We start from the raw sequence: 144,179 nt of genomic DNA, 5'->3' as shown, positions 1-144,179 counted from the left end.
CAAAATAGAAAATTAAATACATCAATAACAGCATGGTTATCAACCTTCCTCTTTTACTCCCCAACTCGTCAATGAATTGAAGCCCTGTTGATTTTACAGGTGAACTCAAACACATTTCCAAGAAACAGAAAATCTCCATATTCTATAGTTTTTTCCAGAGAGAAAAAGATAAGAAACAGTTGACCAACTTCTTTCATTCAGAAAGTAGGTAGAATAAGTATTAAAAATAATAGGCTTCATGTTTAAAACATAGGTTCAAAAACCCAAAAGGTATACTTAAAAAAAAAAAAATCCAGCAATGTAAAGAGGACATTAATACATCTTGATCAAGTTCAATCTATTTCAGAATATAAACATGCTTTAACTTTGGAGAAGTCTGTTAATAAAATTCACAGCAAAAGATTAGCAAAGAAAAAAGATTTTACCATCTCAGTGTGTGTAGCAAAAGCATTTGATAAAATTCAGTTTCTATTCATATGCTGTTTTATTTTTATTTTTTAAAGTAGTATCTGTGCTCAACGTGGGGCTCCAACTCGTGATCCTGAGACCAAGAGTCACGTGCTCTGTAGACAAGCCAGCCAGGGCCCCCCTCAGTGTCTGTCCATTGAGGAGAAAAACCTTATATGAAACTAGGAATAAAGGGAATTTCTATAACCTGAGCCAAGGTATCTCCCTAAACCTTACAGCAAACCATGCTTAATGGTACACCTTTAACACATGATCGTTCAGGTATTTGTTAATGCCACGAACAAAACAAAACTAACAAGAAGAAGAATGGTGGGGACGCCTGGGTGGCTTCGTTGGTTAAGCGGCTGCCTTCGGCTCAGGTCGTGATCCCAGCGTCCTGGGATTGAGTCCCACATCGGGCTCCTTGCTCAGCGGGAGCCTGCTTCTCCGTCTGCCTCGGCCTGCCACTCTGTCTGCCTGTGCTCACTCTGACAAATAAATAAATAAAATATTAAAAAAAAAAAAAAGAAGAAGAAGAAGAAGAAGAAGAATGGTGTAAAAATTACAGAGAGGACCTTAGAGTTACGTGGAATTTATATGATTATTTATGTAGGATACCTACATATATTACTAAAATAGACAAAAAAAGTTTAGATATATTGTTTATAAAATTTAATGTAAAAAACCTATTGTATTTCTATGCAATAATAACAAAAACTCAGAAAATAGTTGAAATAGGGGCCCCTGGGTGGCTCAGTCAGTTCAGTGTCTGATTCTTGGTTTTAGCAGGGGTCATGATCTTAGGGCCCTGCATGGAGTTAGCTTGTCCCTCTACCTCCCCCTACTCCTGCTTTCTCTTGCTCTCAAATAAATAAATAAATAAATAAATAAAATCTTTTTTTTTAAAGTAGTTGAAATAAAAAGGCACAATTCTATTTATAGTAGAAATTTTTTAAAAATTTTCAGCATAACAGTATTCATTATTTTTTCACCAGACCCAGTGCTCCATGCAATCCGTGCCCTCTGTAATACCCACCACCTCCCAAACTCCCACCCCACCGCCACTTCAAACCCCTCAGATTGTTTTTCAGAGTCCATAGTCTCTCATGGTTCACCTCCCCTTCCAATTTCCCCCAACTCCCTTCTCCTCTCTAACTCCCCTTGTCCTCCATGCTATTTGTTATGCTCCACAAATAAGTGAAACCATATGATTATTGACTCTCTCTGCTTGACTTATTTCACTCAGCATAATCTCTTCCAGTCCTGTCCATGTTGCTACAAAAGTTGGGTTTATGCACATACATGCACACATACATAAACACCTGGAATAATCTTAAAAAACTTTATGAAGAAAGTTATAAAATTTATTAGCAGGTATTACAAATACCATAATTAGTAGTAGATAATAAGTAGACTATCTTGAATGTCGACTCAAATGGAACAACATATTCGGCGGTATTAAAACAAAAATCTTAAAATGATTTGTGCTGTCTTTGAAAAGCTTGCCACAAAAAAGCTTCAAAGCTGGTTTTAAAATTTATATGCATCACTGAAGGCCTGAGAATGGCCAGAATAGTCCTGAAAAAGAAGAAACAAATCTTATTATAATGGTATATTTAATAAGAAGTGGGTGATTGGTACAAGAACTAAGGGATCGAGGTGCCTGGGTGGCTCAGGGGGTTAAGCCTCTGCCTTCGGCTCAGGTCATGGTCTCAGGGTCCTGGGATCGAGCCCCTCATCAGGCTCTCTGCTCAGTAGGGAGTCTGCTTCCCCCTATCTGTCTTTGCCTGCCTCTGTGCCTACTTGTGATCTCTGTCAAATAAATAAATAAAATCTTAAAAAAAAAAAAAAGAACTAAGAGACCAAGGGATCAATGGAAGATTAAAATATGATATATCCGAAACTTGTGGAAAATGGAATGGTCAACAAATGGGTTGAAATTATTGGAAAAAATGGAATTGGAACTGTACTTCACAGTGAACATAATATCGATTCCATATCTAGTAAAAATATAAACGTGGAAAGCAAAGGTAGACAAAACCTTTAGAAGAAAGTATAAGAAAAAAATCTGTGACTTGGGGTAGGAAAATATTATTTGAACAAAATCTAAAGAGCACAAACCACAAAGATTGATGAATGTAATTGCATTAATAAAGAACTTTCGTTCATGAGGAGATACCATAGAGACAGTGGGAAGGATAAGATGTGGAGAAGGTTATATATATATATAAATTGTGTGTGTGTATCTGGCAAATAATTACATAATTAGTATTCAGAAAATACAGCATTTGTACAAATCTGTAAGAGAAAGACAAAACAATGAAAATACACTCAGGTGTATTTTGTATTTCTCTTACAAATCTGTAAGAGAAAGACAAAACCATGAAAATATACTCTGACTCAATAACAGTCTTAGAAATGCAAATTAAAAACACAATGAGACACCATTTCAGACAGAAGCCCGGTATTAAAGTTGCTGGCAGAGAGAACATACTAGAAGTAGAGCTATAGTCAATAGTTAGGAATACTTGGGTTTATACTCTTGATTTAAAACTACTTGGGCTGAATTTCCAGCCCTGTCATCCCCTGTTTAACTTTGAACAATTTGCTTAACCCCTCTAAGTCTTCATTTTCTTATCTATTCAACACGGAGAGTAGTAAGAAAACACATGTAAGTAAAGCCAGCAGCTCATTGCCTGGCACATGAAAGGATACTCGCCGCATGTTCATTGTTCTGTAAATATTCTAGCCAGTGTATGTTGAGTGCTCACTGTGGGCCAGGCACTGCACTGGGCTAAGTCCATCGTGTGGACAGTGATCTCTTTTCATCATATGCATTGTGATTATACGTGTCTTACAGATGAGGAAACAAGCATGAGTACAGATAAGGGAGTTGGGGCTCAAACCCACATCTTGTGGGCTCTGAAGTCTGCATGTAAAATTCAGCTTCATTGTCTCCCACTGTAACCACAGAAAGCCTATGTTAGGCAGATACAGATAATCTTCAAGGTCACTCATGTAAATCCTTTATTGCCATCACATGTAGACACACACAGAGGCTAGTCTATTTATTTCCCTTTCTGGTTAGAACTTGTGTCATTTTTCAGTATCGTTCTAAAAACAGATTCGTAACAATAGCTCCTATAGTGCTCCTATTATCAATTTGTACAATCAGCCTGCAACATTACTTATAAAAATGTTCTTTTGGAGCCGCTATGGGTCTCTGAACATTTCTGCAATGCCGTTTGTACAGAGTGTGCATCTGAGAAGAATGAGGGTAGAGAATAACGTAATAGAAGCCTTTTGGGAAGCCCTCTCTCCGAGCTAAGCTGGAGGTCCAGATGTAGTTTTATGTTTCTGAACTCTGTTCTCTGCAGCTCCATTTTGGAGTCTTAGACGTAGAAGGGACTTTAGCCAATACCTCAGTTCCACCCTTTCTCGTCTGCCAGAATCACTGGCAATATTCCTGATAGTTCTCCTACTTGCCATCGTTCCGGCAGGGAGATGTAATTCCCTGGGAGTTTTTATTTCTAGACCCCACCATTGGTTAGAGAGCATGTTCTATCTCCGGTTCTGTAACCTTCATTCTCTGATGAGTTCTGCCTTTGGAACAGCATAGAATAAGTGTATATTTTATACATGACAAGTTGTTAAATTTCAACGATCGCAATCAGGTTTCTTTTGTGTGGCAGGTTTCCTATGTGAGAAAATTGGGTCTCATTTTGTGCTCCACGACAACCACAGCATCTAGAACAGTGTGGGAAATAAAGTAGGTAGTTATGACATGTCCTGATGATGACTAAATGACTTTTCTCTTTTCTACACTAGCAACTTCAGAGTCTTGAACAATTCTTCATGAGACACGGCTAACGAATTTCTCATAGACTTAGTGATCCATCCATGAGCATGGTCTAGTTCCTTAATATCTTTCATAAAATGACTGTTACAAACTATTCTATTTCTTTCAATGTGAAACATGAAATGTGACCATTAACTTCTCAAATGTGAGCTCCATGTGGTCTGGAACTGTATCTTGTAATGTAAACAGGTAAATGAGTGGTTGAATGAATAAATGTTTTTAAAGGGGGCTCTAGTTGGTTATCATGTTACATTTGACCCCGCCATACTTGGCCACAACTGGTTGGAATAAAAGTAAATATTGGATTATAATTGGGCCAATTAGATACCTTTCTTGGGAATGTGGAAGCCTTGTCCCCAGAAAGAGGAGCTGGAAGGCACAGCATTGACGCTGAAGGTAGAGACGTGTCTAGTCACAGCTTTGTGGAGTGGAAGGAAGCGAAATAGTGCAAGTCCACAGAGGAGTGACAGTCCATGACGGCCAGTGAACCACAGGGCTTCCCAGCACCTGGCTTCAGTTTCCACTAGGGTCAGCTGCCTTCATTTTGTGAGGCCTCAGAATCCTTTTGATCATCCCTGTCCCACTCTGAGAGATGGACAGACACTCACAACGCGCATACACATTGCATGGAACAGTTTATTCAGCCGAGTAGAACACTAATTCTTGACTCGTATTCTGTACTCAGATTGCTAGCATGCCCAGGTCTTCTCCTGTGAACGGCTGTCAAACTGATTGCATAATTTAGGTTCTTGGGAAGGTTCATTCATTCACCCATTCATTCTACAGGAACACATTAAGCAACAACTGCATGTGAATATACTTTCTATCCTTCAGTTATTTGCCTGTCAGTTGTTACTTTCTGCTGCCTCTAATAATCCTCCCTCTCTATTTACCTCTGATCGGGGGTGGAATGAAAAGCGAGCACGTTACCAAATACCAAGCTGTGAGCAGTAACAGCAGAATGAAAGTTCTTACACTCCTCGTGTGGGCATGTGCAGGGAGGAAAGCACGTGATGTTTACTCTGTGCTGCCTGCAAAGAGAACATTTTGCCTACTTTCTGTTTTCCTCTTAGATTCTGCATTGTGGAAGGTGTAGTAAACAAATACTGGGTAACTGGGGTGTTATGTGTGTTCATACATAGTTCACATAAGTTGCTGTCCAAATAGATATACATAGCTAGGGAAAAACTGAATAAAGTTTCTACCAGAATCCAACAGTGAAGAAGATTCAGTGACATTTAAATAAATGAAATTGGTTACATTTATAGACCAGCAGATGCACTAGGGACTTTTTCTCTGTAATTATGCATCCTGAATAAAACCAGAGATTAAACTTGGCCATTCAGTGTGCTCTTAATTCATCTCTTCCATTCCACTCTTACTCAGTCAAATTAACCAACCATTAAACACCCATTTCTAAGCTGATTTTCTTTTTTTTTTATAAAAATTTTTTATTTCTTTATTTAACAGACAAAGATCACAAGAAGGCAGAGAGGCAGGCAGAGAGAGAGGGGGAAGCAGGCTCCCTGCCAAGCAGAGGGCCTGATGTGGGGCTCGATCCCAGGACCCTGGGATCATGAACTGAGCCGAAGGCAGAGGCTTTATTTATTTAACCCACTGAGCCACCCAAGTGCCCCAAAAGCTGATTTTCTGCAGTTCCAATTTGTATGCCTTACACCAGCCCTCCTCACTTGTGGGTTCAGTTTTAGGGGTGAGAAGGAACATGAGGGGGGCGCCTGGGTGACTCGGTGGGTTAAAGCCTCTGCCTTTGGCTCAGGTCATGATCCCAGGGTCCTGGGATTGAGCCCCACTTCAGGCTCTCTGCTCAGCAGGGAGCCTGCTTCCTCCTCTCTCTCTGCCTGCCTCTCTGCCTACTTGTGATCTCTGTCTGTCAAATAAATAAATAAATAAAATCTTTAAAAGAAAAAAAAAGGAAGGGACATGAGGAAGAAGACATTTTTTTTTTCTATAGTCCAAATGCCCATGCAGTAGCGAAATTTATACCTGGTCCATCCTCCATTTTCTTCCTTTTTTTTTTTTTTTAAATTTTTAAAGATTTTTATTTATCTGAGAGTGAGAGCACGCACAAGGGGTCAGGAAGAGACAGAGGGAGAGGGAAAAGCAGACTCCCCCACGAACAAGGAGCTCAGCATGGGGCTCGATCCCAGGACCCCAAGATCATGACCTGAGCTGAAGGCATACACTTAATGGGCTGAGCCACCCAGGCACCCCTATTCTCCGTTTTTAGCAATAAAATAATTAGCAATAAAAACAAAAAAAGCAATAAAAAATTAAAAAATAAAAATAAATGGCACGAAACTAAGGAATTTGAATCCTGCCTTCACTGACTCTCAGCCATATAAATTTTTTGCAGTTCTCTTAATTTCTTCATACCTCAGTTTGTTAATTTCTAAAACGAGGTTAATACTACAACTCGTAGGAATCGCTGTGAGGGTTAAAGTTCTCAAATGTCTATCAAATACTTAGCATAGTGCCTGGCACGTGTGTTCGACAGCTGGTGGCTTTTACTGTTGTTTGTGTGACCGTGAGACTCTGCTGTCCGTGGCCACAGAGAGAGGAGAGAAAAAACAATGTGCAAGGCAGAGGACTGAGAGAAACATTTCTTAAGAGCATAATATGTTTTCTGAGAATTCAGATGTTAGCTTGAAAAATCTTAAAAATCTGTCAGTGGTAACACAATTTACTTCTGTAAATATCCCCTGTCCTGGGGAGAATACGAATGTTCCCATGAGTACTCTCCCAGATTTCTTTTTCTGTGAGAATGAACTCCCTTGTGCTTCTTAAATTTCTGTTTTCTTGGTGGAGAGTTTCTGTTTTCCCTAATGCACCACGGGTTTTCTCAACTTTGAGTCGTAGGAATTTCAATCTGGGATGTGGCAAGAATGGTTTCGAGGAAGGAGACATGAGAAATGGCAGTTCTTCCCAGTGAACACTGTTTCAAGACCCCAGAATAATTTTCCAGTGCTTCTTAGACATTTTGTGGAAAATGGCCTGTCCTGTGTATGTTTAATGCTTAAATCTAAGAACAAGTTCTTACTGGCCAACTGCCGTGCCTTTACCGGCCCAAGTGTTTGTATTTCGATCTCAGCCCTCTTGGCTGCCTTGTAGAAGAACGTTCCAACCTCCTTCCTGAGTGAGTGTCCTCAGACTTAAACTAAAGAAATAAAAAGGACTGCCAGCGGAGAGTTGATTCCAAAAGTGTAAATAACTGATTAAGTTCGCGGAATGCTGGGCCAAGCTCGCAGGGGGTGCTGAGGCATCCAGTGCCTGTTGATTTTTAATAATAGGGAGAATACTATTTAATAATAGGTAGAACACTTTAATAATAGGTAGAACACTATGCCTATTTATTATTTATTTTATATTTATATTTATATTTATATAATATATTTATTATTTAATAATAGGTAGAACACTATTAAGCAGGGGGTTGGGTTAGATAGTCTAGGCGATAGCAAAGTTACGACTCTAAGATGGAAAGTATTGGCTGAGCAACTTAAAATTGTACACATGGTTGTATAATGTGCTTCCACATCCTTAGCTAAATAAGTGCTTGTTGCTGGCAGATTAGCCTGGCCTTGGAAATTTGCTGCTGCTAATCAGATGTGAAGTGGTTGATGTTTGTGATATACTTAAAACCTCTTTATGGTGAACAGTACAGGCAATTATTTTCCTAGGTATTCAGACTATGTCACGTGAGTCAAAGAAGTCTTAAGAAGAGGCTCCGTTTCTAGCTAACAGGTTTGTGTCTAATTGTTCATTGATTGTAAAACTAAAGAAAAATCTCAAAAGTTCATGTTACTCTGAAGTGAGAAATGAAATTTCTTAGTGACTATCCCACTAAGTAACTGACTATTAAGTAACCAAACATTATCTTTACCTATGCTCTAGTTTAAAATTGCAAAAAGAAATGTCAGGTTTATCAATGTGATTCACTCTCTGACATCATCTCTGAGGAGAGAACCACTTTCTCCTGGGACTGACTGCCCAGGGGAGCCTCAGGATATCTCTAGTGTAAAAAGCAAACATCCTTTTTAGCGAATAGTTGGATATTATGGTAGGAAGTATGTAGATCATCTTGCTTATTTTACCATCCATCTGGGCAGAGATGGAAACATCGTGAGCCGGGAACATTGAGTTTCGTTTAACCTGTATCCTTGCCTTTTAGAAGATTACCTGTTAGGAGTAGTTAAGGTAAATGAATTGTTTCTAAAATTGTGAGATGAGCTATAGGGCAGCATTTCTATTTAATTAGATTTTTTCTTTTTGTGTTTTCTGTTGAGAAATACGGAGTAGGACCTAAGCTATTCATTCACTGAAGCATACAGTTTGCTTACAATCCTTTTTAGCTTAGCTAAGAATACTATTTATGGCTGTTTCAAAAAGTATAGCTAGATAATTTGTAAACTCAGTTTCATGTCAATTGTAATCTATTTATTGTGCTCCTTTCTGTACTGTGTTTACCAAGGTCAACCATGGTTCATACTTCTTTTTTTTTTTTTTTTTAAAGATTTTATTTATTTATTTGACAGACAGATTACAAGTAGGCAGAGAGGCAGGCAGAGAGAGAGGAGGAAGCAGGCTCCCTGCTGAGCAGGGAGCCCAATGCGAGGCTCGATCCCAGGATCCCGGGGTCATGACCTGTGCTGAAGGCAGAGGCTTTAACCCACTGAGACACCCAGGCACCCCATGGTTCATACTTCTAATGAGAAAGATTTGCATTATAGTATCTTTTCTATGCATAGGTGGGAGTAGAAGACTCCTTATCTTCTTCCTCCACTCCCAAAGCACCTAAGCTCCAAACTTCAAGATCATATATTCTTTTCCTACTTCTAATCTAATATTAAGCTGTATTGATTTTATCATAATTTTTTCCCCATTTTCCATTACCGTTGTCATTATCTTAGCTCAGGCCCTCTGATTTCATCCCTTAAATGTTCCTTTCCTCCTTCCTTCCTTTCTTTCCTTCTTTCTTTCTCTCTCTTTCTTTCTTTTTAATATTTTGTTTATAGAGGGAGTTGTTTAGAGAGGGAGAGAGTACAGGCGTGAGTACAGGAGCTGTGGGAAGAGCAGAGGACAGTGAGTGAGGAGGAAAGAACCTCAAGCAGACTCTGTGCTGAGTGTAGAGCCCATCTCGGGGCTGGATCCCAGGACCCTGAGATCATGACCTGAGCCCAAAGCAGGAGACAGACACTTAACCAACTTAGCCACCCAGGTGCCCCACTTAAATATTTCTTTATTATGCATGATGTATTTATTCAGCATATGTTTACTATTCACCTACTGTGTACTAAGGGTTCACTGCTGGGAATACCAACCATAATTAAGATGAACCCTCATGTTGGGTACAATCTTCTTACCTGAGTCACTGCCAAAGCCTTAAATAGGTCTTTTATATATTCTCTCTCCCTGCATTATATTAAAAACGCTATTGCCAGTTTAATTTCATTTATTGCTTCATTCTGGTCTGCAAGACCCTAATAGTGTGGGCCTGTCTTTTTTCCAAGGTTATCTCACATTATTCTCTTTATTTCCTTCCTTCCTTCCTTCCTTCCTTCCTTCCTTCCTTCCTTCCTTCCTTCCTTTCTGTAAACTCTACCTCCAATGTGGGGCTCAACCTCACAACCCCAAGATCCAGAATCATACGCTTCACTGACAGACAAGCAGCCAATGTCCGCCCCTCTCTTTTAATTCTCTTAGTTCTCTACATTTTAGATACATTTATTTACTAGATATGTGACCACAGTCCCTGGCCTTTCCTAGTTTCAGTGGTTTTTTTGTTCTTTTCTTATGGAAGTGCTTTTCCCCCATCATCCCATATGACAAAATCAAATCCATCTTAAAAAGCTCACTCGAATGGTCATTTTCTCCAGGAAGCTTTTCCTCATCTCCCTCCTCCTTCCTGTTTGGCAGATTCTTGGAACTTGTTTTGTTCTCCAGCATTCATTAGCCCTTACTATCGAGCTATCTGGGCTCTGCCCCTACACATTCCAAATTGCTTGCCTAACAACTTAGAAAGGGAGCCAGCGATGCCCGTAGCAGCCACCAGCAATTGTGCCAGCCTTTTCTTTTTCCCTGGCACACTCTGGTACCTGTTCCTGGACCCTGTGAGTTCTTTTTTCTTTTGTTAAGATTTTTCTGTATTTATTTGTCAGAGAGAATGTGCACAAGCAGGGGGAGCAGCAGGCAGAGGGAAAAGCAGGCTCCCACTGAGCAAGGAGTGTGATGCAGGACTCCATTCTGGAACCCTGGGATCATGGCCTGACTCCAAGGCAGATTCTTAACTGACTGAGCCACCCAGGTGTCCCAAGGACCCTGTGGGTTCTTTGCCTATCTCTGTCCTCTTTTCTGTGCATCTCCACATCAATTCTGGCTCTTTGGTATTTCTGCTTCTTCCTTAGTTTTTGATGATTGATTCTCTATCATGGATTTTGAACTGAATTGTGTGCCTACCCCTCCCCCGCAAAGTGGATTTTCTTGGGCAGAATCCGATGTTGCCTGGTGCCAAACCAGGGGGAGGTGGTCAATCAACTATCTTTATTTACACTTTTTTTCCCTTTTTCAAATGAAAACAATTTTCAATTGCAGGAAGACCTATACATAACATAAAATTTACCATCTTAACCATTTTTTTAAAAGATTTTATTCATTTATTTGACAGAGAGCGAGAGATCACAAGTAGGCAGAGAGGCAGGCAGAGAGAGAGGGCCGTAAGCAGGCTCCCTGCTGAGCAGAGAGCCCAACTCGGGGCTGGGGCCCAGGACCCTGGGATCATGACCTGAGCCGAAAGCAGAGGCTTTAACCCACTGAGCCACCCAGATGCCCCCCATATTAACCATTTTTAAGTATATAATTAAGTAGTGCTGAGTTTATTCACATTGTTACGCAACCAATCTTCAGGACTCTTTTCATCTTGAAATCTTTCTTTATATTTTTAGATAGCCATTTATTTGCTTGCTTTATTTACCTTGCCTATTAGACTGGAAGTTTCTTGAGGACAAGGCCATGTTCCTGATTTTTCTATCCCTTATAATCAATTTGTAATTACTTCATGAAGTTGAATTGACTGGTTTCCCCTCTCTGCTCATCTAACCTGCTTTCCGCAGGAACCCTCCTCTGCTCACAGACTTGGATCCTCCTAGCGATGAAACAGACCGTTTGCAAACATATCCACTTACATGAGCAAGGGAGGTAAGTGTCCACAGAGTCAGAAGTTGGCCTAAAAGGTTGATGTGCTTTGGAGGTTTTGCTTCAACTGCCACTTGGTGCTGTTGTTTTTGTTCTGAGAGGTGGGAATACAGTGGTTTTATTTATTTTAAAAAGGCAGGAAGCCAGGAACACATAATTGAAAGGAAGTTTCTGTGCTGGCATATTATTATTCTAACTAAGATGGTAACAAATAAATTGGGACTTCCTTTTGTTTGAAGTGGTGGATGTGAACTGAGGTGAACATTTTACACTCATGAAATTGCCAAGTGGCAAATACTTTCATGGTTCCTATTATTTAAAAAGTCCTATAAATTTACACTCTGCTAGGAATGTGTTTTTTTACATAATTGCCTCGCAGAATTGTCCCATACGTGCTCCTCGTGTCTTCAGACTGAGGGGAGACCCAGTGTCTCCCTATTTCTTTCATACCTCAAAAGACTCTCAGAAGGCTTATGTCTCTTAGAGTCACCTCTCCTGGTTTTCTGCTTCTGGAATTCTTCTTCGTTGCCTGCATTTTGTTTCTTGTGGCTGTTCTCTCTCCTCTAGCCTACATATACCCTGAAGCATTCTGTTTGCCTGGGTTTTGCAAAAATACCACGTGTGTTGTCCAGAAGAAATATTTAAGTGGATACAGGAGGTAGCACGAAGATGGAGGTTACTTACATCAGAATGATGCAGAAAGATGTAAATGAGATATGAGGCACACTGTTCTTAAATTTCATTGTCCATTCCTACCCTTGGAAATATTTGGGAACTGACTTCATTCTTCAGTCTCTGTGGTCTCCTGCTAGGTCACTGATTTTGTCCCATTTCCTTTACTGTTTGGCTCTGGGACCCTAATCTCCTTCTGTTAGTCAGTTCTTGGAATATCACAATTTGTCCAAATTTAGTCCACTAATTTTCTTGCCCAAATTTCTATCATGCCCTGGACATGACAAACATTTTTTTCTTTGTTTTTACTATAAAGATAATTTTACTAGAAAGATAATTATCTCCATAAAAGTGATTTAGTTTTTTCTTTAAAAAAAAAAACCAAAAAACCTCTAATTTTAGAACAGTTTTAGATCTAAAGAAAAATTGCAAAAATAGTACAGAAAGTTTCCATGTACCTTGCACCCAGTTTTCCTTATCATTAATATCTTACATCAGTAGTTAATTTGTCACGATCTATAACCAATATTGATACATGATTATTAACTCAAGTCTGTATTTTATTCACATTTCCTTAATAATTTCCTAATGTCTTTTTTTAAAATGCCAGGATGCCATTCAGGATACCACATTGTATTTGTTATGTCTCCTTAGACTCTTCATAGCTGTGACCATTTCTAAGACTTTCTTAGTTTTTGATGATCTTGACTGGTTAAGTATTTTGTAGAATGTCCCTCAGTTGAGATTAATCTGATGTTTTTCTCATCATTAGAGTAGATTTATGTGTTTTTTATAAGTGTGATTTTTATCAACATGACTTATCAGTGTTAATGTTGACTTTGATCACTATTTATCACTAGTAAATATACAAGTGAAGTAAGCCACAGGCTGAGGAGAACAGCATGGTAATCAGGAGCTTCTACCTTTCAAGAATGTGAATCTGGGTCACCCACCAGCTAAGCTACCCAGACTAGCAGAGATATTAGCTGAGTAAAGGGGATTAAGAATAGGAAGTAGATTTTTTCACAGAACTAGAACAAATAATCCTAAAATTTATATGGAAACACAAAAGACCCCCGAAAGCCAAAGCAATCTTGAAAAGAAAAAAGGGGGCACCTGGGTGGCTCAGTTGGTTAAAGCCTCTGCCTTCGGCTCAGGTCATGATCCCAGGGTCCTGGGATCAAGCCCCGCATCGGGCAGTCTGCTCCGCGGAGAGCCTGCTTCCTCCTCTCTCTCTCTCTGCCTGCCTCTCTGCCTACTTATGATCTCTGTCTGTCAAATAAAGAAATAAAAAAAAAAAAAATGGAGGTGTCACAAAGTTATACTACAAGGCTGTAGTAATCAAAATAGTATGGCATTGGCACAAAAGTAGAGACATAGGTCAATGGACCAGAATAGAGAGCTCAGAAATAAATGCATGATCATATGGTCAACTAATCTTTGACAAAGGAGGTAAGAATATGCAGTGGGAAAAAGACTGTCTCTTCACCAAATGGTGTTGGGAAAACTTGACAGCTACATGCAAAAGAATGAAACTGGGCCACCTTCTAGCACTATACAAAAAAATAAACTCAAAATGGATTAAGGACCTAATGTGAGACTTAAAACCATAAAAAACCTAGAAGAGAGCACAGGCAATAATTTCTCTGATATTGACCAAAGGAGCATTTTTCTAGATATGTCTCCTAAGGCAAGGGAAACAGAAACAAAAATAAACTATTAGAACTATATCAAAATAAAAAGCTTCTGCACAGCAAAGGAGACAACAAACTGAAGACAACCCATTGAATGGAGGAAGATATTTGCAAATGACATATTTGTTAAAGGTTCGTATCCAAAATATATACAGAACTTATACAACTCAACACCCCCAAATAAATAATCTAATTAAAAAATGGACAGGAACCATGAACAGACATTTCTCAAAAGTTAACATACAGATGGCCAACAGATGCATGAAAAAGATGTTCATCATCACTCGACATCGTGAAATGCAAATCACAACCACAATGAAATATCACCTCACACCTGTCAGAATGGCTAAAATTAAAAAAACAAAAACAAGAACAAAAAACCCACAAGAAACAAGTGTTGGCAGGAATGTGTACTATTGGTTGGAATGCAAACTGGTGCAACCACTGTGGAAAACATATGGAAGTTCCTCAAAAAGTAAAAAATACAATTACCATAGGACCTATTAATTCCACTACTGGGTATTTACCCAAAGAATACAAGAACACTAATTCAAAAGGATGTATGCATCCTATGTTCATAGCAGCATTATTTACAGTAGTTGAGATATGGAAGCAGCCTAAGTGTCCATCAATAGATGAATGGATAACAAAGATGTGTGTATATAGATGTATAGTGAAATATTACTCAGCCACAAAAAAGAATGAAATATTGCCATTTGCAACAGCATGGACCTAGAAAGTATAATGGTAAGCAAAATAAGTCAGAAAAAAACAAATACCACACCATCTCACTCATATATGGAATTTAAGAAACAAAACAAATGAACAAAGGAAAAAAGAGACTAACCAAAGAACAGACTCTTAACTATAGGGAATAAGCAGATGGTTACAAAAGTGGACGTGGGTTGGGCGATGAGTGAACTAGGTGAACATATTAAGAGCACACTTACTTTTTTTTTTTTTTTTAAGATTTTATTTATTTATTTGCCAGAGAGAAAAAGAGTGCAAGCGAGCACAAGCAGGGGGAGTGGCAGGCAGAGGGAGAGGCAGGCCCTCCGCTGAGCAGGGAGCCCAATGCAAACTCGATCTTAGGACCTTGGGATCATGACCTGAGCCAGAGCAGATGCTTAACTGACTGAGCCACTCAGGTGCCCCAAGAGAACACTTACCTTGATGAGCACCAAGTAATGTACAGAATTGTTGAATCACTACATTGTATACCTGAAACTAGTATAATACTATGTTAACTGCCCTGGAATTGAAATATAAATAAATAGGAAGTAAAGGAAGGTGATAAGAATCAACTATGTTTCAGGGATCAGCTGCAGTGCCAGAAGCTATAGTTTGTCCCACCATCCTTCTTCAGCTTGTAAGTTTTTCCCAGGGAAAAGACTGACTAGAATTCTGCACGAGTTCTTCCCACATAAGGTAAATTTATTATATGAAGCAAATGTATTCCAGCAGCGCAAGAGATGGATTGTAGTGGCTGCTGTGTTTTCCTCTCCAGACTGTTCTTGAGAACCAGGAGCACCAACCTCTTCCATCTGAGTCCAACCCTAGGACCAGCTATTGGAGAAAGAAAACCAACTCACCTGACTACACTTCTACCATGGAAGAGACCTACATCCCATGACCAATCAATGTAGGTGATACAAAGCCCTCTCCCCTTGCCTCAGTTAGGGATATCTCAAAAGGGTCAACCCAGCTTCAGAGTTCCTTGTGAAATTTTCTTAGGCATCTTGGGCACCTGTATTGCCTTTCTTCTCTCCCAGTTGTCCAGTCCTGCTTCTTTCACTCCCTTGGAGTTGGTCTTCTGTGGAGCACTTCCAAATAAGCCATTGGGATGCAGATCTCCATCTGGAAATCTGTTTCCTGGGAAGCCCAACCTTTGACACACAATGAAGAGACCTGAGGCTACATAAATGTACTTTGGCTTATCTCAGTCTTCTCTCTGACGCATGAGTTTAAATCAAATGGCAGGAATGGTACGTTGAAGAAAAGAAACTAGAGATAGCATAGGGAAAAGATGAGAGGATTAGAACCTTGTAGTAAGAGCAAAACACAGGTCAGCGGACATAATCCATAATGGGCCAAGCAGTACTCTGAGCCTTATAAAGAGAGAAAGATGGAGGTCATCCAGGAAATTATTGAGGGGACTGGAAGAGAGTAACAGTGAGCCGCTCTATGGACCAGCTTGTGGAAGAAGGAAATTCCTAGGTTAACTTCACACCAAAACTGAATGCACAGTTGCTAATCAGCCTCTAGGGTCTCAGTGGGTTTTTATTTCCTGCGAGTCTGCCTATTTTTGCAGTGTGAAGGATTCTGGATTATCTTGGTGGGAGGATTTTGGGTCCATCCTACAAAGGTAAGTGTAGGGAGGAAAGGCAGCTGGTGGGGAAGTGAGTAGATGGAATTTTTAGTTTCTGTTTTGTTTGTACAAGTTAGGATGACTTAACCCTTCCTAATATCATACATTCTTGGGTTCATTGTATTCAGAGTGAATTTTGAACAAATCACTTAATGTCTAAGATCTTTTGTTTCTATGTCTGTTGAAGTGGTAAGAAACATCTCTTAGTTTACTTTCTTCATTATCTATGTTCAAGTGTTTAATAGTTAAAGGAAGCCATCACATGTAAAACTAACTGCTTTATAAATAAAGCCCTGAATCAAACGATTTAGGTTTGGAAGGGAACATCTAGCCCACTCTCTCATGCAGTGGAGATATCCTTTCTGTGGCCTGCCTGACAAAGATTTATTTGGCTTCCCCTTTAATAGTCTGAGCGCTGACAACCCAGTACATCCTAGACAGACTTGTTGTCATATGACTCTAGAGCAATGATACGTGAGCGTTAATCCTAGGACCACTGGCACTAGGCCGAACTGGGCTCTTGTTAGAAAAGAAGGGCCATCTGTACCCCAATGTTCATAGCAGCAATGGGGTCAGTCGCCAAACTGTGAAAAGAACCAAGATGCCCTTCAATGGACGAATGGATAAGGAAGATGTGGTCCATATACACTATGGAGTATTATGCCTCCATCAGAAAGGATGAATACCCAACTTTTGTAGCAACATGGATGGGACTGGAAGAGATTATGCTGAGTGAAATCAGTCAAGCAGACAGAGTCAGTTATCATATGGTTTCACTTACTTGTGGAGCATAAGGAATAACACAGAGGACATGGGGAGATGGAGAGAAGGGAGTTGGGGGAAATTGGAGGGGGAGACGAACCATGAGAGACTGTGGACTCTGAGAAACAAACTGAGGGTTTTGGAGGGAAGGGGGGTGGGAGGTTGGGTGAGCCTGGTCGTGGGTATTATGGAGGGCACATATTGCATGGAGCACTGGGTGTGGTGCATAAACAATGAATTCTGGAACACTGAAAAGAAATGAAAAAATAATAAAAAATGGGAAAAAAATAAAAGTAAAACTAACCCCCACCCCCACCCCCCACAAAAGAAATGAAAAATCTCTGGCCCTATGCCAAGCCTGAATCAGAATCTACCTTTAACAGGCTCTCCCAGTAATTCGCATGCATATTACAATTTGAGAAGTATGCTTCTATACCTTTTTTTCAAAAAATTATTATTCTTATAGTATTGATCTGAAAGCTTACTTTTATAGTAGCTACTCATTAGTCTCCATTTAGTTTCTTGCAATTTTATAGAAGTCTAGGATCTTACTTACTGCACATGAGAACTGTTCAAATCTTTGAAGGCAGAATCCAGGTTTGTTGGCTGGACTCTTTCTGAACTGTTTGAGGCTGGAAACTTTCCTGTCCTGAGCTTTCCCGTGGTCCCTTTGTTCTGTCGGATTGTTTTTTGTTTTTTATTTTTAAAGATTTATTTATTTATTTGAGAGAGAGAGAGAGAGAGAGAGAGAGCGCGCGCATGAGTGGGAGAGGCAGAAGGAGAGGGAGAAAGAACCTGTAGCTAAACGAGGAGCCAGACATGGGGCTCAGTCTCACAACCCAGAGATCAAGACCCTGAACCTAACCCGAGAATTGGGCCCTTAACCTACTGTGCCATCCAGGTGTCTCTCCATAGGATTGTTTTAATAAGAATATCAGGGTCTGCCAACTGAGGGATTTATGAAAGGAAAGACAGGCTGCCTCATCCTTTTGCCTGTGGAATGGAAATGAACAAGATAGAACATTTGAGCTGATTGTTTATACACTCAAGCCTTAGGGCATATAAACAGGATGCAACCACTTATCTCCCCTTTATTGATTGTTTCCTACAGATTGTGGCATTCTCCTAAATTTGCTATCTTCTCAGGGATAGTTCTTTAAACTCAGTCTTCTCTTTTCTAAACTAAAAATACCCTCTTCGTTCAACTGCCTCTTGCATGGTTGGATTGGAATGTAAATGTTTTGAGAGAAGGGGATGAAGTCTTAGTAGAATATTTTGTTTTTAATGTCAGGTTAGGTTAGTGCTTAGTGCATAATATGCTTTTAATAAGTAATTTTTGAATACACAAATGATTTAATGGGGGACATGGTTGTAAGATCTTGGTTGTCATCTTTTGAAAATTTATTAGTGTGTCACTATCTCGGACAAAATGTGACATCATGGATTAGACAGAATATTCCATGTGTCATATGACTATTGTAGAGCAGTGGTAGGATTAATTTCCCTAATTTAGACTTTGTGCTTAGATGAACTCAGCCTGATCACGACAAAAGAGACCAACGACCCCCAGCACGATGGTTGTTTGGGAGTTTTGGAAAGTCAAAGTCAATTCAGTTGATCAGCAAGGTGGAATTTGCTTTAAATGACATTTTTAGAGTTTTTTTTCCTTTTGGATCTGAGGGGCTTTCCAAGGTTAGGGAGGCCCTTATGGCTAAAGAACTGTGGTCTTTCCTCATCCCTCCCTTCCATCATTCTTTGCTTCTTGATGCCTCTAGCTGCATCTGAAGCCACTTTCCTCGCCTGAAATCACTTTTTGTCTAAGCTTCACTATGAAAAAGACTGTGGCTGGAGTATTTAATGCAGAGTAGATGGATAAGCATAATGATCCAAGAAAGATGGTAGTGAAATATGACATTTTCTGGTGTTGGATATAATAATAATGGGTAGAAACAGAGGAATGAGAAAAACAGGCTGGCTCCTTTGCCATGGCAACAATGAGTGCATTTATTATATAAACAGAAGGAGGAAAGGCAATTATTCGGTCCCTGTGCTTTTCTTTTCTAATCCTCCAGTTCTCCTGTTTCTAGTTCAGATTCTCAAAAGATGGCAGCCAGTTATCTTGCCATGATGTTGAGCATTTCCTTAAATGCCTGCGATGTACGGGAATACACTTGACTTCCCAATATTTTATTATTAAAAGTAAATCAAAGATTTCTTTCTAAGCTCATCAAAGGGTAGCTTGTGTTCTATTTCATCAAGCCTAGAAGAATGCCCTTTTAAAAAGTTTGTATGTATTTTGATACAATAAACTTACAAACGGGAATCAAGGTACCATTTTCTTTCCAATTCAGTATCATTAGAAAATTGTCTGATTCATTCATGTGTGTCTCAAGGATAAGTGGTCGTCAGTGAGTGTCTGACAGAGAAACACTAAGTGATTCTAGTTTAAAAGGAAAATCAATGTGCACTGAGTAGCAGTGCTTCAAAGGTAGTTCAAAAAGCTACTTTTCTTCCCTATGTCAAAATGCACCTGATGTCCTCAGGTACCAGGGGGAAAAGAAAAGCTACCAAGTGCTTATGATAGTGAAACAGTGTGTTTTAGGGACCAGAAAAGATGGGAAAATAGATGGCTAATGAACTGCAGTCCATGCAGTGGATTTCCCAAAGAGCATTGCTGTGTTTTCACAATATTCTTCCCTTTTTGGAGGAAGTTGTGCAAAATTGCAAAGAGCGCAGTCTCATTTCATACATTTTCCTAATAATGTCTGGAATTTACAACATGAGCTATAGGGTAGATAAGTTAATGAGACAAGAGAGATAAGAACCTAAAATATACCAAATTTCTGGATACAAATATCAGCCCCACCATTTATTAGCTTTGTGTGACTTGGGGTGAGATACCTAGTGTCTCTGAGTCAGAGTTTCCACAGGTATACAATTAGAACTGTAAGTTTTACCAGAGAGAGGAATTGTCAGAATTCATGCAATTGACCCATATAATGCAGCCACCAGAGGACCTGGTACGTGACAGGGCTTCAAAAATAGGAGCCGTATTTCCATTCTTGTTGTCATTTTAGTTCAGATCCTCAGAATGTCTCCTCTGGGCATTCTAGTAGCTTCCAGTTTTCCTTGTCTATCGTCTTCCCGTTTATGCATTTTGCTTACTCACTAGTATTTATATAACATTTTCCACACAACCTTCTTAACTTATACTTAATGTTGTGCCATATCCCACTTCCTAGAGAAAAGCTCAAACTTCTTATCATAGCATTCAAGGACATTTGTGATAGGACTCCAGATAGAATCTCCTCTATAAAGACCTTGTGTTCTCTTGGCCATGTCCTCTACATGTCCTGAATCTTTTTCTCTCCATAATTTCACTCACTTCTCCCCCTTTAACTGCAATACCTTCCATTTCTGCATATTAAAAACCCTATTTGGGCTTTAAATTTCACCATCAATGCCATGTCCTTCATGAACTGTTCCTTAATCCTTTAGACAGAAGTGATCTCTACTGACACTGCTTAACAATTCCTTAGAACGTTAATAGTAAATGCCTATGCACCTGTGTAATGCTGAACTCAGTGGATACTTACAATCTGGATATTATCTAACCTGTCTAGAGTAGTTGACAATACTAACGACTCTCCATCCATTGCCTTCCTTTGATGTCGAAAGGGTGAATTTCTTACTTCCTCTCTGACTTTGCCTTCTTAGTCTCCTCGGTGGATGTATTAGTTTCCTAGAGTTGCCTGGAAAATGTACCACAAACTGGATGACTTAAAACAACTTAAATTTATTATTTCTGGAAGCTAGAAGTCAAAATCAAGATGTTGGCAGGTCTGTGCTCCATTTGCAGCTTCTAGGGAAGGGTCCTTTCCTGCTTTGCCCAGCTTCTGGTAGCCTCAGTCATTCCTTGGCCTATGGCGACGTAACTCCAATGTTGGCCTCAGACTTCACATGGACATCTTCTCTGTCTGTGATACTCTCTTCCTGGTGCCTCTGCTTTCTCTTCTTAAAATGACCCCAATCATGGTGGATTAAGCCCCATCCTAATTGACAATGACCACATATTTATTTGATTTTATCTGCAAAGACCCTATTTTCAAATAAGGTTACAGGTATCAGGTTTTAGGAAACAGCTTTCTAGGGAAAACTATTTAACCCATAACACTGGAGCTCCCACCTTTTGCCTCTTTTTTAAATATTATGTTTCTTCAGAGTAATTTCCCAGGTTTTCTTCTCTCAGAAGTCACTTAAATAATGTCCAAAATTAAAGAAGTTGGTAGTAATGAATATGGTGACTCACAAAACACAAGAATCCAAGTAGGATGCTCGAGCTATAGTCTTCGGATATATTTTCCTAGACTATAGCTTTCCTAGACTTAGATTTTCCTTCTGAATCAGAACTGAGATGTAGTCTTTAAAAAAATTCAATGGATGTTATTTTTTATTTTTATTTTATTATTAAAAAAAAATTTTTTTAAAGATTTTATTTGTTTATTTGACAGACAGAGATCACAAGTAGGCAGAGAGGCAGGCAGAGAGAGAGGGAGGAAGCAGGCTCCCTGCCGAGCAGAGAGCCCTATGCGGGGGCTCGATCCCAGGACCCTGAGACCATGACCTGAGCCGAAGGCAGAGGCTTTAACCCACTGAGCCACCCAGGTGCCCCTGGATGTTATTTTTTTTTAAAAAGAAGAGATTTTAATAAGGCAACATTAAAAATGTGGAAGTTCTATGAGATAGATATGCAGTGTTCCTCGTCTTTTTCTCCTTCATATATAAAACAAGAAATGATTGCCCACTGGAAGCATAATTGATGTGGACTGAATTTTGTCCCCTCCAACATTGGTATGTTGAAGACCTAACTCCCAGTACCGCAGAACGTGATTATGTTTGGATATTGCCTTCAAAGAGGTGATCAAGTTAAAATGAAACCATCCAGGTGGGCCCTAATCTAATTTAACTGGTGTCCTTATAAGAAGAAATATTTATACATACAGAGCCACCACCCAGCATGAAGTGAATACAGAGAAGATTGGAGAGATGGAGATGGGGTTGGATAAAGAGGAGAGGGAGGGGGAGAGAGAGGAGAAGAAAAAGATTGGAGGAGCAGAGGGAAGAAAGACAATTTGTTGATATCATTTGTGCAGCTGAGACTCAACTACCCTTGCACACTTCAACTACATAAGCCAGTAAATACCACCCCTCCTTTCCTGCTCCCACCCTTTTTTCCCTTAAGCTGATTTGGAATTCTGTTAACTTGCAGCAAAGCATCTGACTAACCCATCCTTCTTACCCACTTTGGGTTTTTTTGTTTATATCTCCCATTTAGGTGCCATTTCAGAGAACATCTTTAACAGTATGAACATGTATCTGACCTCTCACAAAGGTAAGTAGGGGAAATAGTGAAGTTCCAAGATTTGTCACCAGATTTATCTCTGATTTATTTATCCACAAGAATTCCCGACTGCTGTTTATATGATCAGTGTCTTGAACTATGAGTAGTCTTGAGATGGAGAACACACTGAAGTCTCTTTTTGCAGCCCTCATGATAGACATTCATCTTATCCCTAACTGACTCTCCTCAAACCATTAAGAGTAGAGCATCAAGTCCCTAAACTTTATTGTACATTGGAATCATCTGGGAAGCTCTTAAAAAAAATCCCTAAGTCATACACCTACTTTGCAAGACAGTTTGGTGGTTTCTTATAAAGCTAAATATAATCTATTGTATGATCCAGAAATTCCTAGTTGATTTGAAAACTTATGTCCACCCAAAACCCTCCATGTGAAAATTCGTAGCAGCTTTCCTCATAATCAGCAAAATCTGGAAACAACCATATGTCCTCCAATAGATGAATAGATAAACAAATCATGGTTACATACATAGAGTGAAATGCTATTTAGCAGTAAAAAAGAATGAGGTATCAAACAAGATACAGATGAATGATAATTGATATTTCTAGGTGGAAGTAGCCAGTCTGAAAGGCTATCTCCTGGGGCGCCTGGGTGGCTCAGTGGGTTAAGCTGCTGCCTTCGGCTCAGGTCATGATCTCAGGGTCCTGGGATGGAGTCCCACATCGGGCTCTCTTGCTCAGCAGGGAGCCTGCTTTCCTCCCTCTCTCTCTGCCTGCCTCTCTGTCTACTCGTGATCTCTTCAAATAAATAAATACAAATCTTAAAAAAAAAAAAAAGGAAGGCTATCTCCTATATGCCTTTATAGGACACTCTCGAAAGACAAAACTATAAAGACAATAAATAAATTAGTCATTATCGAAGTTTCAGGGGCAGAAAGTTGAATAAATGAAGTATCAAGAGCATAATGGTGGTGAAAACTTCAGTATGATTCTGTAATGTTGTAACAATGCATTCGTCAAAACCCACAGAACTCTACAACATGAAGAGTGGGCTATAATGCAAATTAAAAGAAATCATTTAGGAGGTCAAGGGTTCCCAGGATGGAATACAGAATACAACAAAACAATCTAACTATGTTACAAATGTATGAAAAAACCTCACTGCCAGAACTAGGGGAAAAGTTGGCTGACCTAATGAGCCGTGACTAGAAGACCAAAGGAAAAAGGGATTGTACATAAGCACTCTATTCTATAAAGTTTCCTATGGGGGCATGGGTTAACTGTTCTGAAATAAGTATACATGTATACCAGAATTAATAATTAAGTAAATGGCTTTTAGGAGCCTACAGGTAAGCAAGTGCAGAGGCAGGAATGATCCCTATGGTAATGGATAAGAGAGATATTATTATGAACCCTATTATATATATCTTTACCTGTAGAAATATTTATAGGTATGGGTCTATTCAGGGATTAGCTATATGCACACTTTTTTTTTTTTTTTTTTTGCTCTGGCAACCCAAAGGACCTAGAAAGAAGGATACATGCAAACACCCATTTATTTGTTTCTAATACTATTGTCCAATAAAAGGAATCAGGAATCCTTCAAGAAATAGCTGACTGTATAGGAAATATAAAAGACGTGCCTGGAGCATTTTATAGTGCCAAAGAATATGGAAGTGCCAAAAACAAACAAGGAACACTTTGCAATGACGGAGCAATGTGAACAACAAAATGAAGTAGCATTGGATCATAGCCCAGGATATAAATCTCTATGAATCCCCATTGATATAAATAAATGATTGAATTAATAAATAATTGTGGGAGAAACAAATTTCCCATGCAGAACTCCAAATAATTTTTGTAGATCCTTTGTCTTCAAGGAGGAGGAGCACACCTTCCTTAAGTGAGGCCTGCATATGTGACTTCCTCCCAGAGTACAGAGTGGAAAGGGGGGAAAAAAAAATAAAGCAACCTTACAGTGAAGAAACCTGGTAAACACTGTGTCTTCCTGGTGATCAAGGTCAACATTAACAGTGATAAATCTATTGATAGTATATACTCTTGACATGGTGTGATGAGAGTAGCACTTTCCTTCTGTGGTCCTCCTCCCCACAGAACGTAGAACCAGAGTTTCATCATTAGAAAAATATTTGACAGATCTAAATTGAGAGATGCTGTATGAGACACCTGACCACTATTCTTCATTACCACCAAGGCCATCCAAAACAAGAAGATTCTGAGAAATTATTGCAGCTAAGAGAAGCCATGCTGACTGAAATGTAATATGGTATCCTGGGTGGGATTCAGGAATAGAAAAGGGACAGAAGTTAAAGACTAATGAAATCTGAATAAAGCATAGACTTTAGTTTAAAATTATGTAGCAGTATTTCAAGATTGGTTCATTGGTGGTGACCAATGCACCATACTAAAGTAAGATGTTAATAATAGGGGAGATCCAGAAGATATATGGGAACTCTATTATCTTTATGGCTTTTCTTTAAATCTAAAACTTCTAAAATAAAAAGTTATTAGAAAATTCCTTTGTCAAGTTGCACCTCTACCAATGAAATCAGTATTTCTGGGGTATAAGCCAGGCACATCATGGTTTTTTTCCTAGAGATCCCAGATGATATCAATATACAGCAGAAGTCTGGGGACCTCTGGCGTTGGAGAAGTCTCTGAGGCTGGAGGCTGTTATGTTTTGGCCTTAGTTCACTCAAAATGTTCTGAACTAAATAAAAATGTTGAATGTTGCTTCCATTTTATACCTATGTGAAGTTGAATTTTTAATAACGAGTGTGATAAAAATAAAGTACTGGAACGAGTTGCCCATTGGAACACCACTTGATGTTACACTATTAGATACTGAGGCACTAAATGACCAATGTATCAAGCATGTAATCACAAGGCCTATCATATCTTAAAATAAAATTTCCCTTGTAATTTTCCCGCAATTGAAGTGAAAAATGACACTCACATGTACACCCTTTCCCCTCTCTCGGCCCTGGCCCCCTCACCAGAGTATGTCACTATGCTCTACTGGACCCACAGCCCAATCCATCTTTTACCCTTTTTGACCCGTTCTGTGCCCCGAAGGCTGTCTGTGGACTGCGACGCCTGGGCCCTCTTGCCCTTCTTTCCCGCTGAGTTCAGGCAGCACGGAGAAGATAGATGTCCTTTTAGCTCCACTCTCTCCGTTCCTCATTGTGGCGGGCCGTGGCTGCCTTTGTCCCAGATCCAGCTCCTGTTGTCTCCTGTTCTCGCTTGGCTCTGGAAACTGTGCCCTTTCCTCACCCCTTCAGCCCCCAGAGAAGTAATTGCTTCCTGCTGTGGCTATTTCTGGGTAACTCATATCCCCTGTTGGAGTTTTAAAAATTCTGCCCACACCTCTGTAAATAGTCACTTCACTGAAATCTTTTTTTTTTTTTTTTTGTGGAAATATTTTTGATTTAACCCTTTTGAGGGTGCCGTCTGCTTCTTGTCAAGAGTTCTGACTGATAGATTCAGCGTATAGTGGCCAACCCTCTCTCTTCTTGAGAGCGATGACCAGCCACCACCCTCTCCAGCCACCTTTTTTTTTTTTTAACTTGTCATAATGTACGACTTACTTCCTTGGCCTTAAAAACCTCCTTTGTGAAGTGTGTAAACCTGGCAATTCACAGACCTGTACCCCTGGGGATAAAAATACAGTATATGTTTTAAAAAACGAAAAACAAACAAACAAACAAAAAACAAAAACAAAAAAACCCCTTTGTTTTGTAAAATGATGCTGATGGTGGAGAGCACTATTTTCCCCAAATCCTTTCTTGGCAAAAGAAAAAGTTGGCAGACCTGTGCTGGTTCACCACACATTTTTGAAATTTCATTTTTGAAATCCAGAGTCTGGGAATCATTGATCTCAGTGAGTATTTGACTTTGAAACATTAAGGGAATTCAGCTGTAATTCTTCTTGCCACAAGAATCTTACAAATCTGGGGAAAGCGGCCAACGTGGACGCTGTCACGGCAGGCACTCAACTTACTGGGCTTCATTGTTTACATAACAGGGTCTCTCTCCTGGTAAAGAGGGAAATAATATCAGGGGAAAATCGAAGGAACTATAAAAATGAAATGGTTATTTTCTGCATCGTTCACTATTGCATTTCCCTGCAGATCTGCTGGGGGGAAGAGAGAGAGGAAGAGGTTAAGAATGCATCTGGAAGTTTAAGCGAAAAGTTTACAGGATTCCACCATGAAGTTTGAGTGAGAGTGACTAAGAACGCTCATGTTCTCAGATCCGGGAACGTTTGTATTTGCACTAATCCATGTCCTTTTTGTTATAAATAATTGCAGAAGTTCATTTATAGATGAGCTCCATCACTAAGCAACACGCATTGTACATTTGTGTTTGTTGGTGTTTTAAATTCACCGTGTTTTATAATGTCAAGTACAGTCAATTTATAATTGAAACAAAATTTTTGAAGTACCCTGTACTTGGGCAGGGTAGAAAAACACAGGGTACTATTTATCATAGTTATGTCTCCTTGACTTTAAAATTTTTCTTTGTTAGGAATGTAATATCCTCCTATGTTGTATCATATCACATTTAATTTTGACTGCAAAGACACTAAGGCATGATTTTTTTTAATCTTTCATCTATTTAAAAATATATGCTTGTTAATGTTCTCATTATTTTCTTTTTCTGTGGTTAGCTTGAGAAAAGACACATAGCCATCTTTTAAAATTCATTCTTTCCTTTATACACTTTAAAAAAGGAATTTACAAGGGTCAAATAGCTTAGTCATAGGGAGGAACATTTTTTTACACAGTTATAATGCAAACAAAACCTATTGTCCTTATTGCATGGAAGAAGAACCTGTGAACTCAGTAATTTTCTTTCTCTTTACATTTCCACTACTGAAAGACATGAATGGAAACATTAAACCCTGACTTATGTTTTCCTTTATCTGATGGTGGAACCCCGGGATGGAAAACCTGGGAATGGTCAGTCGCCATGTTTCCTACCATGTGGAAAGGTGTAGTAAGAAGGAATGAGACCCACTCATACTGAGAAGCAGAGATAAGAGATGGAGAAGGTTAATGGTGGTTTTAGGGTTCCTGAAGACCAGTTACATGTCTACTCCTTTCGTTATTTAGTTGCTCAAATCTTCCTGATTTCATGAAATAAAAATACCCATTTTTTGCTAAATTATTATATCAGCCATACATAGCTTGAGTTAGCTTAAGTACAAAGAGGGAATTAAGGAAAGATCCTGAGGCAGCTGACAGTACAAAAGGGAGAGCTGATCAATTAATCTTCATGAAGGTAGGAGCAGACTCTCTAGGAGGGACTCGGAGTGGGCCAGGAGGTGGGTACCATTAGGACTCAGTTTTCCCTCATGTGACCCCTGAACCTCCTCTGCCTGGGCATCATGCCCTCTGTGGAGGAATATTTTGATATATTACTTGCTGTGTTTTCCCCAGTACTTTTCATTTATTTATACTCTAACAACTCTTCCATTCGTGGGCATTTTTGTGTCCCTTGTCACAGGAGATGTGATAACAGACTGTGTTCTAAGTCTCAGATGCAGGCTCAATTCAGGCTCTGAAAACTAACAGAGGTGTCTTAAATTAGGAGAAAAGAAGAAAGCCCAGAGGGAAACAAAGAGAGCTAAGTTGAGGCACCAATGAGAAAGAGGCCCCGTCCCTTGTAGATGATTCCATCACTAAGCAACACTGGGCGTCGTTTACCGGTGTTTTAAACTGAATGTGTTTCATAGTTTCAGTTACCAACCTATAGTTGAAAAATGTTTAGAAGTGCCTTATGAAGTTTATATCTGAGGACTGAACCGGATAGGGGAACAGCAGCAGACACTCCCAATGAGTTTGGAGGAAATCTAAGAACGTAGAGGATCAGAGTAGAAAGAGCAGTTGCCCCTATCCTGGACAGAAGGTAGGGATGGAGAGAAGACCGTTGGAGCTCAGCAACTTGGGATAGCCTGAGGCAGCAGGTAGGAATGTCTGTGTGATGAAGGTAGTCACATCTGAAGTAGCTTTGAAGAGTTCCAACTTGACTCATTGAGGGGTGGGAGCAGCAGCATAATTCCCAAGGGTAAAATAGATGTGGTTTTGGGTTGGAAAGCCTCATCAATGTGGCCACAGCCCAGGGCAGTATTTGGAGAATACTCAGTTCACTTCGGAAAGGCACCAGGGTCAAGCCGGGAGAGTCATTGATCCTGAAGTGACCCCTGGCATGGATTCCTGTAGATCAACATCTGAAAAACAGACAGGATGAGGAGTCAGATGTGAAATTCAACAGATGACCAACGATCAGAACCAAGGATCAGCCTACCTTTCTCTCCCACTGTCTACTGCTTAGAAGATAGAAGAAAAGTTAGGGAAAGGAAAGGGGAACCTGAATTCATTGACATTTCTATCAGTTCGTATAACAGGATAGCACAGAAGAAATCAAGTAGAGTTGCATACAAGAAAAATGGCCACACTTTCTGAATACCTGCTTTCGTGGCCTGAAATTCAAATTCTGGCTTCTCCTACAGGCTGTGTTCTTCCCTGTGGCAGAGAACTTGGCTGCTAGTAGCTGCAGTTTGCAATCTCATGGATTCATCCTCGAGGGGAAAAGGCTCTTGGCCCCTTTGACGCCCATCCTTTGGTCCTCTCCTCCCAGCTTCCACTGGAAAAGTCTCAGAGATCCATCTTCACTCTCCTTCTCGTCATGCTCCTACCCCACTGACCAATTACAGAGCCAGGACTGTAAGTTGCTATGATCAATCTAGCTTGGCCACGTGCTAGGTGGCCCCCAGAGCCAAGATGTTGGAACACATCCGAGCTTGGAGTCCGTGGAGCAGTAGTTCCTCCACCAGAGGAAATACTCTGACCAGAAGAAGAGGAAGGGGGGAGCTGGCTGGTAAAATAGTGAGTCTCCTCCACGGTCTGTCTGTCTCGGGTAGCTGTCTGGTGGGACCACCCTAATAAATGTTTCTAGTGTCACGTTGATATGATGAAGGCAAGGAAAATAATTAACAAGATACTGACTGTGTCTTTTATGACCCATCAGTTCAGAACTAGAAACTGGGCTCTGAAAACAAAACAAAACAAAACAAAACCCCAATGACAATAAAAACACAACCTTTTCATTGTATATGTGTAAATTCTATTGCAGCTCAGCTAGAAGATTTGGCTAATAGGTGCTTTTTCCTCTCAAATCTCATTATGTGCCTGCAAAGAAAAAAGTGCTTTATGCTCTGTGAAAATTAGTTTATAGTATGTGTGTGCCAATCCTCAGGATTATTGGAAATACTGGCCACTCTCCTTTAAGGTTCATAGAGACTTAAATCTGAAATGCATTTCTATGAAAACTTCATTTGGCCGCATAATTCTGAAATGATTCTAGCCCACTGTTTATTCATAGCAGCCTTTTCAGGCCAGAGGCATGGAGTAATTGCTCTACATTTATTTTCTTAACTTTACTTCTTTGTTCTTATATTCTTTCAAATGCGAGGAAATAATAATTACTTTGGCTTAAGTAGAAAACCTGGAGAATTTTGTAATCTCTTTTACACTGCGGTACCCATTTCTGATAAAGAGGTAAATAGATAATAGATACAAGAATAGAGCAAGAAGAACTGACAAAATGTAGAAAAGAAATCCCTTGAAGAAAAATTCTATTTTAGTCCATGGTCTGGTACTAATTTTAACCTTGGAGTTAAAGCATACTTATCCTTGGTCCTAAATTGTAAGCAAACAATCCAATTAACTTGCCTTTCAACTCTTAACAGTTTTTTCATCACAGCTGATTTAGCTACTGTGAATTTCATCATGTTATGTAGCTTTTGAGGCAGGCAGGATAATACATTTCATCCACATGTACACCCGTAGCATCCTAAGGGCAGGGAAAAGTGTTCCGGCAGATTAGGGGCCTAAATGAGTTACAAATCAGGGCAGCTGGCCAGTGAGCAACAGCCAACAGTAACTGGGCTGCCCCGGGCCTTAAGGTATATTTCAATGGGTCTAGCTCCCAGGAGTTATTTCCAAAGAACATGTGATCTTACACAGATATTTTCAAATAGCTTTATTACATATATAATTCCTATAAACAATTCTACAGAAATTTAGAATAAAAATCTCTTTCTTGTACACAAATTTCAAGCAGTGCTGTAGGTAAATAATCATTGTGAAGTAATTACTCATAAAATAAAAGTTTTCGCTTTTGTTCTTTTTAATAATAAAGATGGAAAATTAGATAATTTGCTTTTTCTATTTTAGTCCAATGCATATTAATTGAGCAATTCAAGATATGGTGATATACTTTTAGGGACTAGAAAACCAAACATTAATAACATAACATTTGCCCTCAGGGCATTTATTTATTTATTTATTTTTAAAAATTTTATTTATTTGACAGAGAGAAATCACAAGTAGGCAGAGAGGCAGGCAGAGAGAGAGAGAGGGGAGGAAACAGGCTCCCTGGGGAGCAGAGAGCCCAACGTGGGGCTCGATCCCAGGACCTTGGGATCATGACCTGAGCTGAAGGCAGAGGCTTTAACCCACTGAGCCACCCAGGTGCCCCGCCCTCAGGGCATTTATGTAGATATAAGCATAACTAACTATGTCATCATAATATGGACACAACATAAATTTCTAAATGATCGTAGTCCATAGATAACATAGCTCCAACTGGGGAGCTTACAAAGAGGAGTCCATTTAGTTGGACTTGGCATTATTGGCTAAGATTGTGACCAGCAGATAGAGGATGGTGATGGGTGATGGTTGAGGGAGAGATGTTGTAGAATGGAGGAAAAACATTCAGAATGGAACAGCATGTACAAATGCAAGAAGTGGAAAAAAAAAGAAGCAAAGATAAGTTTAGGTAGCTAGGAGTTGTCCTTCATGGTGGAAAGAAACATTGGTCAATTAAATCTCAGACAGTACACTGGGAATGAATTTGAATGCCATAGTGAGTTTAAACTTTAATCCGTAGGCAGTGGAGAACCACAGATATTTCTGAGCAGCCCATAAAATGATGAAGTCTATATCTTAAGAATATTATGTGAAACCTAAAACCCAACAAGGAGTGATATATGGCCATTTGTGTGTGTGGGTAGGTGTTCATGTAATTGTTTTCGAAGCATCCTTTTTTAAAAAATGTAAATTGTAGATATGCTTTTGTTTTTCTCTCCGCATCCCAAGAATACCTTTTTAGAAGAGCATAAGGATTTCCTACAGTATTTTAATATCTAAACTTCCTTATTAGTAGTATTTTTTTTTTCATTTGTAACTTGACGACATAATGTTCACTTTTTCTTTATATATTTGTTCCCTTTGTCTTTCATAAGATTTCTTTATTCACTCAAAAATTATGTATGCAGCAACTTCATTGAGAATATTATATAATGGGTATTATAGAAACTATGTCTTTTGGGGGCACTTGGTGGCTCAGTCAGTTAAGTATCTGCCTGCAGCTCAGGTCATGATCCCAGGGTCCTGGAATTGAGCCCCATATTGGGCTCCAGTTCCGCATGGGGCTCCCTGCTCAGCAGGAAGCCTGCTTCTCCCTCTCCTACTCCCTTTGCTCGTATTCTTCTCTCATTGTCTCTCTCTCTCCGTGTTAAATAAATAAATAAAACCTTAAAAAAAAAAGTGCATTGTCTCTTCCAGGGGTCAGCAAACTATGGCACATGGATGAAATCTAGCCCTCCCTTGCTTATTTTTGTAAATAAAGTTTTATTGGAACACACACACACACAAAGAAAAAAGAAAGAAAGAAAAAAGAAACTATGTCTTCTGGAAATTTTGGATTAAACTCTGGGCCTGGAGATAGCATTTGAATAAGAGGAATTTTGACTATCACACACTTAAGGATGAACTTGCTAGCATTTATGATGGTCATACTTCATTAGTTGATACTAATTATCTTGTTTATTAAATATTTGGAAACTCAGGTTTTCTTTATTTGTTCTTTAGTTTCCTTCCTAAATTTTTTTTTTTTATTTAAAGAGGGAGAGAACAAGAGTGCATGAGTGATGGGGGGAGGGGCAGAGGGAGAGGATCTCAAGCAGACTCCACCCCCAGCGTGGAGCCAACACAGGGCTGATCTTGCCGCCCTGAGATATGACCTGAGCCAAAATTAGAAGTCACACGTTTGACCAACTGAATCACTCAGGTGCCCCTCCTTTCTACATTTTTAAAGTGTTTTTTTTTTCTATTGCTTTTTCCTATTTCATTTAACTTTGAATTGCTAAAACCTTTAGAAAATCATATTTTAAGTGTACCATTTGTATTTAATGTAGAAAAATTTCAATTTAGGCTTTCATTAAATCAGCTTTTACATTATCTGCTCTAAACTTCCCATTGTTTAATGTGTTTCTGGTGTAGGCAGAGGTACTGGCTACCATTTACCCAAGTAAGTTGGCCTACTTATTATCTGTAAATGGCATGTCAAGTGACCCCCAACACCCTCATGTAAAAGGTCTTCTCTTCTAAAGTTTACTTCGGTCTCAGAAACCATTATTTAATGAAGCAGTTATATTGTTTATATGACTAATACAATTTATTATAATAAAATATTGATGATTGTATTGATGAACTGTCTTTTCCTATAGCACCTTTTAGGTTTGCAAATAGAGCTCTCTTATTGTTAGATCCAAATGCCTCTGTATTCATTTCACAAAGCCTCATCACATATACTGAGATTCTGTTTTTGTGACTTCATTAGTTTCCCTTCCGAAACCATGAAAATCAGAGCAATTGTAGCAACAGGGAAATCACAAAATAAAAAAACCAAGTAAAATGGTGTTTTTTAGGACTATGCTAACCAAATCATCTCAAATTACTCTCATGAAATTTTAACATTTGAGTAATCTCCCGTAGTTCTTAGACGATCATAATAATGTCCTTTCACCTCTCAGTGTATTCCCTACCTCTTTGGCATTACTAATGGGGTGTGGAATATAACGTCGGTCAACATCAAGACAACTTTGCTAAATACCCCTATACCCAGAGGCACTAATTGCTCTTGCAGAGGACTGGGACCCTAGACTTAAAGGATTCATATGCAGTTAATCTGAAAATCACAGCAGAGCCTATATGGTCCAAGCTATCAAATTACCTAGTAGTTCTTTGGCTGCTTAACTGAACTAATTAAAATCAAAGCTGCATATGTATGTTTACTTTTTTAAATTTTTATTTATTTATTTATTTTTTAAAGATTTTATTCATTTATTTGACAGATAGAGATCACAAATAGGCAGAGAGACAGGCAGAGGGGGGTGGGGAGCAGGTTCCCTGCTGAGCAGAGAGCCCGATGCTGGGCTCAATCCCAGGACCCTGGGATCAGGACCTGAGCCGAAGGCAGAGGCTTTAACTCACTGAGCCACCCAGGCGCCCCTGCGTATGTACGTTTAAATAAGAATCCACATCAATTAATTTTCCGGTTTCACATTTACTGTTTCATCCCAACTGTCTTGAAAATAAGACACACAGACATACATGTTCTATGTGCTTATTTATTTATTACAATAGAAAATAGATGCAGGCAAAATAAATAAAGGCAATCCTCACTTCTGGAGGAAAAACATTGCTCATGCTCTGTGAATGGTCAGCCAGCTCTCTGTGGATAATAGGTAACGTTTTTATTACAGAACTTGTCATTTACAGCCCAAACCCTCTTCATGGAAATACTCTGAAGTTGCACCTCCAAACCATAGATGTTTTGATATGGTGCAGCCCTAATTACCATCATTCTGATCTAATCTCTTTCCTACCCAGTGTTGTCCTGCAATATTCCTGTTGGCCAGTCCTTTAGTCTCAATTTAAAAAAAATCACCTGATGAAGAACTCATTGTCTCACCTGGTAGCCCATTCCACTTCTAATGACTATGGCAGCTAGCAAGGGATTCCTTTGATTGGGCTTAAATCTGGCTGCCTGTGCTTTCCATTCATTAGTTGGCTTTACAGGGGCTGTATAGAAAAATCTACCACATCTTCTTCTTGATTGTCTTCCCAGTGTTTGAAGTAAACTATCATTCTTGTCTTTCTCCAAAAGCTAATGATTTCCCAGTTCCCTAGGCATGCCTATTAAAACACAGAGTTGTTTCCCCACCTCCAGAGGCTTTTATTCATTAGGTCTACGATGGGCCCCAAGACTTTGTCTGTTTTAGAGTACAAGCTGTGTGGTTTTATCAGCCTATTTTCTGTATGTAGAATTTGGGGGTCCAAAAGCTTTCTTTGTTCTGTACTCTATCCCTTTAAATCCCAAATGGCAGTATTTCTACCAGTATCGAGTTTTTGAGAACCCTAGATGTCCTGTGTATGTTAAAAGGAATTCAGTCCGGAAGAAAAGGGGCTTATCCATTGATCCTCCCTAAATAATTCCATTTCTATTTGGGAGGTGTGAGGGAATTTATGAGTCAGATACTTAATTTCTTCCAAGAGCCTTTGTGTGACTGAATACTCTGATTTTTAAAATCTTTCTTAAGTATTAGCAGAAGCTTGACCAGCCATATTCTTGGCTTTTTCTCGACAGCATGCTTTCTTGGTAGTAAAGCCGTCCATGTTTGTACCCTTCAGAGACTTGATGAGCCAAGAATTTCCCAATCATCAAGCCCTGGTTGCTTTTTGTTTAAGAATTCTTTCTTCAATTTATTTCTTCTTACATTTTACTGTCGGCGGCAGGAAGTAACCAGAATACCTCTTCAACACTTGGAAATCTCCTCAGGTATGTGTCCAGTTTACTTGTATACAGCTTATGCTTTCTACATGACTGCCCGGCACAATTCTGGTAAGCTTTCCTCCACTACGTAACAAAGCTCTCCCTTCTTCGAATTCCTGAAATCGTGCTCCTCACTTCCTTCCGTGTCCTCGCTAGCAGAGTTGTTAACCACCATATTTCTTTTTTTTTTTTTTTTTAAAGATTTTATTTATTTATTTGACAGAGAGAGATCACAAGTAGGCAGAGAGGCAGGCAGAGAGAGAGAGGAGGAAGCAGGCTCCCCGCTGAGCAGAGAGCCCGATGCGGGACTCGATCCCAGGACCCTGAGATCATGACCTGAGCCGAAGGCAGCGGCTTAACCCACTGAGCCACCCAGGCGCCCCAACCACCATATTTCTACTAATCGTCTATTTAAGACAGGATAGGCGTTTTCCATTGTGTTACTCAAAATTCTTCCAGTTTCTGCCAGTTGCCCATGTCTAACACCATTACTACATTTTTGGGTCTTTGTTATAGTAGCACCCTGGCTTTTGTTGCCAAAATCTTTTGGGGTCCAACTGGAGGAGGAGAACCAGTAGGAGATATATAGTAAGATATTTATTGCAAGGCCTATGTAACCTAGGGACTGCCTAGGACTGCCTATGTAACTTTTAGATATGCCTAGCTAAAATCCATAAAGCAGGGGTCCCTGTGTGGCTCAGTTGGTTGGGCATCTGCCTTTGGCTCAGGTCATGGTCTCAGGGTCCTGGGATCGAGCCCCATGTCGGGGCTTGTCCCTCTTCCTCTCTGCCCCTCCTCTTTCTGCTTATGCTTTCTCTCTCCCTCTCTCTCTCTCAAATGAATAAATAAAATCTTTAAAAAAAATGAGTATTAAAATCCATAAAGCAAACTGTCAGGGGAGGCAGACTGGAGCACTTGGCCTTGGGCTGAGGCTTCTGTCCACAGGTGGGGTTTCCTCCTTCTTCAGGGAAGACTCGACTGCTTTTTTGGCTTTCAACAGACTGAACCAGGCTCTCCCTGGCTATTTGGGATAATCTCTCTTACTCAAAATCAATTGATTATAGACTTTAATCACATCTACAGAATATCTTCATAGCAACGTTTCGATTAGTGTTTGTTCGTGTAACTGGGGACGATAGCTGAGTCAAGTTGACAACATCAGAAAGACCATCATAGTACCCTGTATTACACTTCCTCCACTCACCACAACTCGTAACCACCTCATTATTAGATAACCTAATAATTTCCCTTTGGATATTCACGTTTTAAAGGGGCTTGTTCTCAGAGATACCTGAAGAATCAAGATAAAATATTTCTATCATACTGGCTTGTTATACACAAGAGTTCTTCAGTTAGTCATAACAGCTGTATGAGCTGCAAATTATTTCTCCATGGGGATTCGAAAGTTGGATGTGCACTAGATTTAAATGTCTTTTTGTTGGGAGACAGCACTGACAGTAGTTAGGTAGTCTGTTGCCTTGCTGGGGACCAGCAGCATTGCCATTACCTGGGAGCTTATTAGACATGCAGAGTCCAGGGCCCACCCCAGCACTCCGGAATCAGAATTGATGTTCTAAACAACCCGCATTCAATTTAGTTGCACGTTATGGTTTGCCTACTTTCTTAACTGTTATCCCTGGCTCTACATTTATCTCTTCACACACCCAGGATGTGCTTTCCTTCCTACGAATTTGAAAACAATTCTTTTTGAAGATTTTATTTGTTTATTTGAGAGAGAGAGCACAAGCAGGGGGAGCGGCAGAGGGAGAAGCAGACTCCCCGCTGAGCAGGCAGCCTGATGTGGGACATGATCCTAGGACCCTGGGACCATGACCTGAGCCAAAAGCATACACTCAACCGACTGAGCCACCCAGGTGCCCTGAAGACAATTCTTGAGTCTAAAAGTGTTCAACATTTCTTTGTGCATAGAGGTGAAAGTCCAAATGGCCTTCAAAATCCACATGACCTTCAGAGTTCTTCTATTAGACTGCTGTGTACTTTTTAGGTATTCTTATCTCAACATCACGCAGGGCTCTGATACTGGCAGTCCCCAAAGCTACTAAGGCTTCTCTCCTCTGTGCTTTTCCTTCCATCCTTGGTTCCCCTGTATAGAGTGCCCTACACCAACCTGGTTGAACTATGGGAATCCTCACTTGACTCCTCCAGGGCATAAAGGACCCATGCTGTTTATCCTGGTAGTTGTACCTGATACATAATAGATACTGACTATTTATTAAGAGAAGAATAAATGATCAGTTTCTAGAGATGCTGTGAAAGCTAACTGAGATGAATGATAAATAAATGTCAGAGAGTTCTAGGGAAGAAGTCCTATTATTAAGGCATAGTTATTATCTCATTACATTGCATGGCATTTCAGAGGGGTAATTATTAAGAACTCCATTTTGCAGTAAAGGATGCTGAGACAGAGGGTAGAGAAACTGTTCTCATAATTAATGTGCTAAAAAGGAACAAACAAACAAACAGACAACTAAGGCAGTCCGATTCTAGAATCCACATGCTTGCTATATAACTTTGGATGCATATGAAAACATTTTTCAGTCTTTTATAAAAGTAAATTCTAAAGATTTGTGTGGTAATGAGACATGTAATCAATAGTTATAATTATCAATTCATTTCTAAAAACTTCATGGAAAACACTTAGAACACCATAGAAAGGACGAAGTGATATTTTAATTAAAACTACATTCGGGGGCACCTGGGTGGCTTGGTGGGTTAAAGCCTCTGCCTTCGGCTCAGGTCGTGATCCTGTGGTCGGTGGTGGGATTGAGGCCCGCACAGAGCCCCGCATCGAGCCCTGCATCAGGCTTTCTGCTCAGCGGGGAGCCTGCTTCCCGCCCCCAACTCCCCTGCCTACTTGTGATCTCTGTCTGTGGAAAAAAATAAGTAAAATCTTAAAAAAAAACAAAACCACATTCAGTTAACAACAAACCTTTTTAAGTGTCTATTGCAGTGGATATCTATGCTTTTTTGCCTTCTTTTTTAAAGTAAGAGCACCCTAGTACTCTTTTGGGATCCCACTTTCCCCATTCTAAGTTATTTGGTTAGGGTGAGATCAACTCTCCTCTCAATCATGTTTTCCAGGAGCACACCGGTGACTCATACCTGGACGGTCATCATATTCCAACTCACTGGACACCATGACTGGTTCAGGGATGGGCCTATGACTCAAGTAAGCCCAAGAATGAAAATCAGTTTGGTAATTTTTAATATATTGGTTGATCGTCTAAAATTGTAAGAATGGAAAAGTAAGAAGGAACGTCAAAGAGGGAAGAAGTGAACCAGGAGAAAGTGGAGTCATTGAAATCATTGCAAGAGTTTCAAGAAATGACGCTTCAGTATCATGAAATTACCAATTGAATAATGTTTATGCTTTTGAATGTATCAACCAAATACTTAAACAAAATATTTTATTCACTTCAAGTAACTATAATTTCAGTCATGATTGATTGTTCCCAGCAGGATCTGTATCTGTGTAAATAGGCAATTATTGATTCGGGGAAAAAAAAAAAGGGAGAAGAAGAAAAAGGTAGGTATCTCATTATTTTCTTTTTCAAATCAAAGTTTTCCTTTTGGAGACCTTTCCTTCACTCAAGAAAATACTGAATGAGTCGGCGTGTTAATCTGTTTTGCTCTGGTAAATCCTATCTTCTTATTATAGAGATATTTTTCAATGGGGTAGTAATTGCCTAGCTGATTGGTGAATGATTGATTTATACCCATCTACTCATTTAACAGCTCTTTATCAGGCCTCAGATATGCAGCAGGCATTGTGCAGAGAGAGTGAGATTCAAAGTTGTTCCCTAACCTAGAATGAAAGCTCCCTAGGAGCCCCAGACTCAGAGCCTGGTGCCTAGCAGACATTCGGTGTTGGATCACATTATCAGAAACCCATACCTATGCATGTGAGGTATGTTTCTGTATTCGTTTAATGATGGTAGCTGCTGAAGATCCATGGTTGGCCTTCAAGTATCACCTGGAACTCAAACATGAACTTCCAGCTTGGGGTTCTGCACTTTTTTTCCTTATGGCAGTTATTCCTCATAATGCTCAGGTTTAATGATACCTGTTTTTAGTAGCCCACAATGAAATGATAACTTAAACTTAGTGTCAATATGGTTTTGTATAACAGTGCTGAAGCGGTACCCTGATACCCTAGACGACGGTTTTGGTCCCTATTGGTGTACTAGCTTTAGTGTGTTGGATGGTGGCTTCCCAATAAAAATAGGTCCACATTCTAAATCCCAGAGCCTGTTAATGTGACCTTTTTGGAAAAAGGGTCTTTGCAGATGCAACTAAGGATCTCGGGCTGAGATCATTTTGGATTATTTGGGTGGTGCCTAAATCTGATAACAAGTGTCCTTGTAGGAGACAGAGAAGATGACACATGGAGGAGAAGGCCATAGGAAGACACAGGCAGAGAGTGGAGCGATGCAGCCATAACCCAACAGATTCCTGGAGCCTCCAGAAGCTGCTCCAGGCAGGGGAGGGTTCCCTCATAGTCTTGAGGAAGGAGTGCGGGCCTGATGACACTTAATTTAGACTTCTGGCCTTCAGAACAGGAACAGAAAAAAATTTTTTTAAGCATTTGTTAAGGCAGCTGTAGGAAACCAATAAGCTAGTTCATACAGACTAATTAAGGATTCTGTTGTGCTGTTTTATAACAATTTTTGGAAAGTCCGTATCTCTACTCCAATTCTATCCAATGGAGACATTTGTTTTCTGAGGTTTGATGAAACTCAAAGGTTAGTGCTTCTAGCCACAGATGCCCCAGAAAGTCCACTCAGGGCACAAATATGAAATTTCTGAATGAATTGGTCTCAGCAAGTGGTCTGGAGATCTAAATGCTCTTTGTAAAAGTACCATTGGTTCTGAGAGGAAATGCCTATGGGTGAAAAGTTCCATTTACAAAGTTCCACAAATTGACAAAGTGGTTGGGCCAGGGAGCCAAGACACATTGCTTCTGGCCCTATGCACATCTCTGGGCTACTTTCTCTCTTTGCCTCTTCCTATGATGCACCTTATGAGGGCATTAGGCAAGTTCATTTCTAGAGACCTTTGAAAATTAACCATCACCCAATCTGGAGTATGTCCACTCCCCTTTATTTTTCTTTTCCCCCTTGGTTTCCTCCATGTCACCCGTCATAATTGGTAATTTTATGAACACTGGCTTGTCTGTTCTTACTCCAAGTTCAAGGAACATGGTAATTGTACCTCGCATTTGTCTGACACACAGTAGGTCCTCAATAAAGAGTATATTAATACACAGATTAGTGAGTGAACACTTTGGGTGTCTATCAGGGGTTGGAATCTGTTCAAGGACAGATTTTGTTTGTGTCGTCCTGAAATTCAGTGGTGTTAGGACTGAAAGAGAAGTAAATGGTCTTTTAGATACATGAGTGCATCTTCAGCCTTCCTGACAAACATGACCCACACGCTTGGCTGAAACATCCTTGGTGACTTGGTGACTTGGTGACAAAGAGTCTTTGCCAATTTGCTTTCCTTTTCCACCCCTGTCAATTATTGCAATCTTTATAGTAGCATTTTGCGCGCGTGATGCAGCAGAGGCCTGGAAGTCTGGGAGTGGGAGGAGAGGGAACCCCAGTGCCTAGCCCAGGGTCTGAGAACCACCGGCGGCGAGGTGGGTGCGCTGTAGCTGACAGCTGTCTGAAGCGGCGGCGCCGCCTTCCTGCTGGGATCCTCTGGGCTCTCCGCCTCCCCGCCGTCAAGGGGTCCGTCCTCCTTCGCCAGCATTTCTCTGCTCCCGCCAGGCCCGCGGCCACGCGCAGCAGCGTTCTCCGCGGCCGCCCCGGTCACCTGCGTGGCCGCCCTGGGCGCTGGGGTCCTCTGCTGCGGCCAGGAGCGGTCGCCGAGGGCGGGGGGCGCGCGCGTGCGGCTACGGGCTCTTCCCTCCCTTCTCCCCACCCCACGCGCTCCCCACTGCCCCTCCTCCCCACACTGCGCCGCGCTCGGCTCTCCGGAGAGTTGCCAGCACCTCCCGCGAGGAGTTCGGAGCCGCCCCACCGCAGAGCCCACGGCCCATAGAGCCCTCGGCCCGCCGCGCGCGAGGACGCAGGTGTCGGAACCCCCGCGCCGCCGCCATCTCTTTTCTTCCCTGTGGGTTGAACCCCGGCAACGAGGTGGGACCCGCTTCTCTCTCCTCCACCCCTTACTGCCCCCTTTCCCGCTCTCGGCAGCTGGAGGAGCGGGGCGCTGGAGCGCGCTCGGCGGGTGCGGAGCCCGCGGGCCACGGGGGGACCGCGAGTCCGGGGACGACCCCGCGGCTCCACCGGAGGGGTCAGCGCTCGGGGGTGGCGGGAGGGGCGGCGGGGCCTCTCGGTCTCCCGGCCCGGGGGTCGGGAGGCTCCCGGGGCGAGGAGGATAGGGGCGCGCGTCTGACCGCAGCCGGCCGCACCCGGGCGCGCACCTGCCTGTGCCCCCGAAGCGACGCGCCCCGCAGCCAACTTCTTTTTCAGGTCTCCTTCCTACTTTGGAAACTGAAGGGACTGCGACGTGAACCAGTAAGCCCTGGGGCTCGGGGAAACACTTGTTGGTTTGGCTGAGGCGAGAACAAACTCGCGCTGCAGGGGTGGTTAAAATCTCAGCTTCTCTTTTTCACCTCTCCCGTTCTACCCCAAAGAAATGTGAAAAACAAAAGAACGAATCCAATCCCAAACAAAGCATTGGTTAAAGGGATTCGTAGAGGTGAGAAAACTAGACCTAACCCAGGAGTCAGTGGAAACCCCAGGTATGGTGAAGCCCCCTAAGAAACTAGTTGTTGCCAGTGCTATTTCTAGGACTTGTGTTTGCAAACAGATGAGCTGTAAGAGTTCCTTCTATTGAGGGCCTGCCCGGAGTGCCCTGTGTTAACATGTATTTCCGTAAGTATTAAAGTATATTGAAAGAAATGCTCTTTCAGAGCTCTGGATTTGCAGTCGGAATATCTGGATTTTGGCATGATTTTGCCATTTATTATCCGTGACAGCTGGGGTTACCTTAACCTCTCTGGGCCTCATTTTCCTCATTTGTCCGATTGGAGGGTTGGATCCTGGGGGCCTCTTAATAATATTTAAGATGCTTCCCAACTTAAAAATGTATAATTCTGTAACTCTTTAACATGTTGCAAACATTGCTAGGTTCATGATTTCATGACACTTTAAAAATCTATTTTGATCTCAGCATTTTGTTTTATATGCCTTTATGACTTGTGTCTTTAGGGTTTTCCAACCAGAAATTAAAGAGAAAAATGCTTATAAAAGAGTTCAGAAATGTGTAGTTTATATGTGAATATTTAGATCATATCTTACTTTGCCTTAAGGAATTATGTTCAACTTTCAGCCAATATTTGCAACACTACAATACAAACACATGGCTTTAGCACAGCACTTAATTCTCTCTCAGTACTGTGTATTTGGAGGAAATAAAAATTGTTTTGGAGGAAAACAGAAATTGTACCTTTCCTATCAATTACTGATCTTGACCAACATGTGTTACTTTTTAGCATAGTTGTGTGCAAAATATTTTAAAAAATGGTTTCAGACCATTTCAAAGCCTCTGAAATTAAGCTCAAAACCAGAGATGCCCTTTTTAGTAATGCATTTTAGCGGTCTTGGAATGAAGCCCAGAAAATAGCAGAGGTGAAGCAGATAAACCAGAAATAAGGAATTGACCCCCGCAAAAATTTGTACAAGAAGTGTGTGCCCCAAAGGGTCAGTGAACCTTTTGTTTATTTTATTTTTTTTACCTTTTGTTTATTTTTGATAAAAAACAAACAACTGTTGGTTTGTTGGCAGACAGAGGATGTTAGAATGGCTTTTGTTGTTACTTACAACTTAAAATTATTTGAGTCACAGTCATCAGTAGTTAGGATATAGGTTTTAGAAGTATTTCTGGATCTTCTTGGTGGCTTTGATATAAAATAAAATAATGCGTTCCCACCTAGCCTGTGCTGTGTGTGTAGTTTGGGAGAGTGGAGTGGATTTCAAGTACAGTACTCTTTTGTGAACACATTCCCTCATTTCCATGGCCTTTTCCGCTTTGGGCTGCAAGTGTCCTTACTCACTGAGGCATTATCTTGCCTCTTATTCTCTGGTGAAGCAGGTGATCAGCTCCTTTGAAACTGATGCTCAAGGAGTTAAGGAAATTAGTTGGGGAATCACAGAGAGTAGAAAAACCCAAATACCCTGCCTTCTAGGGGTTTTTGGAAAACAATAGATGAATCTGATTGCTCAGGGTCTACCCCTGATTCATTCATGGCTTGGGAGCATCACCATGGCTGGCCAAAACTCTGCTTCTCTTTTGTAATGAATTTACCAAAAGAAAAGAAAAAAAAAAAACCCAAACCCAAAAAACAGTCATGTCTTCATACTTAGATTACTATTATATCATCAAATGGTTTTTATTTGTGAAGTGCAATATCTGTGTGGACCTGGGAAATAAAACTTAAAATATCCAGAAAAAAAATTGTCTTGGCAGATACTGTACTGCGTTTTTCATACTGAGAACCAAGCACACATACTAAAAAAACATATCCTGTGGAGTTAAAAATGAAGAAAAGGGCTTACGGTCTCCTCTCATTCTTGAGATTTTATGTGATTTACGAATTCCGCTTTTAATTAAAACAGAAAGGCGCAAATGTTCACCTACTGGCCAGACTTAGTACATGTAACCTTTTGGAATTTCAATTCAAATTTGGTCTGTTTATAATCTGGAATATTCCTTCTCACATACTTTTTATTAAAACTTTTTGTGATGTGATAGTGATATTATGTGCTGTCTTTTCATGAACTTGATCTTATTAATCTTGAATTTTTATAACCCTTTGAACATATATATATATGATATATAGAGAGAGGAGAGGTACATAAAAGAAATATGCTGGTTGACAAATAATAATAGCAAATGATTATAACAGACAAATATAAGGTAAATACCCTATTATTCACCACACCAGTAAGAGAACATGCCAGTAACTAGAGACCGCTTGCTTATTCCTTCTTGATCACAAGTTTGGTTTTACCTTAAAAAAAAAAAAAATGTTATTTGAAATTAAAAGGCATTCTTTCAGATTTTGTTGCATTCGTGTTTGTGAGCTGAAGCCATTTCTTCGCTCTGCTTTAAAGCAAAATCTTTTGAAGAGTTGTCTATATTCACTTCTACAGTGTATCTCTTCACATTATTTTCTTGTTTGTTTGTTTTTAAGATTTTATTTATTTGAGAGAAAGCGAGAGCATGAATGAGGTGAGGGAGAGGGGCAGATGGAGAAGCAGGCTCCACATTGAGCAGGGAGCCCGACGTGGGACTTGATCCAGGACCCTGGGATCAGGACCTGAGCCAAAGGTAGGCTCTTAAACAACTGAGCCACCCAGGCGCCCCTACATTATCTCTTAAGCCCATTTCAGTACTCTGCCAAAACTACCCCTGTCCTGGTCACCAGTGACCTCACCTTTCCAATTCCAGTAGTTAGTCGTCAGTGTTGATCTTACTTCACCTGTTGGTAGCATCGTCGCCGTTATCACTGTCTGCTCAGGGTACGCCTTCCTTACTGACCTCCAGGACACCAAGGATGCTTGGTTTCCCTCCTTCTTTGCTGGCCGCTCCTGTCTCCTTTGCCAATCAGGAGCTTCTCTGAGAGGTTTTACTCTTCCAGTGCCTTAAGATGTAGTCCTCAGGAGCTCTTTCTCTGTATACGCTGATGATTTCATACAGTCTCTTTATTTTTTCTCTTTGATCTTTACCGTTGTATACTGATGACTCAGAAATGATAGAGCTCATGCCTGAACTTCTCTCCCTGACCTCAGGCCTCTGTATCAGCTGCCTACTCACCATTTCCATTTGGTGAGTACATACCCCAACAGAAGCTTCATCTTGCCCAAGTCTACTCTATCTGCTGTCTTCTTCACTTCCAGCCACCTTTCAGTTGCTCTGGCCCCAAACCTTGGCGTCATCTTAGTTTCTCCCATTCCCTCATACCTGAGGTGTACCATGTCAGGAAATCCTCTTTGTTTTCTCTTATCGACCCAGAATATAATTACTTCTCATCACTTCCATGGCTGCCACCCTGGTCTGAGCTGCCATTATATCCCACATGAATTATTGCAAGGACCCTGTAACTGGTCTCCCTGCCTTTATCCTTTGTCTTCTATAATCTATTCTCACACCTGCAATCTGAGCTCTCCTTTTACTGCATATGTCAAATCGTGTCACCTTTCTGCTTCAAAAACTCCAAAAGCTTTCTAGTTCATATGGACTAAAAACCAAAGTTCTTAGGATCACCTACAAGACCCTACCTGATCTTTTCTCCTACGCACTTTACCTATCTGATCTCATTGCCTACTGTTCTTCTCACTGATCTTGCGATTCCTTGACTGTATCAGAGACGACCTTTGTGTTTCAGTGTCCTCTGCCTGGAATACACTTGAAATGTTCAAACACTTCTTTTTCAATGAAGCCTACTCTGATTATCACATTTAAAATCACACATCCTCTAACCTTGCAATACACTTCTTTCCCTTTCCTTTGCTTTTCCGCATAGTGCTTATCACCCATTAACATACTATATGACTTCTCACTTATTATTTTTTTCCTTTCTTATTTTGATTAGAGTATAAGGTCTATGGGAATGGACTTTTTTTCTGTTTTGTTCACTACTGTATCCCCAGTACTTGAAATAGGGCCTAGCACAAAAGAGCTGCTCAGTAATTTTTTTGTTGATCGGCGGTTGTTGCTGACCGTGGCTGTTGTTTATTTTCATTGCTGGATATATTTCACTATATTCATATATAATATCTTACTGTTTACTGATTCTGATTATGATAATCGGGCCATTTCCATTCCTCCCTACCTTCCTCCTTCTCTTCTCTTCTTTCCTTCCTACCTCCTTCTGTCCCCCTCCCTCCCTGTCTCTCTCTCTCCCTTCCTTCATTCCTTCCTTCCGCCCTTATCTTCCCTCCCCTTCCTTTCTTTTTTTATTTCTCTACCATAAATAAACCAGCTATGATTCTTCTTCTACAAGTGTCATGATGCGTAGATGCAGAATATGAAACTGTTTGTCAAATTACTAGATCACAGGGCTTGCAAATAGTAGCTTTGTGAGATAATGCCACATTTTTCACTATGCACTACCAATTTGCATTCCTGCTTTCATTGCTCTATATTTTTGCCAAAATTAAGTATTCTCAAAACATTTAATATTTAGGGACACCTGAGTGGCTCAGTGGGTTAAAGCCTCTGCCTTCGGCTAAGGTCATGATCCCAGGGTCCTGGGATAGAGCCCTGCATCGGGCTCTCTGCTCAGTGGGAGCCTGCTTCCCCCTCTCTCTCTGCCTACTTGTGATCTCTGTCTGTCAAATAAATAAATAAAATCTTAAAAAAAAAACCAAAAAGAAAACCATTTAATATTTGTCCATCTGGTGGGTATGTGTTGTTATCTCATTATTTTTTATTTCTAAAGAACTAAATTACTAGTGACATTGAGCTTGGTATCTGTAAGTTACACTGTAGTAACGAATGATCTCCAAATCTCATTAATGCCATAAAACTTAATTTCTCATTCATGCAAAGTTTCCTGTGGATTAAAGAAACTTTCCAGGGCAACTGTCCTTAGTAACTCAGAGGTCTAAATTCAGGGACTGTCCATCATTCTGTAGCTGTACAATCTGTAACATAGGCCTTTCCCAGTTGGTATGGTATGGGAAGAAAAGCATGGATAATCATGAGCTAATTTTAAATACCTTTGTCTGGAAGTGACATGAATTGTTACCATTCATATTTTAGAAGCAAAAGAAGTCATGTGGTATGTTTAACTTAGAGGAGATGGGGAGGGTTAATCTTCTTTGAAGTTAAAAGGAAAATAAATCTGGGAATACTGGTGAATGGCACTTTTTTTTTTTTTTAAATCAATTGCTGTATAACAAATTACCCCCCAGTTTAGTGACTTAAAACAGCAAATATTTATTATTTCAAATATCAGGAGTTAATATATCATAGATGTGTTTCTGGGCCCAGTGTTTGTTCTTTTGGTCTCTTTTTTTTTGGCCCATATCACATTGTTGTAATTACTGAAGATTTAAATTAAATTTTGCTATCTGGTAAGTGTGGTAGCAAATCCTCTCACTTTATGCAATTTTTTTCAAGAGTGTAATAGCATATTCCTTGGCCCTTTGCCTTTCTATGTACATGTTTTTGAATCAGTGTGTCAAGTTCTATAAAATTTGTTAGGAATTTAATGGAGCTTGTGTTGAGATTGTTTTGGGTCTATAAATAACTAAAAGGAAATTGATACCTTTAAATATTTGGTCCTAGACTCCATGACCAATTCCTGATATATTAGGTCTTCTTAGATATAAGAAACATAAGTGTTGTTTAATATTTTCCTTAGGAGTTCTTGAACAGCTTCTTATAAGATTTATCACAGGAATTGCATGTTTTAACATTTATTTTAAATAGTATCTTTTGAAAAATTCATCCTCTGTTGATACCATATAGAAATACACCTGACATTTGAACATATTTTCAAAATAATAGCTTTATTTGATTGTAATTCACATAACATTCATCTTTTTATGGTATAAAACTCACTGGTTTTTAGTACATTAACAAATTTATGAAATTTATGCAGCCATCACCACTATGTAATTTGAGAACAGTTTTATTACTCCTCAAAGAAACTCTGTACCCATTAGCATTCATTCCCCAATCCTCCTCCTCCTGTGTTCAAAACCACTGCTTTACTTTCTGTGTTTATGGATTTGCCTGTTCTGGATATTTCATATAAATAAAACCATGGGGTCTTTAGCAACCAAAATTTTCCTCTTAACAAGTTTTCAAGGTTAATCTGTGCTATAGCATGGATCTGTACCTCATTCTTTTTGTATAGCTAAACAATATTCCATTCTATGGGTATACTACTTTTTGGTTATTCATTCATCAGTTGATGGACATTTGGATAAGTTTCCACTTCTTGGCTATTATGTATAATGCTGCTACTAACATTTGTGTAGAAGTTTTTATGTGAATATATGTTTCTATCTTTTTTGGGTATATACCTATGAGTGGAATTGCTGAGACACATGGCAACTCGGTGTTTAACATTAAAAATCTGTCAAACTACATTCCAGAACAGCTTTCATCATTTTACATCCCCCCCAGCAATGTGAACCTTAAACCTACATTGCCAACATGCCAAGCTTAAAAAGATGTGATTCATGCAAGTATATAATTTTCAATTAGCAATAATCGTGCCTCGGATAAACCTCATTGGCTACGATACTGCCACTGCGCAAAGCTAAGTATATAATTTTCAAGTAAATTTTAATAAGTATTTATAGGAAGTATTAGACACAGCAATGCTGGATATGTAGTGAAAATTACTGTTCAATTCAAGTTCTTCATACTTGGGAGTTTAAAATCTTTTTCAGAATTGTGAACACTCAATATGTTTAAGGTGGACTGTGAGAAACTTTTGTGAATATTGATTCTCACTGAAGGAAAGTCAGCAAGTCATGTATTCAATAAAATTAATAGGTTAGGCTCTTCCCACTTACACAATTTTTGGGGAGCCCATAAAGTCTCCCCCAAAGTGAATATAGTCCAGTGCAGGAGAGTGTTTGCCTGGCCAGTGCAGTCTTTCAGGGATCTGCTTAGCTGGGCGAGAGCTATGGTCCTAGCAAGTACAGCATGGAGAACTCCTGAGGAGAGCCCAGAACTGTAGGGAGCTGCTGCCGGGGGGACGGGTGGATGATCTCCAAGAAGAGAGTCATGTATTTGAGTCACGTGAGAGTACTGTGAACTATCAAAAGAAAATTACTTAACTAGAGACTCTCTTAAGGGGCATTGTGATATTAATTTTAAAAGTGTTTGCCAGTTAGTGGGGGGAAATCCGGAAACAATATAGACTTACAAATGTGTATACAATATGGGTAAGATAGTGAATGAGAAAGAGAGGAAAAGAAGTTGGGGGCAGAGAGAAATGTTTTACTTCTGGGCCAGTAGTTTCTGTAAGGTTTGTGGGAACATGTACATGTTTTATCTGTTTGTACTAGAGTATAGCTAAAGATTTGAAACAGAGATTCTCAGGAGCTTTTATAATGGTATTATAATGGGCTTTAAGAGTGTGACCTCATGTTTAAGAACAGCTGCTATCAAATATTTGTTTTGTGAAGGCATAGGACAACTTAGTTTTCCTGAGAATCAAGATTTTCTCATTTTATTTTATCCAGCAGCTGTTCTTTGGGTGTCTAAACCTATGAAAATTGAGAAACAATGAACATGAGATAATCAAACAATTAGATTTCTGTATGCACCAACAAAATTTCTGAACCAAACTCGTTGGTGTTTAGGAGCTAAAGAGAAAATAAATTATAAACAGACATAGATAAACACACACTCTATCAACAGAGAGAGAAAACATAATGACACATGCATAAAAAACACCCAATAATTATAGCTGCTGTCATGTTATCAAGATGTTATCTCTTAGAATTATGACATACCATATTAGACCTACCCAGCAGGTAGCTGGTTATTTCTCTAGTTATCTGGGTTCTTTTGGCAACACTGCTAGTCATAGTTTTGATTTGAGGTAGAGAAGGTTTTTACACAGAACGAACAGGATGTAAAAAACGTTCTTTCTATAAAAAGCAGTCATCTGGGCAAATGGCTTCTTGGTCTTTGATTCAAAATCTGCTAATCAGTTTGCACGCTGGAGTTCTTACTGTCTTTTATTGATATTCTTTGGCTGATGTTTGTTTTTACTGACCATAGGTTCTGTGTGAATCTCCTTTGTAATACTGAAATACGCTTCCTATGCCTTCCATGGTATCTGTTACGATTTCCCCAAACTAGAAGTAATCTCTCTGATTTCTCCTAATTACCATCTTTCTAGGTAATTGTAATTCTGTAAATCTAGATATCATGAATTTTTAAGATATACTATCATTTTTGTACCTCCAAGAAAAAAAAGACTCTGCCTGTATAGCTATTTTACAATGCTTTCTCAACCTTTAGAATTTTTGTCTTATATCTACTGGAAGAGGTCTTTTAGAATTAGTAAATAAAGATTTTGTTTAAATCGTATCACTCTCGTAAGGAAGGTATAAATCAAAGAAATTGGTTAAGGAGTTCTTTTTCACATTCAGAATCTAGTTTTTTTTTTAATTACTTTTCATCTCAGTGCTGTTGATGTCAATATTTTTCCAAACACTAGCATGTCCTGGGTTATCAAGAATACTTGTGATATGGCACTTCATAAAAGAATGCTTCACTATTGTTTCTTAGATTTTCTACCAGCATGGTCCATTTTGCAAACTTTATGCTGGCTCTTTATATGTTCTTCCCATAAGACATCAACATAAGATTTTTAGACATTGCTCAGGGCTCCTTTTTCTTCCTCAAATGGTCTTTAAATAGTTTGTTGCCCGAATTATTGATGGGTTAAAATTGCCCAGTCTGTCATGAGGAAAGCGCCCCAGTTTGTCTGTATGCAATCAATGACAATTCAATCACAGCTGCTACTGGGCTATTGGTAATTGTGAGATAACATCGATTTTAACAAAGATCTTGATGTCAGAGATGTTAACATTTTGTGAACCTTAAAATGGAAGAAATACAGCAGTACTCTCTTTTTTTGTGTTTCTTGGAGTTCAACTAAAATATCACTTCTGTGAACCTTTCATTGGCCCCTAGGACTTTGTTAGTAGCTATTTTCTCTGAAATCTCATAGCCCTCTCTTTAGTTAAAAGGACTCAGTAATAATTTTACATGAAAATAATCCACGCACATGGTTACAAAAATCTACTGCAATTAAAAAAATCTCACCCCCTGCCCCATACCTTCTCCGTGCTGACCTTGGGAACAACTAACTTGAACCATTTCTGGTTTTGGTTCCTAGACCTGTGGCTTCCTCTGAAGGGCTGGGTAATGTGCTTATACTGACTTCTTTTCATTTATCAACCATAAACAGCGTCATAGAAGAGAATTTAGCTTACTAGTTTTGCCTTCTTTCTTTCTCTATTCCTGCATATAATTATACCAATTTCCTGAGCTTCTTAATTGGTTACATTTGTAATTCCCTCCACTATTTCTGTCCCATTCACTACAGGTAGTTCCTCTCGACTCCCTCCATCATCAGGTTGGGATATTTCATTCTTTGCCTTCCCATTCTCTCTCCTTATACAATCATACCGCCCAAGTTTTGAGAAGTGTATAGTGAGACTATTGTTAATATTCCACATTTAGTATTGCAATTAATTGAATCTTTCATTTTTGTCTACTGGTTGAACCAAAAAGTTGAAAAATCTATAAATAGCATTAATGTTATTATGACCATAAATATCATTCACTGCAGAATCAAGAAGTGTCATTTCATTTAATATGTATGACTCCTTAGCCACCCAAAGGAGAATATTCTCAGAATCAAGGTTAAGGGATTCTTCTGTCTTTCAAATGGATTCTTTAATTCTGCACTTGGTCAAAATTGTGCCATATATGCGGCACCTGGCTGGCTCAGTCCATAGAGCATGGGACCTTTGAGTTTGGGGTCTTGACTTCAACCCCATGTTGGGTATAGAGCCTACTTAAAAAAAACTATGCCATATTTTATTTTGGTTCATATTTAGATCAGGACTCTTCATAAAGCTTTTTTAAATTAACTTTATTTTTTCCTGTTGAGAGAAGGTAGGTGGGCCTTCTCCATTGTATCTTTAATTTTTTGGGTTTTTATCTAGTCTTCTTTATTTTTTTTTGGATCAATTTCATTCTTCTTTTTGTTGACCATGAACTCATATTCTTATTTGGTCTAGTGGCTTCAATTTTGAAATATGACTTCCTTTTTTCCCTTGTCCTATTCTGTGGGTTCTGTTTTTGTTTTGGGTTTTTGCTTTTGTCACATTTTTGCAGCTTCAGAATCATATTACCCATTGAGTTACCTCTATTCCTACCTCCCCTCTGGTTATTTCCTTTTGGGGTCAGCTGCTATGTGGACTGGTCATTCTCAAGCCTGTGGAGCCATCAGCTGGGTTGTAGTTTTGCTTTCCTGAATCCTGAATCCCTGAATCCCTCTTTGTTGGTTTACTTCTCATTTGGCTGGAATACCTTGTAAAATTCCTTCTGAGAAAGAGATTTATAGAATATAAATTTTCTAAGTCATTGTGTTATTGAAAATATATTTGCTTTGCTCTGATACTTGCTTGACTGGCTAATAGAATTTTCCACTGTAAATAATTTTCCATCAGTCATCACTGGATTATCTTCTAGAATTCATTGTTTTGGTATAAATCCTTTGCTTCCATTCTCTTTCTCATCCCTTTAGAGATTTTTTTTCTTCTCTGGAAATGTTTCCTGTCTTCCTTTCTTTGCTCTTCTGTAATTTCTTAGGGATATGTTTAGCAGTGGATATTTTTTCCGTTCTTACTCCTTGGACTTGGTACACTTTTCTTTTTCTTTTTTTTCCTTCAGTTTGAAAACTTGTGTCTCTTATCACCTCTGGAAAAGTTCTTCATTTTATTTCATTGATCATTTTCTCTTTATTCTCTTTTTCTGGAACTACTGCTGTTTGGATATAGATCATTTGGCCTTTTTCTTTAAGTATTTCTTTTTTCTTTTTACCTTTTGGAGAGGAATTAATTATGCAAAAGTGTTTTCTAACATTTCTGTTGAAAAATGTTTTTGCAACTGTGCATATGATTTTCTAAAGCTCTTTCTTTGATGATGATTCCTTTGTCAGAGCAATCTTTGAATTTATGGGTGCAGCGTCTTCTGAAAATGTCCTTGAAGATACTCATGAACATTTATGAAAACTATTTTTTCTACTCTGAGTTATCTATGTCTCCTTGTGGTAGGTTTTCTTTTTTTTTTTTTCCCCCTCTTTTTACAAAATTTTTTCATTATGCTGAAGTCTTCATGTCTTAGTTCATGTCTTCATTCAACATGGCTGTTAAGGGGAAAAATATGAAGAATGTGAATTGTGAGCATATGGGCAGTGTTTGTCAGCTGGTAGGCTTTATTCTAGGCACTTGAGTGGGGAGTTGCCTTTTATCAGAACATGTAAGTTCTTTACCATGTTCATGTCAAGTCTATACTGAAAGCCCAAGTTTTCCTCAAGTAACTTGTACTTTTTAATGCCTTTAATATATAGGAGTGTATGCAACAATTTTTAAATTCTTTTTGGCTATTTGACATCTTTGGATATTTTATCTATGTTTGGAGATTTCCCTACATTATAAATCCCTATTTTTTCAAGTTTCCTGGCTGCCTAAATGTAGACTGTGAACTAGGCTGCATCAGTGAGAGAGCTTCATGCCAAATCTTATATCAGAAATGTGGGATATGGAAGAATAGATGAGCTCAGAGGAACTCAGAGGTAGTAGTCTTTGAGGTTTCAGTCATAACATGTAATGTCTTAGCATGGTAGCAGGGTTATCTTTTCTAGAGAAATTTGTATGGGATTTTGGGTGAGATTCTTGACTGTGTGCTTTATTAGTCAAGTTCTCTGGCTCTCACTGAGGTTCTGTGAGGTACCCAATAATTTTACTATTTATTTTTCTATTTAAACTAGCCAGAGTTATTTCTCTTGATGTAAATCACTCCTCTGACAGTTAGAGGGAGTTAGATTTGGCTGCTGTGAATTGTTCATGAGGGGATAAAGAAAGTCAGATATTACATATACAGACTAAAACTCTCTCTCCTTTTGGCCCCATATCACTCTGCCCTTTATCATTTGGAGCTCCAGGGTTTTGCTAAGTAAATTTGTTTCTTCATTGATGACAGCTCCTTCCCCAAATATCCTGTGTGGTCACTTCCTTCATTCTACTTCATTGATCTTTGCTTCATCTTCCAGAAATTTGTTTAAATCTCTCTTTTGCTGCTGCTCCCTTCTCATTCTGTGTTCTATTGGTTAATAATGATTTATTTTACTGTAATACTAGAGACATCTCAGGAGTAAGAGAAGATCAGTTTATTTGTTTAGTTTGTTATCTTGAATGTGAAGTCCCATGGTACTTTACTCATATTGGTATTATGGAACTTTGATATATAAAAAAGTCAGAAAATAATGTTACTTATTAAAAATAACAAGTTAAAATTAATGATTTATTATTGATTTTTATATTTCTAGTTCTTCATATGGTAACATATTTTACCAAATATTTAGCTAATAATTAAATGAGTTAACTTACATAGAGATTTTTTTTTTAAGATTTTATTTATTTAACAGAGAGAAACCACAAGTAGATGGAGAGGCAGGCAGAGAGAGAGGGAAGCAGGCTCCCTGCTCAGCAGAGAGCCCGATGTGGGACTGATCCCAGGACACTGAGATCATGACCTGAGTCGAGGGCAGCGGCTTAACCCACTGAGCCACCCAGGCACCCTACATATAGATTTTTAAATTACTTTGTAAGTAAGATGCCTATTCTGACTCAACTTTGTTGAGTTTATGGTACCTACATCTCTGAATCACAGTTTATCCCTCTGTATTTTCAAGGAATTAATTTGCAATAAGATCACACAATTAGAGCCACATCAGGAATTAAAACACTTGAAATTAAGTTTTCAAAGCGACAAATGCTTATACCAAAATGATGAAAGGGTTTTTTTTTTTTAATTTTAAAATAATTTAAGTCTTTAACAGCTACTTGATGGGAAGGAATAGCATCACCAGTTTCTGCCCTAAATGAAGAAATAAAAGTAAACATACTTAAAATGACAGGGTTAGTAGAAATAAACCAGGCTATATTTATTTTGACATTTGAAGAAATAGGGTTTTTCATTTATATTTAGATAAAAATACTTAAATGGTGTTAAGTGAAAAATGGGCGCCTGTCTAGCAGAAAGTAAAAGCAAGAATTAGTGGCAGATGGTGCTCATTGAGTTTACTCATCAAGGCAACGGAATTGTCAGAATTGCTTTTCCTACTCATAAACTTTTCTACAAACCTAGAGACTTTGTGAGATCATTGGAGCAAGTTGTAAATAATTTCCTTTCTTCCACTCAAACACTAATTGAGACCATTCTCCTTTATATTTAAGTAGAATTTGATACATAAAGATACACAAAAAATCTTCTATGATAGAAGTTGAATTCTGATTTTCTTCTAAAAACCCATAATATTGTAATTTAGGAGAATATAGTTTTTTATTTCTCCTTTTGTTTGAAGTTTATAATAATAACTCCAGAGTCAGTGACATGTATAAAACTGGTGTTTTATGAAAATTGAATTACTCACCACAGATCTAGATGTTATGGGTGGGTCATTTAGATCAATCTATGAGTGCATCTTTGTATATTTTATGATTTCAAATAAATCACATTATTTATCTTAACTGTCAACATAGAATGACTATATTCCAGAGGGAACGCTAGGCAGTATTAACTCCTCATAGCTTGATGTCTATCAGTGGCTCAATTTATAGGAGCTATACTTACAGAGGACTGCAATTTATTTATCTAAATAAACTCTAAAGTGGGAAGCTTTAGATGAATTTAGATGAATTTCAGAGTTTGTTAGCCCCCTGAAATTATAGCCCTAATTTTGGGTGTATGTATCTCCTCCTGGCAGTTGGTACCTTGCTCTTACCAAATTCTCAACAATATCCGTATTTATTTATTTATTTTTTTTTGTTATTACAAATATACTTTATTTAAAATGCCTTTTAAAAAAAATAAATAAATATACTTTTATTTATTTTTTTAAAAGGCTTTATTTATTTGAGAGAGAGAGTGAGGGAGAGGGGCAAAAGGAGATGAAGAGAGAATCCCAAGCAGACTCTGCTGTGAAGCTCTATGTGGGGCTTGATCTCACAACCCTGAGATCATGATCTGAGTTGAAATCAAGAGTCTGATGCTTAACCAACTAAGCCACCCAGATGTCCCAACAAGATCCATACTTAAAAATGGTTAAGGGGAGACAAACCATAAGTGACTCTTAATCTCACAAAACAAACTGAGGGTTGCTGGGGGGAGGGGAGGATGGGAGAAGGGGGTGGGGTTATGGACATTGGGGAGGGTATGTGCTATGGTGAGTGCTGTGAAGTGTGTAAACCTGGCGATTCACAGACATGTACCCCTGGGGATAAAAATATATGTTTATAAAAAATAAAAAATTTAAAAAAAATGGTTAAGGGGGTGCTTGGCAACAATCAGTTTGTTCTCTGTATTTGAAAGTCTGATTCTGCTTTCTGTTTGTTTATTCATTTGTTTCGGGTTTTTTTAGGTTCCACATATGGGTGAAATCACATGGTATTTGTCTTTCTCAGTTTGACTTATTACACCTAATATCTATGTTGTCCATCCATGTTGTCAAGATCTCATCCTTTTTTATGGCTGTATAACTCTCTCTCTCTCTCTCTCTCTCTCTCTCTGTGTGTGTGTGTGTGTATCACATCTTTGTTATCCACATAATGCGTCTTTTGAAGATTGTTGTTATTTTCTTGGTAAGATGCCACCAGGCTATTTTGAAGAATATTCAAGAAAGAGTCATATCATGCCATTCCTTCATTCACTCATTCATTCAGTTAATATATAGCAAGCACCTAGTAGGTGAGAGGCAGCCTTCTATGGGTGAAGGATATAATGATGAAAAGGAAACAGTTAAAAAAAAAAAAAAAGTCTTGGTTTAGGGGAGTCTACATTCTAGTGGGGAGAGTTAGACAATAAGCAAGAAAAACAAGAAGTCATATTCACATTAGATAGTGTGAAGAAATCAGGAGAAAATTTAGCAGAACAGCAGGTATGGCATGTTTGGGTGGGGAAGGTGTTGAACTATTAGATGGGCTAGCAGGGAAGGCTCTGAGAAGGTGACTTGAACAAAGGAAGAGCAGTAGTTGATGAGAACAGAGGGGCATTCGAGATCCAGGACCTTGTAGTTCTATGTAGGACTGAGACTTGTACTCAGAATGAAAAGGCAAGTACTGTAGTATTTGGGGCAAGACAGACATGATCTAGACCACTCTGGCTACTGCCTTGAGAATAGACTGAACTGAGGCGTAAGGGCAGAGGAAGGGAGACAAGGTAGGAGGTGCTTCTGACTGTCGGGGAAGAGAGGGTGGTGGCTTAGAATAGGGTCTCGGCAGTGGAGGGGCTGAGGAACTGTTGAATTGGGAAGTTCCCATGAAACTCTGGTACGGTTAGGATGCTCATGAGGATGTTACCTGTTTTGAAGTTATTCAGGCAAAAATTTCTTTCTGTTCTTAGTGTTAGGATTATTTGAACATTTCCCCTAAGCTGTTGGTTTCATTTTAGTGTAAAAGCACTCTGAATATATGATTGAACAATTTGATCAGAAGAAAGCATAAAGGAAATTAATAGTTCATCTTTAAAAACTGAATTCAACTTAATGGCATTTTGTATATTACACTTACTTTGGTCATCTTACCATTAGTTTTTGCTTTGCTTGATTTTTTTTTCCTCGCAGCTTAAAAACTTCTGCCTTTTTTTTTTTTCGGTATTATTTGTGTTTCCGTAAACCTCTTTATATATTCCTTTCTGGTACAATGTAGGGTTGTATAAATATTTGTCTCATTGAGTCTATATAAGGGGACATATTTCACACTCTCTTCAAGGTTGCATCTATTCCCTTTTCATTGTTGTGCTTGTTTCTCTGTTATGTAAGAGTGAAACCTGCCTGCAAGAATTCAAACCGTAAGAATAATTTGTGTTTTGCATGGAACATTAAATAAAAGAATGCTTGTCTTATATAAGCAAGAACAACTGAGCTGTTTGGTCATTTGACTCGGAAGATCAGTTGAGTTAAAAGTGAGTCAAATCAATTGTTGGCCTGAATTATCTGCCACCAGTTGGTTCATTCAAAACACTTAGTCTAATGATACGTTGTATCTATGACACATCCTGATTATGAAACTTGCTTTTAGGTTTATTTTAAGAGATATTTTTTAAAAGTTTGAATTTAAATTCCAGTTAGTTAACAAACAGTGTAATAACTAGTTTCGGGTATAGAATGTAGTGGTACAATACTTCCATACCGTAGCCCGTGCTCATCGCAGCAAGTGCCCTCCTTAATCCCCATCAGTTATTTCATCCATCCCCCCAGCAACCTCCCCTTAGGAGAAAATTTTGTATCACAAACAGGTATCAAAAAATTCATATGAGGGGCGCCTGGGTGGCTCAGTGGGTTAAGCTGCTGCCTTCGGCTCAGGTCGTGATCTCAGGGTCCTGGGATTGAGCCCCACATTGGGCTCTCTGCTCAGCAGGGAGCCTGCTTCCCCCTTTCTCTCTCTGCCTGCCTCTCTGCCTACTTGTGATCTTTGTCTGTCAAATAAATAAATAAATAAAATCTTTTAAAAAAATTCATGTGATTAGATAATGAGGAGTCCAAAGACTGACCGAAAGGATGTTTAGTCCTAAAGACACATTGTGATATCTATGTATAAGGAATCAAACTTCTGATGAAAACTGAGAGGCTGAAAAACAAATTTATCAGACAGCAAAATGTTTATGCTCATCCCTTCTCTTCCTGAGCGTCATTAAGTCATGAACTAAACAAACGTGTTTTCCTGTTTATTCATCACATGGTGCCAATTTGCAGATGTGACTTATGAGACATGTTTCTCACTTTATATTTTATAATATTCTTTGTGGTAAAGCTGTGAGTTCCGTTTTAAAATAAAATCTCACAGAATCATGGGAAGCTCTGAAAGGGATTATAGAGCTCACCCATCAGGGGGATTTGTATATAAGGAACCTGAGGTCTAGAGTGTCGAAGTCCCAAGTCCTACAGCTGATTAGTTGGAGAGTCTAGATCAACATTCAAGACTCCTGACACCTAATTCAGAGCTTTTTACCTCAGATTAACTTTCTGTAGTGAGCTGAATCCCCAGTTTGAGGTAACAAAAAACACTGGAACAACAAAAATGTTTAGGCTTTCATTACGAATCAAAGCCCAATATATTAAAATTATGCTGCCAATCTAATTCATGATGTCCTAGTACAAATAATCTTATTCATGATGTATTTCAAAATGAGTAGACTTCATGGGAAAGCTTATCCCTTGAATTCAGCTTAGGATTTGGATATATTAAGCCCTCAACCTTTCCTTAGATTACTCTGATAACTCTCCAATGTGAGTATTACTGCATCTGCAAAAAAACACTAGGGGTTTCCACAAGTTTACAGGGTAATTTCCTCCTCTTTATTGGAAATAAATATACAGTCATTACCTATGCAATAACTGTTTGGCTTTGTCGTATTATAGTGAATGTAATGGCTTTAGAAAATAAGAGAAATTTAAGAGTTGAGTATGAAAAAAATTAATGTTTGATGGTGTACGTATTGAATCAACCTTATGAACACTTTTGTTTAGTTAAAAATTTGGTCTTACCCTATGATGCCTGGTTTGTTATGGCATAAAGGAACATTAAAAATTTTTTGAATAAACTATATGTGATATGTGGCTAATATTATATTTTAAGCATGTGCACGGGAATGAATCTATAATGTCTAGCTCTACTTTAATGTGAGACACTTCTCTAATATTGATGCACAGTATTTTAGAGGATTAAAAGTTAAAGACTTATTCATAATCCTTTTCCTTTTATATTTTCCCAGACAACTTGTAGAGATCGATGTCGGGTGTTTTTGTGTGTTGTATGTTATTTGTTTTAGATGTACTGTTTTTCAGGTCTACTTCTCTGAAGTAAGATGACTTGTCAAAAATTCTGTGTGGCTTTGTTACATTGGGGTAAGTAATCTGCTTTTTAAATCTCCACATATAAGAGATTTTGCCCTTAGAGATGCTGTTTCCTTTTTTTGGCTAGCACAATGTCCCCTGTCTGAGTTAGAAATTCTCATGCTCATGATTAAAAATACAAACCAAACCAAAGTGTAAGGGTGAAAATGAAAAAATCCTTACCAATCTCCTGGGCACAACCTGACGTGTAACTTTTCAGAACTGTAACACACAAATACACACAATTTGTATCTATGGTTGTGAAAATAGAATTGGTCTCTATCTATTGTTCTGTTATTATTTTTCTGTTTAATAGTTTTTCAGTTTATCATGACAACTTTTTTTTTTTTTTACTGAGTACTTACTGATATGCTTATTAATTTAATGGTTGCATAGCAATGAACCTATGACTATACCTTAAATTATTAATTTACTAGACCAATTCCCCATTGATAGACATTTCTTTATCTGTTATAAATAATGCTGCATTGAAATCCATGCATATATCTTTGTATATTTGGGAGAATATTCCTGTTGATTAATTATTAAAGAGGAATTTCTATGTTAAATAGTATGCACATTTAAAAGTTTGGTAGGTACTGTGAAATCTTCTCCACAAATCCTTGAACCATTTGCAGTACCAACACAAATACGTGAATCCTATCCCATGGTATTTCTGTCAAAGATGTATATTATCGTTCTCTACCTTTTTGCCCTATCAAATACGGAAAACATGACATCTCATTTCAGTTTTATTTACTCAATTATTTGTGAGGTTGAGAACTGTTTATAGGCCATTTATATTTCTTATGCAAGTTTCTAAATCATGTACTTTGGCCATTTTGTTGCTGGATTTTATCTTCGTACATTTTCAGAATTTCTAAAATACCACTGATATTCAGCACTGTATTAGTTAGTGTTCTCCAGAGAAAGAGAGCCAGGAGGATTTATAGAGCAAGATAAAGAGATTTATTATAAAGGCCTGGCTCACAAGATGGTGGAGCTTGGAAAGTCCCATGACCATTGGTTGGTCAGCTGGAGAGCCAGGGGAACTGATGGGATATGTTCCACTCTGGATACTGGCAGGCTTGAGGCCCAAGAAGAGCTGATGATCAGTTTGAGTCCAAAGGAAGGAAAAGACTGAAGTCAGTCAGGCAGCTAGATTTCCCTCTACCTCAGCCTTTTTGTTTTATTCAAGTTTCCAACTGATCCATAAGGCCCATCCATGTTTCCATGGTAGGGAGGGCAATCTGCTTTTCTCATTTTACTGATTCAAATGTTCAGTTCATCCACAACATCCTCACAGACACTCCCAAAATTTTTGACCAAATGACTGAGCACCCGGTAGCCCTAGACAAGTTGACACATTACCTTAATCATCACAAGCCCTTAACCATTTATTATGTTTTGCAGATTTTTTCTTCCTGCCCACTGTTTGCTACTTTGTTTTCTTTTATAATAAGGAAAATTTATTTATGCACACTAACATCCTTATACATGTATAGAAACATGATATGGTGACACTTGAATGTTTTAATTTAGTAAATGTAGCATTATTAGGTTATAAATGTATAATATCAGATGTTAGTGAAAACTAATTCTCTGTACCAAGGAGCAATTTACTTGGTGATAATATGTAAAATATATCGCTATGACACAAAATAATGGATTTATTCTTAAGTGGAAGGAAGATGCCATTTTATTTATTTTATTTTTATTTATTTATTTATTTATTTTCTTTTTTTTTTATTTTATTTATTTTTATTTCCAGCATAACAGTATTCATTATTTTTGCACCACACCCCGTGCTCCATGCAATCCGTGCCCTCTATAATACCCACCACCTGGTACCCCAACCTCCCACCCACCGTCCCTTCAAAACCCTCAGATTGTTTTTCAGAGTCCATAGTCTCTCATGGTTCACCTCCCCTTCCAATTTCCCCCAACTCCCTTCTCCACTCTAAGTCCCCATGTCCTCCATGCTATTTGTTATGCTCCACAAATAAGTGAAACCATATGATAGTTGACTCTCTCTGCTTGACTTATTTCACTCAGCATAATCTCTTCCAGTCCCGTCCATGTTGCTACAAAAGTTGGGTATTCATCCTTTCTGATGGAGGCATAATACTCTATCCCCAGGGGTACAGGTCTGTGAATCACCAGGTTTACACACTTCACAGCACTCACCAAAGCACATACCCTCCCCAATGTCCATAATCCCACCCCCTTCTCCCAAACCCCCTCCCCCCAGCAACCCTCAGTTTGTTTTGTGAGATTAAAAGTCACTTATGGTTGTCTCCCTCCCAATCCCATCTTGTTTCATTGATTCTTCTCCTACCCACTTAAGCCCCCATGTTGCATCACCACTTCCTCATATCAGGGAGATCATATGATAGTTGTCTTTCTCTGCTTGACTTATTTCGCTAAGCATGATACGCTCTAGTTCCATCCATGTTGTCGCAAATGGCAAGATTTCATTTCTTTTGATGGCTGCATAGTATTCCATTGTGTATATATACCACATCTTCTTGATCCATTCATCTGTTGATGGACATCTAGGTTCTTTCCATAGTTTGGCTATTGTGGACATTGCTGCTATAAACATTCGGGTGCATGTGCCCCTTTGGATCACTACGTTTGTATCCTTAGGGTAAATACCCAATAGTGCAATTGCTGGGTCATAGGGCAGTTCTATTTTCAACATTTTGAGGAACCTCCATGCTGTTTTCCAGAGTGGCTGCACCAGCTTGCATTCCCACCAACAGTGTAGGAGGGTTCCCCTTTCTCCGCATCCTCGCCAGCATCTGTCATTTCCTGACTTGTTTATTTTAGCCATTCTGACTGGTGTGAGGTGATATCTCATTGTGGTTTTGATTTGTATTTCCCTGATGCCGAGTGATATGGAGCACTTTTTCATGTGTCTGTTGGCCATCTGGATGTCTTCTTTGCAGAAATGTCTGTTCATGTCCTCTGCCCATTTCTTGATTGGATTATTTGTTCTTTGGGTGTTGAGTTTGCTAAGTTCTTTATAGATTCTGGACACTAGTCCTTTATCTGATATGTCGTTTGCAAATATCTTCTCCCATTCTGTCAGTTGTCTTTTGATTTTGTTAACTGTTTCCTTTGCTGTGCAAAAGCTTTTGATCTTGATGAAATCCCAATAGTTCATTTTTGCCCTTGCTTCCCTTGCCTTTTGCGTTGTTCCTAGGAAGATGTTGCTGCGGTTGAGGTCAAAGAGGTTGCTGCCCGTGTTCTCCTCAAGGATTTTGATGGATTCCTTTCGCACATTGAGGTCCTTCATCCATTTTGAGTCTATTTTTGTGTGTGGTGTAAGGAAATGGTCCAATTTCATTTTTCTGCATGTGGCTGTCCAATTTTCCCAGCACCATTTATTGAAGAGGCTGTCTTTTTGCCATTGGACATTCTTTCCTGCTTTGTCGAAGATTAGTTGACCATAGTGTTGAGGGTCTATTTCTGGGCTCTCTATTCTGTTCCATTGATCTATGTGTCTGTTTTTGTGCCAGTACCATGCTGTCTTGATGACGACAGCTTTGTAATAGAGCTTGAAGTCCGGAATTGTGATGCCACCAACGTTGGCTTTCTTTTTCAATATCCCTTTGGCTATTCGAGGTCTTTTCTGGTTCCATATAAATTTTAGCATTATTTGTTCCATTTCTTTGAAAAAGATGGATGGTACTTTGATAGGAATTGCATAAATGTGTAGATTGCTTTAGGTAGCATAGACATTTTCACAATATTTATTCTTCCAATCCAGGAGCATGGAACATTTTTCCATTTCTTTGTGTCTTCCTCAATTTCTTTCATGAGTACTTTATAGTTTTCTGAGTATAGGTTCTGTGTCTCTTTGGTTAGGTTTATTCCTAGGTATCTTATGGTTTTGGGTGCAATTGTAAACGGGATTGACTCCTTAATTTCTCTTTCTTCTGTCTTGCTGTTGGTGTAGAGAAATGCAACTGATTTCTGTGCATTGATTTTATATCCTGAGACTTTACTGAATTCCTGTATAAGTTCTAGCAGTTTTGGAGTGGAGTCTTTTGGGTTTTCCACATATAGTATCATATCATCTGCGAAGAGTGATAATTTGACTTCTTCTTTGCCGATTTGGATGCCTTTAATTTCCTTTTGTTGTCTGATTGCTGAGGCTAGGACCTCTAGTACTATGTTGAATAGCAGTGGTGATAATGGACATCCCTGCCGTGTTCCTGACCTTAGCGGAAAAGCTTTCAGGTTTTCTCCATTGAGAATGATATTTGCGGTGGGTTTTTCATAGATGGCTTTGATGATATTGAGGTATGTGCCCTCTATCCCTACACTTTGAAGAGTTTTGATCAGGAAGGGATGCTGTACTTTATCAAATGCTTTTTCAGCATCTATTGAGAGTATCATATGGTTCTTGTTCTTTCTTTTATTGATGTGTTGTATCACATTGACTGATTTGCGGATGTTGAACCAACCTTGCAGCCCTGGAATAAATCCCACTTGGTCGTGGTGAATAATCTTTTTAATGTACTGTTGAATCCTATTGGCTAGTATTTTGTTGAGTATTTTCGCATCTGTGTTCATCAAGGATATCGGTCTATAGCTCTCTTTTTTGGTGGGATCCTTGTCTGGTTTTAGGATCAAGGTGATGCTGGCCTCATAAAATGAGTTTGGAAGTTTTCCTTCCATTTCTATTTTTTGGAACAGTTTCAGGAGAATAGGAATTAGTTCTTCTTTAAATGTTTGGTAGAATTCCCCCGGGAAGCCGTCTGGCCCTGGGCTTTTGTTTGTTTGGAGATTTTTAATGACTGTTTCAATCTCCTTACTGGTTATGGGTCTGTTCAGGCTTTCTATTTCTTCCTGGTTCAGTTGTGGTAGTTTATATGTTTCTAGGAATGCATCCATTTCTTCCAGATTGTCAAATTTATTGGCGTAGAGTTGCTCATAGTATGTTCTTATAATAGTTTGTATTTCTTTGGTGTTAGTTGTGATCTCTCCTCTTTCATTCATGATTTTATTTATTTGGGTCCTTTCTCTTTTCTTTTTGATGAGTCGGGCCAGGGGTTTATCAATTTTATTAATTCTTTCAAAGAACCAGCTCCTAGTTTTGTTGATTTGTTCTATTGTTTTTTTGGTTTCTATTTCATTGATTTCTGCTCTGATCTTTATGATTTCTCTTCTCCTGCTGGGCTTAGGGTTTCTTTCTTGTTCTTTCTCCAGCTCCTTTAAGTGTAGGGTTAGGTTGTGTACCTGAGACCTTTCTTGTTTCTTGAGAAAGGCTTGTACCGCTATATATTTTCCTCTCAGGACTGCCTTTGTTGTGTCCCACAGATTTTGAACCGTTGTATTTTCATTATCATTTGTTTCCATGATTTTTTTCAATTCTTCTTTAATTTCCCGGTTGACCCATTCATTCTTTAGAAGGATGCTGTTTAGTCTCCATGTATTTGGGTTCTTTCCAAACTTCCTTTTGTGGTTGAGTTCTAGCTTTAGAGCATTGTGGTCTGAAAATATGCAGGGAATGATCCCAATCTTTTGATACCGGTTGAGTCCTGATTTAGGACCGAGGATGTGATCTATTCTGGAGAATGTTCCATGTGCACTAGAGAAGAATGTGTATTCTGTTGCTTTGGGATGAAATATTCTGAATATATCTGTGATGTCCATCTGGTCCAGTGTGTCGTTTAAGGCCTTTATTTCCTTGCTGATCTTTTGCTTGGATGATCTGTCCATTTCAGTGAGGGGAGTGTTAAAGTCCCCTACTATTATTGTATTATTGTTGATGTGTTTCTTTGATTTTGTTATTAATTGGTTTATATAGTTGGCTGCTCCCACGTTGGGGGCATAGATATTTAAAATTGTTAAATCTTCTTGTTGGACAGACCCTTTGAGTATGATATAGTGTCCTTCCTCATCTCTTATTATAGTCTTTGGCTTAAAATCTAATTGATCTGATATAAGGATTGCCACTCCTGCTTTCTTCTGATGTCCATTAGCATGGTAAATTCTTTTCCACCCCCTCACTTTAAATCTGGAGGTGTCTTCGGGCTTAAAATGAGTTTCTTGGAGGCAACATATAGATGGGTTTTGTTTTATCCATTCTGATACCCTGTGTCTTTTGACAGGGGCATTTAGCCCATTAACATTCAGGGTAACTATTGAGAGATATGAATTTAGTGCCATTGTATTGCCTGTAAGTTGACTGTTACTGTATATGGTCTCTGTTACTTTCTGATCTACCACTTGTAGGCTCTCTCTTTGCTTAGAGGACCCCTTTCAATATTTCCTGTAGAGCTGGTTTGGTATTTGCAAATTCTTTCAGTTTTTGTTTGTCCTGGAAGCTTTTAACCTCTCCTTCTATTTTCAATGATAGCCTAGCTGGATATAGTATTCTTGGCTGCATGTTTTTCTTGTTTAGTGCTCTGAAAATATCATGCCAGCTCTTTCTGGCCTGCCAGGTCTCTGTGGATAAGTCAGCTGCCAATCTAATATTTTTACCATTGTATGTTACAGACTTCTTTTCCCGGGCTGCTTTCAGGATTTTCTCTTTGTCACTGAGACTTGTAAATTTTACTATTAGGTGACGGGGTGTGGGCCTATTCCTATTGATTTTGAGGGGCGTTCTCTGAACCTCCTGAATTTTGATGCTCGTTCCCTTTGCCATATTGGGGAAATTCTCCCCAATAATTCTCTCCAGTATACCTTCTGCTCCCCTCTCTCTTTCTTCTTCTTCTGGAATCCCAATTATTCTAATATTGTTTCGTCTTATGGTGTCACTTATCTCTCGAATTCTCCCCTCATGGTCCAGTAGCTGTTTGTCCCTCTTTTGCTCAGCTTCTTTATTCTCTGTCATTTGGTCTTCTATATCACTAATTCTTTCTTCTGCCTCATTTATCCTAGCAGTGAGAGCCTCCATTTTTGATTGCACTTCATTAATAGCTTTTTTGATTTCAACTTGGTTAGATTTTAGTTCTTTTATTTCTCCAGAAAGGGCTTTTATATCTCTCGAGAGGGTTTCTCTAATATCTTCCATGCCTTTTTCAAGCCCGGCTAGAACCTTGAGAATTGTCATTCTGAACTCTAGATCTGACATATTACCAATGTCTGTATTGATTAGGTCCCTAGCCTTCGGTACTGCCTCTTGTTCTTTTTTTTGTGTTGAATTTTTCCGTCTTGTCATTTTGTCCAGATAAGAGTATATGAAGGGACAAGTAAAATACTAAAAGGGTGGCAACAACCCCAGGAAAAAATGCTTTAACCAAATTAGAAGAGATCCAAAATCGTGAGGGGGGAGAAAGGGGATAAAAAGAGGTTCATAACGTAATACAGAAAAAAAAACAAAAAAGAAAGAAAAAAAAAAAGAAAAAATAAATTAAAAGAATTAAAAAAAAAAAGGAAAACACCTGAGAAAAATGTAAAAATGAAAAAATATATATATTAGATAAACTAGTAAAAAATCGTTAAAAAAGAAAAAGGTAACAGTTAAAAAAAAAAAAAATTTACCCGAAGGCAAGAAAAGAAAAAAACAAAAAAATGAAAAAGAAAAAAATTGAATTAACTGCAAGACTAAAAAAAAAATCACAGGGAAAAAGCCATGAGTTCCGTGCTTGGCTTTCTCCTCCTCTGGAATTCTGCTGCTCTCCTTGGTATTGAAACCGCACTCCTTGGTAGGTGAACTTGGTCTTGGCTGGATTTCTTGTTGATCTTCTGGGGGAGGGGCCTGTTGTAGTGATTCTCAAGTGTCTTTGCCCCAGGCGGAATTACACCGCCCTTACCCGGGGCCGGGGTGAGTAATCCGCTCGGGTTTGCTTTCAGGAGCTTTTGTTCCCTGAGCGCTTTCCGTAGAGTTCCGGAGGATGGGAATACAAATGGCGGCCTCCTGGTCTCCGGCCCGGAGGAGCCGAGAGCCCAGGGCCGCACTCCTCAGTGCGCCCTCAGAGAACAGCGCCCAGTTACTCCCGTCTGCCTGACCTCCGGCCGCGCTCCGAGCTCTCCGAGCCTGCGACCAGTTCAAGGTAACACCGAGCTGTGAGCTTACTGTCGGCTCTGTCTCTGTAGCCGGCTTTCCCGTTCCAATACCCGCAAGGTCTGCAACACTCAGACACCCCTGATCCTTCTGTGACCCTGCGGGACCTGAGGCCACGCTGAACCCGCGTGGGCTTCGCCCCGGTTTAGCCTCTGGAGCGATGTCCCTCAGCGGAACAGACTTTTAAAAGTCCTGATTTTGTGCGCCGTTGCTCCGCCGCTTGCCGGGAGCCGGCCCCTCCCCCCGGGGTCTATCTTCCCGTGGCTTTGGATTCACTTCTCCGCCGGTCCTACCTTTCAGAAAGTGGTTGTTTTTCTGTTTCCAGAATTGCTGTTCTTCTTCTCTTCGATCTGCCGATGGATTTTCGGGTGTTTGCAATCTTTAGATAAGCTATCTAGCTGATCTCCGGCTAGCTGAAGCAGTCTCAGCCTGCTAATTCTCCGCCATCTTGACTCCTCCTCCTGGAAGATGCCATTTTAAATGCTATTTTACATTATAACTCCAGTAGACAATGACAAGTGTAATGTTATAAGGGGATATTGTCAAGTGATGATGTTTATGTTGAACATTTCCGTCTTGAATATCACCAGAAGAAGACTTAAATGTATACTAGTCTTCCTTCTATCCACTGCAGGAGTATCCTCAAGTAGTGAAAGCTCACAGATAATTTTTTAATGTCAGGATTTTAACTATTATAAATCATAGTAAGCTTCTGTTTGAAATTAGTCACCCATTGCCAATGACTTTTTAAAAAATTTTATTTATTTATTTGAGAGAGAGAGAGAGAAAGAAGATGAGTGGGAAAAGCAGACTCTCCGCTGAGCACCAAGCCCAAGGCCTGAGTCCGTCCCAGAAGCTGGATCATGACTTAAGCAGAAAGCAGGCACTAAGCAAATGGGCCACCCAGGCACCTGCCCCACCAATGACTTTTGAACATAGTCAGACTTGTTTCTTACTGCATTCTAGAGATATTTTGAAAAAAAAAAAAAAAAAACCCAGAAAACTCAAATCATCTAATTTAGGCTGCGTTCCAAGTTTTTTAAAACTAAATTCAGGTTGGGGCACCTGGGTGCCTCAGTCATTTAAGCATCTGCCTTCAGCTCAGGTCATGATCCCAGAATCATGGGATCAAACCTTGCATCAGACTCTTTGCTGAGCAAGGAACCTGCTTCTCTCTCTCCGTCTACTGCTTCTCATGCTTGTGCTCTTTGTCTGTCAAGTAAATAAATAAAATCTTTTAAAAAATTAAAGTCAAGCTTTTTTAAAAACAAAACCTATTTTAGCTGGAAACCATATTGGGAGCTTGTCCAGCTGTCCACCTGTGTGTTCTAAGCATCTCCTTGGCTAATCCAATCTGAAGGTGCTCTTCTAAGCTTCTCTCCAAGTTTTCTTTATGCATACTGTTTTTTCTTCTTATAGCCATTTATAGATTTATAGAAAATACCCAAAATAATTCCACTGTTAACAGATTTCAGAAAACCTATACTACAAGGGACTATCAAAAAGTAACAACATACTCATTCTCTCCCCAATGAAAGAATTTACTAATTTTTATTAGGCTCCGTTCAATGTGTTTCACATAGGCTTTCCAAAAGGTTTGTTGTTTGGTGAAGTTTTTTGAATCAGGAGAGTTCTTGGGATGTTGTTACCATGATAACATATGCCTTCAGATGCAAATTCTGGATTCCTGGCTGTTTAGGGCTCATCTGGAGGGAAAGAAATATTATTTGCAAAAGAAGCGTGTAAAATAGAACCATTTTTTAATTAAACTGATTCACTAGTTGCTATGTCTATGACGTTTATTATTACATTTTAAATTTCAAATACTTCTTTGAGGATTTTAGACTCAGTTCAGCCAACTGAATATACCATGTGCAGCTAGAAAATGTGCTTTCAGTTAATACCAACAAATATTCATAGTTTTGTAAAAGCAAAGAAATAACCTGTTTTTATTGACATGTGCTAGTTTCAGAAACATGTTAGAAAGATGAAGTCCAAAGGAACACAGTTGTAATGAGGAGTCACTTTTGGTGATGTTATGATACCTAATTGTTATCAGTGTGGGCAAAATGGTAGTCATGTTGGTCATGTTTGCTTTAATTTTTGCATCTGATACCTTTTTATGTTAGTTCACTTTTATGGAAAAGTTTAGAGATCTAACTTTAACAGTCATTACCTATATATTATTTAGGTATTTTTACATATATTACTATAATAATTTAAAGCTTTTTTCGGTGAACTGGTTTTTTAAAAAATTGTAATTTTCTCACATTTTACATTTACCCTAATTCTTCAAAATTCTCATTCCATGCAAATCCATGCAAAATTCTCAGAATTCTCATTCTGCATTGGTTTATATGTGAAGCAACACAGCCGTTGAATTATATGAGTAACTTGTAAAAGAAAGAATTATTGAGAATTAATTATTTTATTTTCAAACAATTACTGATTAAAAAAACAAGTACCACTCTTCAGAATTTTTTGGATATGAGATTATATAATTATTCTTAATTTTTATATATCTAAAAAGTGAGAATTGTCTTTAACCAGCAATGGAATTTTCCTGTCTTTGTGCATTGATTCTTGGAGAGTGCATTAAAGACATGTCTTAGACAATGTCAGATATCTAAGGATATCTGACATTGTCTGGGGTAGATTCAAGAGATTATCCAGCTGTTCTGATGCTGAAGACAAACTCTTCTAAAAACACTCATAGTGCTAACATTTTGGTATTAAAACAACACTTTGATATTTGTTTATATAATTGCACATTGAGATATTTCCCACTTATACTGGAAGCTCATTAGAAAAAAATTTTTTTAAGTGCTCAACATCACTTGGCATCAGGGAAACACAAATCAAAACCACAGGGAGATACCACCTCATACCAATCAGGATGGCTAAAGTCAGGAAGCAACAGGTGTTGGCCAGGATGTGGAGAAAGGGGGACCCTCTTACATTGTTAGTGGGAATGCAAGCTGGTGCAGCCACTCTGGAAAGCATTATGGAGTTTCCTTAAAAAGTTGAAAATAGAACTACCCTATGACCCAGCAATTGCGCTACTGAGTATTTACCCCAAAGATACAAATGTAGTGATCCGAAGGGGCACATGCACCCAAATGTTTATAGCAGCCTAGATGTCCATCAGTAGATGAATGGATAAAGAAGATGTGGTATCTACATACAATGGAATATCAGCCATCAAAAAACACAAAATCTTGCCATTTTCAATGACATGGATGGAATTAGAGAGTATTATGCTAAACGAATTAAGTCAAACAGAGAAAGAAAATTATCCTATGATCTCACTGATATGAGGAATTTGAGAAACAAGACAGATGATCAGAAGGTAAAGGAGGGAAAAATGAAACAAGATAAAACCAGAGAGGGAGACAAACCATAAGAGACTCTTCATCTCAAGAAACAAACTGAGGGTTGGTGGAGTGGAGGGGGTGGGAGGGATGGGGTGGCCGGGGACGGACACTGGGGAAGGTACGTGCTATGGGGAGCACCATGAATCGTGTAAGACTGATGAATCAAGACCTGTACCCCTGAACCAAATAATAAATTATATGTTAATATAAAAAAGAATAATTTTTAAAGAAAAAGTGATTGAAATATTTAGCTATAGTTTTTTTCATTAAAATGTAAATATAGAAGGCTAGATTAATCAGCATTTGAAAATGCTTCATTCGAAGCATTTGAATTCAATTTTCAGATTTCCAAGAAGAGGTGCTAAAGGGTGAAGTTATCTCAGTAAATCAATGTACCCTTCCAAGTATCACATATTGTATAATGGAAGCCCAGAGCTCTGCATTAGGCATAGACTGAGCACTACATGGTTTAATTTCAGGTATTTCCTATTTATGTCTTAATCAAAATGACAAATTGTTTTTCTGTGTGTCTTTAATATCCTAACAGAATTTATTTATTTGACAACTGCACTTAACTTGGCATATCCAATTACTCCCTGGAGATTTAAGCTGTCTTGCATGCCACCAAATACAACCTACGACCTGCCAACTGGAATCTCCAAGAACACTTCCAATCTGAACGAGCATTATGAGGCAGTTGTCAAAGCTAAATTGAATTTGAGTACTACCTACTTTTCTAACTTATCTTCCAAAACAACTTTCTACTGTTGCTTTTGGAGCAAGGAAGATAAAAACTGTTCTGTACATGCAGACAACATTGACGGGAAGGACTTTGTTTCAACAGTAAATTCTTTAGTTTTTCAACAAATAGGTAAGTATATTAATGTTCCAAGCATTACCTATTAACTCTGTGTGTGTGTGTGTGTGTGTGTGTGTGTGTGTGTTTTAAGATTTTATTTATTTATTTGACAGAGAGAGAGCATAAGCAGGCAGAGTGGCTGGCAAAGGGAGAGGAAGAAACAGGCTCCTGGAAGAGCAGAGGGCCCCATGTAGGGCTGGAGCCCGATGTGGGGCTCGATCCCAGGACCCTGGGATCATGACTGGAGCCGAAGGCAGTTGCTTAACCAAGCCACCCAGATGTTCCCCTAGTAACTGTTTTAAACAAAATGTTTTCCTTCTCTGAAACCTGTATGAAGAAATGTAATATAGATGGGATTCTTATACATATCATTTTGTCTTAGTAATAATATTATGATTCATCATGTGACCAAACTAATGAACCCCAAATTATTTTATATTTTATAAAAATACAATGAGGGGACTCTTTTTTCCTATAAATCTATCACTTGCAATCTTCTAAATTTGCTTTAAAATAGAAAAAGCACACCTTATTTTGTTGAAAAGATAAAATATTCAAAATATTCAACTGTTGGGGGCACCTGGGTGGCTCACTTGGTTAAGCGTCTACCTTCAGCTCAGGTCATGATTTCAGGATCCTGGAATTGAGCTCTGCATTGGGCTCCTTGCTTAGTGGGGAGTTTGCTTCTCCACTCCCTCTGCCTTTCCCCAACCCCTGGTTTGTGTTCTCTCTCTCTCTCTCTCTATCTCTAATAAATAAATAAAATCTTTTAAAAATATTCAGCTGTTGAATTAGTTAAATTTTAAAACATTTATGAATAATATTTGTTCAAGCAAGGAATCTCTCAGTAGCCAATTACATATTTTAAATCAAGGGGGTTTTGTTGTTTAAGTATAATGCATACTGAATGTAGCTAGCATAATAATTCTGCATCTGAAAATCAAAACCACAAAGTTATTTCCAAGCCTTCTGGAAAAGCTAACAGAGCAGCGTCAGTTAAATCAGTATGCAGAGACCTATAGTACGAAAATAGAGGCACACATAAGTATAATACTCCTATAAAGGGTTAATCAGAATTTCTCAGTGTCAACATTATTAACATTTTGGGCCAGACAATTCATGGTTATGGGGGGCTGTTCTGTGCATTGTAGGATGTTTAGTAACATCCCTGGCTTCTGCCTATTAGATACAAGTAGCTCCTTCCCCCAAACATATCTCCAAATACTGCCAGATGCCCCTGAGGGCCAAATTGTCCCTGGTTGAGCATCACTGATTAGATGGTTAGAAACACTCCAGTTCATTGAAATCAGTGCAGGAGTAAGAACAAAGCATAAATAATATACAATAAATTCAGAGTTTTAAAACAAGTTAGTAGTAATAGCTCTTAGTGTCTCCAAATGAGTCGATGGCCATTAATTAATAAAATTCATTTAATTTTAAATGAGGCATATATTTTTTTTAATTCATAGGGGAACTTAGCTATTTGGCAATTATTAAATATACCAAGAGTGAACTTAATAAGGCAGGGTCTTTGTGATGAGCTGTGATCAAAAAGTGTTAGTACTTTCTTCAGTTTTCAAGAGGAATGATTATGATGCTGTAGATTTAAATTTTACACATAAATAATGCTTCCATAACCAGTCGCTTCTTAGTGAGTTTAACTAAAATTGGTAGGTTAAGCAGCGATTGCTGAGGATTTCAACAGGTGGTTCTGTCAGGCATACTGTTTACTTTGTAAGGGCTCAACAGTTGTAAAATCCCGACCAGCTACCAATCCTTCAGGTTTGGGGAAATTATGTTAGCGTTGTCTTGGGTTAGCCATTATTTGTAGTTGTTGCTATTCTTGCTTTTTAAATTACAAATCACCAGTAATTTATTACCAGGTAAGTTTTCCAGGGCACAGTGAAGTATATTTGCATCAGTTGTATTTGGGGCCTGTGATATTACAATAATAAGAATTCAAGACATGAATCATGGTTCACATGTGAATCACTGTGTGTTTAGTGCTAAAGCAGACTCAGAAATACTGCTCCAATTTGCTTATCCCTTAATGTTGAATATTTTTTTTTCCTCTTTGAAAGTGAGCGTGAACTGAGCTAGGTGAGGTCTTTTGTCCTGCTTAAGCAGTTGAAGATTTGGGGGGGGGAAAAAAAAAGAGTTTGAGAATTTAACTCTGTTACTTACCTAAAAGGAAACTGGGGACCTCGGGGGCTAAGTGATTTAGGTAGATACATACCACTGGTTAGAGCCGGTTCCTTTTCTCTCAGAATAGGTAATGGAAGTTGTATCAGAACACTGGTAAATTTAATTTAGTTCTTCTCTTTCATCTGAGTTGTTCCGAATGTTTTTCAGATTTAATGTAGTTTATTTTTAATTCAGGTGCAAACTGGAACATACAGTGCTGGATGAAAGAGGACTTGAAATTATTCATCTGTTATATGGAGTCATTATTTAAGAATCCTTTCAAGACTTATGACCTTAAGGTCCATCTTTTATATGTTCTGTAAGTGCCAAATAAATTAATTTGGAAATTTCTATGATACAATTTTTTTTAATGCGAGAGCTTCCATATACAGAAGTGGATTATGAAAACTCTCCTCTCCCTACATTTCCTTTTGTATGTATGTCCATTTCTAGAGGGCAGTTTTATGTATTTTTCATGCAATATTAATCTCTGTTAGGTTTCCTCTTTGCTCCTCTTGTTGATTAAGGTAGCAAGACACAGCAATTATGGATGGGCGTATATTCTGCAAGAAGGATGAGCTCAGTTCAGGGCTCTTAGATATTTGAGTGCAGGGGGAGAACTTGTTATACATTTTTTTTTCAAGCAGATTCTTTTGTCCTCTGCGATCATTTTATTAGCTTAGAAATGTAAGTGTTCAATATTTATTTGTGCAGAGTAGAGAGTCAAGATGGTGATTTTAAATAGCCATACACTTATGATTCCAGCGAAGACATCATTCAAGTTTCCTAATAACTCCACTGACAATACTTATCATTTCTAGATGAATTTTAGCTCTTTTTTCCTAATTTGTTCTTTTCTGTGATGCTTAAGGAGAAGGATACTAATTCCTTTCAGTTCTACAGTTTTGAGGGCATACTGTTGAGAGGCAATGTGCTAGAAACTGTCCATATAAACATGAGTCAAGAGAGGAAGTGGAATAGTAGTAACTAGGGACTAGGGGTGCAAGTTCCCATTTAATGTACAGAATTTCAGTTTGGGAAGGTGAGAAGAGTTCTGAAGCTGGATGGTGGTGATGATTATCGGACAATGTGAAGTACTACTGTCACTGAACTGTACACTCAGAATGGAAAATTTTACGTTATGTATATTTTAAATAAAATAATTATATTAATTATATATTCAAAAATCATTTTAAGTTAAAATAATTTATTTTTTTAATTTAAATTCAGTTCGCCAACATGTAGTATACCCTTATAAATTAAAATAATTAAAAGAGAAATTTAAAGATGTTAAAAAAAATAGAAGGGTTATGACATCTGTCTCAGAGGCATCACAGACTATTGTTGGGGCAGATTCGCACATGGCTTCAGTTGGAGTAGTTACTCTTGTATGTTGTTTAGGAATGTACGTGAAACCATGGGAGCACAAGATTGTTGTGGAAGCCTTAGGTGGGGATGGCTAGTGCAGCTGAATTCTAGATGACTCTGGAAGACTGCTAGCCTCTGTTTCTTTGGGTAGTTCTCATTAAGGACAGCCTTCTGAATGGGACTGCCCAATTGGTGAGAAGGTGCCCCCAGCTGCCAGTGTCTGAGCTTTACAAAATGTTAGCTTCCCAGACAAATGCTGGGCAGCCAGGAAACCTAGATACATGTTCACAACAGAAATGACTGCGCTGTGGATCTCTAGAGGCAAACAAAGTCACGGGTTGTAAAGTGGGAAAGGTTGGAATAGTAATTGGTGATGGACAGCCAAGGGTGGACATTAAAAGGACAGGAAAGAATGAGCTTGTTTCTAGTCTGTAGATTATGACCCAGCAGGGAGAGAAAGGTTGAAGATATGGTGGAAGAGAATCCATTGAAGATCTATGATAGAGAGTGAGTATTTTTTTTTTTTAAAGATTTTATTTATTTATTTGACAGAGAGAGATCACAAGTAGGCAGAGAGGCAGGCAGAGAGAGAGGAGGAAGCAGGCTCCCTGCTGAGCAGAGAGCCCGATGCGGGACTCGATCCCAGGACTCTGAGATCATGACCTGAGCTGAAGGCAGCGGCTTAACCCACTGAGCCACCCAGGCGCCCTAGAGAGTGAGTATTTAAATAAGTAAGTTCCAGGAAGAGAGCACAGATGGAAGGTTGGTCTTAAAATGAAGGAGGCTCACTTCAGCTTTGAGTATTGAGGAAAGAAAGGAAACCCTCTTTTGGTTGGAGAGATATTTAGAGCAGAAAATTCCCTACCTTTTTGAGCAAAATAGATTTTGGTTCAGAGAAAAGAATTCCTTTGCAATGTAGCACATTCCTACGATGACCTAAATATTTTGGATGGTAATCAGAAACTCCCTGGGCGCTTACTCAAGAGAATTTCAAACATTATCAGCAGGGTAGGGCAGTGTGCTTGGTGTTAAAGCTCTGTGACTATCTGTAAGGGTTTAAATTTTATTATGTATAGATTATATTTACATCTAGAGGTCTGCATTTTCAGAAAAAGATATCTGAATATATCAGAATTTACAAAGTTGCATAGTACCTTAGCTACAGCTATGAATTTTCGTTTCACTTCACTCAGCCAAGTAGTCACTGGTCTATTCATATAAATTGTCAGATCCAGGAAAATGAGAAAATTATGATAAATTAACTTGCTCATATGATGAATTTAGCAGATTGTTTTTGACCTGATATTATTATTATTATTAATTATTATTATTAGAGATGGAGAGAGAGAAGTTGGAGGAGGGGCAGAGGGAGAGAGAGAATCTTAAACAGGCTCTCTACCCAGCACAGAGCCTGACTCAGGGCTCCCTCTCACAGCCCTGAGATCATGACCTGAACTGAAATCAAGAGTCAGGTCCTTAACTGCCTGAGACACCCAGGCATCCTGAACTGCTTTTATTTTGAACTCAGGCTTCTAAAAAATCAGTACAGGAAAACTTATCATAATTGCATGCAGTTTGAGAAATATTGTGAGGTTGTGGCATTCCCCTCCCACATTAATTGTTCTCTCCTTTATACAATTTGGATAATATGTCCATTTTACCCATTGTTACATGCTGTTTCTGTCTTGAATTCTGTTGTGGGCATCTTTGGGCACTATATCTCCAAATAATTTAAATAAGACTTTTCAGATTAGAAGGAAGAGAGTCAGTATAATGAACCAGACCTCCATGGGAGGGAAAATCCATAAGGGTAGTTTCTGGAAGAAGAGATTTTAAATCAAAATCCCCTTCTCCAGACATTAGAGAATCTTTGGAAGAAATCTTTCAAATGCTTCTATGTGTAAATAAGTATGCTTCTTAAAGGAACTAAAACCTAATGTTTATAAGGGGTTTAAAGCCCTATAAATATGTCCCTTAAGGGAAAGCATTGTTTAAGCTCAGATATTAATGTTTGTAGAGAATCCAAAGGAAAGATACCATAGAAATGTGCTATTTTCAACTGCTTTAGGACATTTTATCTTTGACATGGAAGAGAAATCCTTTTCTTCCTTCATGAGATGTTTGCTGTGTGCACCAGCCACTGAGCTGAGTGTGGGCAACCACGCTGAACAGCTCAGACACAGCCCTTGCCCTCCTGGAGCTAACAGTGAAGATGAGGAACATAACAAAGTTTGAAAACACTGGTGAAATAAACTCAGGGACTTGTGAAAACACATAGACACAGGCACTAGAAGTATCTGCCTGGATTACGAGGGGGACATCGGATGAACCAGGTAGAGTGAGGAGCATTTGCAAGGTCCCAAGTTCACATCTGGTCATTTGAGAACATGAAAGGTAAGTACGGTTGCGTTATCAAGTTGGGGAATGGTGAGAAATGGAGGTGGATGAATAAGGGTCATCCTAAGAGTTGGGGCTTCTGTAACTGCTAACACCTCATTTACTCTGTCTCTTTACTATTCCCTATCAGCATTCCTGGTGATTTCCATGTCCATATGGATGCCTTTCAACTTCTTGAAGGCTTTACTTCCCCTATTCTTTCTTCTCCACCCCATATGGTTCACCCATTCTTGTGGACTTGTTCCAGAACTTGCCATTACCGGTAACCGTGCTCTGTATTTCAGAGTCAAGCACCTCACTCTCTGACCATCTCCTCCTCCTCACCTTAGGCTTCTTCCCTCTATTGCCTCAATGTCTGGAATAATTCTTCATATTTCTTGGCTCTGCCTTCTGAATTTCTTTTTCTCCCGTTTCTTCTGTACCTCTCTGCAGTGGGGGAATTTTCTCAGAACAATGTTGGGAATCAGTGGCTTTGTTTAATTTTGTACCCTTTCAGTGTGAGCTAGTAGTGTTTCTGCTACCTGTTCTCTCATAGGAGCCACACGGCCTCCTGTGACTCTCACTGTGATTCACCGCATTGGGTAAAAGCCCACAGGTCTCTTAGAGATAAGCCCTCCTCTGCCTTCTCTTTGATCTTTGCTTGGAAGCCATGTCCTAGCAGCGACATCTATGCCATCTAGAGAGACTAGGTATCTCGCAGCTCTTGTCTTGGTTTCTTTTGTTTAACAGCCCTTTGCTCAATATCTATCTCTCCTCTTGTGGCAAGAAGAAGCCAAGAGTCACCTTCAGACACCTCCTTGGCAATTTCCTGCAGCACATCACCCAGTTCAGGAGGCACACGCTGTCTACAGCTTGCTTTCTGCCCCTACATAAGATTCTCTTTCCTCCAGTTTCCAGTCCATGTTCTTCAATTCCTCTTGTACCCTCACTGGCAGTGTCCTCAAACTCCACATTTCCACTCACATCCTATTCAAGGCAATTTAGGATTTCTTTAGCCTGTGTCTCCAAATTGTTCCAGCCTCTGTCTGTCACCTGGTTCTAAAGCCACTCCCACATTTTTAGGTGTTACTGTATGGCATCATCCCATTTCCATGTTCCAATACCTGTCTTGGTTATTGTGCTATAGAATAAGCAAATAAGTTTAGTGGCTTAACACAACATTTATCATTTCATAGACCCTGTGGTTCAGGAATCCAGGTGCTGCTTAGCTGGGGACTCATGCCTCAAAGTCTTTCACAAGGTTGCAGTGAAGATGTCAGCTAGAACTGCAGTTATTTCAAGGCTTAAGTTCAGGAGGATCTGTTTCCTGGGCTTCCTAGTTCCTCATGGGCTATTGGACAGAGGGCCTTATTTCCTTCCGGCTGAGGCTGGAGGTTTCCTTTTGTTTTTTGTCATGTGGATTTCTCCATAGGTTATGCTACAACATGGCAGCTGGCTTCCCTGAGAAAGAGCCAGAGACACTCCTTGATGACCTTACTTTGGATTTTCAGCAGGAAAACTGGAGCTGGGGGAGGTTCTCTTACCATTGCTTTTCTCACCAAAACCTACCAACCTGCTCCTATCAGTGCTCACACAGCATCCTTCTCTTCTCTAATCATGGATGAGTTCTCTGTGTTCCAATCTCAAGTGAACCCTTTCTCATGTGTTTTGAGTCCCATCCCCTGTAGCTTACTCAAGGACTTTGCTCTTATAGTTATCCCCTCTCTTCCTTGCATTATCAAGCTTTCTTCTCAGCTGATAACACACTGTAATAACTCCCATTTAAGACATAGATCACACATTCCATTGAGTCACCACCCATTTCACTGCTTCCTTTAAAGAAAATCAAGTTTTAAAGTATTTGAATATATTATATTTTCGTAAGTTCCTTCTGGCCATGAGGGAGTAATTCAGTCTGGGATTACTCTTCTGTCATAAACAATTAGAAAACTGGATAAAAATGTAGGAAACATCTACTTCCAGATATGGGACAAAAGCGGAACAGAACTGTGATTTCTTTTTCTTTTTAAAGATTTTATTTATTTATTTATGAGAGAGAGAGAGAATGAGAGAGCACTGAGGGAAAGGGAGAAGCAGGCTCCCCACTGAGCAAAGAGCCCAGTGTGGGGCTCAATCCCAGGGCCCTGAAATCATGACCTGAGCCAAAGGCAAACAGGTGCCCCTATGATTCCTGAGAAAAGGAAACAAAGTGAATCCTGAATTATTCAGGTTCTCTGGACTAAAGGCAATTTTCAGAACTTGGCACAGGGCTGGGAGACTCAGGTGGAGCCCAGTGATTTTGCTGGATCAAGGAGACAGAAGTAGGAGTTCAGAGAGCATAAGGAAGCTTGAATTTGTGGGGTAGAGTATTTGGTGCAGGGGGGTACACAGAATTAGTACTGGGGTCCCCTTGACTGATGACCAGTCTGCCCATGATGTTTGGTAAGAAACTGAGTTGGGTAAGAAATACTAGGAAGAGAACAATCACCAGGAACTATAAACTAAACAATTCTCAAAAGTTATATAGGACCAAGAATAATTGAAGTTTTCTACAAAGCAGGTTAGTGAATATCAATGACATTAGAAACCCCATAATAGCTACATTCTAAAAGTGGGGCCAAATTAACCCTAGAGTCAAGGTTATTCTCTCCCCAAAATAACTTGAAAGAAAAAGGTTCAAACTGGTGCCTAAATAACTTAACTGACTGCCAGAACAAATGCCAACCTTGTTTAAAGCAAAACAACACAATCCAACACTTAATGTAGTATTCATAATGTCTGGCCTCTAGTAGAAAAATACTACACATATGAGGAACAGAAAAATGTAACTCCTAGCCAAGAGGAAAATGTAACTCCTAGCCAAGTAGAAAAATACTACACATATGAGGAACAGAAAAATGTAACTCCTAGCCAAGAGGAAAAGAAAAATCAGTCAATAGAAACAGATCCAGAAATGAAATAATAAAAGTAGCAGACAAGGATGACTATTACAATGCTCAAGGATATAAAAGAAAACATGAATATAATGAGAAAAATTGGCAATATAGAGAAGAACCAACTGCAATTTTTAGAGAAGACAAATGCATTATTTATAAAGTAAATAAAAGTGCTCCGTACTAACTGGGACATTTTAGGGCTAGAGTTATTCACTCAAGAAACATTTGGTGTGGGGCACCTGGGTGGCTCAGTTTAAAGCCTCTGTCTTCGGCTCAGGTCATGATCCCAGGGTCTTGGGATAGAGCCCCGCATCAGGCTCTCTGCTCAGCAGGGAGTCTGCTTCCCCCATCTCTCTGCCCACCTCTCTGCCTACTTGTCATCTCTGTCTGTCAAATAAATTAAATTAAAAATTAAAAAATAAAAAAGAAACATTTGGTGTGTGTAGGCCATAGTGCTGGGCTCCGTGAGAAGTACACTTCCCATTCCCTTCCTTCCTTCCTTCCTTCCTTCCTTCCTTCCTGTCAAGATGAACTCATGGATTCTTCTTCTATTTTATGGGCTATAATCAGTTACTATCATTTTTTATTTTATTGCTCAAATTGCCCCATATTTGGCCATTGGGAACTTATTCAGATTGGTTTCTGTCTCCTTTTGATGTGTCTCATATTATTTTTTCTTTTTTGAGGACTTCCTTCCTCTCTAGTATTACAAGATATTTCAAGTTAGTTTTATACTTTTCTTGCTTTAAAACTGGAATCAGCCATTTCTCCAAGGAGCCTAGATTCCTTTTTGTTGGAGAATGATATTTACAAAGCAGTATCTGGGAGCTACATTCTCATGTTACTTGGGGGGCATTGTTTCTGGGCCCTCTCAGCTCCAGAGCTAGTCACATGTATGTGTATCCACAATACACACACAACGTGTATATATAATAGGCACAAATTTGCATTTCTCTATCTCTATATACACATTCATTAAAAGCATGTATTCATACTAACATCGCCCATTTTTTAAAAGATTTATATATTTAGAGAGAGAGTGAGCAAGTCAGGGGGTGGGCAGAAGGAGAGGGAGAGAGAAAATCTCAAGCAGACTCCTTGCTGAGTATGGAGCCTAACCCAGGACCTGATCCCAGGACTTTGACATCATGATCTGAGTCAAAACCAAAAGTCTGATGCTTAACCAACTGGGCCACGCAGGCACCCATAGTATCTTCCATTGTAGTCCCAAACCATAGGATCCATTCTAGCCTTCCTTTTCCTTTCTTCCTTCTTTCCCTCCCCCTCCCCTCTCCTCTCCTTTTCCTCTCCCTCTACTTCCCTTCCCTCCCTCTTTCCCATCCTCCCACGCGTCCCTCTTTCTTTTTTCTCCAGCAATAAAAAACTGCCTTCCCTTTCCCACAATATCAAACCCATTTGCTTTGTCCTAGAACATATGTAAAGTAATTTTGGAATTGCTAACCTATACAAGCATACTAACTAGAGTACAATATTTGTTTCCACTCATTTTACCTTTGCTAAGGCTAAAGGTTTCATGGTCCAAATACTATGTTCCATAGGTAATTAGGATTTCTCCTCCAATGTGGTTATACTGTTAACTTGATATGCATTAAGGTCCATTTGTTTTTATTTGCAGTCTTTTTTTTTTTCCTTTCTCCATTTCATCCTTGTTGATTTTCCATTTGTTTGGTAATATCTTACATCTGAAGAGTACTTTACGTTTTACAAAGTGCTTCTTAAACTTGTCTCCTTGATGACATTTATCTAGGCCATTACTTCTTATTTGGGCCTGATTCATGAGATCTTGTGGAGCCAGTAATTTGCATATTTTAAAAAGATTTTATTTATTTATTTGTCAGAGAGAGAGCGAGAACAAGCAGGAGGGGAGCAGCAGGCAGAGGGGGAAGCAGGCTCCCTGCTGAGCAAGGAGCCTGATGCGGGGCTTGATCCCAGGACTCTGGAATCATGACCTGAGCCGAAGGCAGCTGCTTAACCGACTAAGCCACCCAGGCGCCCCAGTAATTTGCATTTTTATCAAGTTCCCGAGGATGCTGGTGCTACTGGTGTGGGGATAACTCTTTGAGAACCAATCTGTGGCTCTTATTGAAAAGAGATTCCTTAGCCCCAGACCTACTGAGTTCTTCATGGAAGGTCTAGGAATCTATTTTTAACAAGGTTCCAGGTGATTCTGATGAGACTAGTTTGGGATACTAATTTGGGCTTTGAAATTTAGGGGGATTCCCAAAGTAGATTTTTTGGGTAACATTCATATAGATTACCAGTCTGAGATTAAAATAAGTGACTTGATTAAATGATATACAAAACTAATACTGTTTTCAACAATTCCCGCTTACTCATTTGTCCACCATGGTTTGCTCTCAGTTTATGTAACAGTTAGGAATTGGGTGGTACCCATTTGATGTTATTCCTGTAATAGCTTGGCATAGATCTTTGCTTAGAGAAGTTTGAATATATTAATAGAAAAGTAATCCTGGGAACAAACAATATGACCAAAGATCAGAGGATAGACTGTGCTCTCTCTATAAATCACTGTGTCTATCAAAATGAAATTTCAGTACTAAATATTAATATGTCTAACTTCTGAGTAGAAAAATTGTCCAAATGGTAAAATTTTCAAGGAAGCCAAATTTAAAAGTTGAGAAATGTTTTGTTTTGTTTTGTGTAACTCTTTTCACTTTTAAGTAAAGTTTGCTCACTTATAGAGCGATTAAATAGTGGTACTGAATGTGTGTGTGTGTGTGTGTGTGTGTGTGTGTGTGTGTGTGTGTTGGCAAGGCATAAGATACTTGGCTGCATAAAAGTTTGTGAAGGATTTCAGAAATTTTTACCTTTTGGTTATTTTAAACCAATGTATCTCCTTTCTTATTTTATAAATTTGATTATCATTTTAATCGTTACACTTTAAAATGATCAAAATTTAGAGTGCTGTTTGATGTTCACAAATACTTCAGACTTCTTTTAGAAGATAAAAGAAGGTCTGATCCTGACTTTGACAAGTTACAAGGTCCCTGTATTCCAGTTTCACACAAACTTTGCAAAGTTTATGCTCTCATAAATATGAGCAATATCTCATCTTTTCCTCAAGGAATAATCCTTGAAATAATAATAATTATGTAATTATTACATAATTATATAATCCTCTAATTCTTTAAAGTTCTGATGTATGGAAATGTTAAGATGGTTCAGATTATAATTATTTTTCAGTTGTGAGCTCTAGTGTGTTAATCCCCTAAATAAAATAATAAAGTGGCTTCAGTAACAAGAAAATTTATCTTGTGATAATAAGACATCTTAGGTGGCACGCCTGGGTGGCTCAGTCTGTTAAGCGTCTACCTTCGGCTCAGGTTATGATCCCAAGGTCCTGGGATCGAGCCCCATACCAGGCTCCTTCCTCCATGGGGAGCTTGCTTCTCCCCTCTCCCTATCACTCCCCCTTCCTGAGTTCTCTCTGTCAAATAAATACATGAAGTCTTGAAAGAAAAAGAGAGAGTCATCTTGGATGTAATGAAATGAGCAAGGAACACTGAAGTACAAGACTTCAGACAAGTTTCAGGTCTGCATTGTCTCTGAGCCTCTCTTACTTATAAAGTAGGTGATATTAGTTCCCTCATAAGATAGTTTGAACATTAAATTAGTGATTCACAAGGTGTTTGTGTAAATTGTAAATATGCCATACAAGGAAATGTGATGTTATATTTAACGTGGATTTTCTATTTTTGTGTCCTTTGTCCATCAAATTCCCACCAGTAGGGAGTACAAAATGTTTCTGGCCAATAGCCAGAATAGCAAATAACTTGGGCCAAATAGCAAATATTTCAGACTTTGCAGGCCATACAGTCTTTCTTCCAAACTTGTAGTCATAGTTAATATGTATAAATGAATAAGCATGACTATATTTATGGACACAGAAATTTGAATTTTATGCAATTTTCATGTATCATGGGTTGTTCTTCCTCTTTTTCTTTTTTTTTTTTTTAACCATTTGAAAATGTAGGAAACCATTCTTAGCTCACAGGCTATACAAAAACAGGTGTATTTGGCCTGTGGGCTGTAGTTTCCTCACTCCTGTGTAGAACGTTTGGAAATAGAGTTTTAGATTGATTTTTAGAGTTTCTTAATGGGATTGTCTGTTGGAGTGATATGGGAAATTTGTGAATGGAGATGCCTTAAAAAAATCACAACTAATGAATTACTAAAATAAAGATATATATTATATATGGTCATTATTATAAATATATAGTAATATATTTTATGTATATTGATATTATAAAGAAATTAACAATGCAATTGATTAAATAGAACACACAACAATGAAGTGATAGAGAAACTAGATAGTTAATTTAATTGGTAACCAGCCCAATTCTATAACTATCCACTCTATTTAGAAAATATGGTATTGGAAAGACTATCTACAGTAAGACAGTGTAATTCTAACTTTTCTTTTTGTTTAAAAAAGAAAAATATCATTAGAATTTTCTGTCCTTTAAAAAGCATTAGTGAAGAATGTATGACTTATTTTCTGTTTACTTCTATTTTTGCTGTAAAATTTGGGAGTTCTTCAAAGCATAATACCGTGCAAGCATATTTCTGACATAAAATACCACAATTTATTCAATTTGTTCTTTTCCTAAAAGCTTTTATTTTAATATTTGAAAAATACCTAAAAGGCATAGTATGATATTTTTTTAAAAAATGACATTTCATTGGCTTTGTTTAAAGGTTTAGATAAAATTGAAAGTGCTAAGTCATTCCAATTCTAATTCAAAATGGTATTTTATGGGTGTATAGCACTTTAAAGTTTTCAAAAATACTTTTATGTAATCATCTTTGATTACAACAGCTTTGTAAAGGGAGGTGGTGCAGGCATTTTCTCTGTTTTACTGATTATGGAAACTGAGCCTCATAAAGAACGTACCCATCTATAGTCTTATGGCTCAGAAGCCAATGGAAGGACTTGATTTTAGATCTTGGTGTTAATTTAGGGTGCTTCCTACAATAATATTATCCCTGACACAGCGTCCTGTAGACTGCTTTGCATGCTAACAGGCCTGTAACTGTTGTTTCTTGATTGATTTCTTTTGGGACTAAAGTAAGGCTGAAGTCTCTCAGGAGACTCGAAAATCTATCAGAATTCACACTTAGTACCTGTGGTATATGTATGAAAGATTCGGGTCCATTCATATGTGAATTCTTGGGGATATGCTAGTTAGCAGAGTTTCTAGAACAGTGCATTCTCCTTAGTATATTTAACACTTACAGCTTTTTCCCTACAAAAGGACTGCGAGAATTCTGAAGGCAGTGATCCTATCTACATATTAATACTCTCTTCCTCTCCCTAAGTTCTTTAAAAAAAAAAAAACAAAAAACAAACCAGAGTGGTTTAGGTAGAAGGCAGCAGGTGTTTATGGACTAATGGGGTGGCTCAAGCAAGACAGGGACATGTTAGTTACCGCTGTCCCACCCATAACTGCCCACAACGCAATAAGTCTTCTTATTTGCAGCTGGACTTAGACTCTCCAGGCAACCAGACAGATGAAAAAACACAAAACTAATAAATCGGAAATAACAACTCTGTGTCTTGGTTGCATACTACTATTCTCTGTGCCTTGAGTTATGTAACTCAACCCAGCTGGTTACAGGCCGTCACCCACTTAAAATGGTTTGATATATGATTTAACGGTGTGAAAGCGATACTCATTCAGTACAGTTTTGAATTTTGATCGTTTCCCAGACTAGTGATATATGGTAGGATGAACACTCCCTCGTGATGCTGTGCAGTGACAATTCCCTGTCGGCCATGTGACCATGGGGGTGAACAGCTGATAAACTTCGACCATACTCTCTCTCTCTCTCTTTTTTTAAAAACTCTGGGTATGATATTCAGTAAATTCCATGAGATGTTCAATATTTCATTATAAAATAGGCTTCGTGTTAGATGATTTTGCCCACCTGTAGGCCAGTGTAAGTGTTTTGAGCATGTTTAAAGTAGGCTAAGCTAAGCTATGGCATTTGATAGGTTAGGCGTATTAAATACATTTCAACCTAGGCTACCTCTAATTTATGATGAGTTTATCAGGAGGTAACCCAATAACTGAAGGAAAAACTACAATTACTTTTTTTTTTTTTTTAAAGATTTTATTTATTTATTTGAGAGATAGAGAGAGAGAGCCCAAGCAGGATGGGGGCATGTTGGGAGCATGAGAGAGGAAGAAGCAGGCTTCCTGCTGAGCGGGGGAGCTGATGCAGGGCTTCATCCCAAGACCCTAAGATCATCATCTGAGTCAAAGGAGACACTTGACTGACTGAGCCACCCAGGCGCCCCAGCAATTACTTTTTAAGGTTAGCTCATTCATTTGTAGGGTTATAGTGATAGGCACAGTATTGCTTAAAAAGTTTTTCCTAAATTTTCTTTTTTTGAGTAAACAGTTTTATTGACATAAGATTAATAGACAATAAACTGTACATATTTACACAGTTTATTATATATTCAAAGTATAAATTTGTAAGTTTTTTGTAAGTTTTGCCATATGAAATCACTCATAAAATCATCACCCTAATAAAGAAAACAAATATATTGCCAATCATGAAATTGCTTCCTGACCCTTTGTAACTCCACCTGCTGCCCCTGTCTGTGGTTCCTACCGTCCTTATCACCCTCTACTGTCCCCACACAATGACCTGCTTCCTGTTACTGCAGGTTACTTTGTATTTTTCTAGAATTTTATATAAATGCAGTCATACAGTACTTTGTCATGCTGTCATACAGCATGATAATTTTGAGACTTATTAATGTTGTGTGCATCTACTAGAAGTTCATTCCTTTCCACTGGGAAGTAGCATTCTATTATATGGATATACCACATTTTGTTTATCCATTCACCTGTGAATGGACACTAGAGTTATTTATAGCTTTTGGCTATTACAAATAAAGCGGCCACAAGCCTCTCTGTTTATGTATGAGTCTCTGAGAGGACATATAATTTCATTTCTCTTGGATGACTAAGAGAATGTGTAAATCATATGATAGGTGTAATTTTAACAACTTAAAAATTACTAAACTGTTTTCCGAAGTTGTATCGTTTTACATTCCCACCAAAGGTGGATTAAAGCTCCAATTTCTTCACATCCTTATAATTAATTTTAAAAACTTTAGCCATTCTAATATGTGGATAGTGTTATCATTGTGGTTTTCATTTGCATTTCCTGAATAACAAATGACCTTGGGCTTCTTTTCACATGTTTATTTTCATTGATTTATCTTCTCTGGCTAAGTGCGTGGTGAAATCTTTGCCTGTTTTTAATCGTATTGTTTGTTTTATTATCACTGAGCAATGTTCTTTATATCTTCTGGAGACAAGTCCTTTATCAAATAGATAATTGGGAAATATATTCTCTCAGTCTGTGGCTTGTCCTCTTGTTGTTCCGTAGTGTCTTTCTTTCAAACAACAAGTTTCAATCTTGATAGGAATCCAGCTTATCAATTTGTTCTTTTATGGATCCTACTTCTGGTGTTGCATCTAAGGAAATGTTACCTAACTCAAGGTAACAAATTTTTGTCCTTGTGTTCTCTTCTAGAAATTTTATAGCTTTAGGTTTTACATTTGAATCGATGATCCATTTTGAATTAATTTTTTAATCTGGTGTGGATATGGATTGAAATTTGTTTTGTTTTGTTTTGTGTGTAGATACTCCATTGTTCCATGCAGCTTAATGAAAAGATTGCCCTTTCTCCACAGAAGAACTGCTTTTGTACCTCTGTAGAAAGCTGGTTGTCCATATATGTGTTGGTCTCTATTCTGTTCCATTAATCTGTTTTTCAGTACTTATGCTAGTACTCTGTTGGCTTGATTATTGTGATTCATTAGCTATAACGCCTTATTTTATTATTTTAGTGGTTGCTTTAGGATTTATAATATAGGTTTTTAACTTACTACAATCTAACAGATGTACATCTAACTAATATCGTACCACTTCATGGATGGTATGAGAACATTAAAACTGCATACTTATGTCACGGCTCTCTCCCCTAAGCTGGGAGCCAGTGTCACACATTATACTTCTCCCTGTGTTATAAACCCTACACTACATGGTATTATTTTTGTTTTAAGCAGTTGGTAAATGTTTACCCTTCTAAAGTTCTTTTCTTTTTTTAAGATCTTATTTATTTATTTGAGAGAGAGACAGAGACAAAGATAGCAAGAGAGAGCACGAATGGGGAAGAGAGGGAGAAGCAGCTCTCCACTGAGCAAGGAGCCTGATATGGGGCTCCATCCTAGGACCCTGAGATCATGATCTGAGCCAAAGGCAAACCCTTACCCAACTGAGCCACCCAGGTGCCCCAGTTTTTTTATTTCTTGTATGAAATCAGATTTCCATCTGTTGTCATTTTCTTTTTGTCTGATGGACTTTCTTTGGCAATTTTTGTAACGCAGATCTGATGATGACAGATTCTTTCAGTTTTGGTATGCCTGAGAAAAACTTTTATTTCATGTTTATTTTGAAAGGTATTTTCTCTGGGTGTAGAGTTTTGGGATCACAGTGTTTCTTTCCTTTCAGTACTTGACCGTTGCTTCACTCTCTTCGTGTGCGTATTATTTGTAAGGCTAACCTGCTTGAACCCTTATTTTTGCGTCTCTAATATAATGTATCCTGTTTTTTCTAGATGCCATTTAAGCTGGATGTTTGGAACAGTTCACCTCGGTTTGGATTTTTTTTTTTTTTTTTTAAGATTTTATTTATTTATTTGACAGAGAGAGATCACAAGTAGGCAGAGAGGCAGGCAGAGAGAGAGAGAGGAGGAAGCAGGCTCCCTGCTGAGCAGAGAGCCCGATGCGGGACTCGATCCCAGAACCCTGAGATCATGACCTGAGCCGAAGGCAGCGGCCTAACCCACTGAGCCACCCAGGCGCCCCTCGGTTTGGATTTTTATCATATATTTTAGATAAATCCAATCCTGTCGCATCTATGCTAATATTTAACTCTTCCTTTGGCACGTAGGCCTGAAGTTTTAGAAGAGTCACCTCTGGTCCCCCAGAAAAGCAGTTTTCAGATTGTCCAGTGCAACTGCAGTGTTCACGACAACTGTGAATGCCACGTGCCTGTGCCAACAGCCAAACTCAACCACACTCTCCTTCTGTATCTGAAAATCACGTCTGGTGGTATAAACTTCCAATCACCTCTAATGTCAGTTCAGCCCATAAATGTTGGTAAGTCATGCATAAAAAAAGGTATTATATCTAAACATCAGCCACACAAATAGGTTAAACATTGCTTACAGAAGTTTTCAGTAGCTTATCTTGCTTTGACGCGTGCTGGCAGGACAGCAAATGCAGAACCAGGGAGTATTAAAAGCAGCCTCTAGAATGTTTTAACAGTAGTATACATTATCTCTGCAGTTGTGACTTGAATTCTTTCTTTTTTATAAAGACTTATCCATTTGTTTTAGAGAGAGAGAGAAAGAGAGAGAGTGAGTGCAAGCATGAGTGGGGGGAGGGGCAGAGAGACTCTTCAAGAAGACTCACTGCTGAGCACAGAGCCTGATGAGGGGCTTGATCCCATGACCCATGAGATCACGACCTGAGCCAAAACCAACAATAAGATGCTTAACTGATGGAATCACCCAGGCGCCCCTTAAATTCATTCTTAAAAACAGTTTTTCTTTCAATCCTGGATCTGTCCAATGGATATATATCATTGGGGTGTTACTTTTTCACTTCTCATATAACAATTTCCAGAAATAATTAGGAGCCGGTTTTTACCCTTGTTTATTTATTTATTTTGTACTTTTACTTACTACTTCAATAAATATTTCTTAGAAGCTCATGTGTGTCAGCCACTGATCTCAAAGCTGGGGAAACAATGGTGAGTGAGACAAAGTTCCTCCCTCATAAACTGGAGACAAACAAGAGTGAGCAGAGAAAAACAAAAAAGTAAACACCTAAATCATTTTCCATACAAATCTGATTATTAGAAAAACTCAAATAATAGGTAGTACCCCATATTTTTAGTGCAAAGATTCCCAGTTTCTTTTGATCAACCTGAATATATGATTACAGATGTGAATAATAATATAGGCATTATTCACTTAAAATTGATTAACTCAGTTTCGTGTATGTATTTTATATATAATATATAATTTAACAGTGTTACTATTTTCCACTTATATTTCTTGAAACCATTATATACCAACTATTTACGTGCATCTTGACATCATTGTTTTTGACATCACTCGAACCACTTTTCCAGGTATTTCACACACAATTTTCCAAACAACTTCACCTTCACTTCCCTGTAAGTTACCGGGGATATACCACTTTTTGAATCTGTATATGACATCATATTTCAACATGAGGACCTTCAAATAATTTGTCCTTTAGGGATATATTTGTGGTCTCTATGACATAATTACAATGACATCCAAGCAATTCTGTGATGAAGTTATAGCACAGGGAAAAACATACATAAAATTTATAAAATATCATTTTGTTCTCTTTTCAAAACTAATTCTGTCAGGCGATTTTTAGAAGCATTTAGAACCAGAGTTAAATGAAATATTTACAAAAATAAGGTAGTTAGAAGGTGTTTATGAGAGACTTTATAAGAAACCTAAAAAGAATTTTGTCTTTTTTTCAGGGGTAATTTTTTGAGGAAAAAAAAATCTTTCCTTATACTTCGGTATATATGATAATGTCCTAAAAATGTTAAGTTCCACAAAATAAATAAGATGAAGAGAGTGTTAGGTAGGTTTAAGGACTATTATTTCAGCTGTGGAGGTCAAAGAAGACCCGTTTTTGGAGATAGCATTTGAGCTGAATGAAAAGGAGATAGCCATGCAAAAATCCAGAGCAAAAGGTGCTCCAGCCAGGAAAATAGCACCCATAAAACCTCTGAGATGGAATGAGCTTGGAAGTGGGAGGGCCCAAGACAAGGAGCTTGGAGTTAATGAGGTGGGGGAATATTTGAAGATGTGGTCGGAGGTATTGGATTCGGGTCATATGGTAGGCCAGGGTTATAGAGTTTGGGTTTTATTCTAATTACAGTGGAAGCTTTTGAACCAGGAGAGTGATATGGTCGTGGGTGTATGTATGTATGCATGTTTAAAATTTACTCTGCATGTGGAGAAGGAAATTGATGGGGAAATGAGGAAGAATAGTTATAAGAGTAGAATCAGAAGGCTCAGATAGGAGGCTATTGGAATGATCTAGTTGGTTTAGAGATGTAGCACTGGAGAAGTAAAGAGATGATCATAGCTGGGATTCATTTTGGAGGTGGTGCTAACTGAAATTTCTAGTGGATTGGTTACGGAGTATGGACAGAGAAGAACCAAAGATAACAGACTCGTGCCAGTGAATAGCTGTACCAGATATTTGGGGAGGATCAGATGTGTGACATATTATTTTGAGATGCTTATAGATACCCAAGAGATGCTGAGCAGGCAGTTGGACATATGATCCTAGATTTCATGCGAGATGTATATGGGACTATCTGGTGTATAGATGTTTATGGGATTGCCTGAGATCATCCATTTGGAGTTCAGTGAGAGAAAGACTGAGGCAATCATAGAAAAGAGGAGTGAAAAGAATGTGGTGGCCTTGAAGTCGAGTGGAATCCAAATGAGCAGCTATGTGGAATGCCGCTAAACAGTGAAGGAAAATGCATCAGATAACTGACAATGGGTTTGGCAAAGGATGATGACCTTGATAGAGTGGTTTCAGTGAACTGGAAGAGCAGAAGACCTACCTGATCAGAGTAGGTTGGTTAAGAAAATGGAATATGAAGTGGGGAGAGTGAGTAGTGCCAATTCTGCCAAGGAATAGTGTTCTGAAAGAAGCAGGTAGATGGGGTATATCTAAGATATGGGTGGTCCAGAGAAAGATTAATTTTTGGATTTCTAATATCAAGGTATCTATGTATGCCAGCAGAAAATGTACGATAGTTTATAATTTCATGATTTCTGTTTGGTGTTTTTGTTTTGTTTTCTTTTTGGTCAAGAGAACTCAGTGAATTTCACCTACTATTTCTAGACTTTAGTGTTTATCTGTCTCTGCTTTAAAGTAACTAAAATTTGTAATACATCACATAAAGTAAAAGCTTCATTAACTTTGACTCAAGGAAAGGAGAAAAACTACGTCTAAATTCTTAAAACATATAGTATGTTAATTATAGTAATATGCCATTTTAGTTCCTGAAAATAAAATTCAAATCAGTAAACATTTCAATGTAATGATTATTTCATTGTGCATAATTCCTGCTAGTTAAAATCTTGAAAACATAGAGATGCACTGAGAAGAAAATTGCGTCATCTGTTTTCTATCATTCTGGCTTTTTTTTTCTATTTTAATACATATTTATAAATATTCTTTTGTTAATTTCAACAAACCAACAACTCAAGTATAGATGATTAATAATAAACTTTTAAAAGTAACAATATTAGCATCTTCAATATTCTTCTCTGATATGACTTTTAATGACTGTATAGATTTCCCTATGGGGATGAACCATTATTTATTTAATCAATCCTTTATCATAAGATGTTTGTATTGTTTCTATGAATAATTTCAAGGTTACTTGTGTTCAGAACCACACACACACACACACAATCTATACACAAATACATATTCATACATGAACACATGCATATACACATGAACTCAAATGATTTACTAAGTTAAATGCATTGTTAAGCTAAGAAACTCTATCCCCATTTCTGGTGGCAAGCTAGGGCCTGCGTGTTTTATTCCACGTAAAACATGCGTGCTGTGGGTTTTGAGTAGGTGTGTCTAGATTATTATATTTCAAAGTTAATAGATTTGCTGAATTTTATATGCATATTTACCTGAATTTTTGCATGCAAACTCCATATGCATTTTCAGAATAGTGTTCTGCAAAATGCTGTTTTCCCTTGTCACCTGCTAAACCAGCGGCTGAGTGTGGTGGGGGAGGATTCAGAGAAGTTTGGGGAGTGCTAGGTTAAATAAAGTTAGCAGACTTTTTTTACAGCAGGAATTCACACTTGTCATAACAACCTCATTACTGATTTACAGTTTTTGCCATGTGCGGAGAGAAAATGAATATATATGGATTGCTACGGAAGGGTACAAGGAGTAGACCTAATATTTTGGTCTGTAATTAACCTTTGAAGAAGACCACCTTTTGAGTTGTTGAAAGAACGGGATATGCTAAAAATTCATTTTGACTTTGCTTTGTGATTATCTTGAAAACTGCTTGACTTAAAAATGTTCTCTTTTTTCCTTAAGTGAAGCCTGATCCCCCATTAGATTTACATATGGAAATCACAGATGCTGGCCACTTGAAGATTTCTTGGTCCAGCCCAACATTGGTGCCATTTCAACTTCAATACCAAGTGAAATATTCAGAGAATTCTTCAACAAACATGAGAAAAGTAAGTATATTTCAATAAATAAAATGAATAGTTGAGAAGCAACTAAAGTAAAGAGGAGACCCCTTCCACGTCCTGTAGAAAATGCCCTTTGCATGCCAAACAGGCAGGGTCCTTCTAGACGAGAATCAGCTCTAATTTAATATTATATCACTGGCTTTCATTTAAGATCAGCATAGGAAATGATCACATGAACAGCATATCCTCATCTGCGGTAAACACTTTTAGAGAAATTGTTTGATGTTGCACAATATCTCTCATGTATGGATCCCTGTTACATATTGAGGAGTGTGACAAATTCTTCCCAGACTTTAATGCCAGAGGAAGTCCCAAGGTCTTCTTCCAAAAAAGAATTTATGTTAGATTAGTAGGTTTCTCTGTCTCTCTCCCTCCCTCTCCCTCTTCCTTACACACACACACACACACACACACACACACACAGCTGAATGGCAACAGGAAGACCAGTTACAGGAACTCGAATTCATAATTATAATTTTATCACCTACAGACCTCTGATTTCTGATTTTACAATTCCAAATGTTTTATTGGTCAGCATATTTGTATACTTGCACCGTGTGTATTTGCTGTATAAAGTCTGTCAAATTCTTTTTGCATTCTTTCCATATTTATTGAGCACGTACTAGGTACTAGGAGCTGTTCTACATGCATCAGGATGTCCTGAGTGGTAGAGCTAACGGGTGCTGGTGGAGCTAGTAGGTTGTAATAGTCAGTGGAGGTCTCATGGAGAAGGTGACACTTGAGCAAGGATCTGAAGGAGATTGGTGAAGTAGGTATCTAGGGGGATTAATTTCCAAGAGAGAAAACAGTAATTCAGAGGCCCTAAGCCAGGGGAGAAGCTGGAGGTTGGGGGAGGCAGTGGTGGAATCAAAGAGAAGAAAGAAAGGAGGAGGAGGGAATCATAAAGAGAATGGGCCATGCATGGTCTTCGGCATTTTCCTTTGTGAAACAAACTGTTACATAATTTATAAGTGAAAACCTGTCTTTGTAGCTCTGGGCCAATTTTTAAAAAAGACTTTATTTTCATAAAGAACAGAAAAGGAATCCATGGTATCCTGTGTGGAAAAGCAGAGTTAAGGCTTTTCTGGGCTTCAGTCTGTAAAATGGAGACAAGAAGATTTGAAATCTAGGTGGCCTGCTATCGTATAATACATTTGTGGTGATTCTCACCCTTTTGGTCTCTGGTACCTCACGGTTTAAGAGGCCAGGGAGTTCAATCGCTTTGGAGTACATCATTGGAAAACAGTGTATTTGCTAAGCAATTCTTATTAGTGATTGTTTTATGCAGAATTAGGTCTCTCAGATATTTGCCCTTTAGTTTGTAAACTGTATTTTGATTCAGTACAGCTTCTCAGGGTAAGGGTTCAGGTTCTTAAAATTATTCATGCCCTCCTCTGTGACACTTTCCTCTAGGAATGTTAATAATTCTGTGTCTGCTCCTGCTCATGATTTTCTACCACGTGTGTATTACAGATGTCAGTGGTGGCTTGAAACTCCCTGCTGACTGGCTATACCTCTCAAATTTCACAAGGTCAATATTTGTTATCATTCAGTAAAAAATGTCTGCTGATCATCACTGTGTTTTTATTCTTGGAGTCGTGGGTTATTTAAAATTTTATCGACAAAGGTGCAAACATTTGTTATTTTCTCACTGTTCTCTGTTTAATGCTACCGTGGTCCGGCCAACTATTCTGTTAAGATTTTCATTCTTTGAAACTTGTTGGAACTGCTTGTTCTCAATTTTGATGAAGGTTCCATGTCAACTTCATGCTCTGATGTTTTCAAACAATATTTAACAGGCTGATGAGATTGTCTCAACTACATCTCTGCTGATAGACAGTGTGCTCCCTGGGTCTTCATACGAGATTCAAGTGAGGGGCAAGAGACTGGATGGCCCAGGAATCTGGGGTGACTGGAGCACCCCTCTGATCTTTACCACACAAGGTAGGCTTTGTAATAGTAGCTCCTATCAAGAGAATATGCTTCCTGGTTTTTCTTTTGGCCTATTGTAAGCGTCTTAAATTTTGTGGCAATAAGCCAAAAGGAGGGACACAATATTAACATTTTATTTGACTGTTGGCAGGTAAATTTGTGAATGAAAACTTGTAAAAAAAAAAAAAACAAAACAAACTTGTGTAGGAGCTCCCAAGTTTATGTGCATCCGTATTCAGTGTCTTGCTGAATTACTCTTACCTATTCAAAAGATAGACTTAGTAGAAAGGTTCCAGACTCACAAATTCAGAACATTACTGGTATCAGTGTTTCCTTAATTTACATTTAAAATCAGATATATTTATTTGACATAAATTCCAAATATTCAAATTTCATTTATTATATTTATATAATATAATAAATAATAACATAATGGAATAATTCTTTTCACTCCAGATGATGGCTTTTAAGAGTTTTCACTGTCAATTTTCATGTTTTTAATCTTCAACATCAGAAAACTTGTGGTTTATTCTAAACTTCCTCATGAAGTTGAGATGGTGTTTTACAAAGGGCACAGACATCTTGGAATGGTCCAGCCCTGTCATATGCTAACTTGGGACCCGGAAGACACTCCAGGGTCTTTTGCCTAGTTGTCTGATCTGTCCAAAGAACAAAATTATTCCTACTGAAACTCATGCAGGGTGAATATGGATATGTAGAGACAGCAAGTGCCATGTAAGTCATTAAGCAGATAGTCAACACATTTAATGAATTAAGTCCATTTACTGATTACTTCCTATTTAAAAAGCATCAGTTAGTCAAAAAGCCAGTAACATTAGTGGTTTAAGAGCACTGACTTTGGAGTTGACAATGTTTTATAAAAGTTCTGGCCTCACCACTTATTTGGAAAGTTTCTTTGCCCTTCTGTGCCTCAATTGGCCCATCTGCAAAATAGGGACATTCTTATTTGGATAGAATGAAACAGTACACCTACTGTGCTCACTATAGTGTCTGAGCCTTAGTAAGCACCCAGTGAACAGTAGATGCAATCACAGTTTCCAAATCTACACTCTCAATATTCAAAACCTCAGCATCTAATGAAGGTGACAGGTTGACATGATACATAGCTAATAGCATGAGCAAGGTTGTCAGAAGAGCTAACAAAGTTCTAGGCAGCAGGAAGGATTGGTTCTGCCCAGGAAAGCCAGGGACCTTCTGTGAACAGATTTAGAAGACATGGATTTCTCAGATAATTATTGAGCATCACAATGTGTGTGCTGAGGACTCAGCTTCTAGAATTTTTTGGAGGAAGGTCACCTTTTCTACCGTCAATTATTTATTGTTGATAAATAGTTCTTAATCACCAGCAGTGAATTATGTAGAGGGAAATAGATTACAACACCAACTTTTAAAGAATGTCCCATGGAGGTTTTTAAGAGAGTGGGATGGGGTGCAGAGGAGGCAAGTGACCCTGACCCCCACTCTGAGAGGCCTCTGACTTGCTGCCTTCACTTACTGTCCAGTGAAATAGTTCTCTTTCACAAGAAGGTGGCTTTCTTCTTTGTGATTTTACTTCTTAATTAGATCTGAAAACCCACCCCCTCCCTGAAGAAGAGGGAAATTCTAAAAGAATCATTGTTATTTTTAAAGTTTGCTAATATTCAAATTATAGATTATACCTTTCTAGAATAATGATTCTTATCAATTCTGTATTTAGTGGGGTTAAGATGAACATTTTGATCCAGCATAATATAATAGTTATTTGTGTTACATTTCATGTAAGATTTTATTTTAGATTGTTCAGCGTAGGTTTTTAGACCTTTGGATGGACATAGTTTTAGTTCTGTTTTACTTTGTATAAAACTCTTTTAGACTACTAGAAAGTAACCTTTCTTAGGGCAATATCTGTAGGATTAAATTTGCTCGGGTTCCTCAATTTGTTGGACCATGTTTATATGCTTTTATACATAATATAAATCAGATTTTTAAATATACATTATAAAGCACATACATACATATATATATGTTCTTTCCTATGCAAATATTTAGTGTTTTATGTATGTGACAGTAATAAAGATATGCTTCATTGAAAAGAAACTTTGCCAATTTACTTGCTTGTACAGTGTCTAAATATTGCAATTAACACCTGGCCTTTTACTTATTTGCCTAAGATGTGTCCCTTTAGTGACGTTAGACATTCCAAACAGAAATATCTGATAGTAAGTGAGAAATAAATCCGGACAGCGAGTAAGTAAATAGTCCCCAAACGGCAGAATTTGTTGATTTAGCAATGAGTGTAAAGGTAAGCTTACTATTTTAACAGGCTTGGATGGCTTAGATGCCACTGAGTGGTACCAGGTGATTATTAAGGGAAAGACAGAAACTTGCCAAATAAGAAGTAGACCAGGGACACCCAAGAGCGGGGAGAAAAAAGCCTTTACACTTCAGTAGCTCCCAAGCACATTTCTCTGTGATAGGATCGTCTGCAGTAATGGTGTAATGATGGGTACTGAATCACAAATCACAGGTGTACCTAGCTTCATACTTCCCTACTGGATAATAGTAATAATAGCAACAACAATAATAAGACAGTTATGAAGTGCTTTCTGTGTTTCAAGCACTGCTCTAAGTGCTTTATATGTACTATCATTTTATCTTTTCGATCCCCTGTGAGACAGGTATTGATAGTCCCCTTTTATAGACAGAGAAATCGAGATTTAGAGAGGTTAAGGAAATTGTAAACGTGGGCCCAATCTAGACTGGCAGTCTAATTCTAGCGTTCATGTTCATACACACTAAAACTGTGATTAAGTGCCTAATGTATGTTTATACAAGATTTCTGGTGTCACTAAAAATTGATCCTGGGAACTAATAAGCGATAAGCTTAATTACAGAGAGCACTTCCGTAGAACACCTCATTTCCTTCGTGATTCCTGGTAAATGAGGCTTCAGCGTTGCTTGGGTTTTTCAGGTCTCAGGTTTGCGGAGTTTCCTTCACCGCAGTTCCCGCATCCCCCAGTGCTTACCATGCTGGAGGCTTGTTCTTGAACCCTGTGCACCAGCAAAGTCTGTTTCTCCAACCTTGGAGCTTCCTGCTCTTGTGTAAAGGATTTGGATCCTTCTCCCTTAAACCTGGGTATTTGCTATTATTAGATTATCCCATGCTGTTCACTGCCAGGTGCTACAATGGCATCCACCAAACAGAAACATTCTGTAAAACTGAGGCATTAACTTATTTACAGTGAATTAGCACACCTACTTTATCACTTCCAAACACTTTGGATTTTATTGATTTTTTTTTTTTTTTTTTTTTTTTTATGAAAAGAGGCTGTCTGATGTATTGGTGCCAGGACAAATAGATGCTAATTATCAGTCCCTTTATAGCTACTACTTTTTGTTTGTTGATTTGTTAAAACTACCTACCAAGTGTATAGTTAATGAAGCATTGACATTTTAATCAAGGAATTCTTATAGATTTTTTAAAAATGAATTGGCTAGGTTCTTCCTTTAGCTATTGGGAGATGTTGGACTCTTTTAGAAGAAAACCCAGGACCTTGCCAGAACTGAAGAAGTCCAAGAATATTGCAATTAAGTTATGCTACATACTAAAAATAAGTTCAGAAGTGCTGACTTCTAGTAATACCTTTCTTAATTGCACTCTTGTCCTGTCAGAGGAAAAACAGATAATTTCTACATTTTATACTCGACAGTGCTTGTAATGTATTAGAGAAAATATTTTCCCATCAGATAAAAATAGAAAATCTGCTTTGAAAATTTAAAAATTTATTTTCTGGTCATATAGTAAACATATTTTAATATAACTTTAAGGTGTTTTTTTTTTAACTAAGATGTTTTATAATTTATGTTCATTGAAATAATTCACTAATATTTATCAATAGAATTTCTTTTAATGAGGGGCGCCTGGGTGGCTCAGTGGGTTAAGCCGCTGCCTTCGGCTCAGGTCATGATCTCAGGGTCCTGGGATCGAGTCCCGCGTCGGGCTCTCTGCTCAGCAGGGAGCCTGCTTCCCTCTCTCTCTCCCTGCCTCTCCATCTACTTGTGATTTCTCTCTGTCAGATGAATAAATAAAATCTTTAAAAAAAAAATTTCTTTTAATGAAATTCATTAGTATAGATTCTGCAAAAGTATTGGTACTTAGTCACGAGAAGAAAATTATTTTCTTATTTTACAGATTAAATGTTGTGTATCTCACATGAGAATAAAATATATATGTATGTTATTTTGAAAATTACGTATTTAACATTTACTTCATGTCAATTTCTATATATTCAGTGTACATTTTACAAAATCAGGTATTTAATAACTTGTTTTTATTCTTTTTAAGCTAATATTTTAATATTTAATCATGCCAAAATACTATGTCTTTAACTGTATTTCTCAATTTAGCCTTACTTAGTCATTCAATTTTGAAATGAAGTGCTTTGAGATTTTTATTATCTTCAAAAGATTCAGTTTAACTTTTGAAATCTTATTTGTACTCTTTATAAGAATAAATTACTCTTAGACTTCCGAAGCAGTTCAGTAATGAGATGTGGAGCATATTGAAAATAGATTAATGATCTTTCAGGTCTGTGCTACATACTTGTGTGTGGTTAAGTAATGTTCCAATGACGCTTGAGCACCACCCTAGGCTAGGATTATGAATCTGACGGACTGACTTCTGTCAGTGATTTCATGCTACTAAAACTTTTCCTGTTTATGCTTGACTGTAGAAATACCAAGGAAAATGTTTTTTAAGGATTGTAAATATAAGGACAGGGGAGTTGAGCTAGCTATTACAAAAAAAGAAAAACTTAAATAATAAAAATCAATGAAGTTTTGGGGTGCGTTGGTGGCTCAGTCGGTTAAGTGTCTGCCTTTGGCTCAGGTCAGGATCCCAGGATCCTGGGACTGAGCCCCCATCAGGCTCCTTGCACAGCAGGAGGTCTGCTTTTCCCTCTGCCTGATGCTCCCCTTGCTTGTGCTCTCTCTGTCAAGTAAATAAAAAATCTTTAAAAAAAAAAATCAATGAAGTTTTTTGTTTTTGTTTTGGGGTAATCAGGATGATATGTATGAGAACAAATACATTCTTTCAGCAGAGAATGGCCTACCTTAAATTGCACAACTGAAATACAGTTTTTGTAAGGCATTGTGGCAGAAATAATTTCTTCCTATGTAAAGAGTCATTTACTTTTATTTTCTTTCTAGTTAAAAATATAAATAAACTATGTTTCCAACAATAGGAGACCAAAAAAATAGTATAGAATAGTGTGGAGGCTTTAAAAATAATATTTTAGAAAAATATTGGTTCCCTTTGTCTGTAACTACACCATACTGGCATCAAATAACTTGAAATATTACAGATCAGTATTTACAGTTTTTCCTGTTTTGGTGCCTTGACACATCATTGATTTTACATATCCTAACTAGTTTTCTTATTTAAAGTTTACTTTTCTACTTTCCTACTTATTTGAAATTTTCGTATATCGAAATGAATCAGTAGCAACCACCGTTTAGTCTTGGGGTTTTTGCCTTAGGGTGATTTGATTCAAGAACTCGCCCTACATTTCACTGATTTTTAAAGCGGAGTCTGACGGAAAACATGCCGTTGTGGAATTAGATTATATTTCACCTGAATTAATTTTCTGCCTATCAATCAGCAAGTGACAATTATGCACAAAAATTTTTGTAGTAAGTTTCTATGTTTAGAAAATACTGGACATTTTTGAAAGTTCAAGTCATTTGGGAATGAGAGTGCCTGAGATACTATGTAACTGTCCATAAACAGGCAGGTACAGTTGCACAGTCTCTTAGTGTACTCATTTATTTTTGGCAGTGTGAAACTGAATGCATTGTGAAGCCTTTCTACATAGCCTCAGTTCCTCACAGGATGTTTTTGGTCTTCATCCCATATCCTCCCCTTCTCTTACTGCAGATGTCCTATACTTTCCGCCTAAAATTCTGACAAGTGTCGGGTCTAACGTTTCTTTTCACTGCATTTATAAAAGTGAAAACGAGATTGTTTCCTCAAAAAAGATTGTTTGGTGGCTGAATTTGGCGGAGAAAATTCCTCCGAGGCAGTATGCCATAGTGGGGGACCGCGTTAGCAAAGTCACGTTTGCACATTTGAATGCAACCAAGCCTCGCGGGAAGTTCACCTACGACGCCGTGTACTGCTGCAACCAGCAGGAATGCCACCATCGCTATGCGGAACTCTACGTGATCGGTAAGAGTACCGCTTCTCTCCGCTTCCTTCCACAAGCAGATGTTTATTACCGACCCTGTGTTAGAGTCCCATTGATAATGTAAAGACATGTTGTTTTCAATAAAAATTGCTTTGGTGTTTTTGCTTTGTATTAATATTTTAATGTGTTTTAAATAGATGTCAATATCAATATATCATGTGAAACTGATGGGTACTTAACTAAAATGACTTGCAGATGGTCAGCCAATGCAATCCAATCACTCATGGGAAGTACTTTGCAGTTGAGGTATCACAGGTATGTGTTGTTCTTGCTGTTTTATTGTTCTGTGGATATGGTGAAATAAGACTTCTGGTAGAGATATCATAACAGTTCTCTAGGAGATGTTCTTCCTGAAAGAGGAAGGTAGAATCTACTTGATTAGGAAATTTTTGAGGGATCAAATAAAAAACTCACATTGAGGTAAAAATGTATTTTGTTTTCACCTCAAATTATTTTCTCTGATAATCAATTAATTTTCCATAATTGCATTTTAACTACGGAATGAAATCCAAGAAAAACTGGTTTCTGTACATTTTAATTTGACTTAGGGAATTGACTGGAGGAGACTATCAGCGATTATAGAAGTCCAATATTATCTGCTGAAGATTAATATTTTGGAAAAAAATAAGGGGTAGTAACACAAAGATTATAAGATACAATATGAATACTTTTAGAAGTAGGAAAGATTAAGAAAGAAACACTTAATAAGGAGTGAAGTGTTTATCACTAAAGAGTAATTTGTGCTTGTTTATTTTTATCCTTCCCTGTTTTGAAAAGAATTCAAGGCTTCATCTTCCTTTAGTATCATGTGAAATAATAGCACTTGTTTAGGAGAAGGTAGATACATTTTTATTTTTATAATCTCTCATATTAGTTTTCAGTTATGTGTACTGCTCTCAAACACCCTGTGCCAATTTGTGTTTTGTATTGGGGTCTTCCAGTTTGTTTCACTTGTCCTCATTTATTCTTAATATCTAAATTTTCTACTGAAAAACAAAACCCCCTCCTGAAATATTGCAATCTGAACTCTATACTTAAAGTGACCAGTTTATTGTAATGTAGTATTAGAAAAAGAAGTAGGACAATTTCTTGCCATTTCTTACATATGAATAATAGTTGGCTTCATTTTACCTGGTAAGAGTATTTTGAAATCAATAGAATATTTATGGTTGCCATTTTACTTTTATAATCTGTCTTTATTTTCTTTCCATGGCATTTTTCACATTAAAAAAAGGTATTGGTGGCTGACCATCACAAAAGCTCTGTGTCTCATTTGTCTTGCTAACATTTATGAAGAACAGCAAAAGTCCCTGCATGTACTTGAGCAGGGTTTTTTTAACCTCTCTAAACCTCGATTTCCTTGTCTGTAAACTGGAGAGAATGATAGGACTTACAAGGTTTCCATGAGAATTGATGATATATTCCATTTAATTGTAATTAAGTGATAGAATTTCTCCTAGTAAATATTCAGTAAATGGCTCTTGCTGTCATGATGACAAAGACACTGATGTCTGCATTCCAAGTGGCGTATAGCTGTGCTTTGGTACATGGTCACAGTTCTCCTTACCCACAGAGGAAACCTCATGCCTGGTTCTCATCTCTGCCCCCGTACCACGCCAGCACTCATTCATATACACACCCCAATGATTGTAATGTTGGAGGGGGTAAGCAGGAAAAGTCACAAAAAATAGAAAATGAGAAACAGAAAAATAAAGATTTTTCATTTTCTTGTAACCTCCTAGCTCCATTTTTATGGAAATGGTAACTGCTACTTTAACCACTTAAATGATGTATTCAGAGCAAATAGTGGCATCAGGGCTATTTCAAGGAAAAGGACCAGTGCTGTGTAAGTTCTGAGGCAGAGTGTGGATCAGGACACAGTTATAAAAATTACTTTCTTAAATATCTTCTCTGAGGAAATGTGTTAAATGTGTTACATATTTAATCATATGACTCAGGTATGAATCAAGAATTGGTATTATTATCATTATATTTCTTTGAACTGGATAATATTAGAACATTGCCAGTTAGGCTATAATTTACTATCATTTGTATCTTCAATTTATGGTGGAATTTAATCTGTTTCTAAAGCGTAAGAGATTTATCTTCCTTCCCATTTCGGGAGTGTCCCAATACCAATTGTAATCTATACTTCTAAAATGGTATCACTTATGTATAACATTAGCTTGACTTTCAAGGTGTTATAGGTTTTATCTCTAATTGGATCCTTATCTCCTTCTTAGAGCAATTCCACTTATTTTACTTGCATTTCCACTTATTACCTAATAAAATATTTAGGATGGTTTATTGTTTACTTTTATGGAAAGACATAAAATTGTGATATAGCTGGGAATTCAAAAATGTCTTTCCAATAAGAACATTTGTTTTAGATGGAACAGAAATCAAATATCTTATTGCTCAAATATTTTATTGCTTTCATCACTGTTGCATATTAACTGACTGTTCTCGTATCTTTTAAGGAGCAGCCTTTACTGTTCTGATGTTCCATCTATTCATCCCATGTCTCAACCCAAAGATTGCCATTTGCAGAGAGATGGTTTTTATGAATGCATATTTCAGCCAATTTTCCTCTTATCTGGCTATACAATGTGGATTAAAATCAATCACTCTTTGGGTTCACTTGACTCTCCACCAACGTGCGTCGTTCCTGATTCCGTGGGTATGTCAAACTCTGTGGTGTGTCTTCATTTTTATGAGCAGATTTGGATAGAGATTGATTCATGGAGACTGCTGTGTTTTACCATTTCCTGATCACACTATATTTAAACAAAATTTTTTTTCATGTTTACAGTGCAATTGGGAAGACAATCAACCTTAGAGAGTCTTGCTATTTTTTATCTTCTTTTAAATTACTTGTAACACAGTATTTTTGCAATAAGAATATTTTCAGCATATAATCTGACAAGTTATATTGGTCATTGGGAATAAAATTTAGCAGTAAGAGTATTCTAAATAATGCATTGCTTTGTTTTTCTCCCAATATACTTATGAAAACATTTGGTGTTTTTAATTTAAAAATTTAACTTGGGTATTGTGATGGATTTTGCAATCTAGTAGTCATAACCCAAGGGTTTAATTTGTGAGGCTGCGTAGGATACAGCAGGATTCAAAATAACTAAATTGAAGAAGAGACAAATAGATCAAGCATGATGATATCCATCATGAATTTTAAATACACTTTTAAAAAAAGATATATTGATTTCGAAGTTAAGGGAGTTCTTGACATATATAATATATCCCTCCAATATTAATGTGAAATCTTTGGGAAATGACCCATTTATAATTATACAACAGAGGTAAAGGAATATCTTTTGGTGCTATATTTTGTTTTGGGAATTATGCAAAAAAAATATTTGATTCATTACATTTTCAAATAATTAGTACACATATGAAGTAAAACCTATATTTTGTTAAATATAGCATAAAGTCATAATTTTTAGTGTTGTTTTTTTTTAAGATTATTTATTTATTTATTTGACAGAGAGAGTGAGCACAGGCAGATAGAGAGGCAGGCAGAGGCAGAGGGAGAAGCAGGCTCCCTGCTGAGCAGGGAGCCCAATGTGGGACTCGATCTCAGGAGGCTGGGATCATGACCTTAGCCAAAGGCAACTGCTTAACCAACTGAGCCACCCAGGCATCCCTAATTTTTAGTTTTTTAAATACCGTAGAGTCCCAATTAATTGACTCTCCCTGGGCCCCCCTACCCCATGCTATTTAGTTTAGTTCCATTTAAAGTGATTTTACTGTAAGCAGTACTTCTCTGGTACTAAATATCTTGGGATGGCAAAGAACTCTCCTACCTCTCTCCACCCCACAGACATGCACAGATATAACCTCACATGTACTAAAAGACAAATGTAACATGGATTTAGTTCTATATGCTGTCCAAACAACCCTCAATATTATTCTTTTCAGTACTAAAATAAGGAGTTTAAGTTGGGCTTCTATTAACTACTTAGTCCTAGGAAACAATGTTGAGATTCAATTTTAGGATCCAAATGCTAGCTCCACCTGTTATTAGCTTTGTAAACAAAGGCTAAACATGTAAGTGTTCTGTGACTATTTTATCACTTATAAAATGTGGAAAGCTCCTCTTAATGCCCCAGGGTGTGTGTTGTGGATCATGCAAAACTCTTACCCATTAAGCATCCTTTCTGTAAACTAGATATTCATGGAATATATCCATATGACAGCCATATGATTCAGTCAAGGACAGTCTTAACATCTCTCAAACGTACGTACTTCTTCTGAGGAGGAATTATCTTTTCAGGAGATGAAATGCATGTCCTCTTACTGGTTGGTAAAGAATGTCTTCTTCATATATGAAGAGTTGAATAAGTATGAGAAACCGTATAGTAGTGAAAAAGTTCAGGGGTTTGGTCATCAACAGTCTAAGGTATTGTTGATGAAGTCTGCAGCTGCAGAGTTCACACTAGTGTCCTGGGCTTTAGGACGTTTAGTTCCAAAATACATTGAGTTTGCATATTGTCTTTTACTTTTTATTTTTTTTTCAAGAGTCCTTGCCATTCTGATCATCTTTGCCTCTAAAGCCTGTTTTCCTCAGATGATAGAGAACCAGGTCTTTACTCTGTAAGACTATCTCTGACCTTGACCTAGAAATACTTAATAATAGTAGGACGGTGTGAAACTCACACATGTGGAAAAGAATGCAGTGTGTATTTTATTTTTCCTTTTATTAAAACTCTGCATAGAACAGATATGCTATGGACACTTACGTGTTCAGTATGAGATCTTTTGCATGCTGAACTAATGGCTCAATTTCTAATCAGATCTTATTATTACTTGCAGGTGACATGGTCAATGTATTGATTTTTTTTTCAATCAGACTATTTGCAAACTAGAGATAATCCCTTTCTTACACTCACATAAAATTGTAGGGGAATCAAGTGAGATAATGAATGAGAAAGCTTTGAAAAGGAGATGCTGTTTTATAAATATTGAGTATAAAACTTATCATAATCATGTTTTAAAACTGTTATCACTGTTTAAGTTGCTGTTATAGTATACTGTTTTTAAAATTTCTAGTGAAACCACTGCCTCCATCCAGTGTGAAAGCAGAAATTACTGTAGAAATTGGGTTATTGAAAATATCTTGGGAAAAGCCAGTCTTTCCAGAGAATAATCTTAAGTTCCAGATTCGCTACGGCTTAAATGGAAAAGAAGTACAGTGGAAGGTACATTTTACCTAGAAATGTCTCCAGCTTGCCTCATTAAGTGTTGTTTCTTACAGCTGTTTTAATAAGTGTATTGATTAGGCTTTATTTTATTGGCATAAAAGTACCTCTTCGTGTATTCTATAGCTATTTTTGTTCAGTAGGTTGCTATAGGTCTAACCCTTTTAAGGAATGACATTTCCTGCAAGCCATCATTTCCCAAAATGAGCGTGACAGAACATTGATCCCATAAAATAGTCCTTGGAAATAGATTGCATGGCTGAATCAACGTAGAAAAGCCTACATCACTGTGTGTTCCTGGTATAGAATTGCTCTCTAGTACATACTAATGGTTCAGAGAGGTCCTGCATTAAAGAAACATTTGTGATTTTATTTGTGACCTTTATTTCATCCTATGTTTCTCAAACTTATTTTACCAAGGAACCCTTTTTCCTTTAACATCTAATAATAGTCTCTAGTACGTGTATGTTCATTGGGACATATTTTGGAAGAGGCTGCTTTTATCAAACAACCAAAATCACACCCAGAGTGGCGAGTGTGCCTATGATGGCTGGCCACATCAGTTTTCAGATGGCGGTCTGCAAAGACCCAGAAACATCAGGAACCCTAAATAGGACATTAGATCCTGATGATTTTACCTGAAAGGAATGTGACCGTTTACCAGCTTATTGAGGAGACTGAGTAACAGAGACATGACTATGTAACCACCAGGTTAAAATTACTGAGAGTTTTTTGGATAGGGAATTAGTGGACAAAGATTAGGACCAGAGTGAAGAGTGACCGGGGAGCAATATTCGAGTAGGCCAGTCCAAATCTTGTTCTGAGGAGGAAACAACAAGATGATTAAGACAATCCTTAACTTGAGGGAGCTCAGGATCCAAGTCTCATGCAAGTATTTCTCAAGCCAGAAAACACGAAGTCAGTTCTCTCTTAATTTTGGAATCATGTTAAGGTTTTAAAATGCAGTTTGGGGCCCGCCAGCTGTGGAGGGGTTCGTAATGATTCTTCTACCGCTTGGCCTTATTTTACAGATGTACGAGGTGTACGAGGCAAAATCAAAGTCGGCCAGTGTCCTGGTGCCAGACCTTTGTGCCGTCTACGCAGTTCAGGTGCGCTGCCGGAGGCTGGACGGGCTGGGCTACTGGAGTAACTGGAGCAGTCCCGCCTACACCGTTGTCATGGATATAAAAGGTTTGTGGAGATTTTGGAAATGCGTCTTAAGAATGCAATGCAGGCACTTCCAAATATGACTCCAGCATGTTCCTCCTGAGAACACGTGTACAACTTGGGCTTCTTGTCGTTCTGCAGTTCCTACCAGAGGACCTGAATTTTGGAGAATCATAAATGAAGACACCACTAAAAAGGAGAGGAATGTTACTTTACTCTGGAAGGTATTCCTGCTTTTTACATTAGTCTTAAATTTTATTTTCACGCTCATGAAAGGTTGACTTGGTTTCCATTCCGAGATGGGATTGCAGAGAGCTATGCAGGGGGGCCTGGCACTGGGTGAGGGAGTTCATTCTGTTCTCAGCTGAGCATTAATTTGGCGAAGTCACTTAGACTCTTCAGCCTCAGTTTCCTGATCTGTATAAATGTAAGGCTGGACTGGTGGATGCCTGTTCAGATCTTACTTTCACCTGCCCGGATGGTTCCACACCTTGCAGGGACACATGGGTATGCATTTGTATTTTTTTTTTTTCCATTATTTCTCACTTAGAAGAATCTCAATGACAAAAAAATACATTGAGAAGCACTGTTCCAGTCTATTGTAGAGAGTCGTTATCTATTAGGTTTATAAGGGATTGGTTTATCTTATTTGAAGATTATTTATTCATTTCAGAGAGAGTGTGAGCAGGGGGAGGGGGAGAGGCCAGTGTGTGGGGGCGGAGGAAGGGGCAGAGGGAGAAGCAGTCTCCCCACTGAGCAGGGAGCCCCACACAGGGCTGGATCCCAGCACCCCCAATCCATGACCTGAGCCAAAGGCAGATGCTTAATCAGCTGAGCCGCCCAGATGCTCCTGGCTTATCTTATTTGAAATAGGTAGCAGTAATGGGGCAGGTGGAGTATATTGTTAGTACTCTGTAAAGTGAAAGAGTGGAATTGGACTGGACTTTATACTGGAATCATCAGTGATCTGGTATGATTTTTTTTAAACTATGAGCAGAAATTCTGGGGTGCCATATACATGGTTCTGATAGCCTCTGTTACTTGAATTAGCAACAGATCAGAAGAAACAAATGATTAATCTTATTGGGATTAACATAAATGATAATTAACATCTTTCCAGCTTTTTTGTTGTTGCTTTACAGAACTAGGGGGTTATTATTCCTTGTTTGCTGTTTCGATAGGGAAACTCTTGATTCCCTGCTGGTCCCTCTTTTCTCTAAAATTACTGTGAAATTTATTGGTAGGAAAGTGTCCTAATTGTATCCATATTTAGTTATATTTGAATGATTTATTCTCCGAGACTTAAGGGGAAAAGGAAAAACCAAAAGGAAGAAAAGAAATTTCCTACATTCCATACCCACCCAGACACCTTCACTGTATGTGGTCAGAGATGGGCCCTATCTCCCCTCACCTCCCTATACCTCAGCCTTGAACTAAATGGGGCTTGCCCTGTTCTGACCTTGCATCCCAATGGAGCATGTATAAGAAGAGTTCATGGGCTTGGTTGGTATAAAAAGCACTGGAGCCCTTGAACTAATCAATTTTTGTGTTTACTACAGCCTCTGATGAAGAATGACTCATTGTGCAGTGTGAGAAAATATGTGGTAAAACATCATACTTCCCTCAATGGAACATGGTCAGAAGATGTGGGAAATCACACTAAATTCACTTTCCTGTGGACAGAACAAGCACATTCTGTTACAGTTCTGGCTGTCAACTCAATTGGTGCTTCTTTTGTGAATTTTAATTTAACCTTCTCATGGCTTATGAGCAAAGGTAAGAAAGGGTACACAGTAGTAAACCTGTACCCCTTTTTAGTATTTAATCTTTACATACTCCACCCATTCCAAAGGATCTTCCAAGAAGCCTGCAATACTCTGAACCTGGACATCTCTCTTCCTTTATTTCGTCTCTTCCGAAAAATAGCAAAACAGATTGCATCCTGATTATGTAATATGATCCTTGGGTTTTCGTATAATAGAACCATGTTGAAATAGTGTTATGATCAATGAGAATATTCTAGTAAATCTAATACTTAAATCTCTTGGATCAATGGAAGTTGTACATAAATCAATCTCTCCTTGTCTGTGTGTGTGTATGTAAAAATAAATACATGTATATGTGTGTTATGTTTATTACACATATGTAACAGTATTACATACTATTGGATGCAAGTAATTGATCGGACTTGCAAATTAACCTGTACTTCATTTCTTATGAGTGATGAACCTTCTTTCCTTAATTTTGATATATTTGATTAATTAGAGATTCAAGAACTATCTTTAATAGGAGTTCCTAATCTGGATTACATATTCAGAGTATAACTTTTTAATGGAAAATTTCAAATCTACCTTACCTCTACTCATCTCTTCCATGAAGTCTTTGCTTATTGCTTTAATTAGATATGTCCTAAATCAAGGTGCTTTCTACCTTTCTTAAGGTTTTTTATGTCTTCCTTGTATTATGATTACTTTTGTACATATGGGGTAAGCTTCTAGTAAGTTTCATAGCATCTGCACAATGTTTTACACTAAAAATATTTTCTTTTTTTTTTTTCAAAAATTTTATTTAAAAATATTTTGAACCAGTATGTTCTAGAGATATTTACTGAATGCTGTGCTGTGTTAGGTGTTGGGAATTCCAACGAGAGAGAAACTATAATGGTCTCAGCATTTGGAAACCATTCAGAAACCATGCAGACCATGAGAATGGTCTCAGCAATCACAAGAGTCCAGTAGATAACACAGACATTGATCAAATAATCATCCAAGTTCATGCCTATTTATAAGCTGAAATCAGTGTTCCCAGGAAAGGAATGTAATTTCATAAAAGAAAAGAAAATAGAACCTGACTTGGCATTGAGGGTTAGAGAAGCTTTCTTAAGAAGCAGTATAGGAATTAAATTTTCCCAAAAAAATGGGGAAAAAGCATGGGCTCCTGAGACAGGAATAGTCTGATTGAAAGTCCTCATGGCATAGGAGAGGACCTGAGGGAAGAAGACCAGGGTGGCTCTGGTGCAGAAAATCCTGAAAGGCTGGGAGGCTGACTGAGGCTTGGCCCTGTGCCTCACAGACATGCTAGGCGGTTCCTCCTCACATGTGGAAATCCAGTGGAGGCTTTTAAGTGGGGCTCTGTGAGGAGGATGTTAAGTAATCAGACTTGTCCTTTGAAAGCACAACTCTGTCAGCAGGAGAGGAATTTTCAGGGAAGCCAAGGATGATGAATAGGCTTGTGTGGTGTTCCAGTGGAGAGTAACTTTTTTGACTCTATCCCAAAACCCCATTTTGGTTTCTCCTCAATGGCATACGTTTCCACATCTTTCTGCATATTTGACTCTGTGGTACAAAAATAATTGTATTAAATCAAAACCACAATGAGATACGACCTCACACCAGTCAGAATGGCTAAAATTAACAAGTCAGGAAATGATAGATGTTGGCGAGGATGCGGAGAAAGGGGAACCCTCCTACACTGTTGGTGGGAATGCAAGCTGGTGCAGCCACTCGGGAAAACAGCATGGAGGTTCCTCAAAAAGTTGAAAATAGAGCTACCCTATGACCCAGAAATCGTACTACTGGGTATTTACCCTAAAGGTACAAACTTAGTGATCTGAAGGGGCATGTGAACCTGAATGTTTATAGCAGCAATGTCTACAAAAGCCAAACTATGGAAAGAACCTAGATGTCCATCAACAGATGAATGGATAAAGAAGATATGGTGTGTATGTGTGTGTATATATATATATACATATGTGTGTGTGTATATACACACACGCACACACACACACACACACACATACACACACGATGGAATACTATGCAGCCATCAAAAGAAATGAAATCTTGCCATTTGCAATGACGTGAATGGAACTAGAGGGTATTATTATGCTAGTGAAATAAGTCAATCAGAGAAAGACAATTATCATATGATCTCTCTGATATGAGGAATTTGAGAGGCAGGGCAGGGGTTGTGGGGGTTAAGGAGGGAAAAAATGAACTAGATTGGGATTGGGAGGGAGACAAACCATAAGAGACTCTTAATTTTTTATTGTTATTAACATATAATATATTATTAGCCTCAGGGGTACAGGTCATAAGGGACTTTTAATCTCAGCAAACAAATTGAGGGTTGCTGGGGGTGGGGGGTAGGGATAGTGTAGCTGGGTTATGGACATTGGGGAGGGTATGTGCTATAGTGAGCGCTGTGAAATGTGTAAGCCTGATGATTCACAGACCTGTACCCCTGAGGCAAATAATACATTATATGTTAAAAAAATGAATAAAATAAAAAAAATTGTATTATATTTATCTATATAAATGTGAGCCTTCTCTAATATCTCCCTTTCTCCAATAGGTCATATGGCCCTGAAAGTGTTAGGGGAATTTTTTTATTAGTTTTGAATTTAAAAACAAATTTCCTTCTTTTCCCCTCAGTAAATTCTGTTCAGTCGCTCAGTGCTTATCCTTTAAACAGCAGTTGTGTGCTTCTCTCCTGGACGCTATTACCTAGTGACTACTCTCTGATGTATTTTGTTACTGAGTGGAAAATTCTTAATGAAGACAGTGAAGTTAAATGGCTTAGGATCCCTCCATCAGTTAAGAAGTATTATATCCACGGTAAGTTTGGTGTGCTTTAATAAGTTTTTCTTACAGATTAGCATGAGAGTGATTATTAATTTAAATAAGATAGCCAGTTAATGAAAACTTCAAAAAAATGTAAATGATACTACCATCTTACCACATATAATCCTATCACTTTATCACAAACATTCCGTTCTGTTTCATTTGATCCTTTCTAAATATTTTACAGTCATAATCATGTCACCTATTGCTTTTCTTCTGGTTTGTTCCTTTGATATATCACAAGCACATTTCTGTTTTCTCCCCAGTCCTTTTAACCATGATTTTTAGTGATCATATAGCATTTTGTTCCCAAGTCTACTTAAACCATTTATTTATTTGAGAACACTTTTGGTTGCTTCCAGCTTTGCATTTTTTTTTCCTAGGACTGTTTTTTAATGGCCTTTGATATCTGCCACCAAATTGTTTTCCCTAATCTGTGTACCAACATATAATGCTACTAGCAGTGAGTGGGAATGCCAGGCTGAAGGTCTACAAATGTAGGACTAAGTGATGTAGGCAGTTTAAACTCCCAAAGTAGACCAGTTTCCCCAGGATGTGATTAAAGTACAAAGTAATCGTGTACAATACAGTATCTCCAAGTCTGAGTAAGGTTTTAGTAGGGAAGCTAACAATTGCCATGACCCTATTATTATACAATATCACTCCAGAGACTTGTACTTCTGTTTCATTCCAAAGACCCTAGAATTTAGCATCAGGGCAAATAGAAATGATTGATAGAGAACTAATTCAGTTCATTACCATTATTGTCCAGATGATTATTCTCTGTGCTTTTCTTAAAACCATGTAAATATATAATCTAGGCCTCAACAAGACTTATCCCTTGTGGAATACTTGTATGTTATTAACATTTATAAAAATGATACATCACTGATCGATTCATTTTGAACTTTGCTATACAGATGGTTGTCCCCCTGACAGGGGGATCCTTGGATAAGCAAGGGGGCTCCTGGTCCCCACCCCCACTGCTTTGCATTTTATAAGACTTTAGTCTCACAGCTGCCTTGAATGGGGAAAATAAGGAAGTTAAGTGCCCATGAAAGGGGAATATTCCTGGCTTTGGGGATGTGGGAGAGGCGGTAAGACATATTGTCCTGGAAAGGGAAAGTATAAGTTCATACACCATGAGGTTGAACAAACTGGCTATCATTAGAACATGCCCTTGAAAATTATAGTCTTGTGTCTTTGGGTAATATTTTCAAAAAGCATTTGAAAATTGTCATTACTAGGAGAATTTGGAATGCTTAGGTGGTTTTTGAAACTCCCTTAATCATCAGTTTCAATCCATAAATAACAATTTATTTCTATGATTGGAAAAATAAGAGAGTCGCCTAAAATTTTTTTATATAGGTTTCACTTGTTAGTGTTAATTCAGTAAGAATGACCTTTAATATATTTTTCTCCTCAGATCATTTTATCCCCATTGAGAAATATCAATTTAGTCTTTACCCAGTATTTATGGAAGGAGTAGGGAAACCGAAGATAATTAATAGTTTCCCCCAAGGTAAGAATTTTCCTTTGGTTTCTTTGTATACAATGTGTGTTTTCCTACTTAGTTAGCATCTGATTATTTTCTTTCTAATGGGTCATGGAAGAGTCTAGAATCTTACATAGATGTGTCAGGGAGTGATTGCAGGAGGGGTACATGGACCCTTGGTGGTTTAAGAAGAATAATCAAGCATGGTATTCTTGAATTAGAAATTAACATTTTCCATCTCAAACTGGATAAAAAGTTAATGGAAACAAAATAAAGGAAAATATGCATCAGTGCAATAAAATATATAATCAGAAAGACTAATTAGAAAAATATTAATTTTCTATACAATTTATATAAATGCATTTACCCTAAACAATATGTTTGGGGGTATATACTTATGAACCTTTAAATTTTTTTAAAGATTTTTATTTTATTTATTTGACAGAGAGAGAGAGAGACGGAGCACAGGTAGACAGAGTAGCAGACAGAGGGAGAGGGAGAAGCAGTCTCTCTGCTTAGTAGAGAGACCCAGGACCCTAGGATCACAACCTGAGCTGAAGGCAGACCCTTAACCAATTGAGCCACCCAGGTACCCAGGCCTTTAAATTTTTATTAATCTTTTAAAGGAAACACTTTTCCTCTAAAAATAAAACTGGAAAAGTAGTTATAGAAATAAATTCATTGTGCCTCTTAAATTTCTAATTCACTTTACCATACTTGGAGTATCAACATTTTGATTTTGCTATTATGGCTCAAATTGTCTTCAAGTCCAAGCAACCTAATAATGAAGTTTCAAGAGAGAAATATATTTCCTAGTTTTAGCATTAAGATGATTATAAGAACCCATTTATTTATTATTTGATTCATACGTGCTGGGAACAAGAACTGGGGATACAGCAATAAACATCTGTCTCCGTCCTTAAGGAGCTTAACCTTCATGCTCTAATGGAAGTGAAAGTAAACAAATCATGTATAATATAATGACAGATATAAATAAGTGCCATTCTTGTTGTGATGAGCACTGGGTGTTATATTTAAGTGATGAATCACTAAATTCTACTCCTGAAACCAATATTACACTATATGTTAATGAACTAGAATTTAAATAAAAACTTTAAAAAATTACTTGCACTCAAAAAAAATCCCAAATCAATAAAACATAATGTAAGAGTGACACTTGTTAATAATTAATAAAAGGACTAATTTAATAATAACTTTTAAAAAGTGCCATGAAGCAAAATAAATGTAAGATGAAATGATAGAGTTAAAATGTGGTGCTTTTGTTAGGATGGTCAGAATTGATCTTTTTAGTTCAAGCCATGCAAGTACAAAAGAGAAGAGCATTTTAGACAAAGGAATAGCAAGTGCAAAGGTTCTGAAGACTGAGCATGCTTGGTGACTCAAGAAGAGCAATGTCAATGTGTGTGGACTGAACAAAGTAGAGATTGGCAGGTAATGAATGTTGAATTCTCTAGAAGCAGATACTGAGGCAGAGAGTCATAAGAACAACTTTAATTGGCACTTTGACTCATATAACCTAAAGTGATCACATGGAATTGGCAGAAAATAATTTTGAAAAGGTGTTTTGTTAACTCACTAAAAGCATAATTCTGTACAAAAAATATTTCATTAATGTGGTCATAACTATACTTTTAGCTTCTTTTTTATGTTTATATCTTTAAAGGTAGTACATATTTATGATGAAATCAGAAAAAAGTATGCTGTAATTTTTGGTACAGAAAGATGTTTTTACTTCCTCAACCTTCTGAATCATGTGAATTCTATTTCTTTTCAGATGATATTGAAAAACACCAGCATGATGCAGGTCTATATGTAATTGTGCCAATAATTATTTCCTCTTCAATCTTACTGCTTGGAACACTGTTAATATCACACCAAAGGTATTGTACGTGGGCTTACGAATCGTTATGGCCAAAGCTCTTGAACATATCTAAACCTTGATTTAAAACCCAAATCAGAAACACTATAGTATCCTAAATATGTTTATGTGGTATTCAGTATACAGTTAAGATGGCCTAAAAAGAAAAGGACTGTTTTCAGGAAACCACATTTTGTTTTGCTAGTACAACACAAACATCATGGACGAGATTCATGTTTTAAATGTAAATACATTCAGGAAATAACAAGCTTATAACAGGAAATCTGAGGCAGTATGTCCTCAGAGAGGGCTTTTAGAGCTGTATAATTTGGGTTGAGGACTTTTAGTGGTGACGATTTACCTGGAGTGGCCAGTTCATTTATGATTAGGAAGCACTCCAATTTTTAAAAATCAGCACTGTGTGGCTTTCCAGTCTGTCTAGTTTGCAAATGGCCTTGAATTTCTTGTGGTTCTAGGGTGCCATATCACTGTGTGCTGAGAGGCCCAGACCAATGAAATTATTTCCCACATGTCAAATCTCTACAGAAACTTTTGTCTTATAGCAAAAAAGAGGGATGGGAGATTTTAGAATCTGAATGTATCTTTCAGTCAGGTGAGCCCATGGGGCCATAGCAAGTGGAATTGTTTCTGAAACTCAACTGATAGCCCCTACTTTTCCTTTTTGAGAAGGGCAGGGAGGGGCAGAGGGAGAAGGAAAGAATCTTAAGTAGGCTCCATGCCCAGCGTGGAGCTCGATGTTTGGCTCAATTTCATGGTCCTGAGATTATGACTTGATCCAAAATCAGGAGTTGGATGCTTAGCTAACTGAGCCATCCAGGCACCCCGATGGCCACTTTTCATATATTGTTTCTACAAGAAAAATCCACTTAAAGTGTTTAGCACAGTGCCTGGCAAAGAGCTTTCAGTAAGTGTTGGTTATTTTATTATTCTAGTGATTATTAACTTTAATCTAGATAGAACATTGGTGGAAATCTTCATGGGGTAGTGTGTGAAAATGAATCAGATTCTACTGAGAAGTAGCTGATCTGGTAGATTAATTTCTAATTTGTGCATTCATTAACTGTGAGCATTTTTGATATGAATGTTTTTTGTTTCTCTTTTATAGAATGAAAAAGCTGTTTTGGGAAGATGTTCCAAACCCCAAGAACTGTTCCTGGGCACAAGGACTTAATTTTCAGAAGGTCCCTTTTTCAATTTTTTTAACCCAAAATATGTAAGATTGTGCTTTAGATGCTGTATGCCTTATGTAGCATCCAACATTTTTAAAGTTTAAAATAGTTTAAGGATAAAGTTTAAATCTTATTTTATTCAATTCATTTAAATATGAGTTCTGTTTAATCCATTATGTGTTTTCAAGAATAGCAGGATGCAGAGATGTGAAATTAGGATGAAAACAAAATTTTGTAGGTAGTTCATCATATGAAAATTAAATACATAGGTATATATATACATATATATATAAAATATATATCTTCTGATTTTTAGTATATAATAAAATAAATATTAGAATATTAAGGGTTAAATCTGATGGAGAACAGATATTTAGATATACTTTTTTGGTGTAAATTGATTGTCTTTAGGTAAAGGCTGGAATCAATACAATATTTTTAATCCCTGTAATTATATTCATAATTATTTAAATCAATTAAAAACTATATAAATAATCCTGTCCTTAAACACTGCAATCTGAAAAAAGAGCAGTTGTGTCCTACTAAAGCTTACATTTAAGCACATGGTTTTTTTTCAAGCTGAAGTACTTTATAAATTAGCTATAATAAAATAATTTGTACATATATCTTATAATAGAATTCCCCAGAAAACTGTAGAGTTTAACTAATGTTTTGTTAATTCTTATAATTTCCCCTGAAGCAAGGTTGGGTTTCCACCCAGAAAATTGAGAAAATAGAATTCAATTTTCATGTCAAAATATCTACACAATGTTTTAAACAGTAATAATATGGAAGTTTTAAGCAGTCTTAACAATTTCATCTTTATCATTAGTCACTGTTAAAAGTCTTCAGTGGTTTCCTTTTAGCTGCGAGATAAAGTTCAGTCCCTTTAAGCTAGTACTCAGACCTCTCTCTGTAATCTGTTACCAACCTATGCATCCTATTTCTTCTGTCCCTGGGCCTTGATCATGCCTTTGCTCTTCCCTTTACTTCTACAGACCCTACCACGTTAGTGAAGACTTCACTCTAGTCCCTTTTCTACAAATTGTCCTTTAACTAAAGTAGTTCAGAAGATTTCTCTCCCTCTAAGTTCCCAGAGCATTTTACTTTTCAATGTATTGTGAAGAGGTTTCTGAGTTCCCAGGGTAGGTCTTACTCCTCACAAATATTTGTTGAACTTCTACTGCATGGGAAGTATTAAAGTCAGAATTAATTAAAGCCGTGCTGGTAATTCATGATCATGTCCATTCATATATGTGCAAATCACTGAGATACTTTAAGATTTTTGCTTCAGTCCTCAGTATCTCAGCTTCCTTTCCTATAAAATGAGGTTTAATGGAACTTGCATCATAAGGTTTGTTTTGGGGATTAAAGAAGATGGTACTTGTAGCGTAGTAAAGCCTCAATAACTATTAATCGTCATTATTTTACATTTTTAGATGTTTCAAATTATTATTCTTTCAATGACACTGTGAGATAATTATCATTATTTTCATTTTATAGAAGGAAAAAACCTGAGGCTTATAGTGGTTAGGTATCTTGTTTTAGAACCAGGCGTGGCTTGCCAATTTGACTGTGGAGCCTGTTCGTTCCATTACTCATTCTTCTCCAGAGTAGTGGCTTTCAATTTTTTTTAATTTGACCATGACCCACAATACATTTTACCTTGTAGCCTAGTACATGCATAGATATAGATATGCAAAACTGAAAGGATTTCAGTATATGTAGTGCTCTTTATTTTCAAAATTCTATTTTCTTTTAAAAATTACTGGTTGCAACCCACTACATTGATTTCACTTACTACTGGCCTGTGACTTGCAGCAAGAAAAACACTGCTCTCCAGTTTATCAGTAAACAAATGAGTGAATATATGATATTGTAGTTATAACAGTGCAAGCGATTAAATTGTGATCTTTCAGCAGAAACGACACGGTCTTATCTTCAGATGAGACAGCCAAGATGATCATTCTCTTTATAGAAACTTCGCTTTGTTTTGAGTCCCACCAGCCCCACACCACACACCTCTCAGCTATGGCATCAGGCGCTGTATGCCACGGAGTCTCCTTCCATTAGACAGAGCTCATGATTTTTTTCTATTAGTAAAATATTTATTCCTCTCTTCTCTCTTCCATTATGAATTCACACAGTAACATTTATTGTAGCTATAATGATATTTCAGCCATATATATTTATCTGTCGTTCATTCATTCATTCAATAGCACATAGTAAGTATTTACATGTAAGTCTAGGATGTGACTAGGATCTTGGGAAACAAATTTTTCAGAGATTTTCCTTACTATCTGGGAAATAAGACAGTAAGGTTGTAGAGGAGTGGCTTGAGTAGAAAGTGGAAGAGAAAGAATTGTCTTCTTTACCATCTCTAAAATATTCATTTTAAAATTCGTTAATTTGTTTCACCCATTCATTCACAGCCTATTTATTGAATACTGTCCTGTGCTAGTTACTGTGCTGTACCTTCAGGTTGTACTGATCAGAAAAACAAACTCCTGGAGCGGACGGTCAAGCAGGGAAATAAGCATTAATCAATGATAATGGAAATAACAATATGCATATGGCATATGTAACCAACTAATAATTATAAGCTACATGTTGTGAAAAAAAAAAAAAAAAAGATCCAGTGTGCTGAGCTTAGTGTGTGGGATGGGTGGGGATGAAGATAGGAAAGCAACAACTGAGTAACCTCTAGAAGATGATTAGTCATTAGCCAGGTTTTGTGGTGGAGTGGGGAGAGCCCAGGCAAAGCCGCCTTCAAACACAAAAGACCTGAGGTAGGAAGGACCACAGCACATTCATAAACTGAAAATAGGAAGATTAAAAGACAGGGTAAGGAGGAGATTTTTCTTATATATGAGGAGCTCTTTATTTTAAGATGAGCATTTTTTTTTTTTTTTTTTTTTTTGGCCACAAAAACTAGGTATCTATGTAAACAAAAATTTTAAAGCTTCACCATCCAAGTATACATAAGTGCCGGAAATAACCATCTTCTTGCCTCTTTAAGAGAAGCTAAAATACTCTTCAACATGTGAAGCTCTTCAGATCTCCCCTTTGCACCACCATGAAAGTGGTTTCTAAATATTTACTGGGGCAGGGAAATGATCAGGCCCACCTCCGCAAAGGAAGTCTGAGCCTGCACTAAATGGTCTCTCCCCTTTCCAGAAGATGGCCGGCTCAAAGGAACCACTTGGTGGATAGAGGTTGGATCAGTGAGCGTTTGTGGTAGACGGTGCTCTCCGGCTGTCTCACACGCATGCGCTGAAGATGAGCATAGTGTCGCAGCAGATCATGTGACAGACCTTAAACACAAGGAGACTGAAATCTCACTCGGTTTTCCCATGTTCTAGTAAAGTGAAGAAGTGTGAAGAATTTTTAAGATCCTTGCAGTGGGTGTGGATATCCTTATCTTTATTTCTTACCCCCCTGCCAATATTTGACTTCGTAGTCTTACAGGGTAATGTTTTGAGCATAACCAGTCCTCAAGATGTCTAGTTTATTTCTAGAGCTTAACAGGTACACAGGTGACATAGTCTAGGAATAAATCAGTTTGGGGAATATAATAGGAATATTTGAAAAGTGAAGAAGAATATAAGAAGAGAAATAAGAATATAAGAATATAATTTCAAAGATTTTTACTAATGATAAAAATAAAACCGTCTAAAATGCAATAACTTAAAAAGATCTCATCTTCTACTTTAATCTCCTAAATAACTAAAAATATACTTTTTAAGAGAAAAATAGTGTTGTGTAATTCATGCTATATTTCTAAACCAGGTAAGGCAAATTTACTATTGACTCTTTGCTTTTATATTCATTTATTTTCTTTATCATAGTCTTCTATTTTCTGATGACCAAACTGAGTCTCAGAGTGGTTCAGTGGCTTGTCTTGATCATCTGTCCTGTCCTTGTAAAAACTTCGGTTAAACCCATGTCCATCGGACTCAAACTTCCACCCTTGCTATCAGTCCCATCTTAGTGACATATTTCTTTATGTAGCTTATGCTATGAAATCATATACTTAAAAACAGTTGAAAGATTAAATTTTGTTATGTATACTTTAACAAAATTTATCAAATGAGTAAGAAATCTGGATAGACGTTTCTGCAAGGAAGCTATATAAATAGCCAATAAGCACTAATGAATATATGCTCAACATCATCAGCTATTAGGGAAATAAACCCCAAAACACAAGATACCACTTTACACTGGTGAGGATGGCTATAATCAAAAAGACAGATAATAAGTGTTGGTGAGAACGTGGAGAAATTAGAACTCAGACGCTGCCAGTGGGAACGTAAAATGAGGCAGCCCTTTAGAAATATGGCCTTACAGTTCTTCAGTAGTTCAATACAGAATTACCATATGACCCAGCAATTCCACTGCTGGGTATATATCCAATAGAAATGAAATCACATATTATGTGGCGATTTATACATGAGTGTTCATAGCAGCTTTGTTCATAGTAGCCAAGATGTGGAAACAAGCCAAATGTCCATCAAATGATGAATAGGTGAGCAAAGGGTGATATATCCAGTTCTAAAACAAAAGGAAATGGCAAACAAACAAAATAACCCATAGTGTATTGCAAAGCAAATGGACCATGACAGCCCATCACTGTTAAAAATATTTACAGTGCGGGTGCAGGATGTCTTAGTGGGTTAAGCCTCTGACTTGAGCTCAGGTCATGATCCCAGGGTCCTGGGATCAAGCCCCTCACTGGGCTCTCTACTCAGCAGGGAGCCTGCTTGTCTGTCCCTCTGCCTGCCACTCTGCTTGCTTGTGCTCTCTCTCTCTTTCTCTCTGTCAAATAAATAAATAAAATATTTTAAAAATATATTTTCAGTATTTTTAAAGGAGATAATTTTTTACATAAAGCATTTCCCTTAATTATCCTCCAGATTCAGATTATTTCGAACTTTGGTTTTTGTGAAAATAACCCTATCCTTGTAATTCCTTTGACATCCAACTGATTTCTTAAATGGTCCCTAAAATTAATCTCTTCCACTTTTTGAGCTGTCATTCTCATTCCCTTTGGTTTATAATGAGTCTAAATGCATATCTACCTCATATTTTTAAAATAAAATTTCAGTTAAAGTTCATCCTGCTTGTTCCCCTCAGTAGTTTCAGTGCCTCCTTCCCTTTTCAGGGGCACCCGCTTTCAAGAATATAGTGTGTATTTTTCCAGTGTGTGCTTTTTTTTTTTTTTTTTTTAAGATTTTATTTATTTATTTGACAGAGAGAAATCACAAGTAGACGGATAGGCAGGCAGAGAGAGAGGAGGAAGCAGGCTCCCCGCTGAGCAGAGAGCCTGATGCGGGACTCGATCCCAGGACCCTGAGATCATGACCTGAGCCGAAGGCAGAGGCTTAACCCACTGAGCCACCCAGGCGCCCCTCCAGTGTGTGCTTTTATATTCCGTACACCTGCATATGTGCAGCTATGACCTGTGAACAAAAACAAAAACACGTTTTAATGAATGTGAACCTGACTTCCATAATTATTCAAAAGTTATTTTTGTTCTCAGCATTGTTTTCTGAGATCTCTCCATGTGGATACAGTTAACATAGTTTACCCATGTGGACTGGCCTATGGTAGTCCATCCTATAAATATATCACAATTAATATGTCTCTCCCCCTACTGATGGATATTTAAGCTGTTTAAAAGCTTTTTTCTATTTATCACAAATAATGCTGCAGGAATCAGGATCGTATATGTCTCTGTGTTCTCTGGAGCTATATCGGTCCCATTATTTTAAAAAGTAAGTTTTTGCATTACCAGATGACCAGTGTGCATGGTTCACTGGTGAAATAGTATGGAAGATTTATTGCAAAATATAGTGTCCTCCTCTACCCTTAGCTACCCTTAGTCTTGCTCTGCAAATGCCCTTACTTTAAACTAGTTTGCTTTTAATTTCTCTGGGAGGTCATCTTTATATTTCTAAAAATAATATGTTTATGCCACTATGAAATGTAGTCATCATATATTGATTTCTGGCAATAATGAAGATTTACTCGTACACTTAACTTTTCCTGCCGTTCTCCTTTCCCCCACAGTCCTGCCACATACTGTTTTGTCACTTTTGTCAATTTTTTCAGTAATTACTCTGCAACCTCAGAAAAATCTTCTTAGATTGCATTTATTTCCATCCAATAGACTACGTCTTGGAGCTCCCTTCCCTCCCGCTTTTTAAAAATAAAATAAAGACATTAGTGCTCTTGCCTTTCCCTCCACTTCCCCCTCCACTTCCCAATCTGTAAATATACCTCTGTGTTAAGTCAGGACTGATAGCATGTTTGTGCCATAATTGTTTAAAAACAGAAAGTCAACAAACTGCATTTACACTGCTATGAATATGTAAATACTGTTAGTTGCAGAACAAGTGATAGAGTGGTGAAACTCTTGGGAGTTCTAATGTCACAGGAGAATCTATTTTTTTTTAAAGATATTAGAAATATTTCACCTGTTGATCAAAATTGAGCCAAATTTTAGTTGGCTTCATTTTTAGTTCTTATGGGTTGTCGTTGTTGCTTTTTCTAGAGTTTCTAATTGCTTCTTTAAAAGTCTTTGTGCTGCTATTACATAAGCTTCTTCACTGGATACCTTCTCCCTGCGTGCTCTGCCCAGGAAACCTTCTGGATGGGGGCCTTTTTAAAAATTTCTATAAGCCACCACTCCGGATTTTCCTTAACCAGTTTCTAGTGACTGCTGCTTCCTAATTTTTTTTTCCTTCTTCTTTCTTGATGAACTACATCCTTACATAACCTCCTCAGAAAGGTTTTGTGTGAGGTCAGAGTCTCTGCATGCCTGAAATTCTTCTTATGGTGCCTTCATTGATTGCTGGTTTGGTGGAATGTCAGTTTCTGGGTTGGACAAGTCTTTCCAGTTGAACTTTGAAACGATTTCTGCCTCATCACCTAGCACCAGTTTTGCTTCCAAGAAGCCAGATGCCATTCTGATTTTTGTTCCTTACTGGTTGCTTACAATTTTCTTGCATTTAAGATATTCTCTCCATTTTAAAGAAGTATTTGTTTATTTATTTATTTATTTATTTGAGTGAGAGAGAGAGAAAGCGCATGAGCAGCGGGGAGGGACAGTGGGAGAAGGGAGAAGCAGACTTCCCGCTGAGCAAGGAGCCCAGTGTCAGACTGATCCCAGGACCCCAGGTCATGACCTGAGCTGAAGGCAGACACTTAACCAACTGAGCCACCCAGGCATCCACCAAATATTCTCCCCCTTTTCAATGTTCTAAAATTTCAGTGGTGGGTCTAGAGGATGTTCTTTTTCATTTAACTCGGTCACCATTTGAAGACAATTTCAATTCCATGACTCTGATCACATCCAAGAAATTATGTTATTTCTTTTCTGATTTCCTCTCCTCCTGTTTCTTTTGTTCTCTATTTCTAGAATTTGTGTCGGTTAGATGTTAAACCCTCAGCATGGTCTTCTGTATGTCTTATCTCTATGTTCTTTTTTGTTTTTTGTTTTATATTTGAGACTTCGCCATATTATATTTTAATGCTTCTGTTACACTTTAATTTACTGATATATTTGTAAATTTGCTAGGTTTTTTTTCCCCAGAATATTTCGTTCTGGCTTTATGCATACAACATTTTCTTAAATCTTACCAGAAATACGAATTAAAGGATCATAATTTTAAAAATTCTCTTTTTTCTTATTCTCTGAGTTTTCTTTGTACTAGAATTATGTTTTCTTTTTGTTTATCTTGGCTTTTCTTTTCTTTTATCTCCGACTTTCCCCAAATATCTAGTAATTCTTTGTTTTCCTTTAATGTTTTAGAATAAAACAGTAGGTGAGCTGACTGGGAGCCCAGTGCCTATAGGCAGGAATTATTGCTTGGTTGTATAGATAGGGCTCTGGCTAGATGAGGAAAAATGTACTCACAGGCACTAATAACTTCATAGCTGCTTGGTATCTCCCAGGATAGGTCCTTAGTTGATTTTGAAAACAAAACCTCAATTTGGGTGTGGAAGGTAGTTCTAATATGAAGGATTTTCTGTGTATAGCAGAGTAATGGAAGAGCTCCATTTCTGGTTTTCAGTCTCAGGTCTCATATCTTCCTGTGTTCTCACCTACCGTTTCTTCCCACACCATGTCTGCTGTATTCAGCTGTGCAAACAAGCTTTCTCTTCAGCCACAGCCCACTCTAGAAGTACTTTGGTCCGTAGCTTCCTTTGCTAATCCTCTTTGGTTTACATTCTTCCAATTGTTTTCCATCTCCTAGACATGCATTCAGAATCTTTTTTCTTTTCTTTTTTTTTTTTTTTTTTAAGATTTTATGTATTTATTTGACAGAGAGAGAGACAGCAAGAGTAGGAACACAAGCAGGGGGAGTAGGAGAGGGAAAAGCAGGCTTCCTGCAGAGCATGGAGTCCGATGGGGGACTTGATCCGAGGACCCTGGGATCATGACCTGAGCTGAAGGCAGATGCCTAACGACTGAGCCACCCCAGTATTCAGAATCTTATTCCCTCTTGCCTTCTCAGGTCATCTTCTGTGTTGTGGGTGCGCATTTGTTACTTGTGTACTTTCATTCTAATAGAGTCTCTTCAGAGATGAGAGCAACATGTTCAACCTGCCATCTTGAACCAGAATACCCCTCTACACCCGTCCTCTTGATACATTAAAACTCAGAATCATAAAAAAAAAAGAAAAGAAAAATAAATATAGAAATCAGAATTTTTTTTTAAAAAAGGGCTGAATTCTTGTAGGAAAATGTAGTGATGCAATAGACTTCTTTTTCTTCTAATTCAAATTTCACGGTGTTTAAAACCCTGCCACCAATTTGGTTTTTTACTTTTTTCTTTAGTATTTTTGCTTAATCTGTTATTTTCTTCCTCTAAGTCTAAATCATCTGTAATTTTTTTGGATGGTGGGGGGGGTGGTCTAACCCTGCTTCTTTGTTTTCTATGTCCATGTCCATTTTCACAAGAGCACACTCCAGTTAATAACCTACCTTAGGAGTGTGAAAGCTAAAACCAAATGGATTTTTGCCATGTGATTCAAAGACTGTCCATGATTCCACAGTCTTCTCTATGCCTCCAAAGCAGCTCAGCAACCTGCAGGTTCCAAGAACACCTGTCTCACAGATCTGGGGCAGAACACCGCTGAAAATGCTTGAATGGTCTTGCAGAAGTGGGTAGAATTGGTGCAGTTTTGAGTGGGAAGTTCTCTTTAGAAGTGCATTATTGGGCTTTCCAGTGTGTATCTCACTCCCCTAAATTAGGACTTCCGTTTTGTTTATTTTTGTATTAATATTTATGATATGCCCGTGGGTTCTTAAGAAACAGAAGAGAGTATTAGCTGAAATCTGTCACAGCAGTACTAAAAGCAAAACCAAGAACATGTTTTCCTGCCAGTTTGCATTTAGGATGTTTTTTCATCCTTCCATGGTTTTATAGAAAGATGGTTGGGCTGGAAAAAATTAAAGAACTAAGTCCAGGTCCTCACTCTGCTCTAATTAGCTCTGCAACCCTAAGCCCCACTTGCTTTGTTTTTAAAAAACGGAAGCACATGGACCAGATGGTTTCTTAGATTTTTTTTTCTAGATTAGAAAAATCCTAGTAATGATCTGTCATTGTCTTCTTCACTGTTTTAGCTCTTCTCTCTCTTAATTTTTAAATGTTTGCTTTTACTGTTCTACTCTTTTACTCTTTCTCGTTTCAGTACTTCTCTCCAATACTTCTGTTGCTCCCAATATCCTCCTTTTTATTTTTCCAGCTCTTTGGGTTTTTTTCTCCTTATTCTGTTATTCTTCTATAGTTTTTCCTTGTCTAGGGTCACCAAGACTATTCCTAGAGCATGATGTTAAGGCGTGCTTTACAAAAATAGAAGAGACAACCTCAATTCAAAAGTTTACTCTTCTCTAAAAAGATGTATTAGTCTAGTGTAACAGAAGAATTCATAGTCCAGAAGCCATGCCTGACAGAAAATGTTTTTGAAATCTTTCATCTTTTGCTTTGTGAGTGATTTTTTATTTTGCTTTCTTATTTTGTTTTATTTTATCTAAACAGAGAACGGACATTCTTTGAAGTCTAATCATGATCACTACAGATGAATCCATTGTACCACCTTCCCAACATTCTGTAGAGTATTAGAAGATTTTTACATTTTGAAGAAGGGGAGACAAATCTAAAAAATATTTGGTTGAACTATTCTGAACTAAAGTATGGTGGATGATGTTGATATAGAACTTTAAATAGAAGGGTAAATTTGGGGTCAAGAGATAGGACTGAGTCCAATTCAGTTTGAATGTATGATTACATTTTGGGTCACTTAAAGTTTAAAAAGTAATATTCATGGTATCTGGCTTTTGATTTATCATTTGTGTGGTCATAAAACATTAAAAGCTATGACTGTTCTAACCACATATCTATTCAATATCAGGCAGGTAGTAGGCAATGCCGTAACTAGGTGAAAACTGTAGCTTCTGACACATAACTTTGCAAACACAGTGAATCTAATTACAAGATAAAGTGAAACTATCTAGTTTATATTTTTATGTCCCAAATTTTCCATTTTATATTTTATAGACACCTGAGCTTATAAACGGACCCATGTGTGTGTTCTTTCAACTGTCTTGTAGTTTTTATGTCTGTCTAATTTGGGTCAATCTGGAAATTCCCATCTTCAGTAGTCTTGCAAATGACTTAGGCACTAACTTTGATTTCAGTTCAGGGAAAGCCAGAAGTTAGGGTGTGTGCTGGTCAGAGGCCAGTGGAAGTTACAGTTCATATCAGGATGACCTGACATATCCAGGTCAGACTGACCAGATGAGAAAACACATCAGTCTCCAATTCAGCCTCTTTGTGAAATTCTTGCCTACATTCATTTTATTTATACCGAACCACCCAAAGCTTCTGGCAGGCAGAGAGGTACACAGAGATGCAAAAAGGGAGCTTTTACAAATAGTTCATGGCAAAGACAGGGCTCTTCTTCCTGAAAAAATGCCCTTGTTATTTCTACGATATCAGCATACTAAGTGTGTTATGTTGCTCACATTCAAAATGAGCCAAACCTTCTGTTTGATAAACCTAAATAATATTCAAATTTAGGAAATATATTGATCCCTTACATTTAGATTTCATTCATAGTTTTATTTGGCTTTGAAAACAACACTAAAAATATGGAAGAATGGGTCCTTTTTCCCCCTTCATTGACTTTTAATTGATATTGCTGGAATGTAAAATCTAAGTGTGAGATTATGAAAGGATATTCTTTCATTCCTACCAGCTGACTACATATTTAATATGTTCCCAGACCATTCTAAACTCTTGAAAAATTAGATGCATATAGTGATTGAAATAATTTTTTAATGAACATACTTTTAATATAGGTTTATGACCCATTGATAAAATATACATCAATAATATATGAGTATGTGACTTCTTATTAATTATTAGTGAAATCTTTCATCAGAATGCATTTGAAGACACGGACATTATTCAGTATCAGTAGTTAGATACTGATTATAAAGTTTTAGAGAGCATGTAGTATGCCAAAGACATCATCTGAGGAGCACATGTGAGTTTGTGTGCTATTAGCTATTGGTGTGTATTTTTTCTTTTCATATTGACAGCATGTAGTGCCTTTATTTGGTGATCTTAATTTCTAGGTTCATTTGAATTTTAAGTAATTCAAGACATATATAGTAGTAAGTTTAGGAAAAAGCAAAATGAGCAAGTAAATGTTTGAAGGAAATCATAAATCTAATGATAGATTTAAATCAGAAAGAGGAAAGGCATAGGGAGTTTTCATACATTATGTTCATAGAATAACAGAAGAGGTTGTGTTAATATGGTGTCTGTCATTATGCAGTATTTTAATATCTATATAAGTCTATTCCATTTTTATTATATTTAGTGTTTGGTATATTTATTCTTTTATAGTTATAATCACCAATATGTTTCCTTTAAGACTTTAAAACTATGCTAATGAATTATGCTTTTATATGGAGTATATTTGCCATTATGAAGAACAGTTGGGGAAATTATTATTTTAGGCAATAAATTTGAATTCATTCTAGTGGTTTAAAAATTGTAAAATTCAGAAGTTCAACCGTATGTACATGTCTTATGAATTGAACCACATTTTCAGTAGCTCTTCATTTAGTTGCATTAATTTTTCAGTCTGATGTGTCCATGGTATTCCTTATTTTGCATTTATTTTTTTCAATATGTTTACATTGTATGAGTTGAGCTTCTTATACACAGATTCTTTATTTGTGGCTGCATGGCGGGAATTTTTGTTGTGATGTAACCAGCATTCTTATAAAAGATACGATGTGCATTTGTTTTGCGTCTTTGTCTTCATTCCACATGTCCCATAGTACGTGTTTTCATTTGAAGCTATTTAAAAGGAATAGTAATTTAAGAGTCTGTGAGCATATCTTTCACCATCACTGTTTTCAACAAATTGGTATTAGTTCTTCTTTTCTGGAAGTCTTAAACAGATTTTCAGTATGATGTAAGGCAGATAAGTCCTAACAGTCACAAAGAGTTTACCCTCATACCATATCTTATGTCATGGAGTAGTTATTTTAACTGTCTTTGGACTAGTTGGTTTGCTCATTCGACTTTATTTCAATTCCTTTTTTTTGTTTTATTGGAGGTTTGAATTTTCAGTTTGTGGAAATCTAATTTGCTGTAAAATATTAGGAATTCTTCAGAATGCAGCCCTTTTTAATTACAATAACCAATCTTTGTTGAGAGCTAAGCACTTTCAGACATTCTATAATTTATTCCTCACCACAATGCCAGGAAGTAAATACTGAAAGTATTTTTACAGATGAAGAGACTAAAAGGCAAAGAGGTTAATGTACTTGTCCATGGTCATAGAAGGGCTCAGACCAAAGTCTGTCTCATCCCACTTTTAAACCATCTTCTGCTGACTCTCTGTGATTTTTTTGACATATTCATTTTCAGTCCAAAAAGAAAACAAAACCCAGTTGATTTGTGGTTGACTTATGTCCTTTGGTAGTAACCTTTCACACTCTCATATCTGCAATGATGTCATAATGAAGCAAAAAGAAATTTAATACAATTGAGCATTAAAATGTGTCTTTTCTTTTAGCCAGAAACATTTGAGCATCTTTTTATCAAGCATACAGAATCAGTGATATTTGGTCCTCTTCTTTTGGAGCCTGAAACCATTTCAGAAGATATCAGTGTTGACACATCATGGAAGAATAAAGATGAGATGGTACCAACCACTGTGGTCTCTGTACTTTTGACAACTCCGGATCTTGAAAAGGGCTCTGTTTGTATCCGTGACCAGCACAGCAGTGCTAACTTCTCTGAGCTGGAGAGCATCGTGATAGCCCGTGAGGATGAAAGCAGGAGGCAGCCCTCTGTTAGATATGCCACCCTCCTCGGCAGCTCTAAATCAAGTGAAATTGATGAAGAGCAAGGGCTTATAAACAGCTCAGTCAGCAAATGCTTCTCTAGCAAAGGTTCCCAACCAAAGGGTTCTTTTTCCAACAGCTCATGGGAGATAGAAACCCAGGCATTTTTTATATTATCAGATCAGCATCCCAATATAATTTCACCACACCTTCCATTCTCAGAAGGATTGGACGAACTTTTGAAACTCGAGGGAAATTTCCCTGAAGAAAATAATGGTGAAAGGTCTGTCTATTATTTAGGGGTCACCTCAATCAAAAAAAGGGAGACTGGTGTGTTTTTGACTGACCAGTCCCAAGTGTTGTGTCCGTTCCCAGCCCACTGTTTATTCACTGACATCAGAATCCTCCAGGACAGTTGTTCACACCTTGTAGAAAATAGCTTCAATTTAGAAACTTCTGGTCAGAAGACTTTTGTATCTTACATGCCTCAGTTTCAGATTTGTTCCACTCAGACTCAGAAAATAATGGAAAACAAAATGTGTGACCTAACTGTCTAATTTCATTCGAGAAGCATCTCAGATTTATGTTAGAATGAATCATGTGAAGTGTAATATATTTCGCTGTGGTTGTGGCTATGGGAGAGGAAAGAAAACTGTCAAAATTGGAAATGATTGTCCCCAAATCAGTGGTATCTGTCCTCATTCAGTAAGGCAGACAAAAAGTGTGAGACACCCTTCAAGAGCCTGGCAATGTAGACTGACTCTTCTAATTCCATTAACAAGCTACACTGGGAAGGTTTCCAAAGGTTTCCAAGCCCAACAGATAGCACATTTGGGAACAGGAGACCTGTGTAGAAAGAGCTAATCTTCTCAGTTATACCTAAGTTTGAAAGAAGACTTCAAAACTGATAGTTGTGAGATGTAACTTGCTTCAAGGGTGTCGTTGTTTTACCTTTTTACCTTGAGTTGTCTTTGCTTTCTACTGATTCGTGTGCACACTCATTTGTACCTAAGAGGCATCCTCATACATTTTTAAAGTACGTGATGTATTTGTATTTTGTGCTACTTGACTGTGTGATTTTAAGATTTTGCAGTTTAACAAACTTGTCTTGAGAACTTATTCTGTGGTAGGTACTCCATTAAATGTTGCAGATAAATAGAAGATTTAGCTCTGGCCTAGGGGATATACTTCTGAAGACTGACAAGTAAGCCAATCTTTATGTGTCAAATCTAAGATATGTACCATTGAATGAAACTATCTATTAGAATGGCAGTACCCACAATTAATATTTTGATGACAACAAAAGCACTTTTGAAGACATAATGTCTGTCTCAACTCTTCTCTATAAAAGATGTCGCAATGGTCACTTTCGGATTCAGTTTGATTGCCACATGTTACTGTATCTCACTCCAGAATCACTGTCTTCCCTGATTCCCATTTGCTTGTGTGCTATTTTTTTTTTCTAACTTACAGAGCAGTCTCTCTCATATAATCAACCACTGTATTAAATCTTTTCTGTACTTTAACTCAGCTAATTATTAAAGTAATCATATGGGACATGTTCCCCTATAACACCCATTTTAAAGATTAGAAGATTAAGTAATTTCCCCAAGGTCACAGAGTTAGTGGGTGATGGAACCAGGATTCAGATTTAAATCCAGATCTTTTAATGCTAGGGACTGTGTTTGAAACCTACACCTTACTTTGCCATTCATTAAAATAATGGGTTGTAATCAAGTAAAATTTATTAAATGGAAATAGAACGTGGGATGAAAATCAAGTGAGAATTACACAGATGTTGTTTTTGCCCTTAAAGACTTTAATATTTATTGTTGGTTTCAGTTTCTAGTATGGCAACAAAACTCAAAGCATATTGAGCAACAAACTAAATTAAGAAACCTGCAGAGATCGATGTTGAATGGCAATAATTAAGAATGTCAAGATGATCGGTATGATCAAAACAAATACTTCAGTCCTTGCAAATATGCCTCTTGGTTGTTAAACATCCCCAGTTTCATACTTAGCCTGAGAGAGGATCCTGCTGATTTTACTGTTACCCAAAAGAAAATCCTGCTCTCTATTGCTATGCTAGTTGAGGCTCTATGAATTGAACAGTTCTAGACAATGACAAAGTTCTCAGACCCCAACCAACAGGTGTTTTTTCACACTTCATGATCATTTGCCAGTTAGAAACCAATAAAGCTGTTTCCTATCTTAGGCATCATTGAGCTAGCTTGGGATCTCATACTTCGGTAATGATTCTCACCAGAGAAAGGTAGAAGGCTCCTATCAACTCACTGAATAATTAGTATGGAATGAAAGCCTCAGTTCCGTACAAAGATAAATTGAAAGAATATTTTTCTTCACTGATGTTTTAAGTAGTCCAGAAACAGAGGAAATTATTGCATGTATGGAAGCTCTGGTAAAATTGGCCATTATTTCGAATGCTGCTTATAGAATATAGACATTTAATTGAGGGTACCATATAGGAAAGACAGAAAAATTACATTTTGCTCCAGTCTGCACGTGGTTAGAGATTAAACACTGGGCATGTCCACTGAGACACAACATTTTCTTGTGGTCTGGGACCTGTAACTGTGAGGAAGAGAAAATGATAGAGATTCCGATCAGCCCAAGATTTCACCATGCTATACGTACGCTGTAGTGAATTCAGAAGTCCCAGGACCACTATTGTGCTATAGGTCTGTGTGAAAAGAATTAAGTAACAACACATTAAGTTGAGAGCATGACCAGCATCCTGGCATAGCTTGATTTCTTAAAAACAAGTGAAAACATCTCAAATATCAATATGCCAAGGGAGTTTCTTTCACGGAGAAAGCTAAAGCGTACAGTTTGGCCTACTGGTATGTATAGATTTAGTTCTTTTCTATAGTCAATGTGTTAGGGCTCTGATTTTCACTTTTGAAAGTTTGTTTCACTCTATGTATTATTATATATTATTATATAATATATATAATATATATTAATATATTATATATAATATAATATATAATTATATATATTAATATATATTTTGGGGTCTTTGTGAAAGTTATCTGTTATTAAATAGCGGGTTTTCATTAAAATTTAGAATTTTTATACTACAGGAGGTCCAGGTATTCTACATTTCTTCCCAAAGATTCCTTTAAAAAAATGTTAGGGGAGAGAAGAGCTGAAATATGGTTTTGGACTTCAACATTTGGGAAAAATCTGGAATTTTGAGTATTTCACTAAAGGCCTTGAACCGAAAGACAAGTTACTAGTCAGTCTCTCTAAACCTGAACTTAATGAAAAGAAACTCAGAAGTTACTAATTCGAGCTAGGGCTACAAGTTTCAACAGATTGTCTGAAGGTAAATCATTTGTCAGGGTTAATGAGATGATATGTCTCCTAGGTTAAACCCCCAAGAACAAAGAGGAAGAAATCAAATCAAGGTGCACTTACCAGCAGTAACAGCCAAGCCTCCTCTTGGAGACCCGGGTTCCCATTTGGAGATGAACTACATTTGAATAAGAGAAATGGGAACAGATAGTCTTCTATTTTTTTTTAAAATATTTTATTTATTTATTTGACAGAGAGAGATCACAGTAGGCAGAGAGGCAGGCAGAGAGAGAGGAGGAAGCAGGCTCCCCGCTGAGCAGAGAGCCTGATGTGGGGCTTGATCCCAGGACCCTGGGATCATGACCGAGCTGAAGGCAGAGGCTTAAACCACTGATCCACCCAGGCGCCCCCTTCTATTTTTTTTTTTTAATTTATTTTTTATTTATTTTCAGCATAACAGTATTCATTCTTTTTGCACCACACCCAATGCTCCATGCAATCTGTGCCCTCTCTAATACCCACCACCTGGAACTAGAGCGTATCATGCTTAGCGAAATAAGTCAAGCAGAGATTCACAGCCCCCTTCTATTTTTTAACCTAGTCTCAAGTAGTAAGAAGACCAGTGGGTGATCCTGGACCTACAATAAGGCTTGATGACGCAGAGCCATGAGCTGCTACCTTCTCTCATCCCTTTCCAATAAAGCCAACTCCCTCTTTCCAAACACCAAACATATGGTCACATTCCCTTAGGATTATTCATCTTGACGCCTCAAAAGCCGAGAGAAGATAAACTTCCTCCACAGATTGATACCAGATTCCAAAGCCACTTTGGTTGGCACAGGATCCAAGCTAGGCCATTGAGAGCTGTGCCCACGGGGCTCACATGGGGTTGGACAATATGCTGAATGGATCAGGCCATGCTGCAGCCATATGTCACCTAGACGCGATGAAAGAGACCCCCTTCCAAATTCTTTCCTGTAGTTTCTAAAAGACATTTGCTCCACTTTTAAGGGTCATCTTGATAGTTACAGATTTTGCCAAACTACTTTTTATTGAAAAAACACGTTCTCAAATTTAAAACACAAGATGAAAAGAGTCCACTCTACTAGGATGAATAGAAGCTGCATTTGAAGGTTACCCAAAAAATGTGAAGAAACATTTACAAAAGGAAACTAGAGAAGTCACTAGTTTTATTTTTTCTTGAACAACTAATTTAAAATGGTGAAGCATTCCCGCACTGAATCACAGGGGAGCAGCTGAGAATACAAAGGTCTGGATTAGAACTGAGATGTTTTCCCATGTATTTGTATGAGCATCAAGAAATGGTTTTCATGGGCTCTTATACTGAACACATTATGTTTATACAAAGTCTGTCACTCAGTTTTTATTTTGGAAAGCTGCTGAAGATATCTATTTTTCAAAATTTTACTTAAGATGTTTGAAATTGAATTCAATTTTGTGAGGATCTTTGACAGGATATTTTAAATAGTGTTCATTCAAAACCCTTAGAACTGAGAAGAATTTGGGAAATTATCCAATTTTGTAGTGAAATACCTAGATTGCAGATACTGTACTTTTAAAACTTGTCATTAAGTATTTGACATTCAGTGAACATTTTCTCTTTGGTCACAATTGGTACATTAATAAATGTTATAAACACAAGTGTTTAGTGAGATATGATCACCAATTATTTTATAAAATGTAATTATTCTAATTCTCCTTTATGTCCCTAAAGTCACGAAGAAGGAAAGTAAATTATGACTGAATATTTTCATTTTTATCATCACAGATCATGAGTAATGTCAGAATTTTGAGATATCAAATGTTCAAATAGAGTTATTATGAGTTTAAGTTATTTTAGAATTGTCTTATTATTATATGATTACTTTCAGCAAAGTTTTGAAAATACAAAGAAGTAATCGCTGTAGTTTAGTTAATATAAAATTTTTATACATTGATAGCCTTTATATCTTCAAAATACTTATATAATGCCTTTCCTTTGAAAGGGGTTTGAAAGCATTTTAGATGCAAGTATCTCCCTTTACTGTTACTGTCTTGGGCATCTACTCAATGCATCACTTCATACCAAATTTTTCTGGCATTATAGCCATTTGTGATGAAAAATTACTCATTTTAAACATCAGGAGCTCTTTAGTTTGGTTCTTTACTTCCTTAAGAAATCTTGATTTAGTGATCTGTGAACATTTGTTTCGTCATTTAGGTTTCCAGCAATTTGAGTTTTTAACCCCTTTTTGGGCTAGTATTCAGACACTTTCACTCTCTTGCTTTCTAATTTTAAAATGTAAATGAACAAATACAGGAAAAATTTCCAACAGTACAGAGAAATATAAGATAAAAGGTCTAAATATCTTTCCCTACCCAGCCCCCAGTTCCTATTCCCCAGAATAACCTGTTAGTATGATATCACAGAACTTTTAAAAAATTTGTATTGTTGGGATTGTATTCCACCTGCTGTCATAAAAATATCCTTTTCCCTTAATAAATCATATTTCCATATAAACCCATATATACCTATTTCTTTTTTTGTAATGGTTTCACAGTGTCCCATTGTATCAAAGTACAATGATTTATTTTAACAGTTTACAGTTGGTGAACATTTAAGTTGTTTCCAATCTTTTACTATAACAGGCAATACTGAAGTGAACATTCTTGTACATAATTGTCTTGGCATATTTTGCAAATCTACTTGTCAGGAATCTTGGTTACAAGTGTAAGAAATCAACTCAAATTGAAGTATCTTTTCGATATTCTAATTTCATCTTGATGAATGAAGTTGAACCTATTTTCATGTCTATAAGCCGTTTGTTTTTCTGTGCTTTCATATGTGCTGAATTCTCTTGGGTTATAATTTTAATAATTTCTTATAATTCTTTTTTTACATACGTGATCTTGGTTTTTCTTAATTGAGATGTAACTTATATGCTGTAAAAATACACAAGCCTTGAGTGTATAGCTTAATGAATTTTTACACATTTCCCCCTGAGTGTTTATCCAGGAGTAAAATTGCTGAATGCAGGCTAGGTTCTTTTAGCTTTAATTTAGCTTTAGCTTTAATTTAGCTTTAATAGATACTGCCAAATAATGGTTGAACTGATTTACACTGCAATCAGTAATGCAGAAGAGTTCTGCTGCTTCAACACTGATATTGTCAGCTTTCTGAATTTTAGCCATTCTTATGGTGGAATGGTTTTTTGTGGTTTCGGTTTGCACCTCTGTAACATGTAATGATTTTGAGTCACATTTAATTCTTCTCCTGCCATTTTTGCTGTTTTGTCATAGATCTTATTTCTATGTATTTCATAAACATCTAAAGTGTTGTTATATTGTTGCCTTAAGCAGTAAATAGTCTTTAAAATTTGCCCTTTGTAGTGTAGTCTGTTCCTTCCTGCATCTGTGTGTGCTTCCATCTGGGATAATTTCCCTTCATCCTAAAGAAATCTCTTATCCTGCAGATCAACCATGACTTCCTTAATAACTATTTTTTTTTTCTGATATTTTGTGCTGTCATTTGGGGGTTCATATTTTTAACTTATTTGGAATTAATTTTGCTGTAAAGAGTGATATAATGATCTAGCTTTTATTTTTTCCAAGGGTCTAATCTGTTATCCCAACACAATTTGATTCTGGGAGAACAATCCTTTTTCTCAGCCACATAAAATGTCACGTTTATCATTAATTAATTCCCAAGTATATTTGCGTTTATTTCTGGGCTCTCTATTCTTTTGCATTAATTGCTCAGTCTATTTTACTAAGTTTATTAATTACCACCATCTACCCGATATGTTTTAATATCTGGAGGGCTGGATTCCTCAGCCCTGCTCATTATGCTTCATTGCTATTCTTTCCAGAACAATTTTAGTATCATTAAGTTTTATAAACAATAATTCTGTTGGTATTTCAATTGTAGTTAATATGAAAGTATTGTAGCAAAGATAAAAGTACTGAAAAATGTTATCAAAACAGTATTTTGTTGCCCAGTGTTGCCTATAAATTAAAAAATTTGGGGAAGGAACTGTTACTTGTGTCTTCCTAAACGAGACAAATAATTCATATCATATCTGCAATATTAAATTCTTCCCAGAATCCACCTTTGACCCTATGGAATAGAAGTGTGGTAGGTGCTCTAAACTTCATGCTTTCAATGTGGGGTTATAAGTAGCATGATTATCCATCCCACTGTGCCTGTCCAAATCTTTCTTTAGGTATATATAATGATCCCTTTCATTCTTGTAAGTGCCCTAGTTTTGACAAACAAAATACATGGTTATCATATAAAAGACTAGCCCTCTGACAGTGATTGTTGCTTTTATCTCTTTAACGTACCAGTGGTTATCAAATTTGTTCAAGTATAGGGTGTTTGGAAATCATGGTGAATTTTAAAGACCATGAAAGTACTGCTTTAATTCTCCCATTGTAACACCTGAAAACAACTATCTAGTAGCAAATAGCATTATTTGTATATACGTGTCTCTTTCTCAAAAGTAACATAAAAGCTTTCTCTATCCAGCAATAAGGTATACTAGAAGTTCTGAGAAATCTCTCTCAGTATAGCATATCTAAAAATTGGTAGGTTAAAAAAATCATCTTAATCTATGGCTACATTGAAGGAAAAAGAAGGAAATTCCAAATAGCTTTGGAATCACCTGATCTCCATGACCAATAGCCTAGTTTTGAAAGGGAAATATGATGGAAGAAAAAGAGTGGGGAGACCTCACAATGAGGACCTCAGAAGTGAACAAGAAAATCAGCCCAGCAGAGGAAGATGTTGGAGATTATGTTCCTATCTCAGCCACTGCTCTGGACTGAATTGAAAAAAGGTGGGGGGCAGAAAAAGCCACCTACTCTCAGGTTTGTATCCACTCAGATTTCTATCCTCAGATTTTCATTCATATGGATTTGGGGCCCGAATTTATACCACTTGTGTGATGCAGAAAAACACGAACAGAATATTCACTTTCAGGAGCCCCAGATTGGCTGAGCCTTTAAGGTCCACCCCAGAAGCAGATACAAATGGTCTCTGGGGGACTCCACCTTCAGCCTAGACCCAGAAGACCTCAGAGTTCCAAGGAACGTATGGTTATTGAGAAAGTCACTTACACAAGGACACAGATGCCATTAGTGAGAGTCAGCAGGAACAACAGATGACAGTAGTATCAGAACCACAGAGCATGGAAAACCAAGCCAATATTCTGAGGAAGGTGGAGGAGGAAAATGGAAAACTTTGGTCCTTAAAGACAATATTGAGCAGCATATCAAAATTTGTGAAATGCAGTTAAGGTACTTAGTCTGTAATATACACAATAATGTGGGTGAATCTCAGCACAATTGTGCTGAGTGAAACCAACCAGACCGAAAAAAAAAGAAAAAGAGAGAGAGAGAGAAAGAAAAGAAAAAGAGTATGTGCCAAATGATTTTATTTATTTAAAATTCTGAGAAATTTGGGGCTCCTGGGTGGCTCAGTGGGTTAAAGCCTCTGCCTTCGGCCTGGGTCATGATCTCAGGGTCCTGGGATTGAGCCCCATGTCCGGCTCTCTGCTCTGTGGGGAGCCTGCTTCCTCCCCTCTCTCTGCCTGCCTCTCTGCCTACTTGTGATCTCTCTCTCTGTCAAATAAATAAATAAAATCTTAAAAAAATAAAATTCTAGGAAATTCAAAGTAACTTGCGGTTCTAGAAAGTGGGTCGCAGGTTGCCTGGGGTCGGGAGGGGTAAAAGGAGGGATTGCCGAGGAGCACACTTAAGTCTAAGTTTTCTTACCCATATAAACGTGGAGAAGATGTATACCACCCCTGGAGGGAGATGATACCAGTCCAGGAGGGAGATGATACCACCTCCAGGAGGGAGATGTATACTACTTGCAGGAGGGTGGGGATACCACTTGCAGGAGGGAGATGATACCACTCCCGGAAAGGAGATGTAAGGCCTAGCCACACCTCCTCTGTTTTCTCTTCTCCCATCTGACTAGGGGAATCCAGGATAACCAACTCCCTAAAATTTAGGAAGAAGTAAGGGCCTAGAGGATAATGGAGCAGCACATTAAATCCTGAATGGTCAAATGAAGTGAGTTGAGTGTGTCCCTTGAACTTTTCCCAGACTTATATGAGAAGAAGATACACTTGTCTCCTTTAAGACATCGAGTTATCATTGGCTGTTTTTGTTAGAGCAGCCTAGCTTTACCAAATAGTTACTGAATTTTAAAAGTTCAATAACATTTTTTAATTTGAGGAAATCTTTTTCATATGTGCTGGTCATTTTCATTATATTTGTTCAATGTTTATTTTTTTGAAATTTCAACATCTATTTTTTTTTAAAGACTGTATTTAAAGAAGTTGCTGTGGCTGATATCAAAGAGGTTACTGCCTATGTTCTCCTCTAGGATTCTGATGGATTCCTGTCTCACGTTGAGGTCTTTTATCCATTTTGAGTTTATCTTTGTGTACGATGTAAGAGAATGGTCGAGTTTCATTCTTCTACATATAGCTGCCCAGTTTTCCCAGCACCATTTATTGAAGAGACTGTCTTTTTTCCACTGTATATTTTTTCCTGCTTTGTTGATGATTATTTGACCATAGAGTTGAGGGTCCATATCTGGGCTCTCTTCTCTGTTCCACTGCTCTATGTGTCTGTTTTTATGCCAGTACCATGCTGTCTTGGTGATCACAGCTTGGTAGTAAAGCTTGAAATCAGGTAACGTGATGCCTCCAGTATTATTTTTGTTTTTCAACATTTCCTTAGTGATTCGGGGTCTCTTCTGATTCCATACAAATTTTTGGATTATTTGCTCCAGCTCTTTGAAAAATACCAGTGGAATTTTGATTGGAATGGCATTAAAAGTATAGATTGCTCTAGGCAGTATAGACATTTTAACAATCTTTATTCTTCTGATCCAAGAGTATGGAATGGTCTTCCGTCTTTTTGTATCTTCTTCAATTTCTTTCATGAGTGTTCTGTAGTTCCTCGAGTACAGTTCCTTTACCTCTTTGGTTAGGTTTATTCCTAGGTATCTTTTGGTTCTTGGTGCTATAGTAAATGGAATCGATTCTCTAATTTCCCTTTCTGTATTTTTATTAGTAGTATATAAGAAAGCCACTGTTTTCTGTACATTGACTTTGTATCCTGCCATGTTGCTGAATTGCTGTATGAGTTCTAGTAGTTTGGGGGTGGAGTCTTTTGGTTTTCCATATAAAGAATCATGTCATCTACCAAGAGAGAGAGTTTGACTTCATTGCCAATTTGGATACCTTTTATTTCTCTTTGTTGTCTGATTGCTATTGCTAGGACTTCTAATACTATGGGGTACCAGGTGGTGGGTATTAGGGAGGGCATGGATTGCATGGAGCACTGCGTGTGGTGCAAAAACAATGAATACTGTTACACTGAAAAGAAATTTAAAAAAATAAAGACTGTATTTATTTAAGAGAGAGCAAGAAGGAGCATGCACACTAGCAGAGGGAGGGGCAGAGGGAGAAGCAGACTCCCCGCTGAGCAGGGAGCCCAACAAGAGTCTTGATCCCAGGACCCTGAGATCATACCCTGAACAGAAAATATCCCCCTCAACATCTATTTCTAATGTAACTTTTTAGTAATCATCTTATATTCTGTACCAGATAATACCAATTTTTGAAGTCTCAGGTCTCCTGATTATTTCTGCTAGCTCTAACTCATAGTGACTTCTTTATTCTTATATATATTTTTTAAATTATGTGTTTTTAGATTATGGAATCAGTTGGCTGAACTTCATTTTTGGAAAATTTAAAAGATCCGAGTTAAGGGTGCTTTCTTTAGAGTGGATTTGCATATTCTTCTCTCTAGCACCAGAGGTCCAACCAATCTTCTAGAACTTCAATTTCTCAGCTTGTAGTTTCACCCACCATATTGTAAATACGAATTCGAATCCCAGTTCCATGTTCTCATGGGAAGAGTTATTAGAGCTACATATGTTTTTTTCCTTTACCCAGAAATGTAGGAGATATAGGACAAATTTTTACATTCGTTTCCCTGGACAGAAAGAGGGTTGGAGCTTTGCCTGAAGCTCTCAGGTTTAGCTCCCACCATTTGTAGTGACAAAGCCCCATTTCCCAGTTACGTGTAAGCATCAACCATTTGGCTCAGGGATAGGCTTGTCAGATGAAATACACACTACCTAGTTATATTTGACTTTCAGATAAACAATGAATAACTTTCTTATTACAAATATGTCCTGGGAAATACACATTTTTCACTTGAAACTCAAGTGAATATTAACTGGGTGTTCTATAGTTTTATTTTCTGAATTTATTATCTGAACTTCGGTTTTCATATCTTTCTGGTTTCCATTCCTGTTCAAGATTTTTGACCTTGAATATTTCATTAACTTTTCATTGAGTGGTAGATGTTTTGCAGTTGGATGTCTGTCTTTCTGAGAATATCTAGTCTACCCATATTATTCTTAAGGTATATAGATAGCTTTGGGTTGTACTTTATTCTGTCTTCAACCCCATCTTCTACTTTAAGATGTTGCATTTTTCTGAGTGAGATAAACTCTTCTGATTTCAGAGGATATTTTTGTCAATTTAAAGAAAGAAGTGTTTATTTCCAGAAAATAACCTTAGCCAGCTAGATCTTCTGTGGTATGCTGCCCTATAATCTGGGAATAATGAAGTTGCAACAGAGTCACTTTATCAGCCTGTTTCAAATCTAATACACATCTCCCAACTTAAGAAAGTTTTATATGCTAAAATCTCCCCTACTTACTACTTTTAGTTCCTTCCAACTGAGTGTGAAATCTTCCACCTTTGCAGAACCCACGTTATTTCACAGAATGAATGACACTACTTCAGATTTATTTTCAAAAATTACCTTCTTAATTGCCTTAGAACAGCAGGGCTGGGCTCCACATCTGTCCCTCTTCCTTCGCCAGCAATGATCCGTGAACACCCACCTACCTGGCCAACTATTTCCCATCTAGCTGGAGCTGTAACCGGAATCGGCTATCTGTCAGACCTGTGGCAGGTCTAGGGGATGACAAGTTCATGGTTTCTGTCCCAACCCCCGCCTTACCCCCCCAAGCCTGGCTCTTGTGGCATCTTGAGTTCTGAATACGCGTGGATTCAAGGTCTGCTCTGTATTCCCCAGTCTAGGTAACAGGAGAAGAGGGTTTATTGGTTTCAGTAATTCCCAGCATGACTAAGACATAGTCCTTTAAGCTTGGATGCCTGTCACCTTCGTCGCTATGACCCCTGGCCTGGGGGGTGGCGGGAACTTGAGGTGGGAGGTCATCGTGAGTGCCGTGTGCTGAAAGCTCCCTATACCACCAGCATATCAATGACATACCACACTGGTACATCTTGTTAATTTCACAGTGTTGTCCAAACATCGGAGGAAGAGATGATTTATATCTAATAAGTGA

General features: G+C 37.9%; 1 protein-coding gene, 1 long non-coding RNA gene and 1 pseudogene across 9 annotated transcripts; 2 read left to right on the top strand and 1 right to left on the bottom strand.

Moving 5' to 3' along the window:
• Nucleotides 1-15,072: 15,072 nt before the first annotated feature.
• LOC116567843 lies at nucleotides 15,073-29,473 on the top strand. Of its 2 annotated transcripts, none has more exons than XR_004276381.1 (3): nucleotides 15,073-15,523; nucleotides 22,347-22,403; nucleotides 28,907-29,473. It is a non-coding gene; the product is annotated as an uncharacterized LOC116567843 (long non-coding RNA). The 2 variants fall into 2 exon arrangements; XR_004276380.1 differs by lacking the exon at nucleotides 28,907-29,473 and adding an exon at nucleotides 26,523-27,909.
• Nucleotides 29,474-34,898: 5,425 nt separating this feature from the next.
• Nucleotides 34,899-134,396, top strand: LEPR (leptin receptor). 7 transcript variants are annotated; one of them, XM_032303173.1, is made up of 21 exons: nucleotides 34,899-35,082; nucleotides 38,179-38,266; nucleotides 38,557-38,623; nucleotides 59,723-59,782; nucleotides 71,718-72,041; nucleotides 74,409-74,532; nucleotides 89,912-90,120; nucleotides 94,171-94,316; nucleotides 96,131-96,275; nucleotides 102,199-102,489; nucleotides 102,646-102,763; nucleotides 104,989-105,188; nucleotides 107,576-107,724; nucleotides 108,756-108,915; nucleotides 109,033-109,115; nucleotides 110,451-110,667; nucleotides 113,325-113,507; nucleotides 114,940-115,035; nucleotides 116,804-116,909; nucleotides 118,014-118,089; nucleotides 131,182-134,394. In XM_032303173.1, exons 4-21 carry the CDS (start codon nucleotides 59,743-59,745, stop codon nucleotides 132,007-132,009), a joined length of 3,495 nt encoding a protein of 1,164 aa, XP_032159064.1. In that variant the 5' UTR covers nucleotides 34,899-35,082; nucleotides 38,179-38,266; nucleotides 38,557-38,623; nucleotides 59,723-59,742; the 3' UTR covers nucleotides 132,010-134,394. The 7 variants fall into 7 exon arrangements, with proteins under 7 accessions (XP_032159064.1, XP_032159065.1, XP_032159066.1 ...); XM_032303174.1 differs by lacking the exon at nucleotides 38,557-38,623; XM_032303175.1 differs by lacking the exons at nucleotides 34,899-35,082; nucleotides 38,179-38,266 and having other exon boundaries at nucleotides 38,273-38,623.
• On the bottom strand, nucleotides 48,194-48,381 carry LOC116568297 (annotated as a pseudogene).
• Nucleotides 134,397-144,179: the final 9,783 nt, after the last annotated feature.

This window comes from Mustela erminea, chromosome 10, assembly GCF_009829155.1.
Source record: "Mustela erminea isolate mMusErm1 chromosome 10, mMusErm1.Pri, whole genome shotgun sequence".
NCBI lineage: Eukaryota > Metazoa > Chordata > Mammalia > Carnivora > Mustelidae > Mustela > Mustela erminea.
Note: the sequence above shows the minus strand (reverse complement) of the source record. Positions and strands in the feature narration are given on the sequence as shown.

Coding starts and splice junctions, on each gene's coding strand:
- LEPR (XM_032303174.1), top strand. CDS start 59,743: ATGACTTGTCAAAAATTCTGTGTGGCTTTGTTACATTGGG. Junction 59,783..71,717: donor TGTGGCTTTGTTACATTGGG/GTAAGTAATCTG, acceptor ATATCCTAACAG/AATTTATTTATTTGACAACT. Junction 110,668..113,324: donor CTCATGGCTTATGAGCAAAG/GTAAGAAAGGGT, acceptor TTTTCCCCTCAG/TAAATTCTGTTCAGTCGCTC.